The sequence below is a fragment of the Bubalus bubalis genome, chromosome 18, assembly GCF_019923935.1.
Source record: "Bubalus bubalis isolate 160015118507 breed Murrah chromosome 18, NDDB_SH_1, whole genome shotgun sequence".
NCBI classification, from domain to species: Eukaryota; Metazoa; Chordata; class Mammalia; order Artiodactyla; family Bovidae; genus Bubalus; species Bubalus bubalis.
In genome coordinates, this window is record NC_059174.1 from 61,891,207 (window position 1) to 62,022,309 (window position 131,103).

Consider the following 131,103-nt stretch of genomic DNA (forward strand, 5'->3'; position numbering starts at 1 on the left):
CAAAGGCCCTGGGTCAGACAGGCCTGGGTTCCAGTCAGCCTACTGCATACTCCCTGAGTGACCTGGGGCACAGGACCAAATGTCTCTGTGCCTCAGTGCCCTGACCTATAAAGTGGGGATAATACAGTGATAACTACCACATAGAGAGCAGGTATCAAGAGCCAGGCCCTGTGCTAAGCACCCTCATATGGGCATTAATCTATGTTAATCAGCACAGCAGCCCACAGGGTGTATATTATTACTGTCTCCCTTTAAGAGATGGGGAAACTCAGACCAAGCGGTAACTGACTCAGGGTCAGGCCCACAAGGGCTCAAACTCAGGCATTTAGGCTCCAAAGCTCACCCACTCCCTGCCGAGCTGTAGAAACAGTACCCTCCTCAGCGGCTGTTCATGAAGATACAATGACATCATGCGTGCAAAGCCCTCTACACAGAGCCTTACCCGTAGGAACTGCCCGGAGAACATTAGTCATTATTGCTATGACGACGAGCTCAGTCATTCAGAAGGTATTAATGAAGGGGGCGTGTTGTGTCAGCCTCCATTCTAAGAGCTGGACATACGTCTGTGAACAAAGATTTCTGCCCTCGTGGGCCTTCATCATCGCCATCGTCACTGCCATTGTGATGACCACCATCCCCTCCACTATCCTCACCATCACGACCATCGTCACTTCCATCATTGGTCACCATAATAGTCATCACTGTGACCTTCGAGACCGTCACCGCCATCATGATCACCTTTAGCACCCTCATTATCACCGTAATAATCACCACCACCGTCACCACCAGGATCGTTTTCAGCCTCACCAGCATCATCACCATGGCCACTTCCATCGTTGTCATCACACCACCATCACAAGAGCTATCGCCGTGATCCTCGTGACCGTCACTGCCACCGTAAATATCACCATGATGATCATTACCGTCAGGATAGCTGTCACCACCACCTTCATGCCCATCCCCACCACCACGGTCACCTTCATCATCCCCACCACCACCACCACCATCATGGCATGATCATCAGCAGGATCATCTCCATGCTCGCCATCACTATCACTTCTCTCATCTTCGCCATCATGGCCATCATCACCATCACAGTCACCTTCATCGCCTCGTGTGGTGCCTGTGGCAGTCACAAACAGATCGGTCTTGTGATTCCTCCTCCCCTGCTGCTGCTGCTGCTGCTAAGTCACTTCAGTCGTGTCCGACTCTGTGCAACCCCACAGACAGCAGCCCACCAGGCTCCCCCGTCCCTGAGATTCTCCAGGCAAGAACACTGGAGTGGGTTGCCATTTCCTTCTCCAATGCATGAAAGTGAAAAGTGAAAGTGAAGTTGATCAGTCGTTTCTGACTCATAGCGACCCCATGGGCCACAGCCTACCAGGCTCCTCCGTCCATGGGATTTTCCAGGCAAGAGTACTGGAGTGGGGTGCCATTCCTCCTCCCCTAGTCCCCCAGAAACATCATTCACACTTTGTTTTTAAGTAGATACTTTGGTTTTCCTTTGTTGTTGTTGTTGGGGAGTGGCTTAAGTCCCTGCGATAAGGTCACACATCTCCCCGCAGAGGCCTCTCTTCCCACTCAGGGGTGGTAGTGGTTGGTACAGGTGTGGTGGGGGGCCAGGCCACCTCTGCCAGTCTCTTCACAACCTCACCCAGCTGCCCCAGACCCTGGGCAGCCTCCACCAGCTGGGTCAAGCCCAGTCCCAGGGCTCGGCGCTCCTGTTGATCTCGCTCCAGGGCCTGGGTCAGCCTCTGCAGTTGGCTTCCTACATCCCTCACAGCGGCCACCAGCTCTACCAGGGCAGGCGGCTCACAAGCCATGACCCTCACAGGCGGCACTGGGGCCTCACATGGGCCCAGAGGGCCTGAGCTCGGACTGGGAGCTGGCCCGAAGGAGAGGTGGTCAGGGGGTGGTTGATCCAAGGGGTGGGCCATAGGAGCCAGATGGTCCCCAGATGACCCCACAGGGGTCACAGTGGAGTCAGGGGCTGAGTGTGGAGTCTGGGTAGGTGGAGAGGTTACTTGGGGGCTCTGGCTTGTGGCTGCTTTGAAGTTCTCAGTGGACGGTATGTCCGTGCTTGGGGCAGGAGACAGGCTGGACTCTGAGGCTGGAGATGTGGAGGGGCGAGGGGCCCCCGTGAAGGTCAACTGGGGGTGCAGGCTGGGCTTCACTGGAGAGGGAGAGGGAGGTTCTGTTCCCAAGGGAGTTAGAACAGACTTGGCAGTGACCATAGAGGCTGAGGTGAGGTCAGGAGTCATGGTGTGGTAAATAGTGGTAGTGAGGTGAGGGGTCGTGGTGGGGTGAGGAGCTGTAGTGGGGTAAGGGGTGGTGATGGGGTGAGGAGTTGTGGTAGGGTAAGAGGTCGTGGCTGGGTGAGGGGTAGCGATGGACTGAGGGGTCGTGGCAGGGTAAGGGGTGGTGATGGGGTGAGGGGTCGTGGTGGGGTGAGAGGTCGTAGTGGGGTGAGGGGCTGTGGTGGACTGAGCAGTAGTGATGGGAGGGGGGGTCGTGGTGGGGTGAGGGGTTGAGGTAGAGTGAGGGGTGGTGGTGGGATAAGGGGTCGTGGTGGTGTGAGGGGTCGAGGTGGGGTAAAGGGCAGTAGTGGGGTGAGAGGTCACTGTAGGGTGAGAGGTCGTGGTGGGATAAGGGGTAGTGGTGGGATAAGGGGTCGTGGTGGCGTAAGGGGTCGAGGTGGGGTAAAGGGTAGTAGTGGGGTGAGAGGTTGCTGTGGCGTGAGAGGTCATGGTGGAGTACGGGGCCGTGGTGGGGTGAGAGGTCGATGTGGGGTGAGAGATCATGGTGGAGTACGGGGCCGTGGTGGGGTGAGAGGTCGGTGCGGGGTGAGAGGTCATGGTGGAGTACGGGGCCGTGGTGGGATGAGAGGTCGGTGCGGGGTGAGAGGTCATGGTCGAGTACGTGGCCGTGGTGGGGTGAGAGGTCGGTGCGGGGTGAGAGGTCATGGTCGAGTACGTGGCCGTGGTGGGGTGAGAAGTCATGGTGGAGTACGGGGCCGTGGTGGGGTGAGAGGTCGCTGCGGGGTGAGAGGTCATGGAGGAGTACGGGGCCGTGGTGGGGTGAGAGGTCGGTGCAGGGTGAGAGGTCATGGTGGAGTACGGGGCCGTGGTGGGGTGAGGCCCTGTGGAGCGGTCTGGGGAACTGGAAGGTTCTGGAACTGCGCTAGGCTGTGGAGACGTGCCCCGGCCTGGGGCTCTGTCCGGCTCCGGGGTCAGCCCTGAGGTAGGGGAGAGGCGGGTCGCCGCCGCCGGCGCAGAGGGGTCTGAGGTGACCTCCTTGGGCGCGGTGGGCGGTGGGGTGGGCGAAAGCCCAGAGGTCGGCGCGGGGGCCGCGGCGGCATCAGGGGAGGGCCCGGTAAGGCCGGGGCTCGTCGAGGTGCGGTGGGCGCTCTCCGGAGAGGCCGCGGCCGGGCTGGGCGGCACCGCGGAGGTCGCGTCAGGGGTCGCCTCCGGCGTTGAGGCCGCCGTGCGGATGAGCGGCGGTGCGGAGGCGGAGGTCAGTGGAGGGTCGGCTGGCCCGGGCGCGGCGGAGGTGGGTGGGGAAGGGGCGGCGGACGTGGTCCTGGCCGTCGTGGGCCGCAGTCGGCGTTCGGGCCACCGTCTCCTCGGGAAGCCTGGCGGAGGAAAGACAGATGGACGAGGTCAGGCCGCTCCGCCCACCCCGCGGCGCGCCCCGCCCTCCAGACGGTGCGACCAATGGGGAGGCACGGGGCCTCGCGTCGTCACGGGTCGCCGGCAGACTTCACCCGGCCCTAGTGCCCCACCTCCTCGCATGCTCCGATGTCTCCAAGCGCCACCTGGCGTCCTCCCCTCTGGAGGATGCGGGGATGGGTGCGCGGGGAGAGGCGGACGCGGAGGGGTAACCCGGGATGCAGGATGGTGGAGGGGGAAGGTGTGTGCAGGTGGTGTGGGAGGATGCGGAGGGAGCCAGGGGAATGCGGGCCGGGGATTTGTGATGCAAGAGGGGGCAGAAGGGCAGAGATGGGGTGAAGAGATAAAGAGGCGGAGGGCGTGGAAGCTGCTCGGATAGGAGGGGTCGGAATCAAGTAATCATGACCAGTATCTTCTTGCCCTATTTTTAAACAATCAAAATTAATGCGAAAGATCCACAATGAACAAAAAGTCAAAATTTTAATTCAAGTCAGGATCTGGCCTACCTCACTGGAATCCCCCCTAAAATTGGCTGCCAGATCCTGGTGAGGTAGGTCGAATCCGACTTAAGTTAAAATTTTATTTACTTCATCGTGGATTGTTTTTGCATTCGTTTCTATTTTTTTAACCTATGGTATTAAGATTTTATCTTCATTACAAAATGCTTGTAATGCCCCCAAATTTTAGGCCTGAATAAGGCAGAAACCGTCCCCTCTTCCAGGCTCTGCTGCTGCTGCTGCTAAGTCGCTTCAGTCGTGTCCGACTCTGTGCGACCCCATAGACGGCAGACCACCAGGCTCCCCCATCCCTGGGATTCTCCAGGCAAGAACACTGGAGTGGGTTGCCATTTCCTTCTCCAATGCATGAAAGTGAAAAGTGAAAGTGAAGTCGCTCAGTCGTGTCCGACTCCCAGCGACCCCGTGGACTGCAGCATACCAGGCTCCTCCGTCCATGGGATTTTCCAGGCAAGAGTACTGGAGTGGGTTGCCATTGCCTTCTCCACTTCCAGGCCCTGCTTCCAGATAAATATGATTTTTAACCTCTTTTGACAGGTGAGGGAAATCAGGCCAAGAGGGCAAGTAATTTGCCCGAGGTCACACACTGACACAGTTTGAAGGTTACAAGGACAAGGTCTGAGCCCAAGTCCTTTGCATCCAGAGTCTGGGCCAGTAAGTATCACTTTCTCAGCGGTGGGAATGTTCTGTGCTGGCCAGTATGGTAGCTGTTGGTCACCTGTGGCTTCTGAGCACTTGAAATGTGGTTCAACTAAGGAACCAAATGTTTCCTTTTTCAATTTTTAACATTTTTATTTTGGCTGCGCTGGGTGTTCGTTGCTTTGTGCGGGCTTCTCTTGTTGGGGAGCACAGGCTCCAGGGCACTGGGGCTTCAGTACATGTGGCTCTCGGGATCTAGAGTGCTGACTTCCATAGTTGTTGAGCACAGGCTTACTTGCTCTGCGACGTGTGGAATCTTTCCAGACCAGGGATCAAACCCATATCCCCTGCATTGGCAGGTGAATTCTCATCCACTACGTCATCAGGGAAGTTCTCTACTTGTTTTTTTTTTGTTTGTTTGTTTGTTTGTTTTTTACTTTGAATGGATTTCTTTTTGTAAATTTTTTTAAAGAACAAAAAAGTATGGAATATTTCACAAATTTGCATGTCATCCTTGCACAAGGGCCATGCTAATCTTCTCTGTATGGTTCCAACTTTAGTGTATGTGCTGCGGAAGCAAGCACTGTAAGTTTTTTTATTAAAGTATAGTTGATTCACAATGTTGCATTAGTTTCGGGTGTACAGCAAAGTGATTCAGTCATTCATAAATATATATATATATTCTTTTTTGGATTATTTTCTTGTATAGTGTTTGTCGCTCAGTCATGTCCAACTCTGCGACCTCATGGACTATACCCTGCAAGCCTCCTCTGTCCATAGAATTCTCCAGGCAAGAATATTGGAGTGGGGAGCCATTCACTTCTCCAGGGGATCTTCCCGACCCAGGGATCAAACCTGGGTCTCCTGCATTGCAGGCAAATTCTTTACAGACTGAGCCACCAGGGAAGCCCTGATTTTCTTGTGTAGATTATTACAAAATAGTGAGTATAGTTTCATGTGCTAAACAGTAAGTCCTTCCTTTTTCAAGTTTTTGATTAACTTAAATTTAAACAGCCGCCTGTGTTGGTAGCTACCATATTGAACAGCACAGCTTGACTGAATTCCACTTTTCTGCAGGGTCCCTGAGGTGCATCATGTCCCCCTGCAGGGTCAGAGGAACTGTTAAGTAAAAGGCTTGGCCTCCAGCCAGGCCACCTGGATTTAAACCCCAGATCCTCTGCTTCCTGCTGCTGCTGCGTCGCTTCAGTCATGTCCGACTCTGTGCAACCCCATAGATGGCAGACCACCAGGCTCCCACGTCCCTGGGATTCTCCAGGCAAGAACACTGGAGTGGGTTGCCATTTCCTTCTCCAGTGCATGAAAGTGAAAAGTGAAAGTGAAGTTGCTCATTCGTGTCCAACTCTTAGTGACCCCATGGACTGTAGCCCACCAGGCTCCTCCATCCATGGGATTTTCCAGGCAAGAGTACTGGAGTAGGGTGCCATTGCCTTCTCCGCCTCTGCTTCCTAGCTGGGTTCAATTCAGTTCAGTTCAGTTCAGTTGCTCAATCGTGTCTGACTCTTTGCGACCCCATGAATCGCAGCACGCCAGGCCTCCCTGTCCATAACCAACTCCTGGAGTTTACCCAAACTCATGTCCATCGAGTCGCTGATGCCATCCAGCCATTTCATCCTCTGTCGTCCCCTTCTCCTCCTGCCCCCAATCCCTTCCAGCATCAGAGTCTTTTCCAAGGAGTCAACTCTTCACACGAGGTGGCCAAAGTACTGGAGTTTCAGCTTCAACATCAGTCCTTCCAATGAACACCCAGGAATAATCTCCTTTAGGATGGACTGGTTGGATCTCCTTGCAGTCCAAGGGACTCTCAAGAGTCTTCTCCAACACCACAGTTCAAAAGCAGCAATTCTTCGGCGCTCAGCTTTCTTCACAGCCCAACTTTCACATCCATACCTGACCACTGGAAAAACCATAGCCTTGACTAGACGGACCTTTGTTGGCAAAGTACTGTCTCTGCTTTTGAATATGCTATCTAGGTTGGTCATAACTTTCCTTCCAAGGAGTAAGCATCTTTTAATTTCATGGCTGCAATCACCATCTACAGTGATTTTGGAGCCCCCCCAAAAAAAGTCTGTCACTTTCCACTGTTTCCCCATCTATTTCCCATGAAGTGATGGGACCAGATGCCACGATCTTAGTTTTCTGAATGTTGACCTTTAGGCCAACTTTTTCATTCTCCTCTTTCACTTTCATCAAGAGGCTCTTTAGTTCTTCTTCACTTTCTGCCATAAGGGTGGTGTCATCTGCATATCTGAGGTTATTGATATTTCTCCCAGCAATCTTGATTCCAGCTTGTGCTTCTTCCAGCCCAGCGTTTCTCATGATGTACTCTGCATATAAGTTAAATAAGCAGGGTGACAATATACAGCCTTGACGTACTCCTTTTCCTATTTGGAACCAGTCTGTTGTTCCGTGTCCAGTTCTAACTGTTGCTTCCTGACCTGCATACAGGTTTCTCAAGAGGCAGGTCAGGTGGTCTGGTGTTCCCATCTCTTTCAGAATTTTCCACAGTTTATTGTGATCCACACAGTCAAAGGCTTTGGCATAGTCAATAAAGCAGAAATAGATGTTTTTCTGGAACTCTCTTGCTTTTTCAATGATCCAGCGGATGTTGGCAATTTGATCTCTGGTTCCTCTGCCTTTTCTAAAACCAGCTTGAACATCTGGAAGTTCATGGTTCACGTATTGCTGAAGCCTGGCTTGGAGAATTTTGAGCATTACTTTACTAGCGTGTGAGATGAGTGCAATTGTGTGGTACTGGGTAACCATGGGCAAATGACTTAACTGCCTCGAATCTCAGTTTCTTCCCCTTCTGTAAACCACGGATGATCCATGTATCTCCCCTATAATCATGAGGGTTCAGAGAGACTGTGCATACACAGAGGACTTACACAATGCCAAGCAGGTAATAAGCATTCTCATAATTACTTATATTGCCACAGGCATTAATATCTGTGCCTCAGTTTCTCTCATCTGTGAAACGGGCACAATTACAGCACCTACATCACTCATTAGGCCTCGTGTGGCTGCTACAAGGATTAACATATATAAATGTTAAAGACTAACAAACATAACGTGCACAGAATAGTGCCTGACACATGGTATATTGCTCCATAAATGGTGACTGTTCCTAGTTATCATTTCAAGAATCTCAGCTTGGTTTGTGTGCACAGGGGCTCAGATACCTAGAGTGGTACTGGCTTTTAATTTTTTAGACCCAAGCAACAGAGAGTTAAGCTAATCATACTGCCCTGTACATTGTCATCAATAGTTCCTGCAGTGTCTCCTCTTGTTTTACTCTTTCTCCTCTTTAACCCCCATCTACATTCCCCTCATCCTCTTCCATAGGCATCTCCAGTCTACTGTGTTTCATGTGTGCTCTGAAACAATACAGAGTGCACAGATGTTTCATGTTAATACAAAAGTCTATGTATATTTGGGGGTTTGTGCTTTTAATTTCTGCAAATAACATTCTGCTGGAAATCTCATTCTGTTTCTGAACTTCTCAGTGTTATGTTGTTAGTACCTATGCATGTTGCTGTGTATACAGCCTGCCATTGCTTTAGCTACTGCATAGAATTCTATCAGGTGTAACCCTTTCTCTTCTTCCTTACCTTTCTCCTGGACACTTAACTTGCCTCCCATTCCCTAATACATCCTCACATATATTCCTTTGTAAGCCTGTGAAAGAGTTTCTCTGGATGCGAAGAGCTGACCCATTGGAAAAGACCCTGATGCTAGGAAAGATTGAAGGCAAGAGGAGAAGGGGGTGACAGAGAATGAGACAGTTGGATGGCATCACTGACTCAATGAACATCAGTTTGAGCAAATTCTGGGAGATAGTGAAAGACAGGGAGGCCTGGCATGCTGCAGTCCCTGGGGTCACAAAGAGTCAGACACGACTTAGTGACCGAACAACAACAAACAGATCTAGGAGCAGGGTTGCTAGGTGGTAATGTATAATCATATTTAATTTCACTAAACATCACTGCTGCTGCTGCTGCTAAGTCGCTTCAGTCGTGTCCGACTCTGTGTGACCCCATAGACGGCAGCCCGCCAGGCTCCCCCATCCCTGGGATTCTCCAGGCAAGAACACTGGAGTGGGTTGCCGTTTCCTTCTCCAATGCATGAAAGTGAAAAGTGAAAGTGAAGTCGCTCAGTCGTGTCCGACTCTTAACGACCTCATGGACTGCAGCCTACCAGGCTCCTCCATCCATGGGATTTTCCAGGCAAGAGTACTGGAGTGGGGTGCCATTGCCTTCTCCGTAAACATCACTAGGTCGCTTTTATTTAATTGCTCTATCCAGTGGGGAAGCCTGTCTCCCCATGCCCACACCTACAATGGGTATTATCGACCTTTCCACGTTTTTTCCACGCTTGTCACTGTTTTCATTTGAATTTTCTGACTCATTATAAGTGTGAGCATTTCCAGACATACTCGTTGGGCATTGGGGCTTCCTAGTCCACAAATCTCCTGTTTGCACCTTTCCCCCCATTCTCTTACAGGATTTCCTCTCATGCTTTTGTTGACGTGTCAGAGTGACTAACACAGTACAGGTCAGGGTTTCTCCACCTCAGCACTGTCGACATAAGGGGCTGGCTGGTTCTTTGTGGTGGGGGCCCTTGTGCACTGGAGGGTGTGTAACAGCAGCCTGGGCTTGACCCACCAGGGACCACTAGCCTCCCCCCTCCCAGCTATGACAACCTGAAATGTCTTCACGTGTTGCCAGTTATCCCAGTTGAAGACCACTGGTCAATAACAACCCTTTGTTTCAGGATATATTTCTGCCTGGTCTTTCTGGGGCGAGACCTGGGTCACCACTGGGAAATCTGCAGTCCACCTCTCCATTCTGTTGTTGTTGTCTAGCTGCTGAGTCGTGTCCGACTCTTTTTGACCCTGTGGACTCCCCACCAGGCTCCTCTGTCCATGGGATTTCCCAGGCAAGAATACTGGAGTGGGTTGCCATTCCCTTCTCCACCACCTCTCAACCCCACCCACAAACACCTTGGACCCCGCCCCCGCCCAGCCACATGCCTCACCTGTGTCCCCACGGAGCCTGGGAGCTAGAGACGGGTGGCCTGAGCTCCTGGTGGTGCCAGGGGGGCCAGGCGTGGCTGCAGTGGGGGTCTCCTTGGCCGGGACTCCTCCTGAAGGTGTGTCCCCTGTCCGGGAAGGCTCACGACAATCCTTGTCACCTTGAGAGATAATAGAGAGAACCGAGTAATCCTGTCTCTGTGTTCTGAGGCTTTCTTCCTAGGATGCCAGGTTTTAGGAGGACTCTATCAAGAAGAACACAAATAGGAACTGCTTTTCCTGTTAAAATGTCAGCCCACCAAGGGCAGGCATGCTCTCTGGGCCTGTGTGTTCTCGAAATGTGTTCTAAGAAATGGCCACATGCTTGTTCATGGTTCATTAGTGTGTGCTCGATTTGATTTTTTTCATTAAAACATACACCGAGAAAAGGGGACCTGCAGGGCTTCCCTGGTAAGAGTCCGCCCTGCAGCACAGAGGACACGGCGGCACAGGCAGCACTGGCTGGCAGATTCTTCACCACTGAGCCTCCAGAGGAGCACCCATCTCTCTAGGCATTGTCCAGCTGCCCTCACAAGTGGGTGCAGATCCTCAGGCCCACCTTTATCCCAAATCCTTGCTGCTGAAAGACACATTAATCTTTGGCAAGCTCATGGGGAGCTGGTGGGCAAAGAAGCTGCAGGTTCGCTACGGATGACCAACCTAAAGCCCAAAGAGGGCAAGGAATTTTCCTAAGGTCACACAGCTAAGGAGCAACACTGGGCTTCAGATCCAGCAGGCCTACCTGGTTCTGAGTGGAGACCTCTTTCCCTGTGGAAGCAGATAGACATAAAGCCCGAGGCTGGTCTCACCCCCGGTCACTCCCCCTGCCTGGCTCACTCCACTCCAGCCAGGCTGTGGGCTCTTCTCTCAAGACCCCACCACAGGGCCTTTACACATGCTGACCCCTCTGCCCAGAAAGCGCCTTTAGCTCCTCTCCAGGCTCCGCATCACAGCTGACATCTTTACAATGGACCACAGCCTTCAGCCCCTGCCGCCACCCCCACCAAGCACTCCACTCCCACCCCACCAGCCTCACTGCTGTGTCTCGAACCAGCTGAGCACACTCCCACCTCATGGCCTTTGCAGGTGCATGTGACTGCACTTACGGAACACTCTCCAACCAGGTATTTGCATGGCTTTCCCCTTCTTTTTTTCCTTTTCATTTTATTTAGAGTGCCCTGCATGGCAGGTGGGATTTAAGTTGCCTAACCAGAGACTGAACCCTCACCCCCTGCATTGGCAGGGCAGAGTCTTAACCGCTGGACCAGCAGGGGAGTGCCCCTGACCTCTTGAGGCTGTCACTTAACTGGCATTTCCTTAGTAAGTCATCTCTTGACCATCCCATTTTAAATGACAATTCTTTGCTCCCCTCCTTTCCCCTCCCTTTCTCTGTCCATCATGTTCCCAGGGTTGGGACTCATGCCTGCCACTCAGCAAACACCTGAGGCATGAACTAATGACTCTGTCTTCAAACTCCATCATCCAGGAAGCCTCAAGAAATGTTGCTTCAAATAAAATGGAAAGACAATTCAACCTTCATAAGCTTCCATCTTCATCTCCTGTGCACTCTCTCTAGACCTACATGGCGATCTCACAATTGTTTGTTCATTCATTCATTCAACACAGATCCCGTGGAATACAGATTAACACTCCCCAAAAATGTCCAAGCTCTAACCCTCAGAACCTGTGAATATGTTACCTTTCATGGCAAAGACTTTGCAAACTGACTAAGGGCCCAGTCCGTGAAATGACAGGTTTATCCCATATTAACCCAAGGGAACCTGATCTAATCACATAAATCCTTATTCTTAGAGAATCTATCCCAGCCATGGGCTTCCCTGGTGGCTCAGTGGTAAAGAATCTGCCTGCCAGTGCAGGAGACGTGGGTTCAGTCTCTAGGTCGGGAAGATCCCCTGGAGAAGGGAATGGCAACCCACTCCAGTATTCTTGCCTGGAGAATTCCAGGCAGGAGGAGCTTAGTGGGCTATAGTCCATGAGGTCACAAAGAGTTGGACACGACTGAGTAACTAACACACACACAAATCCTCACTGTAGTGACAAAGATGTTAAGATAAAAAAGACCACAGAGATGCAACATTGCTGACTTTGAAGATGGAAGAGGGGGGCCGTGCACCAAAGAATATAGGAGCCTCTAGAAGCTAGAAAAGGCACAGGAACAATCTTTCCCTTCAGCCCCAGAAGGAATACAGCCCTGCCATCTTTGATTTCAACTAGTGAGAGACCTCAGTGGGGCTTCTGACCTCTAGAACTGCAAAATAATAAGCTTGTGTTGTCTTAAGCCCCAGATGCGTGGTGGTCTTATGGCAACAATAGAAACTGACCTAGCTAAACCTGAGACACTAAAACTCTAGCAGAGATGATGTGTCATCCATGGGCAATGCAATTTTCTCAACTCGTCTTCGCTGCTTAGAGAAGCCCCTTCCTTGTGGGGTCTCCTGGTGGAAATGATGCCATCTCCTCTGCGAGCTTTTCTCCACTGCTCTACTAGTAATAACCACTGTGTCCCTGGGATTCTACAGCTGTTGTTCATTTATGGTAAATAACTCTAACAAGCAGTGCATTGCGGTTTTAAGTGATTTCACACACATTTTGTTCATTGAATTGGGACCTGAGGTCACCCAGCCCCTTGTTCTAATTCCAGTGGAGTCACAGCTGGAACCCTGGCAGCCAGACTCCAGAATTCACACTTGCAATGACTTCAGTAATTCCCCAGTCCAACGAGCAAACTGTGTGCGAAATAGTTTAAAATGGATCTCAGCCACAGCTCCTGAGTTCAACTTCCCCGAGCCTCATTCCCCTCCCTCCCACCTGAAACTCAGGGGCAACACCAGGACCTATGAAAGTGTGAAAGTGTTAGTCGCTCAGTTGCGTTCGACTCTTTGTGACCCATGGACTGTCGCCCGCCAGGCTTCTCTACCCATGGGATTCAGGATTTATGTCACGCAGTTAATGGCATGTGTTCCTGGCACTGTCCTTGGCTCTTTCCAGGGAACCTGGAGCTGCGGCCTTTTTACTTGCTTTTTTCGAAGTAAGGAATTGCAGCTCAATGAAGCCGAGTCATTTTTTTCAAGGCCACCTTGCTAATAAGGACAGAATTTCTGTCGTTTCCATCTCTCCCCACCCAACCCTGCCCCTCTTCCCAGTACTAAGGTTGCGCAGTGCCCAGTTCCGTACTTATCTGTGCTCACGCACCCCCTCTCCCCGACCAGGAACAGGTGGGGTCTCAGAGGCCCGGACACTGCCGCCCTCAGAGCTGCGGACGCGCAGCATCCGACCGCCTCCGCCGCGAGGGGGCGCGACGAGAAAGGGAGGCGGCGCCCGGCTGCAGAGACCGAAAGCTCTGGAATTCTGGCCACACGGCACAGCACCTCTGGAAACTGAGCCCTAAGTCACGACTCGGGTGCCCCCCCCCCCCAAATCTCGGCGGCTCCAAGGCCTGCTACGTGCCCCCGCCCCGTCCCTCCGGCGGAAGAACGACACCCAAGCAGAAGACAGACCCGGGGTGGGGGTGGGGTGGGGAACTACAGCGCGCTTCACGCTTTTATAGCTGCGGGCATGGGCCAGCTGGCCAATTAGGAGGCGTACCGCGCCTGTGTCGTCACACTGCGCTGGGCCATAGACGTCCCCCCGCCCGGCCTTCCAGCCGAGGCTTCTGTGTCTCTCTCTCCCCCCTCTCTCTCTCCAAGGCCTGCGGGCTGCGCATGCTTGCTGAGCGCGCGGAAAAGGCGGGATCCCGAGCGAAGCGAGCAAAGCACGACACCTGGGGGAGCAGAGGGGCCGGGAGAGCCGGGCGAGGCAGCCGGCCCGTGGGAAGCGGAGGGACGGAGGGTCGGCGAGAAGGACGAGGACACAGGGGAGGGAAGAGGGGAGAAGCGGCCCCGGACCGCGGGGTCGGATGGGAAACAGCGAGGAGTCTGGGCGTGGAGTGAAAGAGAAAGGAAGGCGGGGGTGGGGGGGAGAGAGAAACTGGGAGAAACAGGAGTGATGGAGCGTGGCCTTGACAAAGTGAGAAAAACGGTGAGAGGCCGATGAGCGATAGAGACAGGAAGGGGAGTCAGGGGAGAGGAGGAAGACAGACACGGAGCTGAGAAGATAAAACTGACCGCAGAAAGCAGGATAAGGAACAGAGAAGCTGAGCGTGAGACGCTGAAAATGACAGGAAGAGGGGGAGGACACAGGACACGTGAGGAGAGACAGAGACGGGAGGGTAGGCAGTGAGAAATGGAAGGAAAGAGCCAGACGCCGGGGCGGGGATGAAAAGAAGTTGACCGAGGTGGGGGAGGGTGGAGAGAAACAGTAATGGTGGGACATGAACTTGATAAGGAAAGAAAATGAGGAAGGTGACGAGAAAGAGACATGGTCGGTGAAAAAGAAAAAAGAGTGATCGAGATGCGGAGGGTGAGAAGTTGAAAAGAGAAGGTGAGAAAGAGGAGCAGAGAAGGATCAAGAGAGACTGAGCAGGATGGAACAGAGATCTCACACACATACACACAGCAATGGGAACCATCTGAGCGGGTCAAGGCCCGAGTGTACACACACACACACACAAACACACAGAAATGGGAACCATCTGAGCGGGTCAAGGCCCGAGTGTGACCAGGCCTCAGGGAGACAGAGGCCATGGGGCAGCGGGGCTGGAGCTGTGGGGCTGGAGGCTGCCCCCACTGGCCAGAGGAAGGGGTCAGGCTGGGGACAGCGTTTCATGTGAAGGCCCCCAGCCCGCCTCGGAGCCTCAGCCCCACCCAGACGAGAGCATGGGCTGGGAGAATAGGCTTGAGGGGCTAGAGTGGGGCAGCGGTGTGGTGACGGCATGTGCCTCCGTGTGGGGACTGGGGAACTTCGGCGGAGGCTCTGGCTCCAGGGACACGGGCTTTGACATCAAGGCTGATTCCCGGAGGCCCCAGAAGATCTGCAGGACTGGGGGCCAGGCTCTGCTGAGCCTGGCTTGATTCTGAGACTCAGGGCGGGGAGGAGGAAGGGATCTCCTCTTCTAGGCTCTTGTAGGACAGTTACAGACGAGCCCATGGAGGGGAAGTTCTTAGCGTCTTTGGAGCCGAGGAAAACCTGCCTGCGGTCTCGGAGACCCGGGCCAGCTCATTCAGGAGGGTCTTTCAGGAAGCCCGGCAGGGAGATGCTCCTCCCCACCCCACGCCTGCCCCTCACCTGTGCTCGGAAGGCGCCTCGTTGCTGGGGCGGGGGCCCCTGGGCTCCCCGTGGTTTCCCGGGAAAGGGTGTGTCCGGGCACCCCTGCAGCGGTGGTCCCCTTGGCCAGGTCCTCCCCCGAGGTGGGGTCCCAGGTCCAGGGTGGATAGTCCTCCTCGTCTGCATAGCCTGGGGAGGAAAAGGGGGAGGGGAGAGCCCCGACCCGTCTCAGGAGTCCTTGCCACTGCTGCTCCGGAGGCCCCTGCCAGGATCTCCAGGTGCGAGTCGGGGCCCCGCGCCGCTCCGCCCCGTGCCCTGTCCCCCGCTCCGCACCCCACCCCCTGTACCGGTGCAGGTGAGCCCCACGTCCTCCTCGTGGTCGCAGTTGTGCTGTCCCCACGCCCGGGCAGGGCAGTCGCTCAGCGAGGATTCGCTGCCCTTGCAGCCCACGTCATCCAGCCAGATGGGCCCGGTGCCGGGGCCATAGTGGGTTTTGCCCACTCGAGGCCGGACCCTCCCGCAGCCCAGCTCCCAGCAGGTCACCATGCCGTCCCGCAGGTCCCAGCCGTCGTCGCAGACCGTCCCCCATTGTCCGGCGTGCCACACCTCCAGCCGCCCGGCACACCGGTTGGGCCCGTCCGCCAGACGAACCCGGAACGGGCCTGCTGGTGGGAGGCACGGATCAGGAGGGGTCAGCGGGGTCCAGAGGGGCCAGCCTCAGCCTTCCTGTTCTCTGCTCACCTGCTGCGCTGGTGGGGGAGGGGGCCAGGTCCGTGGATGACTCTGGAGAACCTTGTCCTGGGAGCTCAACGGATGGCTCCACGGTGGCCTCGGAGGTCACTAATCGGGGGCCCTGGGTGGCGAGCATCGTCACAGTCTTATAGGTCTGTTCCCTGGGGGCTCGACTAGTCCGAGTTACAGTGGTGTGCGAGGTCAGCCTGCGGGGGGCCTGTGTGGTCAGCCTGGTGGTAAACTCGGAGGTGGGTCTTCGGGAGGCCCCTGTGGCCAGGGTGCTGGTGGTCCGTGAGGTCAGTTCGGGGGGACTCTGGGTGCCCGAGACCCTGGAGTGCTTAGTGGTTGGCATTGCTGGGGGCTGAGTGGTCGGTCTCTTTGCGTTCTTGGTCACCCACTTCTTGGTGCTTTTGGGCATCTTCCCTGGGGCCTTGGTGGTGGTTTTCTCGGGGATGCTGGGGGTCCGCCTCACAGAGGGCTTGGTGGCCAGCTCCCCCGGGAGCCAGGCGTCAGGGTCTCTGCCCAGGCCGGGGATCCAGCTCCAACTGAAGGGGTCTGAGATGGAGTCCAGGCCGGGGGTTCCTGGAGACGGGGGTGGGGGGGCGGCAGGGAAGATGGCAGACACCGTGAGGTCCCCAGCCAGGCCCCGCCTTCTCCTGTCTCCCGCTGCAGACAGCCACCGAGTTCCCGAGCACTCAGCCTCATCACAGGTGGCATCTGAGCATCTCCTATGAGCCAGGCCCTGTGCCAGGCCCAGGGCACTCGGTGGCCACCCCGGCCCCATCCTGCCTCAGCATTTGCAGTCCTGAGCTGCCTGCCTCCTTTTGCCCCCTCACTCTGACCTGTCCTGTCTGCCCAGCCGGTGCCCTTCCCCCTGTACCCACTGACTGGTCACTGCCCCACCAGGGTGGCACCAGGCCACTCCCCAGCTCAGAACCCTGCTGTGGCTCCCAGGGCCTTAGGGAGGAGAGGGAAAGAGGGAACGCGCCCCAGCTTTGGGCTCCCAGCCTCCACGGCTCACCCGACATCTTTCTGGGCAGCACAGGGAAGGTGGCGGACACTGCGGGTGATGCTGAGGGTGAGTGGTGCAGAACGAGGATCAATCTGGCTCACAGAGGGGTCTGGCCCTTCGTCCCTGGCTGCTGGAGGCAGGGGGACCCTCCCAGCCCTGGCAGCGTCCTGCCTGGTTGGAGCGTGTTGCTTGCCTGGGGACCTGGGACCAGCCAGGTCATCTCTGCTAACAGCATGGCTCGCAAGCGCCAGCCCCATGGGGGGACCCAGCTCCTGAAAACGCTCTGCCGCTGGCTAGGAAAGCGTCACGTGCGTGGGGGTGGGGTAGCGGATTAAGTGCTGTCTGCACCCCTCCCCTTGGAGAGGAGGGTTCACAAGGGTCTCTCCTGACCCTGCCCCAGCTGCCTCCTCCCTCGCGATGTGAATCTGGGCCCTTCTGCTGCGGGAAACCCTGCTCCTGAGTCTGAGAGCTTCTCTGACCATTGTGAGTCTTTCTAGAAAACTGTGGAACCTGAGGGTGGTCTTGGGGAAGCTCCCAAGTGACGTGTCAGACAGGCTCGCATCTCTGTCCCTCAGTGAGCCCTGGGCTTCTCGGAGGCCAGAGCCCTCATGTTCTGAGCCCCCTGTATCAAGCACCGAGTCTGCTGCTGGATGAAACAATGGCGCGGGAGAGAACACAGGCCAAGGCTGACCTCGCTTTGGCAGGCCCTCCGTCACACTGGCTTCTCACCATCTCTCGGTGCCCCTGTGCCTGCTTCCTTTCATCTCAGGGAGGACAGAGCTCCCCTCCAGGAGGGAGACCCCGTGATTCTTGGTAGGAAGAAAAGGAGGAAGGACCCCAGCTGTGCCGCTTAGTTGCTGTGTGACCTTGGGCAAGTTACTCAGCCTCTCTGTGCTGCAGTATTATCACCAGGCTTCCCTGCTGATGGTGGAGAGTCTGCCTGCAGTACGGGAGACCTGGGTTCCATCCCTGGGTCGGGAAGATCCCCTGGAGGAGGGCATGGCAACCCGCTCCAGTTTCTTGCATGGAGAATCCCATGGACAGAGGAGCCTGGTGGGCTACAGTCCATGGGGTCGCAAAGACTTGACACAATCAAGCAACTAACACTAACATCTCTATCAGTAAAACTGGTGTGTGTGCGTGCATGCATGCATGTATGTGTCTGTGTGTGTGCGTGCACACACCCAGTCATTCAGCTGTCTGAATGTTTGCAGCCCCATGGACTGCAGCCTGCCAGGCTCCTCTGTCCATGCGATTTCCCTGGCAAGTATACTGGATTGGGTTGCCAATTCCTTCTCCGGGGGATCTTCCCGACCTAGGGATGGAACGGCAGGCATCTCCTGCATTGGTAGGCGGATTCTTTACCACCGCACCACCTGGGAAGCCCTTCACATGGGCATAATGTCCATCAGTTTGGACTTATCCTGAGGTGTGAATGGAGTCACATGTGTGAAAACAGCCCTCCTGGGGCAGCGGTTAGGAGGCAGGTGCTCAGTCAACGTTAGTGCCAATGTCAGTTCCCATTCCCTCCTCCAGGAAGCCCTCCGGAAGCCAGCAGATGGCAAGGCCTCCTCACCCGCGCAGGTGACTCCAACGTCCTCATTGTGGGCACAGTTGTGCTTCCCCCAGGGAGCGGCGGGGCAGTCAGCCAGGGCAGCCTCGGTCCCCATGCACCTCACATCGTCCAGCCAGATGGGGCCGGCGCCCCAGCCAAAGCGGCCGGCGGTGGGGTCAGACTGCCGCGGCCCCCCGCAGCCCAGCTCCCGGCAGACCACGGCTGCGTCCCGCAGGTCCCAGCCATCGTCACACACAGTCCCCCAGCGTCCCGCATGCCACACCTCCAGCCGGCCCGAGCACCTGCTGGGCCCCGCCACCAGGCGCAGCTGGGGGGATCCTGGAGGGGGGAGACACAGAGAATTCGAGGCAGGCCCTCCACCATCTTCCCTCTGTGCATTCACCCAGGAGGAGACCCCAGCTGGCCCAGATGCTCTGTGCTCTCTTCCCCTCTGTCCTCTGAGTGGGTGGGGCGCCCAGGGGGCTGTGGGAGGGGCAGGGCAGGAAACCTATGCTCAGCCCCACACTTGTGGTTCAGGGGAGGACAGGGGGCTCACCGGCATCCGGCCCAGGCTCCTGAAGGAAGGTCGGGGGGGCAGGCGGAGCTGAGACACCGGGCGTCCGCGGGGCCTGGCTCACTGTGGGGGGCGGGGGCCTGGATGTGGCCCCCCTGGGCCCCGAGCTGTTGCTGCCTGCCGCGGGGGCCGTGGGAGGGACATACCCGAGAGGCATACCTGGGGCGTGGGAGGGGAGAGGTGACCACCAGCCCCTGCTGTGTGGCGGGTGGCTCCCCGACCACCAGCCCAGGACCACCATGGTGGGGATTCACAGGTGAGCATGAACGGGGTGGCAGGCCACCTGGACGGAAGGAGTGGGGACACCGGGGGGAACCCTCGGAAAACACACAGCACCCCAGCTCTCACCCCTCTGGGCGAAGCCCCCCAGGCCTCCCTCCCTGGCCTCTCCCCAGGGCCACCCTCACCATCACACACGGCCCCGGCGTCCTCCCGGTGGTGACAGTCGTGCTGGCCCCAGGGCCGCGCCGGACAGAACCGCAAGGCTGTCTCGTTCCCCCGACAGCGGAGGTCGTCCAGAAGGATGGGCCCCGCGCCCTCCCCAAAGAAGGCGCCCCCGGGGGCGGCCAGCGCGCCCCCGCAGCCCAGCTCCCGGCAGGCCACGGCGGCGTCCCGCAGGTCCCAGCCGTCGTCGCACACGGTGCCCCAGCGCCCGCCGTGCCACACCTCCAGGCGGCCAGCACACCCGTGGGGGCCGTCGGCCAGACGCAGCCGGGGGGCCGGGCCTGGACGTGGAGGCAGGGGAGGAGAGCAGAGAGGAGGGAGACTGCAGTGGACAGGCAGGAACTGTGGCGGCAAGGATGGGGGAGCAGGCCTAGGCCGTGTGTGGGTCCTGCTTCACACCCAGGACGGGGCTGCAGAGAGGACCCTCCATCCTCACAAGTGAGGAAGAGGCTTTGACACAGACCATCTGGATGGACGGAGTGTGGGCACTTGGGGGGGTACCCCAGGAAAATACACAAAGCCCCCAGTTCTCATCCCCCCACTCCAGGCCCAAGTCACGCTGCAAGAGTCCAGCTCTGCTCTGTCCACCGCCCCCTGCACGTCCCTGCTTCCCCAGGGAGAGCCCAGGGCACACCCGCCGACGCCCACCCCCACCTCCCCAAGCAGGTCCCCACGCCCCAGCTGCCTTCCCCAGGCCTGCAGAGCAGGGCTTCTCAGCCTCAGCTCCCCTGACACGGGTGCTGTCCTGAGCACCATACGATGTCCAGCTGCATCTCCCGGCTCCACACCAGATGACCCCCCAAAGGCCTGTAGACCCCGTGCCTGTCACCCTAGCAGTGGTGCTGAGAGCTGGGCTAGAGGTTTGGGGGCATTTCTGTTAGGTGTTTGTGCGTGAGAGCGGGGCCAGCTCTGGGCAGTGTGGAATCCATCTCCAACCCCCAGTCGGTGTGTAAAGGGGACAGGCCAGAGAGGCCACACCCCTGGCCTGCATGACCCAGCTGCATGTGCCAAGCTCCTGCAAGGCCCACCCCGAGGAGCAGAGATGGAGGTAAGACACCAAGCTCCCGGCCCCTCGATGGGGTTCGCAACTTCTCCCCGGAGCTTAACCGCCCTGGGGAGCCTGGGCTGACCTTCCAGGCTTCAGAGGCCACAGCTCAGCCCCCACGGTATGGCCCTCAGAGGGGACAACCTCACGGCTCCAGGTCCCCCGACCTGTGTCGCCCTGAGCTCCACCCCCACCACACCCCACACTCCAGACCCCCACATCATCCCTCTGTGCGGCCGGCCGGCGGAAGTCATGCTCTGGGGGAGCCTTGGCTCCATCTGTGGGTGGGGGTGCGGCTCGGAGCTGCTTTCAGCTCCCTCTCCCAGTTCCCACCCACTCTCTGAAGCGTTTACTGGCCCCTGCCCGGGTGGGTGGGCGGATGTCTGCCTCCAGTGTGTCCTTGAACTTGCCCACCCGACACCTGTGCGCGGCCCCGCCCTTTGCCGGCTGCATCCTCGTCCTGCAGCGCGAAGACACCCAGGTCAGGAAAGAGAGGTCTGTCTGGGTCAGTACCGCGTGCATGAGGCTGAATGAGTGTGGGTGTCGGGAGGAGGGAGGGGGAGAGGGCCAGGGGGAAAGACGGGGAGAGAGGGGAGGAAGGGGGAGAGGAAGGGAGCGAAGAAGGAAGAAGAGAGGGAAGAAGGAAGACAAGAAGGAGGGAAGGGGACTGGAGAAATCTTTTTGAAAGTCGTAACATCGTTAGGTTAGTGGTATGGGGGCGTGGCCCGCGGGAGGGGCGTGGCCCGCGGGAGGGGCGTGGCCCGCGGGAGGGGCGTGGCCCGCGGGAGGGGCGTGGCCCGCGGGAGGGGCGTGGCCCGCGGGAGGGGCGTGGCCCGCTGGAGGGGCGTGGCCCGCGGGAGGGGCACGTACCTGTGCAGACCAGTCCTGCGTCCTCGCTGTGGTCGCAGTTGCTCCGGCCCCAGGGGCTTCGGGGACAGTCTCTCAGGGCCTGCTCTCCGCCTCCGCAGCCCACGTCGTCCATCCACACGGGCCCCGCTCCCGGGCCGAACCGGGCTCCCCCAGGAGCGGCCAGGGCGCCCCCGCAGCCCAGCTCCCGACAGGCCACGGCAGCGTCCCTCAGGTCCCAGCCGTCGTCGCACACGGTGCCCCAGCGCCCGCCATGCCACACCTCCAGGCGCCCGGCGCACCCGTGGGGGCCGGAGACCAGGCGCAGCCGCTCTGCGGGGCGGGCGGGAGGGGGCGCTGTGAGGGGCCTCGTGGAGGCGGCTGCTAACACTCTCGTTTTCCGTCTGGGAAAACGGAGGTCCCGCGGGGTCAGGGGTCTGAGATCAGCCTGTCAGCCAGCCAGTGGCAGAAAGTCAGGGTCTGGACAGGGCAGGGGGCCTGGGGGCCTGCCGCGAGTGGACACCCGGGTCTACTGACCAGGCGGGGAGCCTGGGCCTGGCTGAATCCCCGGGGACGTGGTGCCCCCCTACCCTGGGGTCCCCAGTTTGGTCTGGGGGGCCTAGGGCCTGACCCCTTCTGGAGTTGTTGCAGACGGAAGGTCTGCCTCGGACTTACCCTGGCGGGGGGCTCCGGCAGTCAGCACTGGGGCCCTGGTGGACTTGGCCAGCTTGGGCAGCCGGGGGCCCTTCTTCCGGGAGCCACTCTGGGGGGTCCCGGCTGGGCGGGGGGCTGGTCGAGGAGGGGGACAGTGGGGAGTGAGGTTGGCAGCTGAATCTGGGGCTTTAAGTCAGTCCTGAGAGCCCCCAAGGGTCTGAAGGGTGTGTCACGGGGGCCCCGGGGAGGGTGGAGGAGTTGGGCCTCTGTCCCTTCTCCCTCACTGCTAAAGCAGGAGCCAGAGCACGGGTGGGGGCTCACCAGGCGTCACCGGGGCCTCCTCAGAGCCGGGGCTCAGCTCCCCTGCCAGCCCTGGCCAGGGGTCCCCATCCAGGACTGAAGGTGGGTCGTCATGGTCCCTGGGGTCTGTCCCACGCTGGCCTTGGGGACAGCAGCATGTTGCTGGAGGGCACACTCCCTCCTGTGGGCCCGTCTCAGGCCCGGGCCACCCCCACCCCACCCGGCGTGGCTGAGTTTCACCCAAGCCAAGTAGGCTCCCTATCAGTTTTTACCCTTGCCTTCCTCTCTCTGAAAACAGATGCTTTTTGCTGACACAGTTGATAAGTGGCCCATGAGGAATAATAGTCATGAGGCCCCCTGAGGGGAGGGACAATCCCCAGTTCCAATCTGTGCAGACCAGCTCTGGGTCCTTTAAGTCTTCCTGCACCTCTTTAGGTGGGGGGAAGCACAGGTGCAAATAAATAACTCTGGCTCGCCATCTGCACGATTGATAAAGCTGCCAGCTTTATCAATTTAAAAGTTCTTTCCAAAGAGTTTGGAGGATGTTCTTCCAACACCCACCATCTAACACCCCAGTGCTATGGAGAGGGCAGGCTCTCAGTGAGGTAGGGGTAGGGTGTCTGGACTTCTGGATGCTCAGAGTTAGTTACTGGGCTGAGGGTCCCTGGGCGTTGAGGAGGCTGAGGACCCCTTACCTGCACAGACGACCCCCGCATCCTCCTCATGTGAGCAGATGTGGGCCTTCCAGCCTCGGTGGGGGCAGAGGCCCAGCTGCCGCTCCCCGCCCCGGCAGGCCAGTTCGCTCAGCCACACGGGCCCTGTGCCCTCCCCAAAGAAGGCGCCCCCGGGGGCGGCCAGCGCGCCCCCGCAGCCCAGCTCCCGGCAGGCCACGGCGGCGTCCCTCAGGTCCCAGCCGTCGTCGCACACGGTGCCCCAGCGCCCGCCGTGCCACACCTCCAGGCGGCCCGCACACCCATGGGGCCCATCGGCCAGACGCAGCCGCTCTGCAGGGACGGAGGAGAGGCTGTGACATCCTGGAGACCCCGGGGCTGGTGGGCAGGGCAGGGGCTGGGGGCTGTCCTACAGGGGCGTGACTGCAAGCCCCTTAGGAAGCAGGAAGCTGGGTGACTGCGTGGTCCTGCAGAAGTGGTGTGGGGGTCGTGGGCACATGGGGGTGGCCAGGGTCCAAGGGAGGGTGAGCCCGGGCCAGGCATGGGGAGGGCTTGGAGCTGAGCGCACCCATATGGGAGCAGTGTTTGGGGCCACTTACCAACAGCCTGGGTCCCCATCAGAGCCACTGGAAGGGAAGTTGGAGGGGTGAGGCAGTGAGGTCCTCGCTCCTCTGAACCAGAAACCCCGCCGCCGGGAAGGAGGACTCGGGCCCAGTGCCTGGCCGAGGCCCAGGTCCTTGGGATGGGCGGAGCCCAGAGGCCTCAGGTCTGGGCAGGGGGCCAGGCCCTTGGCTCTCCCCCTTGGGGGCCTGGCTAAAGGTGAATGATGGGTGAACCCCCCTTGCAAGGTCAGGGCTCATGGAGGGGAGAGGAAGTCCTGGGATCTCCTGAGAGGGTGGGACTCGGGGTGCCCGAGGCCAGGTCCCTGGAGGATCAGAGGCAGCCAGATGTCCTGTGCCCCCCACCCGCCCCCCCACCACCAAGCAACAGGGATGGGGCCCTGGAACTTGGAGGCTCTGCAGTGGGTCAGCTCAGGGGTCAGAGGGCCGGGCCCGGGCCCCTGAGTCCCGGAGGAGGGAAAGGGTCACTCACCGAGGAGGCAGGCCAGGACCCTCATGTTTGCAGAGTCGGGGTGGGGACAGGGTGGAAGCAGACGGGAGCAGGAGCGGGGAGGAGGGGACCGCCGACGCAGGAGGGAGGCCTGCCAGAGGCGCCCTGGACCCGGGGAGGAGCAGGCGGGGGCTGGACGCTCTGCAGGAGGAAGAGAGGCTGCCGAGGAGGCAGCAGGGGACAGGAGCGGGGCGGGGAGGGGGCTGGCCGGCGGCTGAGGCCTGGGGAGGAGGGCGGTGGCAGGCGGGAGGGAGGGTGTCCAACTGCAGACACCCACACAGGAGACAGCCGGCTGGCCAGGAGTGCTGCGCTCAGGCTCGGGGGGCGGCAGGCTTCAGGGGAGGATCCTGACAGGGGTGCTTGGGCAGAGCGCCCACCCATCTGCTGCTTCTCCTGTCCCGCCAGGGTGGTGTGCCGGAAGCAGAGGGATTGAGGATGGGCTCACATCAGCTGCCGGGGTTGGGGACCTGGTGCAGCAAGAGGGCTTGCGGGCAGACACCAGGAAGGACTTCCTGGACTGGGAAAGGAGAGAGACTCCCTTCTCCATTCCCCCCGGTGGATTTGCGGGCAGAAGTCATCAGCCCCCTGTGTGTCTCCCGAGAAAACTGGGGTCAGGGGTCGAGAGGGCCAAGGGTCAAGACTTGGGTGGGGGAGGACAACTGCGCGCACACAGAGGAACGCACTCTTTCTCTCTCTGCACTAAGCAGCTGTGAGGCGGAAAAAATTCGGTAATGGGGAGCGTGAGTCAGAGGGCTGGCAGGGAGCTGGGCTGCCTGAGCTCATCGCCTCCCCTGCCCCCAGTCCAGCACACTCCCCCCTCCCAACAATTACTGTCAACCTCGGGAAGGAGGGGCCAGACAAAAGTGGTGGGTGTGGAGGCAGACTGGAAAAGGCATCAGAGAGAGATGGCGCGCAGCGGTTACAGGCTTTATTAACAAACGGGTGTAAAAAACCAGATGGGTCTGGCCGCCCCTCTGGGCTCCCACCTTCCTGGGGAGGGGCTGACCGGGCCACCCTGTGCCCACCACTCCCTCCCTGGGGCTCTCTCCAGACAACCCTCCCCTGCAGAGGCTTCGCTCAGCCCCTCTCTGCCTCTGCAGCCTCACCCCCTCCAAGCATGGGCATCGCCCCCCACCCTACCCTCCGGGGCTGGGGGGGCCCTCATCCCTGTTTGGGGTGCCCCTGCGAAGTCCTAACCCCAGTGGGGAGCATACGTGCTCGGCCTCCTCTCCTGCCACATGTCATAACACAAGCGACACAGGCTTGGCAGACAGACAGATAAGATTTCTCCGTGCAGACAGAATCTGAGGCAGGGGTTGGACGAGTTGACCCCTCTAAGAAGTTCAAACACTACGGATGGGCATCAGGCTGTGGCGGGGTCTCTTGCCCTCTGTGGGCCTCAGCTGCTGGGCCCTGGTGGGGGAGGTGGGAAGGATGGTGTGGAAGTGCCTGCACACAGCAGGTGCTCACTAAGTACTGCTTTTCCTCCCACTAGGGTCTGCAGTCACAGTTCCTTGCTGAACTCCCGCACCAGCGTGTAGCCCATGCAGCCCCAGCTCCCCTCGGCCTGGTAGCCACAGCCCTCCAGCATCCCGGCCACGCCCCAGGCTGCCACGGCCACTGGGACCACCAGGCGTGCTCGGGGCTCCCCCATGCCGCCAGCCCAGGCTCGCGCCCGGGACTCAGCAAAGGCCAGCAGGCGCCTGCCTACACCTCGGCGGCGGTGCCAACGGGACACCGAGAGGCGGGTGACCCGGGCCCCATCCCCGGCACTGGAGCCTGGGGCCAGGGCCAGGACCCCGCACACGTCTCCCGAGCCCCTCACTGCCACCCAGGGCCCCCCGAGGCCGCCGGGCGGGGGCAGCGAGCCCCAGCGGGCCCGCAGGCCCAGCTTCATGGCAGCCACAGCCAGGAACACGGGCAGGAGGAGGGCCAGGGCGAAGGAGGCCAGGACGAAGCGAAGGCCGCTGCTGGCTGCAGCCAGGAGGAGCAGGGCCGGTGGCCGGGTCAGCGCGTGAAGGGCCACGCGGTTCTCTGTGTCCTTCACGCCAGCCTGCGGGTAGGAGGAGCAGTCAGCTTGGGGGCTCCCGCCGCCGGCAGGCAGTGGGGGCCGAGGTAGGCCCTGCCTGGGGTGGGAGCAATCGGAGGGGAGGGGACAGCACTGAGCCGGGGCCTGTGGCAGGCGTGCCGCGGTGTGAACACACTGCTGGCTGGCACACTGGGCTCTGAATGTGGGAGCGGGTGAATTAGGAACGGTGGGCACTCCGGGTTCAGCGGAGTTGCAGGCGTGAGGCACCAGGGGAGACTGGACAGAGGAGCCGCCCCACCAAGAGAGGAAGCTGGAAGGGGCCTGGGAGTCCTCGAGGGCCAGGCTTGGAGTAGTAGGAGGCTGGGGCACAGGGCTGAGGGGACGTGGGAAGATGGAAGGGCTTGTACTGCGGGGGGCACGGCTTGGATCTATGGTGGGGGAGCACTAACATCCCGCGTGCCATGTGGCGTGGCCACACACAGACACAAAACCGTTCTCGATCCCCAGGTTAGGGAGAAGGCACTAGAGAGAGGAGGGTCCAAGGCTGGAAGTATCTTAGGAGCAAAAGGTTGCTCTCCAGGGTCACCGCCGGCTCAGGAGGGTGGCTGAAGCCACTCGGGATGCCCCCTACCCCCTTCTGGGCTCCCTGGTGCCCCTCATTCTGTCCCCGCCCCTCCCAAGCTCATTGGTGTCCCCATTCTTTCCCCGCCCCCTGCTGGGCTTTCTAGGGTCCCGCCCCCCACCCCCAAGTGGTACCCTCCGTCCCACGCCCCCCGGGCTCAGTGGCGCTTCTAATGTCTCTCACCTTCAGCATTTCCAGCACTAAGGGTTTCTCATCTTCCCTCATCTCCCGCACCGACAGGTGGCTGGGGGCCATGGCAGCCCCCAGACTCCCGCGCCCCCAAAGGAGCAGGCGTGCACCTGGCGAAAACAAGCAGGTCAGTGTCAGGAGGACACCTCTTGTTCCCCAAAGTGTCCCAGAGCTGCGGGCCAGCAGCGGCAGCGTGTCCAGGTCAGGACGCGGGATGCTGGCGGCCACCAGGCGAGGGCCGAGACAGGACAGGCTTCCCGGCCAACCCAGCGACCTTCCGAAGCCTCTCGGGTGAAGCCCGCCCCCGGCGGTATTCGGCGACCCACGCCTAAAAGCCTGGTGCCTGCCACCACCGCGCTGCCTCCAGGCCCCGCGGCTGCCCTGGGGGTGAGTGAACCCCCCAGCCAGGGAAAGGACCGCGCTCCCCGCCCCCAGCGCCCAGAGCGCCTCTGCCCCCCGGCCGCCCCGGAGCAGCGCCTGTCGCAGGAACGAGGACTTTCAGACACCTCTGTGGGTCGCTCCCGCTTTTGACAAGGTGCGAGAGGCAGGGGGCAGGGTCGGGGAGGGGTCGCCGGCGGAAGTGACGTCAGATACGCGCACTGGGGGCGGGGCAGCGCCTGCTCTCGGGCTTAGTAACCGTTGCCAAGCGTCTGGCCGGATAGGTTAGAGCCGGGAGGAGCGGCGGAGAGAGCGGGAGTGCAGGACGCTGGCGGGGGAGGGGGCCTGATGGAAGGGCCTGGAACTGTAGACCGGGTGGAGGCGGGCAGCGGGGCTTACCCAGCGCACCCCCGGCCGGCTTCCCGACGGCCCCTGGTTGCTAAGCGACCTGAGCGCGGGGGTGAGGCCGCGAAGGCGGCTTGATTCCCAATGGCTCCCCGGCTTCCGCGGGCGGGGCCGCTGCAGCATCTCAGACCCACAGGTTCCCCAGCTGCCCACCAGGGCTCTCAGTGATCGTCGGGATAAGCATCCCCGCCATCCACTTATTTTTCTGCGCGAGGAGGGGCGCGGCGACTTACAGAAAACAAGTGGCAGAACCGGTGTTCCAGATTCCAGTGCCTCCCCTATACCGTGACCGTTGCGTCCCTTTCCTTTAAAAATGGATAAACAGGGACCCCACATAGGAGCAGCGGCTGGCCCCAAGACGCAAAGCCACCTGCGAACCAGGAAGCAGGAGACCCCCCAGTTTCCAAGTGGTGGCTATGGTCATGACATTGACCTCCCACCCCACCAATAAGAAAAAACACAAGAGAGGGGATTCTGGTCTTTATTAGCAAGCCCAGCCTGCAGCTTCCTCCGCCCAGCCCAGCCCAGCCCAGCCCAGGCGGAGATGGGTTCGGGCCTCTTCATGGGGCGGGAAGAGATACCGGTGGTCCGACTCAAAACGTGTGCACCAGCTGGACCGCGGGCAGAGTCTGGACAATCTGGATGGAGGGCAGGCCCTGTGGGGCCACGCCCCCGGGTGCCGCTCCTGCGGGGACCACTTGTACCATCTGGGGTCCCGGGGCCGCAGGGACGCCCGCAGGAGCAGAGGCTGGGCCAGGCGGTGGGGGCGCCAGCAGCTGCAGCGCAGCGGCGCCTCCACCAGCGCTGCCGTTCTCCAGCAGCTCTGCAGCTGGGGCGCTGCGGATAATGAGCAGCTTCTGTCCGGGCGGGCCGGAGGCTGGCGGCTCAGCCAGCCCCGACGGTAAGGTCTCTACCTCCTGCACACACAGCTGGGTCTGCTCCCCGTCGGCCCCGCTCAGCACCAGCACGCTCTGCAGCCCTTCCTCCGTCTGCAGCGTCTCAAAGAGCACATCTGGGACCACCCCCGGGCCGGCCTCGCCCTCGCCAGGCTCCCCTGGGCCGGGGTCCGCCAGCAACTCCTCGGCTGCCCCGCTCTGAACCACCAGCAGATTAGGCGCCTCGGTGGTCACGGCTCCCCCGCTGGAACTGGACAGCGGACCCGTCACAGGCTGGAGCTGGACCGTGGTCACCTCCTGGGCCGGCTGGAGCTGGACGGTGGTCAGTTCCGGGGCTGGACGAAGGGGCTGGAGCTGAACCCCACTCATTTCCTGCGGGCCTGTCTCCCCACCCGCCACGTTCTGCAGAACTATAAGGCTCTGCCCTCCCACGTTCCCCCCAGCGTTGCTTCCTCTCTGCACGCCTAACCCCCCAGGGCCTGGCAGCCAAACTACTCCAGCCCCCGGCCCAGCTTTCCCCGCAGCCCGCAGGCCCTGCCGGGCGCAGCCGCCCCCCCCAGCGGAGCCGGAGGAGGGCAGCAGGATGAGCTTGGGGGGCGCAGGCGGGGGCGGGGGCGTGGGCGGCTGGACGCTGCTGGGAATCAGCTGCAGGCCCTGAGCCGTCTGCACCAGGAGAAACGTCTGTGAGTTGGGAGCGGCGGGGCCGGGGGCCGCGGCCGGGGCTGTCCCCCCGGCCACCTCTAGGGAGAGCGTGGCCTGGAGGTGGGGGAGGATGTGCACATCCTGGGTGGCCGACGGAGCAGGGGTGGCGGCCAGCGGGGCCGGGGGCTGGGGGCCGGCTGCGGGGGCATGCGTCCTCAAGTGCCGCTGCAGGTAGGCGGCCATGACGAAGCTGCGGCCGCAGACTGGGCAGGTGAAGGGCCGCTCGGCTGAGTGCGTGCGCTGGTGCAGCAGCAAGTTGGAGGAGTGTGTGAAGGTCTTGGGGCAGAGCGGGCAGCGGAAGGGCCGCTCGCCCGTGTGCACGCGCTGGTGCTGCCGCAGGTTGGAGGTCTGCGCGAAGCTTTTGCCACACACGCCGCAGGCGTGGGGCCGCTCGCCCGTGTGCACATGCCGGTGGCGCCGCAGGCACGACGTGTTGCGGAAAGCCTTGCCGCACTCGCCACAGGCGTAGGGCCGCTCGCCCGAGTGCAGCCGCAGGTGGTACTGGTAGTGCGAGGACCACTTGAAGGTGAGGCCGCACTGGCCGCACGTGAAGGCGCGCAGGCCCGTGTGCACGCGCTGGTGGATGGCGAGCAGCGACGAGCGCTTGAAGGCCTTGCCGCACTCGCCGCACTGGTAGGGCCGCTCGCCCGTGTGGTCCCGCAGGTGGTAGCGCAGCCCCGAGGAGCCCTTGAAGGCCTTGCCGCACTCGGCACATTTGTAGGGCCGCTCCGCTGAGGCCGGCGCAGGCGCGGGGGCCGGCGGGCCGGGCACTGGCCCCAGCGGTTCCTGCGGGCAGGTGACCTCGGCGGCCTCGGCCTGGGGGGGCGGGCGCCCGGCCGCGGCCTCCTCCACATGGCTCTGCTGATGCGCCAGCAGGCTGGCCAGCTGCGGGAAGGCACCGTCACAGCTGCCGCAGCGGAACGCCTGCCCACCCGCCGCCCCGTGGCTGTGCTGGTGGCGGGAAAGGCCGGCCACCGTCCGGAAGGACTTCCCGCAGGGGAGGCAAGCAAAGCCAGGGGCAGCGGCGGTGGCAGGAGCAGGCTGGGGCAGCGGGGACCGCGGCGGCGGCGGCGGGTCGGCCTTGGGCGCCTCGGAGGGCGCGGCAGCCGGCGGGGGCGGCGCCTCGGGCCCTGGGCACGGCTGGTGCTCCAGGAGCAGCTCCTCGCTGCCGAAGCCCAGCTCGCAGCCTTCGCAGCGGTACACCAGCTCCACCGTGGTCTCGGCTGCGGCCAGGAAGAGCTCGGGCACCACGGGCGGGGGCGCGGGCGGGGGCGGGGCGGGCGGGCTGGGCGGCGGCAAGGGCCGCTGCAGGTAGGCGTCGGAGACCAGGACCTTGCCACCGGCGGCGGGCTCACGCGGCGGAGGCCCGGGGCCAGCGCCCGGGGCAGGGGCAGTGGCGGCGCCGCCGTGTGTGCGCTGGTGCAGCAGCAGGTTGGAGGAGTGCGTGAAGGTCTTGGGGCAGAGCGGGCAGCGGAAGGGCCGCTCGCCTGTGTGCACGCGCTGGTGCTGCCGCAGGTTGGTGCTCTGCGTGAAGCTCTTGCCGCACACGCCGCAGGTGTAGGGCCGCTCGCCCGTGTGCACGTGCCGGTGGCGCCGCAGGCTGGACGAGTTCTTGAAGGCCTTGGGGCAGTCCGGGCAAGGGTAGGGCCGCTCGCCCGTGTGCTGCCGCAGGTGGTACTGGTAGTGCGAGGACCACTTGAAGGCCAGGCCGCACTGGCCGCAGGTGAAGGCGCGCAGGCCCGTGTGCACGCTGCGGTGGATCTGCAACAGCGACGAGCGCTTGAAGGCCTTGGGGCAGTCGGGGCACTGGTATGGCCGCTCGCCCGTGTGGCCCCGCTGGTGGTAGAGCAGCGCCGATGAGCCCTTGAAGGCCTTGGGGCAGTCGGGGCACTTATAGGGCCGCTCGCCTGTGTGCGTGCGCTGGTGGTGCAGCAGGCGGGATGACCAGCGGAAGGACTTTCCGCACTCCCCACACTCATACTGCGCCGGCGGGGCGGGGGCCACAGGCCCGGGCTTCTCACTGGCCCCCTCGGCGGTCGAGGCCGGTGCCATGTCCACGTGGGAGCCGACCATCACACCTGGGGAGGGACGCGGGGTCAAGGCAGGCCGGGGGCTCCCCGCACCTCCACTCACACACCGGACCATCGCAGCCCCACACCCACAGGCTGGCCCTTTCAGAGGCAGGGAGCACCTCCCTTCGGACAAGGAGGCTGCTGCCCGCGATGGAGGCTGCCCGCGAGAGGCCTTGGGTGCTCAAGGGGAAACTTCGGGCATAGTGGGAGGAGCTGGTCACTCCCTGATACGGGGCATCCCCTCCAAGAGGCTGGAGGGCTCTCTGCCCCGTCCCCCTAAAGACAGGCGTGTCCTTAAAGGACGCCGGGTCTCTAGCGCCCTGGCTCCAGATCCTTCGGTCAGCTCCCTCTAAAGACCTCCTCCTCCATCCTGCCTTAGTACCTGCTCCCACTGCCGAAGCCCTTTCCCTCTAAACCAAGCCTCTCCGACACCTACTCTCCATCGCTACGCATTCTGCTCCAGCGCCCCCTTCTGACGGCTGAACCCCAAACCGACCACGGACCCTGCAGCCCGCACCCTAGCCCCCATCCAGACCCTCGCCACCCCTTACCCAGTATACGGTGCTGCTGGTGACCTGAAGCCACCTGGCCTCGTCTCCCTGCGCATCCAATCCCAAGGATCTCAAAGCTCCCTCCCCATCGCCCTGCACTGCCCACCAGGTGACACCTGGCGCGTCTTCTCTCCTCTCCTCTCTCCTGTCCCCTCTTGCTCTTAGCCGGTGGAGCTTGCCACTGACCCTGTGGCTGAGAAAATAAAAGCAACCAGAACAGAATGCTCCCACAATGCAGCAATTACACCCGTGGTTCTCAACGAGGCCATGCGATCTGCACGCCCCCCACTACGCCCCCACCCCAGGGGACATCTGGCCATGCTTGCAGACTGGGTTGGCTGTGTCGACTGGAGGGGCAGGGGCCAATGTCATCTAGTGGGCAGCGGCCAGAGACTCTGCTCCACGTCCTAAATGCACGGGACAGAACCACTCACCCCTAAACAGCAAAGAGCCATCAGTTCAAAATGCCAGGGGTGCTGAGGCTGAGAAACCCTGAACTGCCCCCCACCCCTGCCATCTGCCTCCTGCCTCTGGGCCAAAGACTCAGACTTTCCTCACCTCCTGGACCGTCCCCGTCACTGCACCCAAGGGCTAAGTCTCCCATCTTTAAAAAGAACAAAGACCCTTCACCCCACTTCCTCCTCCAGCTGTGGCCTCCTTTCTGTCTCCGTGCAAAGCCACCCCCAACATGCCATCAGTACACCCTTCCTCCCATCTCAAACCCTGCCAACCAGACCCTCCCCCACTCTCATGGCCTCCACGGTGCTAAAGCCAGTGGTCTCTGCTCAGTGGTCAGCAGACACCATGGTTCTCTCTCCTTGAACCACTGCCCTGGCTTCTGGGCTCCCCGCTCTCCTCACCTGCCAGCCCTTCTCTGTTTCGGGTGGCAGTCCTATTGTGAATACTGGAGAGTCCGGGGCTCTGCCAGCCTTCCTCTTCTGCACCCACCCTCTCCCTGGGGGCCCCCACCACTCCTGGGACTCCACAATCTACAAACGGGACCATTCCGAAACTCCTCTCCACTTGACACCTGACCTTGGACACCTACACCCCTGCTGGGCGCCTAAGAGACACCTCACACTTAGGCCCCACACCCAGCTCCAGCTCCAATTTCTGTTCCTGCTGTCTCCCCTCTGTGTCCCGGCCCGCTGCAAATCTCTCTCTCACCCCCAGTCTTCTCCATCTCGGAAAACAGCTTTGTTTTTCCTCAGGCCAAAAGTCCCCGGGCACCCTCGACTCCTCTCTCTCTCGCTCTCTCTGACCAGTCCATTAGCTGACTCCCCTATTCTGGCAGGAGCATCGCTGGAATCTGACAATTCTCCTAGTTCCCATCCTTACTCTTCTCACCCCCAGCCTGTTCCCAACACAGAGGCTGAATGGAAACTGCTGACACAGACCATCTCATTGCTCTGTGCTAAAGGCTTCCACAGCTCCCATCTGACAGCAGAAGACAGATCCCTCCCCAAAACCTACAGACTTCCCACGGCCTGTGGCCTCCTCCCCTCCCTGACTCTCTGCCTGCTGGCCTCTCCAACCCTCACAGCTCCCTGCTCAAGGGGCCGCGGCAGGCATGCCAGCTCCCACCTGGGACCCTCACACAGGCCCCGGCCTAGAAGCCCCTTTCCTCCCTCACCTCCAAGGCTTTGTGGAAACGTCATCTCCGGGAGGTATTCCCTGATCACTCTACTAAACTCTGCAGTCCCTGCCAACACGCTGCAATCTCTTTCTCTGCCTTGTTATACCCCCCGTCATGGGGCTTATCACTTTCTGTCCGACTCTTTGCGACCCCATGGACTGTAGCCTACCAGGCTCCTCCGTCCATAGGATTCTCCAGGCAAGAGTACTGGAGTGGGTTGCCGTTTCCTTCTCCAGGAGATCTTCCCAACCCAGGGATCGAACCCGGGTCTCCCGCATTGCAGGCAGACGCTTTACCATCTGAGCCACCAGGGAGACCGCTACCACTTTCTAACCTACTTCATAATCACAGTTTCCTAGCATCAGAGCTGTTGAGATCTGGGGCTGGTCGGGGGTCCAGGGGTCTGTTCCCTGCACTGCAAGTTGGTCAGCCCCTGGCCTCTGCCCACTGGATGCTAATGGCATCTTGTTCACTGTTGCTTCCCGGCGCCTAGAGTCTGGAATGCATCTGCCACAGAATGAGTGCTCGGTGAACACATCTTGAGTGAAACAAAGCGGGGCATCCTCTCTGCACAGGCCATAAAGATCCCCTTTGAGAAAACATGAGCGACCCCTTTGAAATGGAAGCACCTCCTTTTAAGAGACTACCCCAGGAAGCTGCACGTGTCTTTCAGAAGGCAGCATGCCTTAAGAAGACAGCCGTGCTCTGGAAGGGACCGGACCCTGCTGATCCGGTCAACAGCAACCCGTCAAGAGGCCAGGCCACACCCTTCCATCAGGCCCGACTTCCCCTTTAAGAGGGTTCTGCGCCCGCGTACCCACCTATCTTGCTGAGCTAAACTAGGGACTTGCTTTGAAGCCACTAGGATTCAGAAGCTTTTTCCTTCAGCGTGTGGGACACTGTCAGCGGCCTTTAAGAGGCGAATTCTTTCTGGGGGTGCGGGGTGGGGCAGAGGGGCGATGGGAGAGGGGAGAGCTAAAGAACTGCACTACCTGCCCCGACCCTTTAAAGAGCGATCCCTTGCCCTTTAAGAGGGCGGGGCCAGCCCGGCGGACAAAAGTCGGAGGTGAGGCAGCGCCCTTCCCTTTAAGGCACCCCTTCCGGTTTCACGTTCGCCGTTTCCCCAACGTCTCCGCCCTCCGGTCCCTCCCCCACCCCCGCCCCTCCGGTCTCTCACCTGCGGCCCCGACCGGGGAACGAGCGGAGGCGGCCCAGGGCCCTCCCGCAGGGGTCGACGGGAAGGCAGGGCCCCGGCGGCGGCGGGGCGGGAGCGGGGGCCGGGGAGGGGGCGGGGGCGCGCTCCCTCCCAACGGCCCCCGGCGCGAGGCACCCAACCTTTATCGGCGGCCTCTCGCGCACACAAACCCCGACGTCGCCGCCGGTGCGTCAGGACGCCACGTGCGCCGAGGCCCCGCCCCTCCACCCCATTGGCCGCCGGCGGCCGCGGCGCTCTCGGGCGCTTACGGCGCGTAGCATCCTGGGAGTGGTAGTTCTCCCGGAAGCCCGACCACCGATCGGATCCATGAAGCGGTCGCTGGGATGGGACCAAGGCCCGGCAAAGTCGGGTCGGGGCGCGGGGTCGGACGTGTCCCTTTACTAGCATCGACTCCCTCTTGTCTGTGATAGATTCCCGAGCAGGTGTCGCCCTGTCGCTCCTGGCCCACGCCCAGGCCCTCGGGGTTCCCGTTACTCCCATGAGGGAAACCGAGGCCCGCAGTGCTGGCAGTTGCGGGCGTCTGTCGCCTGCTCGCGAGTGCGGCTGTCGGGCAACCTGGGCCTGGCTTTGCAGGGGGCTCGCCCAGGGCACTAGGGACTCCTGGGGGCCTTGGGACCGCCGGGACCGTTCTGAACCCCGTGTCTGCCCTTACCATGTTCACCAGCCTCCAAGCCACACCGGCTTTTCTGCGGGCCCTCCAGCCCAGGTTCTCAGCCAGGGCACTACTGACATCTGGGCTGACCTCTCCTTGCTGTGGGGGCTCTCTTGTACCTTGCAAGCTGGTTCAGCCTGGCCCCCACCCACCAGAGGCCAATAGGGCTCCCTCTACCACACCTTAAGACGGCCCCCTCCAGACCTGGCCACAGTCCCCTGGTTGAGAACCACTGTTCCAAGGCAACTCCCCTCAGCCTGATGGACATGCCTCATGCCACCCCGTACCCCATCCCTTCTCAATTCCTACTGGAAAGTCGCTGTGTTAGGGATAGTCATTCAGGTAGCTGCAGATAGGGAAACCTAGGAAACTTTGGGAGGCCACTGTAAGTTGATGATCACTTAAGAAAGTTACTGGACCATGTTCCCTCCCCCGTATTCCTTTACCTGTAAGATTGTAGCTCACCTAATCCTTGGTGGCAGGGAGGGGCGTCCCTGGTGGCTCAGATGGTAAAGAATCCACCCGCAATGCAGGAGACCTGGGTTTGATCCCTGGGTTTGGGAAGATCCCCTGAGAAGGAAATGGCAACCCGCTCCAGTATTCTTACCTGGAGAATGCCATGGACACAGGAGGCTGGTGGGTCTTCACTCCCTGGGGTTACAAAGAGTCCCTCACAACTGAGCAACTTTTTTTTTTAATCCTTGGGGGCAGAGCTCTCTCACCTGCCCGTTTTCACCTCTTACAAGCATCCTATATTAATAACTCTACTTCTTCCTATCACTCTGTCTCTCACTGAATTCTTTCTATGATGAGACCTCAAGAATCTGAGTTTCATTAAGTCGTGAGACCAGCTGTGTGATCTTAGTTGGAGGACTGTGGGTTTGGGCCGGGTTCCAGTCCCAAGCGGAGGTGAATGGTTTCCCCTTTGCTAGGTGGGGGTCCCATTACATGCTCATCTCTGCTCCATGTCAGAGGGGTGGGGTCTGCCTTTGCCACCCAGGTGTCTCCAACAACCAACAAGGGGTCCTGTCAGGAGCAGGCAGCACTCTTGAATAAGTGAAGTTCTACAGCCTCCCAGATGGTTGGACCATAAAGAAGGCTGAGCACCTCAGAATTGATGCTTTGGAATTGTGGTGTTGGAGAAGACCCTTGAGAGTCCCTTGGACTGCTAGGAGATCCAACCAGTCCATCCTAAAGGAAATCAACCCTGAATATCCATTGAAAGGACTGATGCTGAAACTCCAATACCTCGGCTACCTGATTTGAAGAGCCTGATTCTGGAAAAGACTGAGGGCAGGAGGAGAAGGGGGCGACAGAGGATGAGATGGTTGGATGGTATCACCAACTCAATGGACATGAGTTTGAGCAAACTCCGGGAGACGGTGAAGGACAGGGAAGCCTGGCATGCTGCATGCAGTTCTCGGGTCACAAAGAGTCTGACTCGACTTAGTGACTGAACAACAAAAGACAGTTCCCCAAGGCCCTCAGGCAGGCTGGGACTTGGGTTATCTGAGTGGTCAGACCTACCCTGCCCAGCAGGGTCTTTATGAAATCCCCACCTAAACATTGCTCTCCCTTTAGCTTTTCTTTACCTCCCCTGCCAGAAAAGAGGCCCTGGAGGGACACCTGAGCAGAGCACTGAACGGTCCAGGAGGACGAGGGGAAGGCTAGGGAGAAGCGAAAGCTGCAGGCCGCGCCCCCGGGGCTCTGTATCCCCGGCTCTTCCACGCGCCAGGCCCCGCCCCCTGACCTGGGCTTGGGAAAGGAGGGAGGAGCCCCCGGGAGCAACAGGATCCCGTTCTCTGGGGGCCTGGGGCTTCCTTGGGGAAGGGAAAATAAAATCTGCAGATCTGGCAGGCTCATTTTCAAAGCAGCAGTAACAGCCCTGTGGGGCGCCTGACGGAACGCCGGCACCGTGTCTGGCTCCCCGAGGACACGCGCGGGAGGAGCCTTGCCCCCCACCAGCCATGCCTGCGCTGGAGCCCTCACGGAGCCTTGACTGTGGACCCCTCGGCACAACCCTGCGCCAGACGTCACGGGTCCTGACCCAGAGGGGCCAGCTGACACAGACATCACAGGAGGTCATCAGAGGCACCCGGTCCAGGCTCCAGAGCCTCCAGACCCTCAGTCGCGACCCACGACCCTCCCCCGGCTTCGCTCTAAGAACTGGGACATAGTCACGCGGGGCGGGGGGCGGGGGCGTGGGGTGCAGCAAAAGTTGGGCCCCAGTGAGTTTACAAAGTGTTAGTCGCTTCAGTGGTGTCAGACTCTTTGTGACCCCATGGACTGTAGCCCCCAGAATCCTCTGTCCATGGGATTCTCCAGGCAAGAGTATTGGAGTGGGTTGCCATTTCCTTCTCCAGGGGATCTTCCCGACCCAGGGGTCTAACCCCAGTCTCCTGCATTGAAACTCTTCACCATCTGAGCCTCTACAGGAGATGAGGGGTGGCAATAAACAGGACATAATAACGCATATCCTATGGCTATGTGCTGCTAAGCATCTCAGGGGAGAAAACAGCAGGAAAGATGGGCAAGGGCATGTGTCCAGGGCTAGGGGCAGGTGGTGAAGGCTCCACGGAGGACCAAGCCAACGTCTGGACATCTGCCTCTCCAGTCCTCAGGTGGGATCTTGGTTCCCAACCAGGGGCTGAACGCCAGGGATGGAACTTGCACCCCCTGCTGTGAAAGCATGGAGTCTTAACCACTGGGCCAGCAGGGAAGTCCCCCAAGGCATCCTTCTTTCTGGCCAAGGACACCCTGCCCTAGTGCTTTACAGGGGGAGGGACCCCCCCCAAGGAGATCAGGGGTCCCGTCCAGCCCCAGTGCCTCGAGCCCCCCGCCTGGCCAGTCGGGTGGACGGTTCTTCCCAGGGGGACAGGGCTGAGGGAGGCCCGCAGTCTTTGAAGGTGGCCAGGACCTGGGGAGCACAGGGATCACTCCTGCCCCAAAGGCCCTGCGTGCGGCGGGGGTGTCCCTCACTCCTGTTATCCGTTCTCAGCATGTGCAATCAGGGGTCCTCATCAGCTGACTTTGAGTTAATCTATAGGAAACGTGAGAGTTCATTTCATGTGTAACCTTGATTGGACCACAGGCTGCCCAGCAGTTAAACATGATTTCTGGATGTGTCTGTGAAGGTGTTTCTGGCAGAGTTTGCATTTGGATCAGTAGACTGAGCGGAGCTGGGGGCCCACCTGCATGTGGGTGGATGCCATCTGATCCACTGAGGGCCTGAACAGAACCCAAAGGTGGAAGGAGGTGGACTTCACTCTCTGCCTGACGGTCTGAGCTGGGACACTGCTCTCTGCCTGCACTCGCCACTCCTGGTTCTCGTGTCTTCAGACCCAGGCTGGAGCCTGCAACATCAGCTCTCTGGTTCTCAGGCCTTTGGACAATACCACGGCTTTCCTGATATGCCGATGACACCACCCTAATGGCAGAAAGTGAAGAGAAACTAAAGAGCCTCTTGATGAAGGTGAAAGAGGAGAGTGGAAAAAGCTGGCTTAAAATTCAACATTCAAAAAACTAAGATCATGGCATCCAGTCCCATCACTTCATGGCAAATAGATGGGGAAACAATGGAAACAGTGACAGACTTTATTTTCTTGGGCTCCAAAATCACTGCAGATGGTCACTGCAGCAATTAAATGAAAAGATGCTCTTTGGAAGAAAAGACCAACCTAGACAGCGTATGAAAAAGCGGAGAGACATCACTTTGCTGACAAACATCCATCTAGTCGAAGCTATGGTTTTTCCAGTAGTCCTATGAGAGTTGGACCATAAAGAAGGCTGAGTGCCAAAGAATTGGTGCTTTCAAACTGGTGTTGGAGAAGACTCTTGAGAGTCCCTTGGACTGCAAGGAGATCAAACCAGTCAATTCTAAAGGAAATCAATCTTCACTATTCATTGGAAGGACTGATGCTGAAGCTGAAGCTCCAATACTTTGGCCACCTGATGTAAAGAACTGACTCACCTGAAAAGACCCTGATGCTGGGGAAGATCGAGGGCAGGAGGAGAAGGGGACGACAGAGGACGAGATGGTTGGATGGCATCACCGACTCAATGGACATGAGTTTGCGCAAACTCTGGGAGATAATGAAGGACAGGGAGGCCTGGAGTGCTGCAGTCCCTGGGGTTGCAAGGAGCCAGACATGACTTAGCACCTGAACAACAGCAATAGGGACACTGCTCATATTGGGGCTTCCCTCACAGCTCAGTTGGTAAATCATCTGCCTGCAATGCAGGAGACCCGGGTTTGATTCCTGGGTCAGGAAGATCCCCTGGAGAAGGAAATGGCAACCCACTCCAGTATTCTTGCCTGGAGAATCCCATGGACAGAGGAGCCTGGTGGGCACAGACCATGGGATCGCAAGAGTTGGACATGACTTAGCAACTAAACCACCACCACCACTCATATTGGACTACAGCCCACTCAACTGACCTCCTTTTCATTTAATTACCACTGTAAAGACCTTATCTGTGAACATAGTCACATTCTGAGGTAGGGTGGCTGGGACTTCAACACACGAGTTCAGGAAGGCATAATTCAACCCATCCCTCTTCTCAGAAGAAGAGATATGAAACAAACGTGACGGCGTGGGCGCCTCTGGGTTATGGGTTGAGGACACCAGGAGCCTCTCATCTGTAAATGTTTACAATAAATGCTACGGGGAACAGGGACTTCCCCAGTGGTCCAGTGGCTGAGACTCCATGCTCCCAATGCTGGGGGCTGGGGTTCAACCCCTAGTCAGGGAAGTAGATCCCACATGCCGTAAGAGCTTGCATGCCACAACTAAGACCTGGCACAGATAAAGAAAGAAAGAAATATTTTAAAAAGAAAATATTATGGGGACAAAGTTCCCCTTGGACTGGGTTGAGGGAGGCAGCATATGACGGGGTGGAGGCAGGGAGGGAGAAGCCTTGTCTGGGCTCCCAACGGGGTCCTGACACCCCTTCCACACACCAGAGAGGGATGTAGGGGCAGGGTCAGCGAGGCCAGTAAAGGAGGTTTGGGGCAGGGCCCTGAGCCCCGGAAACTACCTCTGTCCCAAACCTTCCATGGCTCCCATCACTCTTGCACTCATAACACAACTCCTGCCTAGCCTACAAAGCCTCACGTGTCTGGCCCCAACCACTTCTCTGACTTCATCTCCTCACATCGCTCTCTCTCTCTCTCTCTCTCTCTCACTCCCTCCCTTCAAGCTTACTCCTGCCTCAGGGCCTTTGCACACACTGTGCCCTCTACCTGGGAAGCTCCTGGTTGCCACCCCTTGCATTAGGGTTGCCAGACAATTATCACCTTCTCAGAGAGGGTTTCTCTACCTGAAGCATCACCCCTGCCTGAAACTTCCTGTCCAGCCTCTGCATCTTCATGGCACCTCTGGAACCGTAATTTCTAGTTTACAGATGGCTCCCTCCCAGACTCCTGCAGGGACAGACTGTGCTTGTCTTGTTCACCACTGCATCCTGAGTCCCTGCACACAGCAGGTGCTGCATAAATGCTTGCTGACTGACTCCATGCACCCTCTACCACCAGTTCCAAGAGCTGGGATAGGAGAAAGGAGTCTGTGAATACTTTCTCATACCAGAAAGGGCAGGTCCTCAGATGAAGCCAACCCCCAGCTGCGGGGGACTTTCATTAAGGAAGGAGACAGGGGGGCTTCCCTGGTGGTTCAGTTAAAGGATCCACCTGACAATGCAAGAGATTCGGGTTTGATCCCTCATCCCGGAAGATTCCCACATCCCACGGGGCAACTAAGCTCATGCACCACAGCTGTTGAGCCCGTGCTCTAGAGTTGGGGAGCCACAACTATTGAAACCCTCATGCTGCAAAGCCCCAACTCTGCAACAAGACAAGCTGGCCCAACGAGAGGCCAGAGCACTGCATCTAGAGAAGGCCCACGCAGCAATGAAGACCCAGCACGGCCAAAAATAAATGCATTAAAAAAATTATTTTTAGGAAAGGAAGGACGCGGGGGACTTCCCTTGGTGGTCCAGTGGCTAAGACTGCTCCCAATGCACGGGCCTGGGTCCCAGTCAGGGAACTAGACCCCACATGTCGCAGCTGGAAGATCCCGCATGTGCAACTAAATAAATAAATTTATTTAGTGCACCCAAATAAATAAATATTTTTAAAGACTTTTTTTGCCTTTTTTTTTTTTTTTTTTTAAAGGGACGGAGACAAGAGGAAAAGGAAAGAGGCTCAAAAGTGCAAGCCACACACACCCTGGAGCGTCCCTCCCTCAGGACATCCCAAGGCCGGCCTCGGACGTTGGCGCCCCCTGGTGGGCCATCCAGGCGACACCCTGCCGGCGGGCCGCCCTCCCACGGGGACCGAGTGGTCAGCAGTTGTTGCCTGTGACCCTTGATGGCTTGGATGTGAGTCCGCTCCTGGAGCTGGGCTGGCAAAGATCATGCCAGCCATGCAGGGGCAGCCCTTTGCCTGTCCTGGGGCCTGAGCTCTGACCTCTAACCCTGCAGAGACCTGGGGGGTCCACTCCCCCCAGCACCCTGCTGCCCAGGCATTCTGGACTTTCCCCTCTGGGCCTGAGAGCAACAGGTCAGGAAACCTTCCAGGCCTACCTAGCTAGGACACCACATGCCTGTCCAGGACACGTGTGCGCACACACACACACACACACACACACACACACACAGTCGGCCCAGATCAAGACGGAGACACATTCAAAGTCTGAGCGATGCTCTGGAGATGGTGACAGGTGGTGACAGAGACAGCAAGACAAGCCAGAAGCACAGAGTGGGGGGCGTCATCAGAGACACTGCAAAGGAGAGAGGTGCAGACCCGGGGCGGCAGGAGAGCTGGGCGCAGAGGAGGAGAGAGCATCGGTGACACAGAGCCAGCCCTGGGGTCAGGGAGACTCACAGACGGACAGTGAGAGGGCCGGGGCGGGTGCAGGAGGCCCGAGATGCTGCCAGGCGGACCCGACGCCCAGGCCCCCCTGCTGCGTCCAGGCTGCCCTGTCCCTGACCGTGGCGTGGCACACAGGTGGCACTGGGGGTGGGAGGGACAGCACTCAACACACTGGAGCTGTGGCTGGTGTGAGTGATACGGGGCATCTGGCCCAACCTCTGCTGCTGGCCGCACTGGCTGCAGCTCTCAACACACTGCCAGGGGGACTGGACCTCCAGCAATGTTGCTGGCTGCCTGCTGCTGGCACGGGTCGCCTGCCCCATGCAGGCCGCCACACTCAGTGCCCGCTGCTACCGTGCTGCGGCTGGCCTGGTGCCCCCTCTGAGCCTGTTCCCCGGCTGGGCTTCGGCCACTGCCCACTGGGCTGCCACCCGGGGCATGGCTGGATGATGAACGGGCCCGGGAAGCAAAGGCCTGGATTCGGGCATTGTTTAGTCGCTAAGTCGTGTCCAACTCTTTGTGACCGTGTGTACTGTAGCCCCCCAGGCTCCTCTGTCCAGTCCATGGGGTTTCCAAATTCAAGTTCAAACCCCATCTTTGCCACTGAGTCACTGTGGGAGTTTGGGGGATTTCTCCCTGGGCCACCTTCTCATCCCCATCTTACCAGAATGTGACAGTTGGACCCTAAAGAAGGCTGAGTGCCAAAGAGTTGTTGCTTTCCAGCTGTGGTGCTGGGGAAGACTCTTGAGAGTCCCTTGGACTGCAGGGAGATCCAACCAGTCCACCCTAAAGGAAATCAACCCTGAATATTCCTTGGAAGGACTGATGCTGAAGCTGAAGCTCCAATACTTTATGCTATATCCCATCTCGTAGCTCTCATTTCAAAAGGACGGCTTGCTAAGCATTCCCAAGAGGCTCCATTCTCTCACTACCAGGACCTGGGTTCAATCCCTGGTCTAGGAACTAAGATCCCTCAAGCATCTCTGCCAAAAAAAAAAGGGGGGGGACTCCTATAATATATATTCTCTTCTTGAGCCGTTTTATAGTTGTTTATAATTTGTTACTGATAATATTACCTGGGAATCGTTCAGGGGGGAATTTATAATGGATGGACTTAGAAATAACATATTTTAGTATTTAACGACTGAGAGCTTTTTTTTTTTTAAGATTAATTTATTTATGTTTGGCTGTGCCGGTATTGGCTGCTTCCTCCGGTGGCGGTGAGCAGGGGCTGCTCTCCAGTTGCGGTGCGCTGGCTTCTCACTGCAGAGGCTTCTCTTAGGGCAGGGCCCGGCACTCGGTGTGCGGCCTCCGTAGTTGCTGCACGTGGGCTCAGTCCTTGCGTTTGCCGGGCTCCAGAGCGCAGGCTCAGTAGTTGCGGTGCGCTGGCCCAGTTGCTCGGCAGCCTGTGGGATCTTCCCGGACCAGGGATCAAACCTGCATCCCCTGCGTTGGCAGGCAGCCTCCTCACCGCTGAGTCATAAGGGAAGCCCTATGAGAGCTTTCAGAAAGTTCTTCGTTTCCCTCCTGAGAGCTTTTTCCCGACATGCGTTAAATCCCAGCTCAGTTGCCGTGACTTTGGGTGCACGTATGCCCTGACCGCAGTTTCTCCTTCAGGAAACAGGGACACTCATGCCTTCCTGTGCGTGCCCGGGGGCAGGGGGCCTCGCCAAGGGGCAGCGTGTCAGGCACTGGGGACCCTGGGGTCTCCTCACCGTGTTGTGTCCGTCTGTCTCCCTGCCTGGATGCCGGCTAACCCCGCCTCCGCCCCGGGCAGCCCCGGGCTCGGCCTCAGAGGCTGCAACCACTGACCCAGTTGCCGTGGCCTCCAGGGGGAGCCCGGGAGGAGCCATCACTGGGGCCAAGCCTCGCCCTCTGTGGCCTAAAGCTGCCAACGTCCTAACCCGCGGCACCTGCAACCACGTGACTTACGTGGCGAGCAGGACTTGGCGGACGTGGCGGAGTTAAGGATGCGAAGAGGATGCGAAGAGTGGGCGAAGAGTGGGAGGTTATCCGGGGTAACCTGGTGAGTCCCTATGACGGGGGACAGGAGGGGCGGGGTCAGAAGGAGACGTCGGAGGAGGACTCACTTAGGAGACGTAGGCAGGAGCCACAAGCCAAGGACTCTGGGCGACCTCAAGACGCCGGGAAAGGCAGGAGCAGACCCTCCAGAAGCAACGCCCTGACCTCAGCTCAGGGGACCCAGCGTGATCCTGACCTAGAACTGCAGGGGAAGCCATGTGCATGGTGTGAAGCCATCAGCTTTGCGGCCACGTGTTGGGGCCTCCACTGGGCTCATGAACCTCCCAACACAAACTCCCACAGGTCTTCTCAAACGCGGAGAGGCCCCTCCCACACCAGCCAAGGCCCCAGGAGCCAGCCCTTCCTCCCTATCTCGTCCAGGGCCAGCCCCCCAGCCCCTCAGTGAAATGCCTGGGGGAAAACCAGGCCTGGGTCTCTGCTTCCCTCCCGGCCCGTCTGGCTGGCATCCCCTCGCCCACCTGAGCAGCCAGGCCCAGCCTGCAGGCAGTCCCCACCCCTCTCCCCTGCTCACTCAGAAGCTGAGGTGGGAAAGGCCGGGTTTGGGAGTCAGCCCCCCCAGATGCCAGCCCCCCACAGCTGTTAGGCCCTGGGCAGAGCAGGCCTCCCTGAGCACCTGGAGAGGTGGGGGGAAGGCTTGGGGAGGCGGCATGGCGGGGGCTGGGCAGACGTGGGGTGTCCGCCCCGCAGCTGGAGGCGCTCAGCACCCTCCCAGGGGCACTGCCCGCTCCCTCTGGGCGCTGGGCACCCAAGCCTCCCTGAGCCCCCTCCCCTGGGCTGCAATTACGGGTCCTCCAGGCTAATCGCTGGGGTTGACTTGCTCCTGGCCCCGCTTCCCTAATGAGGCTTTTGTCCCCTTAATTGGCCATCTCCAGGCGCTTTTCTCTGACCCCCCCACCTACGCTGTCTGTCCCAGATCCCAGGCCCAACTATGTGCTAATTGGGCCTTTGAGGGGGGCACACAGAACGACCCCTCCCCTCCCTGCCCCCTGGCCGGCCTATATCAGACCCCCACCTATGGGCTCCTCACACCTCAGGGCCCGGGTGAGGGCACAGGACGGTTCCGATTCCCTGGGCCCTGCTCTGCCAACTGAGGTCCCCCCTCCCTGTATGGTCCCCCACCCCCCGTCTCTCTTCCTGTGCCCCTCCCTGGCCCTGGGCCCCCAGCCCCAGCTGCTCCTCGCCCCTCGCAGATTTGCGGGGGTGGCTGCTCTCTGATCAGCATTGTGGAGAGCCACTCCGTCACCCCAGCCATGCACCCCGGGGCTCCCACAGGCCCTGGAGTCTCCGAGGCAGGCCCCCGGGAGCTGTGCGCCTTCGTGAGTGGGGCGGCTGCCCACGTGCTGCGCGCCCTGCACCCGCGGCGGGCCAGGCCCCTCAAAAGGAGGCCCAACCACAGGCGGTTCCTACACAACCAGATCTGCAGGTGAGGGGGGCAGGGTGGGAGGGGGCTGGGAGGGGCCGGGGTGGGACCCAGGCCCAGACAGCACAGAGCGGAGGGGACCCCGGGGCCAGATGCACCCAACATGCACCTATGGAGTGCCGACTGTGTGCCCGGCCCCAGAGACCCATCCGTAGGAAGCAAAGTTCTCTGCCTCGGGAGTTCCCTGGCGGTCCAGTGGTTAACCCTCTGTGCTTCCACTCAGGAGGCGTGGGTTCAATCCCTGGTCCGGGAACCAAGACCCTGCATGCCGCGGGCATAGCCAAAAAAACTCTCTGCTTCATGGAGTTTGTGTTCCAGTGGGGAGGCAGCTGATAAGGGACTGTAAAAATAAAGAAGTGGGACCTTCCCCGACGGTCCAGGGGTTTTACCTTCGCCTTCCAGTGCAAGGGGTGCAGGTTCGGCCCCTGGGCAGGGAGTTAAGAGCCCACATAGCGTGAAAGTGAAAATGTTAGTCGCCCAGTCACGTCCCACTCTGTGTAGCCCTGCAGACTGTAGCCGCCAGGCTCCTCTGTCCATGGGATTCTCCAGGCAAGAATACTAGAGTGGGTAGCCTTTCCCTTCTCCAGGGGGTCTTCCCGACCCAGGGATCAAACCCGGGTCTCCTGCATTGCAGGCGGATTCTTTACTGTCTGAGCCACCAGGGAGGCCCAAGATCCCACATACCTTGTGGCCAGAAAAAAATAAATAAATAAAAAAATAAAACAGAAGCAATATTTAACAAACTCAATAAAGACTTAAAAAAAAATAAAGAAGTGAATGACACCATACGAGGCTACAACGTGCCAGGATGGCTAGTGAAAGGATCCAGACATGGAAGGCCCCCTTCTGTGCGAGTCCATTCCTGTGAAATATCCAGAATGGGCCCAGCCACAGAGCACGAAGCAGGTTGGTAGGTGCCAGGGGCTGGGGGCTGGGCTGGGGAGACATGCCTAACAGGTGCCAGGTCTCCTTCTGGGATGTGATGGAAAGTTCTGGAACTAATTAGAGGGGGTGTTTGCACAACATCAGTAGTGTACTGAAGGCCACTGAATTGCATGCTTTAAAATGGTTCCTTTTAAGTGCTGTGAATTTTACCTCAGTTTTTACAAACAATAGGGCTTGTTTGAAGGTGGTGAGTGCTGCCGAGGGCGTGCTGGGGGCGGGCTGGCATTTTAGGAAAGGTGTCCAGGAGGGCCTCCCTGGGGAGGGGAGAGAGTAGCCCTGCGGAGATGAGGGGGGCAGCCCTGGAAAGGGGCGCACTGCAAAAGCCCAGAGGTGCCAGGGAGCAGGCCTGGGAAGGCTGGAGCAGAGTGAGGGGATGGACTCAGGTTCAAGACAGAGAAGGGACTGATCGGGGGGACCTCGTGGGCCCCGGAGGGACTTGGGCTCTGGGTGGGGATGTGGTGGGGTCTGAAAGGACCCCCAGGTTGTCGATTGGGGATGCAGGCAGCTAGGGATGGTGGCGGCTCAGACAATGGAGGCGGGGTCCGACTCCGGGGCGGTTTGAAGGCAGCGCCTTTCTAACCCACATACCATGCACACTCGGCCTCTCTCCTGCTCAAGTACCCCCTCCCGTGGCTCCCGTGGCCCTCAGCACAGAGGCTCTGCCCTGCCAGCCCCTGTTTCCTGCCAGCCGCAGCTCCCCACCTAGCTCTGCACCAGTCAGCCTCTTGCGGGAGCCACACCTTACCCTGTCTCCAGGCATGTGGATGGAGACCTCTGCTCCTCTGGGTCTCTGCCCAGCCTGTCCACGCCCACACACCCACCCGGGCCTGTGCTCGCCCCTCACCCTGTGACAGTGACCATTTTTTGAGGCCGCTGTGTGCCAGGTACACTGTCCTAAGGCCCTGACATATGCTAGGTCGCTTACCACTCCCACAAACCTGCACTGTGGGCTCTCTGTTTTCCCTGTATTACTGACGGGGAGCTCAGAGAGGTGCAATGACTTGTCCAAGGCTACACAGCTAGAGAGGTGAGACAGTTGTAAGGCAGTCTGAGTCCATGCTGTGGACCACTCTGTAGTCCTGCCTGGGTACAGCATCTCAGGGACTGGGTGGTGAGGGCGATGGTGGTGATGGTGATGAGGATGAAGATGATGATGGTGATAATGATGAAGGTGACGGTAAGGACGATGGTAGTGATGGTGATGGTGGTGATGGTGATGGTGGTGAGGGTGGTGATGGTGACGGTGAGGATGGTGATGGTGATGAGGATGAAGATGATGGTGGTGATAATGATGAAGGTGACGGTAAGGATGATGGTAGTGACTGTGGTCATGGTGATGATGGTGGTGGTGAGGGTGATGGTGGTGGTGGTCATGGTGATGGTGGTGATGGTGTTGATGGTGATGGTGGTGATGGTGGCGATGGTGATGAGGATGAAGATGATGATGGTGATAATGATGAAGGTGACGGTAAGGATGATGGTAGTGACGGTGATGGTGGTGAGGGTGGTGATGGTGATGAGGATGAAGATGATGGTGGTGATAATGATGAAGGTGACGGTAAGGATGATGGCAGTGACTGTGGTGATGGTGATGATGGTGGTGGTGAGGGTGATGGTGGTGATGGTGGTGATGGTGATGATGGTGATGAGGATGAAGATGATGGTGGTGATGATGAAGGTGACGGTAAGGACGATGGTAGTGACGGTGATGGTGGTGGTGATGGTGAGGGTGATGATGGCGATGGTGGCGATGGTGATGGTGCTGAGGCTGAGGTGATGGCAAGGATGAGAGTGGTGGCTATGGGAGCTAAAACCTATCGGACACTTCCCACGTGCCTGGCACTGTTCTAAGTGCTTTAGTTTTGGCCCCCGATGCCATTACAGTGAGCATAAGCTCAGGAATCGCTGACAGCAGCCCCAGGAGGCGGGTGCTCTCACAGTCCTCCCTTTTCAGATGAGGAAACTGAGGCACAGAGCAGTGAAGTGACTTGCCCAAGCCCCTGATTTTCTGGAGGTGGGTGGCTCTGGGGACTCGCCCCAGGAGATCCTGGACCACACGTGAATGAGTGGGAGCCTCCTGCCCTAACCGCTTCTCCCCTGCCGCAAGCGGCCTTCCTCCTGGGAGCCCAGGATGGAAGACCCACCTGCCCCCAAACACGGTCTGGCCCCACGTTCCAGAGCCGGCCTCCTCACCAACTGCTCAAGGACCCCTCCCCACCTTCAGCCTGCCCCCCAGCCTGGACACCATGGCGATGCCGCCGCTTGGCACCCCGCCACCACCCCCCAGCTCCCTGCCTGTCCTCCCTGCCCCCCAGAGCCAGCTTCGGCAGCACAGACCTCCCCCCCTCCCCACAGCTGCTCTGCCCCAGGCTCCGCGGAGGCCCAGGCCGCCCACAGTGAGCACATCCCCCTGGGCATGCAGGCACGGCCCAACAAGATCCAGGGCAGGGGCGAGCTCCTATCGCATCTCCCCACCCACGCCCTCCTCTCTCCGGGTCCCCTCAGGCCCCGCTCCCCCGGGATCCCCCTCCACCCACGCTAGAAATTGTTTAACTCCGTGTGAAAAATTTTCAAACTTGCAGAAAAGTCAAAAGACAGTTGTCTGATGCAGCAGTTCCTTTATTGAAACTTTAATTCTTTATTTGGCAGCTCTGGGTCTCAGTTGCGCCCTGAGGCATGGCGTGCGGGGAATCTAGCTCCCCAACCAGGGATCGAACCTGGGGCCCCGGCTTTGGAAGCACAGTATGTCTTAGCCACTGGACCACCGGGGAAGTCCCATCAGATATATTTTCTAAAATTAATTAACTTTTATTTATCTTCGCGGCTGTGTGGGTTTCTCTCTAGATGTGGCGAGCAGGGGCTCCTCTCTAGGTGCGTGCCTGGGTTTCTCATTGCCGCGGCTTCTCTCCTTGGGGAGTAGGAGCTTCGCGCACAGGCTCAGATTGTGGTGCTCCGGCTTACTTTCTCCAGGGCATGTGGGGTCTTCCCTGATCAGTGACCCAGCATGCTGTCTTAGTCACTGGACCACCAGGGAAGTTCCGACGGATACATTTTTAAATAAACCTTTCCCTGCAGGTTTAACGTAGTACAAAAAAAATGCACACATCATCCGTGCAGAGCTTAATGAATTTTTCCCAAAGGGGACCTGCTGATAAAATCAACATTCAGATCTAGTAACAGGGCATTTCTTGCCTCCAGAGATCCTAGTGGGATCTCCTTCCCATGAGTCGCCATCCTGACGTTTCTCCCTGTTGATCGAGTTAGCCTGGTTTTGAACTTTATTTCTATGGTGTCACGCACTGACTGGGAGAAGGCAATGGCACCCCACTCCAGTACTCTTGCCTGGAAAATCCCATGGACGGAGGAGCCTGGTAGGCTGCAGTCCATGGAGTCGAAAAGAGTCGGACACGACCGAGCGACTTCACTTTCACTTTTCATTTTCATGCACTGGAGAAGGGAACGGCAACCCACTCCAGTGTTCTTGCCTGGAGAATCCCAGGGACAGGGGAGCCTGGTGGGCTGCCGTCTATGGGGTTGCACAGAGTCGGACACGACTGAAGTGACTTAGCGGCGGCAGCAGCATGCACTAAGTCTCACTGCTTTTGTTCAACACAATGTTTTTGTATTCATCTGCTGGAACATCCACGATCAAACATGACAGACTGGGCGGGGCACTGAGGACAACCTCAAGATTCTGGAGCCTCAGGCCCCAGACCAAGGTGCTGGCGGGGAGAGGCCTCCTCCTTGGCTTCTCCTGTGGTCATTCCTCTGTGTGTCATCTCCTCCTCCTGGGTTAGGAACCACCCTGATGATGTAATTTTGACTTAATCACCTCTCTAAAGACTCCATCTCCAAATGCAGTCACGTTTTGAGGCCCTGGGGCTTCCCTGGTGGCTCAGTGGTAAAGAATCTGCCTGCGATGCAGGCAACCTGGGTTCAATCCCTGGGTTGGGAAGATTCCCCTGGAGAGAGAAATGGCAACCCACTCCAGTATTCTTGCCTGGAGAATTCCATGGACAGAGAAGCCTGGTAGGCTACAGTCCATGGGGTTACAAACAGTCAGACATGACTGAGTGACTTTTTACTTTCTGAGGTGCTGGGGGTTAAAACTTCAACATATCAATTTTAGGGGGACACAGTGCAGTGCGAGATCCACCTGCATTGCTCCTGAGGGGGTAGGAATACTGGGGGAGACCTGTGCAGTGGCTACTGCAGTCATCCAGGGCGGCCAGGGACTCCAGCCAGGGGTTGGTGGCGATCCTGAGAGGGTTGGTGGAGATGCAGATTCATAGCCCTTTAGGAAGCAGAATCCACACGGCTTTGATGTTAGAGTGGCGCTGCCAGTCCACAGAGTGCCTTTGTGCAAAAAAAAAAAAAAAAAATTGTGAAGGCACCTCTTAAGACATTTTTTACTTCTCCATGTTGGAATATAGTCAGAATAAATCTAAATGCCAAACATACCAGGATTTCCTGGTGGCTCAGTGGTAAAGAATCCTCCTGCTAATGCAGAAGTCATGGGTTCGATCCCTGGTCTAGAAAGATCACACAGGCCTCGGGGCAACTAAGCCCACGCACCACAACTGTTGAGCCTGTGTCCAGAGCCAGGGAGCCAGGACGACTGAGCCTCACGCTGCAACTACTGAAGCCCGTGCACCCTAGAGCCTGTGCTCTGCAACCAGAGAAGCCACCGCAATGAGAAGCCCGCACACCCTGACTAGAGAGGAGCCCCCGTGCGCCTCAAGGAAGGAAAGCCCTCACAGCAACGAAGACCCAGCACGGACAAAAATAAATAAATAAATATTTTTAAGTGTGCACAGTGTTGGACGGGACCTGCCTCCTTGTGCAACGCACAAGCCCCACAACTGTTCATAGCTTCCCAATGGATGGGGTGGAAAGTGAAACAAAGGGTTAGTTGATCAGTTCTGTCTGACTCTGCGACCCCATGGACAGTAGCCCGTCAAGCTCCTCTATCCATGGGATTTCCCAGGCAAGAATACTGGAGTGGGTTGCCATTTCCTTCTCCAGGGAAATCTTCCCCACCCAGGGATCGAACCTGTGTCTCCTACATTGCAGGCAGATTCTTGCATGCTAAGCCTGTTTTCAACCACTGAGCCATACCCCCAGGCCTTGCAGGCAGATTCTTTACCATCTGAGCCACCAGGAAAGCCCATGGATGGGGTTAGAGACACTGAACTGTGGGACTCAAGAAAACGGACCCAGGGCAGAGACAGTAGCATAAAGACAAGTGGGGAGGGAGAGCAGAGACACATCACTCCTGGGATGGCAGACGGGAGGGGATTTCTTCATGGTCACCCCTGTAACGCCCGGCTCTTTCCGCAGGCAGTTTGCCAAGATCGAAGCTGCCACCCAGCACCTGGCCATGTCCATTCTGTCCCAGGAGGTGCCTCCCCAGAGACCGCCGCCCCAGAGGCCGCCCCCACCACCTCCCTCCCCCTTCCTGGGCGTGGCCTGTGCCGTGGCGCCCACCGAGGCACTGCATGCTGGCCCCAGCCTGAGTCTCGCTGCCCTGGACGCCTCCACCCTCGACCTCTTTGAGGACATTGCGCTCCCCCCAGCGTGTCCTTCAGCGCCATCTGACCTGTCCCTCTGTGTGCTGGGCCAGCCGGCCCTGAGGCAGGACACACGGCTCTACGATCCCCTGCTCCCTCCACCGCGTTCCCTGGGGGGAGGGGAGGAGCTCTTGGCTTCTGAGGGTCGCTGGGGGGGCAGGTGGGAGGTGTCTTGTGCCTGCCCTTCTCAGGGTACCCCTGCAGGCTGGGGGACCTACTTCCCATGACACCCAATCACAACCCAGCCCAGGCTCCCAGAGGGACCAGAGCCCCTGCCATGACAGCTCAGCTGCCTGCCAGGCAGTCCCCTGTCCCATCCATGCCCCTCCTGGCAACCTCTGGCCACGGGAATCAAGCCCAGACTCCCGCCTCGGCCTCAAGGGTCTTCTCCCAGGTCCAGGGCCCCCAGTTCAGCCTCTGGGATGGAGGAGGGGGTGCTCTCTCCCTTCCTCACCTTCTCCCTTCTTTCTGCTCAGCCCCACCTCCTTGGTGACTGTCCCCCCACCCCCGGCACCCTCTCACCCTGGTTCAGCTCTGTCTAATGTCTGGTCTTGTTTATTCCCAAAGATCTGCGGGCTGCTTACTGCATACCAGGCCCAGATCTGGGTGTGAGGACTCAACAGTGAATAAAACAGACATCTCTGCCCTCACAGAGTTGACATGGCAGGGTGGGGGGGGGGGTAAAGTTGGGAGCGCTGAAAATAAATGACTATATCCATACTTTTTTTTTTTAAGGCAAGATAAATTTCCAATTTCAGATTGGTATTAGTGCTGGGAAGAAAATATTGATAGGATGGCAACCCGATTGGGTGACTCCTTAATACAGGGTGGTCAGGGAAGGCCTTCAATGACAAGGAACTGGTACTGTGAAAAAGTCTGGGGTTTCGAGCAGAGGGACCAGCCGGTGCAAAGGCCCTGAGGTGGGACGTTGGGGACCAGCCTGGCTGGAGCAGAGTGAGCTGGAGGACAGTGTAAGACAGACAGGTGGGCGGTTGAGGGGCTGAAAAGGCACACAGCAAATTGGGAGTTCAATTCAGTTCAGTCGTTCAGTCAGTCCGACTCTTTGCGACCCCATGAACTGCAGCATGCCAGGCCTCCCTGTCCATCACCAACTCCCGGAGTTCACCCAGACTCACGTTCATTGTGTCAGTGATGCCATCCAACCATCTCATCCTCTGTCGTCCCCTTCTCCTCCTGCCCTCAATCTTTCCCAGCATCAGGGTTTTTTCAAATGAGTCAGCTCTCCGCATCAGGTGGCCAAAGTATTGGAGTTTCAGTTTCAACATCAGTCCCTCCAATGAACACCCAAGAGTGATCTCCTTTAGGATGGACTTGTTGGATCTCCTTGCAGTCCAAGGGACTCTCAAGAGTCTTCTCCAACACCATAGTTCAAAAGCATCAATTCTTTGGCGGTCAGCTTTCTTTATAGTCCAACTCTCACATCCATACATGACTACTGGAAAAACCATAGCCTTGACTATACAGACCTTTGTTGGCAAAGTAATGTCTCTGCTTTTGAATATGCTGTCTAGGTTGGTCATAACTTTCCTTCCAAGGAGCAAGCGTCTTTTAATTTCATGGCTGCAATCACCATCCACAGTGATTTTGGAGTCCAAAAAAATAAAGTCGGCCACTGTTTCCACTGTTTCCCTGTCTATTTGACATGAAGTGATGGGACCAGATGCCATGATCTTCGTTTTCTGAATGTTGAGCTTTAAGCCAACTTTTTCACTCTCCACTTTCACTGTCATCAAGAGGCTTTTTAGTTCCTCTTCACTTTCTGCCATAAGGGTGGTGTTATCTGCATATCTGAGATTCTTGATATTTCTCCCGGCAATCTTTATTCCAGCTATGCTTCATCCAGCCCAGCATTTCTCATGATGTACTCTGCATATAAGTTAAATAAGCAGGGTGACAATATACAGCCTTGACGTCCTCCTTTTCCTATTTGGAACCAGTCTGTTGTTCCATGTCCAGTTCTAACTGTTGCTTCCTGACCTGCATACAGGTTTCTCAAGAGGCAGGTCAGGTGGTCTGGTATTCCCATCTCTTTCAGAATTCTCCAGAGTTTATTGTGATCCACACAGTCAAAGGCTTTGGCATAGTCAATAAAGCAGAAATAGATGTTTTTCTGGAACTCTCTTGCTTTTTCGTTTGGCTTTTATTCCAAAAGTGATGGGAAATTCTCTCTCAACCCCTTTCTCGCAACGCCACTTCCAAGCACCGTCTAAACATTAGGACAACACCCGAAGAGGCACGTGCTGTGGGAGGGAAAACTGAGGCTCCAAGAGAACAGACGAAAGAGCGCGGAGAGGGAGGGACTTCTTGGCTTGTCGCGCCTTTATAGCCCTTTCCTGGAAAGTGCGTGGGTCTAAATTTCTGTCTCTGGCTATAAGGGCCAGGTTCGGACCCAAGGTCTGCCCCTGCGCCGCGCACCCCCCGCCCTTCGCCGCTGTCGTTCGAACTTGACAGTCGGTCTGATCACGACCCACCAACCTCTCGGGCTGCAGTCCCGAGTTCTCTGTACCCGGCGCACCGCTCCGCCTTTGGACACGCCACGCGTGCCTTTTGCGACTCCCCATTGGCCTGACGCTCTGCCTTTCTCCAGGGCGAGCCAATCACGCTCTCAAGACGGACAGCCTGGACCACGGCCCCCCTCCCCGAGGAGGGGTGGGAAGAAGCGGCGTTCTCGGATTGGCTGCCAGCGGAGCGGAGCAGAACTAGACGAGTGCCTATTGGGCCGATCGGCTCGGGAGGCGGGACGTGGAGGGCGCGGGGTGGGGCTCCGTGTCCAGAAGGTGAGAAACGTTGACCCGGCCTGCGGACCCTACCGGAGGAGCCGAGCTGCGCGAGTCCGGCGGCAGCGGGTGAGTGACTGCAGGCCTCACCTGCGGAGGGCAGGCTCGGCTTCCTCTGGCGCCTTCCGGGTAAGGCCCCGCTGGCGCTGCGGGGGGACCGACCTCCCCGCCTGCCGCTGGGGAGACCGAGGCTCCGCGGGGCCATCCGGGGCCGAGGGGACGCGGCCGGGGCAGGACTCCTGCCCACGCCGACACTAGTGGCTGGCCAGGGCCGATTCCACCCCCCGGGCCGAGTGCCCGCATCACCCCTGCGCGGAGGGTGTTTCCCCAAGAAGGAAACCGGCTAGACGGAGCGTGAAACTTGAGGGTCACACAGCCAGCGAGGCTGGGTGCGGACGCACGCCGCCCCCGGCCACCCGGGGGATCTCAACAGACCGATTCGCTCCGCAGGTGGCCGCCCATCGCGGGCCGCTCCTCTGCCCGGCCTCGGGCTTCCTCTGCCCCGAGCTGCGTTCTGGATCCTCACCACTCCCCTAAAGCACCCCCAAACTCTGTCTCCAGCCCAGACCCCGCCCCCACGTGTTTCATCTACTCTGCCTCAATCAGGTGGGCTCTCCAGGGAATTAGCCCACCCTCTGACGACTGGAAACCAGGCCCGCCTGCCCCCTCCTCTCCGTCCCGGCTGCCTGGACTGGACCCTGCCCTCCCGGCCTCCACCTCCAGTCCAGCCCCACAGGCTGCCAGCGAGGCCTCCCTGTTTTCTATTTTCAAAACTTTCTTGTGGAAGTTTATTACACGTGTAGGGAAAAGTACAAACCACAGATACACAGCTCACGTAACTTCACAAAGAGTATGGGAACAGCATACAAACGCAGAAATCAAACACCCCCGACCCGAAGTCCCAGCTCCTCCTTCATCACTGCTGCCCAAGGACCACCATTATCATGACTTTAATGCCACCGATGGGTCTGGCTGGGTTCTTGCCTTATGTACACGTTTTACTGTATTGTATTCACTATATTGTATTTACCTGACTGGAGAACCTGTTTACACACTGTCAAAAATTCAAGAGCAACAGAGTCATACACACAGTGGTCAAACATCCTTCACACTCCGCCCCTCAGAGACCTGTCCCTGCAGAAAAAGCCTGTTCTTACGTGCTTGCCAGAGAGCAAATACGGATTGCAGCAGTATGCAGGCTTTTTTTTTTCCTTCTTGCATTTTGGCACAAATGGGAGCACTGTTGACACACTATGTTTGTCCCGTCTGTACCCCGTCACCCCCCTCCTTAACATCTCTCAGACATTTCTCCACATTGTTACTTAAAGATCTTCCTTGTGATTACCAGTGCCCTAACCGTGGATGTTTAGACTTATTTCTGTTCTTTTGCTCAGGGAGGGGTCTCATAGTGAATAACTTTGTCCCATAATGAATAACTTGTGTCATTTCACAGGCATGTCTGCAGGCATGCACTTAGGCTAAACACTTAGCATGAGTTCCCTGGGTCACAGGGTTTGTGAATCTGTAATTTTGAGAACTGTGGGCCCATGGTTCTCCCTAGGGGGTGCTTGCTGCAGTTTACACTCCTACCAGCCCTGCAGGTGCACCCGTCACAGGCTTTTGGACATTCCAGCACCCCACCCACTCCTGACCCTGTCCCTCCAGTTTCTTGGAGAGTTACCAGTTACCAGCCAGAACCGGAGTGAGGAGAGCGCTCCAGGTGGAGGCAGCTGCCTTGGCAAAGGCCCTGAAGGGGGATGTGGCAGTCCAGCGCCTTGTGGGAGGAGGGTACCTCTTACTCTTGAAGACAGAGAAAAGCCATGAAGCCTGGGGGAGAGCTAAGATGGGGTAACAAGGTCACCTGTGTGTTTTCAAAAAGATTGCTTTCTCTCTCTTTCTTCACTTTCTTTGGGAGAACTCTGCCAAGACAGAGTAGCTTCCCCAGAAATCCTCACCCTGGCCATAGCTGTAATTACACAATGAAGTAATGCAGTGTGGTTTCATTTTTGAGGGAGTTTCCCTTCCATTTGTATTTCGAGACAAAATTCCCATAGCATAAAATTCACCATTTTAGCCATCCACTAAGTTTTAAACTTTAGATATGCCACATGTAGGAAACATTTTCAGTGGTAGATGTGCTCAGTTTAAAGAATAACCAAAAACACCTGTGGGACTCCTGACACTGAAACTTGCCCTGAGCAAGGGTCAGCTGGCTTGCCCTCCACTGGATGCACTGGGTCCGCAGGGCCTTTGTTTCCTAAATAAATTAACAAATAAGTGAGTGACATGCAGAGATGGGGGGAGCTGCAGACACAAGCCAGGACTCCCCATTTGTGCAGCAGTTCTAGGAACCAGAGACACAAGTCTCTGGGAACATGGGCTGGGACCATGAGACTCGGGGTGTCCAGGGCCCTGATGGGGAAAGGGGGCAGTCACCCCTCTAGTCCCTGCAGCACCTCCGCCCTCATGGACCCCTCCCCTGGACCTCAGGGTCCTCCCCTTTAAAAGGGCCGCTGCCCAGGTGACTCTACCAGTGCCCCCCTTAATTTTTACATTGCTTGCTTTCTTTTTAATGGTGGGAGGGGCTTCCCCTGGAAGCCCAGGGGGTTAAGACTGTGCTTCCAATGCTGGGGGCACGGGTGCCATTCTTGGTTGGGGAACACTTGCCACACAGTCAAAAATTAAACAAAATAAAAATAATTTAAAAAATAAAATTGTGGCAAAATATACATAACCTAAAACTTACCATCCTGACCATTTTAAAGTATACAGTTAAGAGGCATTTTGTATATTCCTAATATTGTGCACCAGCACTACTGATTCCAAACACTTCCATCTCCCCAGACGGAAACTCCGTGCCCCTCTTCAGTCTCTCCTCCGCCCCACCCCACCCCACCCGGCCCCAGCCCGCTCCGTCTCGGTGGACGGTCCATGTAAAGGGACTCCTGCGCGGTGCTCTGTGACTCCGCAGCATTCACGGCGAGGTGCGTCCGCGCTCCTTTCCTTTTCGTGGCCGAATACTACACCTCGTGGGTACCCCAGCCTTTCTTTCTAAGACCCCTAGGCGGCGGGGTTCAGCTAGTGAGTCTCAGGCGTGGGCAAACTGCATTCAGGGAGGCAATCAGACCTGAGGGATCGCAGGCCGTGGGGGGCGGGGGTGGGGGGTGCAGCTTTGCCTCAGGACCCCATCCCGACCCCTCAGGGGCTGACCGTACCCTCCGGGGGACTTCAGAGCCTCAGTCTCCGTCCAGGCTGCGGGAGGGTCACAGTGGGAGTCTAGGGGGTGAGTGCATGGACCCCGGACATGCAAAGAAGCCCCCTCCGAGCCTAATCGCACTCCCTGGGCCCTCGGTCCACTCCAGGACATGGCAGCTGGGAGGCCCGCGTTGGGCCGCGTCCTCCCCGGATCTTCCATGCTCTTCCTGTGCGACATGCAGGAGAAGTTCCGCCACGTCGTGTACTTCCGCCAGATCGTCTCTGTGGCTGCGCGCATGCTCAAGGTACAGCCCTGCTCCCTCGGACCCAGGTCCAGACCCCATGCCTCTTCCCTCAGACCAGGAGTCCAGGCCGCAGCCCCTTTTGGGCTCAGACCTGCGCTCCTCCGCCCCCATGCCAGGTGGCCCGGCTGCTGAGTGTGCCGACAGTGCTGACTGAGCAGTACCCACAGGGCCTGGGCCCCACGGTGCCCGAGCTGGGCGCCCAGGGCCTCCAGCCACACTCCAAGACCTGCTTCAGCATGGTGCCGGTGGTGCAGCAGGAGCTGGACGCACGGCCCCAGCTGCGCTCTGTGCTCCTCTGTGGCTTGGAGACACAAGCCTGCATCTTGGTGAGACCCCCACTGACCCTTGGGACCTCCTTTCCACCTGGGACCTCCCCAACCTGAAAACCCAGAACCCTGGACACTGCTTCCTGACCCGTGGCTCCCCTCCTGACCTGGGACCTTCACCTCCACTCAGGACCCCTGGGCTTTCGTCCTGCCAAGGATACCGCTATAATCCCCACCCCTCCTGCCCTGGTCCGCCCTCAGCCCCACCCTGGCCCCCGTCATTCCTGGCTGGGGTGGTCCTGACATCTCTCCGCCCCCAGCAAACGGCCCTGGACCTCCTGGATCGTGGGCTGCAGGTCCACGTGGTGGTGGATGCCTGTACCTCCCGGAGGTGAGCTCTTCTCAGGGGTGAGGTGCGTGTGGGTTGGGTTTGGGGCACCCAGGGAGAACCCGGGGGTGGATCCTTGCTGAGTTCACCGGCTGTCTGGGCGTGGGGTAGGGACCGAGACACCCTCTCCCCCACCCCCTCAGCCAGGTGGACCGGCTGGTGGCGTTGTCGCGGTTGCGCCAGAGCGGCGCCTTCCTCTCTACCAGCGAGGGGCTCATTTTGCAGCTCGTGGGCGACGCCGCCCACCCTCAGTTCAAAGAGGTACTGGACCCCCCCACACCCGACCTCCCCCTTCTCCCACACAAACAGCAAATGCCTTTCCAGCGCCCACGGTACAGCGGCAGAATACATCCGGGAACATAGCAGGCTGCCGCCCCCAGGGGAGACTGCGGGTCAACACCGTACATCCCGGAGGGGAGAAGCCAGCTGACCCTGAGGGCTGTAGAGAGAGAGAAAGCAGGCGAGGGCCGGGTGTGCCAGGACGGGTTGCTGAGGGCAGTCCAGAGGCCTCCCGGAAGAAGGGGACTTTAGAGCGAGGTGGAGATGGAAGGGAGCCACGGGGACCCTGTCCACAGCTCCGCCCGGCCCTTCCCCAGCACCCCTCCTCCTCCTCCTCCTCCTCCAGTCTGTGATACTCAGGTCCAGCCTCCACAGCCACCACCCAAGTGGCCTTCCCAGTACCCAGGTCTGACTGGGTAGCCACGGCTTCACACCTTGGCCCTTAGGGTAACGGAATATGCCAATATCCCAGTCCTCTGAGATCTGCCCCTTCTCCTCCTCTTAGATCAGGTCTGTTGAGCATTTACTGAGCACCTACTGTGTGCCAGCCAGTGTGGCAGGTCCAGGAGCAATCGCAGAAAAAGACAATCTGTATTCAGTTTCACATGGCGGCCAGGAGCTGGGGAGGGAATCTGTGGGGTGTGTGAGAGATGAGATGGGGGCCGGCAGCACGGAGGCCCCTCCTGGGGGTGGCCTTAAAGCGGAGACCTGAAGTGTGGGCGGTGAGCAACCGGTCATCCGAAAAGCAGTCTTGGCAGAGTGGACAGCTAGGGCAGAAGCCTGGATGTGGGACTAAGCTTGACTTATTCAAGGAACCACAGAAGGGCACGGTGAACTCTGGGTGGAGGAGGGGCGGGGGGCTGGGAGGAGCCAGAGTGGAGTCTTCCCAAAGGTTCTGGTGCGGTTGCACCCGGGATCTGGACACTGTCAGATCTGTGTGTGGCGCTGGGCGGCTAATGGACATGGGGTAGGAAGGAGGGAAACGAGGGTGGAGGCGGCAGAGTTACAGGCCTGGCTCACTTTCATTTTGTAATTTCTGTAGGTTAGCATGAGAGGACTTGCTGGTGGGTGCAGTGCATGAAAAGGCAGCCCAGAGAGGGTGAGCACAGCCGCTCAGGCTGTGCACTGATGGGGGAGGGGGTGGAAGGTCAAATGACCACCAGCATCTAAGAGTCAGTTGCATAAGTGCCTCCAGACTTGAGGCGCAAGGCGTGGGCTGGACCTGAGAGTTGAGAGGGGAGATTACTTAAGAAGTAGGTGTACCCAGGAAGCCCCAGGACAGTCAGTCACCCTCAGTGGTCGAAGCCGGTAAGGTGGGCCCAGGTGACAGATAATCAGGCACTAACCCTGGTAAGCTGTGGTGAAAGGGAGACCACCAGCAAAAGTCTTGAGGGGAGGGGGCGGTTAGTTTGGCCAGTTACTGCCCGGGGGTTGGGGGAGGGAGGAGTGCGGCGAGGGAGATGAAAATGGATCTGTTGTGGAGACGGAAACCCCTGACTCCTGACTCCCCCTACAGATCCAGAAGCTCATCAAGGAGCCCAGCCCCGACAGCGGGCTGCTGGGCCTTTTCCAAGACCAGAACCCCCTCTTCCGCTGACCTCGCCACCCTGCGCTGTGCGGAGACACCCTCTTCTCCTGTCCTCGGGACTCTGGCAGGCGTGCTTTCTCCCCCCGTCGCCGGGTCCCGAGAGTGGTGCAGTCCACCGGGAGATCCGCCCCCTCGGGAGGGCGGTGGGTGCCGCCTCCCCATTGGGCCGCAGCTCCCGGAAATGCAAATGAAGCTCCCGGAGCTGGGCGAGGGTTGGTCGAGCCGGGCTGGAGGCGGGGCTCGGCCCCGGGCCACTCCAAGGGGCGGCGAGGGGGAGGGCGTCACAGTCTGTGTGGGACCCGCTCACGGAGAATAAACACTGATGTGACTGTGGGCCGAACCATTCTTGGGCTGGGGGGTGTCCCGGGGGCGACCGGGGCCCGCGGGCGGCGGGGGAAGAGGGGTCCCCGGCAGGTGGGGAGGGGGTGGTGCCTCCGCTCAACTCCTAGCCGGCGGCTCGAGGCAAAGGCGAGGGCGGCCACTCACATCTGCACCGCAGCCGGCGCGCATCTGCCCGCAAAGGGACTGCCGGCCCGGGTCCCCGACACGCTGCCGGCCGCCCCCCAGGCAGCGCGCGCGCACACGCCCAGCCGGGTTGGCTCGCAGACACGCGCTCGCTCTGCCTCCTCCGGCCGGCCCCCCACGTCGCCGCCACCCCCCCGACTCCCCCAGGGTCCCGCATCCGGAAAGTGAGGTGAGCGCGGCCGCACCCCGGTGCGGAGGGGGAAACTGAGGCAGGAGGGACTTGGGGACGCGGAGGAAGAGACAGGCATGCGGTTGAATGGATGGACGGATGGATGGGAAGGACTGATAGCTTCATCTGAGTGGTCCCTGTTGCCCTAAGACAGGAGCCCGGGGATCCGCATGGGGGCTCCCAGAATTCTACAGCCCCCTTGGAAATCTGGGAGTCGGGACTCAACGAGACCCCCAGTCAGGGCCGCTCAGCCCTTTTAGAGTCTCAGGCTCCCCCACCCCCATCCCGCAACCTTTGGGGGCCCAAGAAGGCAATCTGAGTCCCCCAGGGACCCAAGCGTCAGAGCTCTCAGCCAGACCGCCCCCACTGGGGAATCAGAGCACCCCCGCTCCCCGTTCCTGGATCCCAGACCTCGCTCAGAAGGCCCGGTCACCGGACCCCGCGTCAGAGCGCCCAGGGGCCTCTCTCTACAGGGACCTAGGAGTCCCTGCTTCCCCCTCCTCCAGGAACCCCTGGGACCGGGCGCCAGCGCCCCCGGCCCCCGCCTTCCGAATCCAGGTGTCCCCCCTCCTCACCCCCCAGCCTGAAGCCTCGCGTCTCGGAGGCCGCGCTCGCGTCGCCATGGCAACAGGAGTCTATTTTGCGCTGGGAACACACAGCTCCCGTCGCAGCGCCCCCCCACCCCGCCCCTCTAACCTGAGCCTGAGTGAGAGTGAGGGGCCCGGGAAGGGAGATGGGTGGTCCGGGGTCGGAGGGGGCACAGAGACACTCACAGGGTCAGAGATCTGTAGACAGCAAACCTGGGAAAGACACACACAGAGATGGAGACACGCAGTCAGAGGTAGCGAGAGACGGGGATGTGCAGAGAAGAGACTGACGGGGCAGAGGGGAGGAAGAAATGCTGGCACGCGGAGGAGACGTAGGGCAGAAACGGCAGGATGCAGAGATGCGCTGAGACACGTGGAGAGAGACGGGCTAAGAGAGCCCGTGACCCCGGGCACCTCCCTGCAGAGATGAGACTGGCCGGCGGGCCGAGGGAGGGGCAGTGGGCGCGAGATCCGGGAGGAGGTCAGGACAGGGAGACGCAGAGACTCCCAGAGACAGAGAGCGGACGGGAAGGCCTAGGCACCCGGCGGGCAGCGGGGGGTGCGTGGGGACCTGCCGCGTCTCTTCCTCAAACCCCACCCCCGGGCGACGAGCTGGAGGCGGGGCCGGGTGCCTCCACCCCGCCGCCCCCTCCGGGAGCTGGGATCCCCGCCCCCTACCCGGACCCCTGCTGCCGGGTCTGCCTCCTCTTGAACCCGGATCGCCCCTCCTACTGCCTTCTCGCCACATCCCTACCCCAAACCCACCCTCAACTCCAGACATTCCTAGGAGGCCCGCGCGCCTTTTGCCTTCGGACCCCCGCACCCTCAGCGCCCACCTGCCCACCCCTCTCCAACGCCCTGCAGCCCGAGATCAGGCTTCTGACTTTCTCTGGGTCTCCTCCCCCTGCGGGTCTCTGTCCTCCTTCTCAGGCTGTCTTTCCTTCTCTCTCGCTCTCCTTTGATCCCCAGTTATCTGGGTCTTTTTTCCCCGTCACTATTCGCCCTCCCAGGTCTCTGCCCTCTTCTCTTTGAATATTCTTTGAATATCTTCAGTTTCTTTGAAAGGAGGAGAATATCCCTTCTCTTCATCTCTGTTCTTCTCTCCTGGGTCTCTGACCCTCTCCCTGTGTTTCTCTCTCTGGGTCTCTCTCTCTCTCTCTCTCTCTCTCTCTCTCTGGGTCTCTGTGTCTCTTTCTGGGTCTCCGTCTCTCTCTCTGGATGTCTCTCTCTCTCTCTGGGTCTCCGTCTCTCTCTCTCTGGGTCTCTGTGCCTCTCCCCGAGGCTCTTCCCTGAGTTTCTATGTTTCTCTCTCTCTGGGTCTCCGTCTCTCTCTCTGGATCTCTCTCTCTCTCTCTGGATCTCTCTCTCTCTCTCTCTCTCTGGGTCTCCGTCTCTCTGGTTCTCCGTCCCTCTCTCTGGGTCTCCATCTCCCTCTCCCTGGGTCTCTGTCGCTCTCCCTGAGGCTCCGTTTCTATCCCTGAGTCTCTATGTCTCCTTCTCCCTGGGTCATTACCCCTCCCTCTCTCTAACCCTCTGCCCTCACCCTGAGACTCTCTCCCCGGCCTCCGGCATCCTGTTCTCACTCTGCTCCCAAGCATCTCACGAGGCAGTCCTTGCCCCGCCCCGCCCATTCCAGCTGACAGGGTCAGAAGAGGGGTGGGGGGTGAGGTGTGTGGCGCAGTGCTGGCAGGGCAGCAGGGGGAAGAAGGGGTTCTCCAGGAGCACAGGGACCCCATCTCACACTGGCTCCCTGAGCTCTGTGCCCACATCTGTTATCTCTCTGGTCCTGGACTAGGATTCTGGGTTCTGGCCCTGAGCTGCTGGCTGTGCCCGGGGCGGGGAGGGAGAAGACGGCTTGGGGGAGGAGGATCGTGCCTTCCTGCGTGTGTGTCGGGGAGGGGGTGCTGTCTGGGCGTGTCTGAAGGAGGGTCACATGCCTGCTTCCAGACGCTCCGCCGCGGGGTTTGCACTAGCGTGTGTACCCACGAGGCTGCCCGTCTGGCTGGGATACAAGCATCCACAGTCTACAGGCGGTGGGCAGCGTGTCCAGGTGCAGCTGGCTGGGGCGGGTCTCTGGCCGCGTTCTGGAGCTGTGTGTGGTCCCAGGGTGTCATGGTGTCTGAGACTGTGTCTGTTGGGTGCTGTGGGTGGGAATGCCCAGAGACGCAGGGCTGTGTGTCCACAGGGAGCTGTACTGCACGTGTGTTGGGAGGAGGCTCGGGTGTGCTACCAGGACGATCCTGGGTGTCCTTGCGTGCTGTGTCTGGGCCACCACGTGGGTGTCCTGTGTTCCGTGTCACCACACACACAAGCTCTGTTGTGCGTCCGTGCAGAGTTCTGTGAGGCCGAGGAAGGCTGGTCCTCTGTATCCGTGCATCTGGCCCAGTGTCGGCAGGGGTAGGTGCTGCAGGGCAAGAGGTGGGACACAGGGGAGGGAGGCTCTGGGCCCCCGCTGACAGAGGGGTCGTGTGTGTGTGTGTGTGTGTGTGTGTTGCTGGACCTGAGCAGGTGTATGCCCCCGCTCCTCCTGCCCCACTCCCCAGAGCTGTCAATGACCAGGAGTTGGAATTTCCCTGGGAATGTGCCTGTGTGTGAAGTTGGAGGGGACCACGGCACTCTGTCAGCAGAGGGAGAAATTCTGTGATGGAGCCCTGCCAGAGGCTTGGCACAGCATAGGGACCGAGCCTGCACACTACTAGCCCATGTGGGGCAGATGAGACCAAGGCACCCCTTGGCCCTATGCAGCATCCCAGCATCTGTGATTTAGCAGGCAGATGGCACCCTTGTGTGTGTTTGGAAGGAGTGCCCCTTCCCACAGATGGATGACGCCCCCCCAGTGTGCCTTGGGAAGGAGAGCCAGTCTCTCTGCCAGACCCTCTTGTGCAGTGCACAACCTGCCCAACCATACGTGGCCGCCCTTGTATGAATGAAGGAGTCCACATCGCCACATGCATGTGTCGCTCTCAGAAGGGGTATCTCTGTGAGCATGAAGGCCTGCGTTTCTCTGTGTGGGACAGAGGCATCCATGTTCTATGGGCGGTGGTGCCCTGAGTTCAAAATCTAGCTGTGACACCATTTGATGTATGTTGGTTGTTTTTCTGTTTCTTAACTGTAGTAAAATATATGTAACACAAAATTTAACCATTTTAAGTGTACAAGTCAATAGTATTTAATGATGGTGTGTGACTACCATCACTGTCTAGTTCCAGAACATTTTCATTACCCCCAAAGAAGGCCCTGCCCCCATTGAGCAGTCAGCTCCTCTTCCCACCTGCGCTCAGCCCCAGGCAACCACTTATCAGCTTCTGTCCACATGGATGTGACTATTGTGGACATTTCATATCAATGTAATCATCGATATGTGACTTTTTGTGTCTGGCTTTTCTCTCTTAATGTCTTTGAGGTTCTTCAGGATGTAGAATCTATCGGTGCTCTGTCCCTTTTCGTGGCTGAGTATTATTCCACTGAATGGCTAGACTGCATTTTGTTTACCCATTCATCAACTGATGGGCACTTGGGTGGTCTTCCCTCTGGGGCTGTTGTAAACATTTATGTATTCAACTCTTTGGGGCAGATACCTAGGAGTAGAACTCCTGGGTCATGTGGTAACTCTAATTTTTTTTTTTTTGGCCACATCCTGCTGCATGCAGGATCTTAGTTCCCAACCAGAGACAGAACCTGTGCCTCCTGCATTGGGAGCACAGTCTCAACCATTGGCCCACCAGTGAAGTCCCTATATGTTGAACTCTTGAGGAACTGCCAAAGTGCTTTCCGGAGTGTGGGCCAAGGCACTTCTTAGAGGACTGTGACACACCAAGTGGGGGCGTCCAGAAGGCAGCGGGGAGCGCGGGACCGCGGCCAGAGCAGAGCTAAAAGGGAAGGTTGAGGCCCCATGGAAACGCGGGTGGCGCCTCAGTCTCCCACAGCCCTCTCCGCATCCCAGCCCCCAGCAGCCTTTGATAATGCTGTGGTCCCAAGATACACGTGCACTCAAAGGGGAGGAATAAAGGGTAAAAATAACAGCGAACAGACATCTATTAAACTAGTCCCACCCACCCACCCTCACTCCCACCTCCTCCCGCTGCTTTTATTTCTTCATGGCCTCCTTCATAATTTCTTAGTGTTTCTTCATAATAGTTTTCAGCGTGCGTCCCATTGATACGTGTCTGTGTACTGGCTTTGTCTGCGTGCCAGAATGCGAGCCCCATAAAGACAGAGGCGGAACCCTGCGGTTCACCCACTGCACCCCCAGCCTCAGTAAACGCTGCTGCAGGAGCCCGCCTGCTGGGCTGCCGCAGACACAGCGAGGCCGACCTGTCCGTCTGGCCCCTCTCACCCTGTCCCCTCCAGGGAGTGTAGCGCCTGCACTAGGCCAGGTGCTGCTCGGAGCCCTCCGAGTGCGTGCTCAGTTGCGTCTGACTCTGCGACCCCATGGACTGCAGCCCACCAGGCTCCTCTATCCATGGAATTCTCCAGGCAAGAATACTGGAGTGGGTTCGTCCTTCCAACCACCCAGTGATAGCCACCCTTACCCCCAGTTTATAGATGGGGAAACAGGCACGTGAGGACTTAGGTGTGTCCAGTGCCAGGCACCTGGCACATGGTGGGGCTGGGAGATGACCCACTGCCACTCTGACTTGCCAGCTGTGCAAGGAGACACTTCAGAGCTGAAATTGTAAGAGAGAGAGAGTGTGTGCGTGTGTGTGTGTGTATGTGAGGGGTAAGGGTGGGGAGTGGGGCAGAGAGAGAAGGGAGACAGAGGCTCAAGACCCCTCGACTATCAGACCTAAATAAAGGAAAAAAATAAGCTTTGGGGGAACTGAGGACCACAGGGGTGTAGGCCAGCAGTTCTAACTGAGGGCAAATGTGCCCCTAGGGGGACACTGGGCAATGCCTGGAGGCATCCTATGTTGTCACAATGCGGTGGGGGGGGTGTGAACGCTCCTGCACCCAGCAGCTGCTGCTAAACACGCCAGGGTGCAGGGACGGGCCCTCAACAAAGTGCACTCCGCCCCCGTCAGTAATGTAGGGCTCCCTCCCTGCCCTGCCTCCTGGTCTACGAACTCAGATTCTCAACTCGGATCTCTCTTTCCTCCCATCCACTCTCCTCTCTCTCCTCCCCGTCTCCCCACCCCCGTCCCCCGCGCCCCCTTCATTGCCGCCCTTGGTCCTGCTGACCCTGCCCACCTCCGCCCTGGCTCCCTGGCTCCCCTCGGCCTCTCCCTCTGCCCTCTCCCTCACCTGCCTCCTTGGTTTCTTCTCCCTCCATCCCATCTCTCCTCTGGTTTTTATCCGTCCCTCTCATTTCTTCACACCCCTGTCCACTTTCCCTTTCCTTCCCATTCATCACTCTATGACCCTTTCTCTGCCCGTGATCGTTGCTGTTCCCCCTCTGCGGCATCGGCACATTCTTCTGTGGCTCCCGCATCACCGACCACTGCCCCCTGGGCCTGGCCAACCCCGGGCCCATGCATGTCCCCCCCTTTTCCGCCTCCTGGCTCCTGCCCGCCCCCTCCCCGTGCTTCTGTCTTCCCTTGGGCTGCCTTCCTCATCCTTTCCTGCCACCATCTCCACATCTCTGCACCTCTGGCGCCTTCCGTGCACCGTTCCAGCCTCGGTTCGCCCCCCAGCCTGGCTGCCCTGGCCGAGCTCCTGCGCGCCCCATGCCGGCCCTCCTGCTCCTCGGGACCCTCCTGTTACTGGCCTCGACTACCGGCCAGGCTGGGGCGCGTCCGTCCAACGCCACGAGCGCCGAGCCCCCGGGTCCGCTGCCCGCCCTGTTGGCGCACCTGCGGCGCCTGACCGGGGCGCTGACGGGCGGCGGGGGAGCAGCGGGCCCGGGGGCCAACGGCACCAGAGCCAGCACCCCGAGCTCGGCGGGCGCGGCCGCACGTGCGCCCCCTCCGGCCGAGCTGTGCCACGGCTACTACGACGTCATGGGCCAGTACGACGCCACCTTCAACTGCAGCACCGGCTCCTACCGCTTCTGCTGCGGCACCTGCCACTACCGCTTCTGCTGCGAACACCGCCACATGCGCCTGGCGCAGGCCTCCTGCTCCAACTACGACACGCCGCGCTGGGCCACCACGCCGCCGCCGCTGGCCGGGGGCGCCGGGGGCGCCGGGGGTGCGGGCGGGGGTCCTGGGCCCGGCCAGGCCGGCTGGCTGGAAGGGGGCCGGGCGGGGGGCGCTGGGGGGCGTGGGGGCGAGGGCCCAGGGGGCAGCACGGCCTACGTGGTGTGCGGGGTCATCAGCTTCGCCCTGGCCGTGGGCGTCGGCGCCAAAGTGGCCTTCAGCAAGGCGTCCCGTGCGCCCAGGGCGCACCGGGAGATCAACGTGCCCAGGTGTGTGTACTCTGGGGCCGGGGGGCGGAGAGGGGGTGCTGGGGGCTGGACTTGGGCGACGGGGGCGGGGCCAGCATGGAGTGAGGTGGGTGGGCCCGCATGGCCAGAGGCTGAGGCAGCCTCCCCAAGCTCGAAGCTCGGAAGCCGATGCCTTGAGGAGATGGGCGGGGCCTGAGAATACAGGTGACTTAAGTGACAGGCTAGGGAGTGACGAGGTTGGTTCAGGCCTTCATTCAGCAAATATTTCTTGAGCGCTTTCTGTGAGCCAGGAGCTGGGGCACAGCGCTGAACAAGACAAAATTCCTGCACTGACGAGTAAACCTAGCCTCTAATCCCAGGTCAGCCGCCTGCGGGCTGTGTGACCCGAGGAAAGTTGCTTAACCTCTCTGTGCCTGTTTCCTGTGTCTGTACAGTGGGGCTAATCATTGTTCCCCACCCATTCGGACAGCAACGAAGATTAACTGGGTTGATTCATGTCCAGTCCTGGCACATGGTAAACCCTCAATAAATGCTGGCTACCGTTATCATTAAGATAGCAAGCAAGCAGTGTTAGTTGCTCAGTCGTGTCCAACTCTTTGGGACCCCGTGGACCATAGCCCACCAGGCTCCTCTGTCCATGGGATTCTCCAGGCAAGAATACTGGAGTGGGTTGCCCTTTCCTTCTCCAGGGGATCTTCCCAACCCAGGTATCAAGCCTGGTCTCCTGCATTGCAGGCAGATTCTTTACCATCCAAGCCACCAGGGAAGCCATGCACATGGGCAGTATACTTTCAGATACTAATAACTGCTGTGAAGTAAAGCAGTATGACGAGCTGTGAGTGGGAGGGGAGGTGCTGTTTTACATGAAGGGGCCAGGAAAGACCTCTCTGAGCAGAGACCTGGAGGATAAGAGAGAACCAAACAGGTATCTATGGAAAGGGCACTCCAGGCAGAGGAAGCCGTAAGCGCAAAGGCCCTGGGGTGGCTTGTTGGAAGGACTGTGAAGAGGCCCACGACACTGGAGCGCAGTGGGTGAGGAGGAGGTGGACAGAAGCAGGCAGAGGTGGGTTCATCCTAAGTGTGGCAGGGGGGCCACTGGAGTGTCCTGAGCTCCGTGTGCGGCCACCTGAGCCCTGGGCTGTGCATGTGAACTTAGCCTGCAAGGGACAAGGGCAGAAATGGGCAGGCCAGGTGGGTCTATGGCTCTGAGAGGCAGGCTGCTAGCCGCAGAGGTGGCGACAAATGGTTGGGATATATTTTGGAGAGCGAATCCAGGGGATTACTAAGGGCCATGGAGGAAAGACAAAGAAGAGTCAAGGGTGAATCTAAGGTTTTATCGCCATGGGGACGGCAGCAAAAGAAACAGGAGTAAGGTCCCAGGTTCGGGGTGGCGCAGGGCCACAGAGAGGACGCTGTGGAAGGGACCACACAAGAGGTAGGGTCCAGATGAATTGGGGAAGTGAGTCGAAGGGACCTTGAGGCAGGCGGAGCTCAGACTGACGCTAACAAGGGGCGTGGCCAAAGGCGAGAAGCCGAGCTGAACTAAGACACCCGCAAAGGTGAGAAGGGGAGGGGAAAGAGGCCTGCGCCCTCCCTCTCTCCATCCCTACCCGCAGCCCCCAGGCCACTGACCATCCCTCTGCCCCTTCCAGGGCTCTGGTGGACATTCTGAGACATCAAGCGGGGCCCGGGGCCCGCCCGGACCGGGCACGAAGCAGCTCCCTAACCACAGGGGTCGGAGGCCCGGACAGCATGCCGCCGAGGACGCCCAAGAACCTCTACAACCCCGTGAAGCCGTCCAATCTCGGTGAGCAGAGGCGGGGCTGCGGCTGTCCTCGGCCCCGCCCCATCATGTGGCCCCGCCCCAACGGTGGCCCCGCCTCCCACCGCCCTGGACTGCCTTCCCCGCACAGTGCGGGCTGAGCCCTGTTCCGGACACTGCTCCAGACGGTGCAGTGAGCCCGCCCCACTCCCTGCCCTTCCGTGGGCACCCTAGGTGGGCACCGCGGGCGCGTCGACGGTTTCTCAAGCCACTGCGCTTGAGAAACTCATGTCAGATCACCCAGCAGCCGGTGACACACAAGGACGCAGGTAGCCACTGAGTTGGAATGTCTGGAGCTAGACGCCTGGTTAGAATCCTAGTTCTACCACTGTGACCTGGGGCGACCGGCTTCAGTTCTCTGGGCCTCAGTTTCCTCATCCATAAAATGAGCATCAGAGGAGGGCTTGCCTCACATCACGGCTCTTCTTACGGGCCGTGGCCAGAGCGTCAGCGGAGAGGTCCAGGCGGCTGGGAGAGGGTCAGAGGGCCTGGTCTGGGGAGGCAGAGGAGGCGCCCTCAGAAGATCTTGGGGCAGTGGCCAGGGGACGGAGGGGAGTTTCTTGGGCAGCTCAGCTTGTGAGGCCCCCAGAGCTGAGGCTGGGGAGAGGGTGGGCAGGCACCTCAGGAAGGGCCTCGAGTGCCGGGCCAAGCTGAGTAGCTCTGTGTCCTGAGGGCAATGGAGAGCCAGGGAGGAGTTTAGAGCGGGAGAGGAGCAGAGTCCCGAGTGGGCAGGTCTATGTCTCTGGGACCCGTGTGCAGGGAAAGAAATGAGAGGAGGAAGGCTCCGGAGGAGGCTGGGAGGCGGGTCCAGGCAGTAAAGTACGCGGATTGATCTGAGGTCAGGAACGCAGGAGAGAAGAGGACTTTGAGTACTAGTGATGAAGAGTCATTTGACCTGGATCTGGAGGGATGAGCAGGAAGGAGGTCTTCAGGCAAAGAAGGGGAGGAAGGGGTTCAACGCGCAGAAAACAGCGGAACAGCACGTGCCCTGTGGCAGAACTGAGCTGGACCACTGGGCATCAGAGGGAAGCAGGGCTTGAGGGGAGGGGTGAGAGATGAGATTGAGGGCAGGTCGGAAGGCCTCAGAGGCCGCCCCCAGCTTAGACTGTGTCCCATCGGTGATGGTGAGATAGGTGGAGGGTTTCGCGCAGCAGAGGGGTGTGTGTGTGTGTGTGGGTGTGTGTGTGTGAGGAGCACAGTGGCTGGGCTGGTCTTGGAGCTGGGCAGAAGGCTGGTTTGACGATCCAGAAGGGAGAAGGAAGTCAGGGCAAAGATTGCAGAGCTGGGGACCAGGAAGACGCGAGCAGGGAGCCCTCCACACGGACCTGGACGGGGTGCCAGCTGGGCGCCGGCAACGGCAGTGACGCCCTCCCCTCTTGGTCCCCACAGATAACCTGCACAACTACCTGCACCTCAGCGTCAACAGCCCCAAACACCACGCTGCCACTCTGGGTACGCACCCGGGGCGGGCAGGGCTCCCTCCCTCCCCACCTGGCACTAGTCGGAGCCAGGTACCCCGATAGGGCAGGGCTGAGGCCGTGGGAGCCTGTCCTCACGGACCAGCCGGGTAGCCCTGGAGCGGTCCGCGGGAAGCGGCCTGGAGCTCGGCCCTCCTGCCTGGGGTGGGGCACACAGGACGTGCCGGCTGCGCCTCCTGCTCCTTCCCCAGCAAGGAGCCCCCGAGGGGACGTGGGGGGAGTGAGCAGAGGGAGCTTGGACTGCTGCAGCTTTGAGGGGCTGGAACCCCAGGCTGCTAAAGCTCTAAGGGGGCGGGGGCGGAAGCGCGGGGTTCGAGGGAGCAGGGCCGAACTGACCCCGGCCGTGCCCTCTGCCCCAGACTGGCCTGGACTGACCCCGGCCGTGCCCTCTGCCCCAGACTGGCGGGCCATCCCGCCGCCCAGCCCCTCCTTGCGCTACTCCACGCTGTCCTGCTCGCGGTCCTTCCACAACCTCTCGCATCTGCCCCCGTCCTACGAGGCCGCCGTGAAATCGGAGCTCAACCGCTACTCCTCTCTCAAGAGGCTTGGTGAGTCCCAGGAAAGGGGCTGCCTGGGCGGCGGGGCGGGGGCAGGGCTTGGGTTCAGGACCCTGGACAGTGGCCCGAGCGCCTGCTCAAGTCCTCGATTCCCTCCCCCCCTCCCCCGCTTAGGGTTCTTTTTTTTTCCTCCAAGGGCTTCCAGAAAGACTCAAGGTCATTCTGCATCGCAGTTAACTAGTTAGGGTGCTTTTCATAAGTGCAAATCCATGGTCCTCTCCACAAGATCTATTGCATTCATCAGGACTTGTGTTTGCGATTAATAGAAACATAATTTAAAGGAAAAAAAAAAGGTAACTATGCTGAAACACAACTTAGGGAAAAAAGGTAACTACGTTGGCTTGATAAGGCAAATTCTGTGTGCCACAAGCTTCAGGTGTGGCTGAACCCAGGTGCTCAAGAGCTGGCGCCAAGATTCTACATCTCTCGGCTCTGCTGAACAGTGGGCTGGCTTCGTTTTCAGACAGAATCTCCCTCTGTGATGGCAAAGACTGCCCTGACAATCTTCAGGGCAGTTCTTACCAGAAGAGTCTCTCCCAGTGATTGCAGCAAAAATCCCAAGCCCAAACTCCACTGGCCAAGAAAGGTCATGAGCTTGTCCCAGAACCAGTCACCATGACTCTTGATTGGACATTCCTGGTCGTGGAGGAGGCGTCACACATTTTAAACTGAGATTCACAGTCAGAAAGGGTTTTTATATTGTGTCTCATGAAACCCACATACACCGGCAACTTTTTAATTACAGCGAAGTTTTGAAACTTGCTCTTGTGGACATTTTCAAACACATTCAAGAGCAGAGAAATGATAAAATGAACCCCTAGGTTCCTATCACCCAGCTTTAACATTTTCTGACTTGCTCCTTCCCCCACCCCATCTTTTGGTGGATTATTTCAAAACAAATCCCAGATATTATGTCACTTCAACCATTGGTATTTCAATAACACACACAGCTGAAACAAAAATTGTACTCACCCTTATTCTCTTGATGGGCTTCCCTGGTGGCTCAGATGGTAAAGCATCTGCCTGCAGTGCGGGAGACCTGGGTTCAACCTCTGGGTTGGGAAGATCCCCTGGAGAAGGAAATGGCAACCCACTCCAGTACTCTTGCCTGGAAAATTCCATGGACTGAGGAGCCTGGTGGGCTATAGTCCATGAGGACACGACTGAGCGACTTCACTTTCTTTCACTTTTTTCTTATTGTGGGAAACTTTCTAATAATTTTTTATCCTATTTCATTTTGCAAAATACTGTCTCTACCCACAACATTGACTTTACAATCCATGAATGGGTCGAATCGAAAAATACTTTCTACAGGATGAAAGAGAAGGAAGTTTCCTCAAAAAGCAAGAGCTGGGTTCTACGCCCAAAAGAAAGGATATTCCCAAGCGATTTAAAAAACAGTCCCCCTCCTCGTCTATGGCCCCAGCACCGCAAGCTGGGCCTGGGAACATGTATTCTTCTAGCTTGACTGTTCCCACGGGTTAAAACCGTGCCCCTGCCCAGGCTAATGCCCAGGAAGTTCCGGTGATGTCTGGAGCTCCCTGGGGGCTGGAGGCCCAGTGCGAGGAGAAGCAGAGGGATGGCCCAGGGAGGCGGGCAGCTTCTGGGCCGGCAGGGGGCCCAGCTCTATGGTTTCCCCACTTCTCCCGCAGCCGAGAAGGACCTGGACGAGGCCTACCTGAAGCGCCGGCACCTGGCGGAGGTGCCCCGTGGGACGCTGCCCCTGCACGCGCTGCGGCGACCCGGCACGGGGGGCGGCTACCGCATGGATGGCTGGGGCGGCCCCGAGGAGCTGGGCCTGGCCCCCGCGCCCCACCCTCGGCGCGTCATGTCCCAGGAGCACCTGCTGGGCGACGGGGGCCGGTCGCGCTACGAGTTCACGCTGCCGCGCGCGCGCCTCGTGTCCCAAGAGCATCTCCTCCTGTCGTCGCCCGAGGCCCTGCGCCAGAGCCGCGAGCACCTCCTGTCGCCGCCGCGCAGCCCCGCGCTGCCCCCCGAGCCCTCCGCACGAGCCAGCCTGGCCGCCTCCCACTCCAACCTGCTGCTGGGGCCCGGGGGACCCCCCACGCCGCTGCACGGCCTGCCGCCGCCACCCGGCCTGCACGCGCACCACCACCACGCCCTGCACGGCTCACCGCAGCCCGCCTGGATGTCAGACGCCGGCGGGGGTGGGGGCACGCTGGCCCGCAGGCCGCCCTTCCAGCGCCAGGGCACGCTGGAGCAGCTGCAGTTCATCCCCGGCCATCACCTGCCCCAACACCTCCGCACGGCCAGCAAGAACGAGGTGACTGTCTGAGCGTCCAAGGCTGGGCCGGGGGCTGGGGCGCTGCGGCCTGGGGCCCCCATCCCAGCCTGCACCCCCTGCCACACCCGGCTGGGGGGCCTGGAATCCAGACCTGCGGGGGCCAGGAGGGCTACCTCCAAGGACACGGTTTTGGACGAAATCCTCAAGAGAGAAAAAGTTTCCTTCTGCAATGTCATGGCAGATAAGATCCTCCTCCTGTCACAGTCTGAGGCAGGGCCTCCTTCCCATGACGTCATCACAGAGGAAGAGGCCTGTATGTGAGGTCATCAGTAGTAAAAAAACATCTGTGTTCATCACAGGGACAAACCCTGCTTCCCATGAGGTCATCGCAGAGGAACAGGCCCACTACAGTCATCGCTGGAGGCCGTGTCTGTGCTCCACGGTGTCATCACGAAGACCTCCCTCTGGTGACGTCGTAAGAGGACCAATGCCTTGTCCCGTGACATCGTCCCGAGAGACAAGGAGCCCTCCTGTGACGTCACTGCACAGATAAGTCTCACCCTCTGATGTTGTCTCTGGCACCAAAAGGCCTCTGTGGACCTCATCGTCACCAGGAAAATATTTTCTTCCAAAGAAGATGCCTCTGTCTATGAAGCCGTGCCTGCAGACAAAGCCATCTTCCGGGACGCGCCACAGGGAAAAGCACCTCACGTCCTTACCAGACACAAGGCCTCCTTTCTAGGACATCGCCACAGGGGTTCTGCTTCCTTCCTGTGACGCCATCACCAGAGGAGCTGGCTCGCCCTGTGATGTCATCCCCGCAGACGGGCAGCCCGTTAGGGGCCTCTCCAGGGTGAGGCCCCTCTGCACCACAGCACCAGACTCTGCCTGCGCGGAGATTACGTCCCCGTGAGACACGTCCACTGCGATTGCCCAGCATCCACAAGGCGGGCCGCCCAGAGCCCACGACTAAGCTGGGGGCCACCAAGGAAGGGACCGGTCCTGAGATGCCACCCCAGGTGTCATTGCTGGGGCGGCTGCCCTGTGGGGAAGCTTTGGCCAGAGGTGACAGCCCACCCCTGGGGCCCTGGAGCTGTGACGACACCACCGGAGACACTGCCTGCTCTGGGAGGCCATTCCTTGTGATGGTGTCACCAGAGTTTCTGCCTTGTCCCACCATGACTTAGCTTGGATGCTCTCTCCCCTGACCCTAGGGACAAGCCCTATGCGATTTCCACCAGATCCTCCCCTCAAGTGAGGCTGGGCCATGGGTCCTCCCCCCATGCAGGGATGTCACCTCCTGGTGACTCCTGGAGGACAGCATGCACTCCCAGACTGGCTTCTGCTCCCAAGGAGGCCGCTCCACTGCTCCTAGAGTCCTGGGGACTCTTAGGCGGCCCCACATCTCTCTGCCACAACTACAGACATCATCAACTCTGCAGAGTCCTGGCCGCCTGTTGGGGCGGGGGGTGGGGTGTGCCTGCTACTGACATCATCGGCACCACAAGACTTCCACCACTCACGGCCGCATTGCACCTGGGCTCCCGTGGCAACCATGCCTGGTGATGACATCATTTCCCAGGGTTCCCTATGATCTACGGCATGTTCACCTCCCAGGATCCACCACAGCTAGGGCCTCGTTCTCATCCAAGATTCGTCATAACTGCAGTGTCACCTTCGAAGGTAGCCTAGAGCCAGTGGTGTCAGCATCACCCAGGATTCTCCACCAACATGGTGTCGTCATCCCCCAGGATTCACCACAGCTGATGATGTCATCATCCCCCAGAACCCGCCATGACCAGTGATGTCATCACCTTCCAGAATCCAGTATGGCCGATGGCGACATCTTCTACCAGGATCCACTAGGACTGATGATGCCCCAGTTTCCCACAGACCCCCACAATTGTGCTGTCATCTCCCAGGACCCACTCCAACCGCGATGTCTTCATGCCCCAGGATCCACCTTAACCATGCTCTCATCACCTCCCAGGAACCAATTCAGCCATGATGCCACCAGGCCCCAGCATCCCTGAGCGTCGATGATGTCCCGGGACCCATGACATCCAACATCATCATCTTCCAGGATCCACTTCAACCTTGGTACCATCATCAACTGGGATACACCAAAACTGACATCCTCATCTCCCAGGATCCCAGACACCCAATTATGTCATTTATCAGGATCCATGTCAACCATGTATCATCACCTTCCAAGATCCATCCCCTTGGGAGCCAAGCACTATATAGCCAAGTACAGCTATATTTCAATTCTCTTGTGGGGTCACCTACAGTCGTTCCCTTTAGAGGAACCAGCACAATATGTATTCTTTCCCCCCCTCCCTCAAAAAGAGCGTGGGGTGGGGCTCCCTCTGATGACATCATCCTACTCCAGCCCTTCTTGGTGATGTCACTGCCTTGCTCCTGACTCAGGCTGATGCCTGCCTCAACCCGATCACAGACTTGGCCTTGGCCAGTCCCCCCTCACCCCTGGGTGAGGGCACCAGTCCCTCTGGATAACTGCCCTTCACCCAACCATCTGATCGGTGACAGGGTCAACACAGAGACCTCTTAACATCCCCAGAGGGGGGCCTTCCAGTCCTTGGGTGATGTCACTGCCCCAGTCCCATCCCTGGCACCGGAGCCGCACCCAGCGCCACACGCCATTGGCTTGGGCCAAACTCTCCCTGGAGACACCCAGGGCCGGGCCAACAGCTGCCGACCTCCCCAGGGCCTTCAGTGGTGTCTGCCGCTGCCTCATCCCGGGAGGGCACATCTGGAGTGCGGCGGCCACCGCCCCTACCACCCACAGGGCAGGGTGTGCTCTGCATCTCCCAGGGATGGCAGAGGAGCACCACTCTCTCCCCTTGCCCCTTCACCCTCTGGGGAGTCCCCAACACCCAACGCACAATTTGCCCCAAATTCTCTTTGTACATAGCCATGTTGGGGGGCGGCCATTCCCCCACTCTTAAAGGGCTACACGCCCCCTCTCCCAGCCCCGAGGGCCAGGTCGGGGGGCCTCTTCTCCCTCCTCTGGGCCGCCCCCCTTCCTCTCCTCTCTCCCCACAAATAATGGCACCTCAGCTCATCCCTTCTCATCGGGAGCCTGGGGCAGAAACTTGGCCCTCAATTCCCACCATGGTCCCCTGGAGGAGGAAACGGCAACCCCCTCCAGTGCTCTTGCCTGGGAAACCCCATGGACAGAGGAGCCTGGAGGGCGATACTCCATGGGGTCTCAGAGAGTCGGACACGCCTGAGCAACTGAGCACACAGCATGGCTCCCACCACACTGAGGACACTGAGGGGCTAGCCCCAGTCTACCAGGGCCCCAGGGCCAGTGTTTCAGCCCCCTGTTTGCAGCTGCTCCGCTGGGCTCCCCCAATCCCTCCAAGGGCCTCGACACGCCCAGGGTCCCTAGGGCAGACTGTGACTTCCCCCAAAAGGAGCCGGCTTGAGCACCTGCCCCCCCAGAGCCCCTCCCCTCCACTCACCACCCCCAAGGAGCACTCAGCCTTCTCCAGCCCCCACATCTGCAGGGTTGGGGCCTCTCATTTTTTATATGCCCCCTCCCCTTCCACTCGCTCTTTCCTGGCCTGGATTCCAGGCATCTCGCCCCCCGCCACCCACCACACATCCCTCACTCGACACAGGCTGCCCGACCCTGGGGCCTTGACCTCTTATCTCAAATAAGCCATAGTGGGGAGAGGTCTTGAGGTGGATGAGGAAGTGGGCATGTCCTGCCAGACCCCCCTGATGCTTCCAGAGCTGAGACCTTGCCATCTGAGTCTCCTCGCTGCCCTGCTGCCTTGTACATCATACAGGCTTGTGTGCGTACGTGCACGCACACACACACACCCATTCCAGTGAGGGGGCAGTGGAGGACAGTATAGAGAGAAGATGATCCATTCTGGACCAGAAGACCTTCTGCAGCTCTGCCTGCTTCCTTACCCCTCCCCACCCTGCTCCGCCACCCAACACCGGACTCGCCCCAGCTCCTTAGTGAGGACAGCCAGCCAAGCTGCACTTGGTTTTTTTTTTTTTAAATAAACAGATGTTTTCCTGATCCCCGGCCTCAGGTTTACTGTGGGGAAAAGATGGGCTTCCATCTCCGCATTTGCAGGTCACTGGGGAGTCCTCTTTGTGGCCGAGGCAGGGTGAGCATCTAAGTGTCTTTGCAGATGGGTGGTCAGGGGTCTGGCAAGGGGCTGCACTGCTAGGTGCTTTTAAATCCTTGATTTCTTCCTATGTGTCTTGACTCAGCATTTAAGCATTTGTTTGCAGATTCTATTTGTTTGCACCTCCTTACATCAAATTTTTTGACTGAATATCATTAAAGTGTGTGTGGGGCGGGGGCGGGGGCGCTGTGTTAGTTTCCCTAGGCTGTGGTAACAGTAGTACCACACTCGGGGCAGCTTAAACAGAAGTGCATTCTCTCCCGGAGCTGCTGGACGCCGCAGGTCTCAGAGGGCGGTGTCGGCAGGGCCTGCTCTTCCGGAGGCTGGGTGGGAGGATCTGCCCGTGCCCTCCCCCTACAGCTTCTGGGGGCTTGCAGGCAGTGCTGACACTCAACATATCGTCTTCCCTCTGTACACCCGACTCCTTGGCAAAATATCCCGTTTCATAAGGACACCAGTCATGACAGATTAGGGCTCACCCCAATGATTTTCCCTGCAAAGACCCTATTTCCAAACAAGGTCATATTCACAGGTCCTGGAGGTTAGGACCTAAAACACTTTTTTTTGGTGGGAGGAGGGGACAAAATTCAACCCATAACAGGACGTGTGACAGAATACAGTCTAAGTGTCAGTTTTTATGATAACCAGGAAGCATTTTCCACACCTCTCTCTTCCCGCCCAGTGCATTAACATATATGCATAGTGAAGACAGAACTGTCCCCTCCTTCTGTCTCAGGAGGTGCCCCGAAGGCAAGGTTTTATGAACTTTAGGACAGCCTACCCCAGGAGCATCCAAATGCTTGTTTATCAACTGCCAGCTCTCATTACATCAAAGCATGAGTTTGCTCGTCTCTCTGGGTCGTGTGTGCAGGGCGTTCCAGTACCAGTTTTATCACTAAGAAAACCCCTTCCTCTCTAGTGCATTTAAGTGTTTGCGTCTCAAATATTAGATTTTATTCTGTATCAGTCAGGGTACTCCAGAGAAACAGAACCAGTGTGTGTGTGTGTGTGTATTTCTGTCAAGGAACCGGCCTGTGTGAATGTGCATACTCAGTCACTTTAGCTGTGTTCAACTCTTTGCGACCCGAACGACTATAGGCCATCAGGCTCCTTTGTCCATGGGATTCTCCAGGCAAGAATACTGGAGTGAGTTGCCATGCCCTCTTCCAATGGGATCTTCCCTGACCCAGTGATTGAAACTGTGTGTCCTGCATCTCCTGTGGGGGCTGGCAAATTCAGTCTATAAGGCACTTCAGAAACTCAGGCAGGTTTTCTAGGCTGCAGTCTTGAGGCAGGCTTCATTCTTTTCCAGGAAACCTCAGTTTTTTGCTCTAAGGCCTTCGACTGATTGCATGTGGCCCATCGTATGATCTACGATAACCTCCTTTACTCAAAGTCAGCTAACTGTAGATGTCTACAGAATACCTTCACAGCAATACCAGGGCTGTGTTTGAACCAACAACCAGGCACTGTCACCTGGCCAAGGTGACACATGAAACCTAACCATCCTGGCAGGGAAGGGCTAGCTGGGAGACAGAGTGTGATCTGCAGTTGAGAAAGACTCCTCCCCTTCCGTGACATGTTCACCACCAGCTAGGTTTCACCTGCTTGGGTCCATTTGTTTGACTCTAGATTAATGGGAGGGGAAGGGAGTAATGCCTTCAAACACTGATGTTGGGTCACTGGTAAAATGCCCCCATCTGGTCCATGTAAGGGTTGTTCGTCTATCTATTCTTTGTGTTGGAGGCTCTGTCTTCAGGTAGTTGGAGGGTGGGGTGGAAGGAGAGGCAGGTTGGTGATGCACTGCATCTAAGTATGGGATCACTGAGCACTCAGAGGGTCTCCTCCTGGGCACAGACTAGGAAAGTACTTCCCTGCCTCCCAGACGTTATTAGACATGCCAGATATAAACAAACCCTGCTGCTTTAGCACCTGGGGCTGCTGTTACTGTGGGACACTGCAACCTATTCTGCTGATGCACCTTGCCCATGGAGAAGGGGACTGGATGGCTGGGGGCTATTTGCTGTACTCTCTTGCATTTGTATCTTACCTGCCTCCTGAGAAATCTGTATGCAGGTCAAGAAGCAACAGTTAGAACTCAACATTGAACAACTGACTGGTTCCAAATTGGGAAAGGAGTATGTCAAGGTTGTATATCGTCACCGTGCTTATTTAACTTATATGCAAAGAGCATTATGCGAAATGCCAGGCTGGATGAAGCACAAGCCAGAATCAAGGTTGTCAGGAGAAACATCAATATCCTCAGATACGCAGATGACACCACCCTTACGGCTGAAAGTGAAGAGGAACTGAAGAGCCTCTTGATGGAAGCAAAAGAGGAGAGTGAAAAAGCTGGCTTAAAACTGAACATTCAGAAAATTAAGATCATGGCATCCGGTCCCATCACTTCACAGCAAATAGATGGGGAAACAATGGAAACAGTGACAGATTTTCTCTTCTTGGGCTCCAAAATCACTGCAGATGGTGACTGTGGCCATGAAATTAAAAGATGCTTACTCCTTGGAAGAAAAGCTATGACCAACCTAGACAGCATATTAAAAAGCAGAGACATTACTTTGCCAACAAAGGTCCGTCTAGTCAAGGCCATGGTTTTTCCAGTAGTCATGTATGGATGCGAGAGTTGGACTGTGAAGAAAGCTGAGCACCGAAGAATTGACGCTTTTGAACTGTGGTGTTGGAGAAGACTCTTGAGTGTCCTTTGGACTGCAAAGAGATCCAACCAGTCCATCCTAAAGGAAAGAAATCAGTTCTGGGTGTTCATTGGAAGGACTGATGCTGAAGCTGAAACTCCAATACTTTGGCCACCTGATATGAAGAACCGACTCACTGAAAAAGACCCTGATGCTGGTAAAGATTGAAGGCAGGAGGAGAAGGAGGTGGCAGAGGATGAGATGGTTGGATGGCATCATCGACTCCATGGACATGAGTTTGAGCAAGCTCCGGGAGTTGGTGATGGACAGGGAGGCCTGGTGTGCTGCAGTCCATGGGGTTGCAAAGAGTCAGACATGACTGAGCGACTGAACTGACTGACTGACTTGCACTTCTGACTTTTTTGTAGTTGTGTAACACACCTTTGGGCTTTCCTGGTGGCTCAAATGGTAAAGAATCCACCTGCAATGCAGGAGACCAGGGTTCAATCCTTGGGAAGATCCCCTGGAGAAGGAAGGGAATGGCTACCCATTCTAGTATCCTTGCCTGGAGAATATCATAGACAGAGGAGCCTGGCAGGCTACAGTCCATGGGGTCACAAAGAGTTGCTCACAACTGAGCAACTAACACTTTCATTTTTACTTTTTTCAACCTAGTTTTTAAAAATAAAGTTTAAATTTATTTTTTAAATTATTTAAATTTTTTTTAATATTTTCAAATTTAAAAAATGTTTAAATCTGAATGTCAACAGTGCCGACTTTGGCTGCCATTGCCCTCACTAAGGAGCTAGATGCCCAGGAGTGAGGGTGATATGGGAGACAGGAGTCTCATTCCCTTCCCATGCAGTTGTAATGCCAGGGCTTAAATGTTACCTATTTTTCATTCAATGTAGACTCTATGTGCCTGTCAACTATTTCATTTCTGTTAAGTCAACAAAGTAATCTGATCCTCATGTCCCATGCTTTGGTTGGGCAAGTCAAAGACAAGATCTGGCACAAGAGTTTTGCCTTTGTAACCTTACACTTGCTCAATTTGCAACTTCACTGTGTTGATTAAACAAAGTTCAGCCTCTGAGCAGGTATTCTTAACCTGCGTTTGACAGGGTAGGCTTGCGAACTTCTGATATCTATACCAGATGCTGTGTGCACGTGCCTTTTTTTGTGTGTGTGTCTTTTTAACTTTATAAAGTTTCAAATGTACATGAATTACAAGAACAAGCCCAAGAGTTCCTGTACAGCTTTTGTCAACTCACCAATTGTTAGCATTTCATTACACTGCTTTCCAGTTTTCTTCCCATATGAATATTTTTTAAGACAGTTGAGGGTGAGCAGCCCCTAAGGAACATTTCTGAAAAACACAGACATTCTCTTACAGAGTTACAGTAATCAAAAATCAAGGACTTAACATTGATGAAGTCCATGTTCAAGTTTCACCAACTGTCTCAATATTGTCCTTTGGAGCAATTCTCTTTTCAGCCCCTGCTACCCTGGGATTAGGTGTTGTAAGTAGTTATTGTGTCTCTCGAGACTTGAACAGCTTCTCAGTATCTTTCATGAGTTTTGGAATCCAAGGAGCAGCATAATTTTTATTTCGGTCCCTACCAGTAGACATCTGGGGTTTTCCCATTTTCCACTATGATAAACAATACTTTGAGGAATATGTTTTTGCACGCCACATGGAGCATTTCCGTAGTTTTCCCTGGGATGAGCTCCTAGGAGGGTGAAGTTCTGGGTTGGAGGGAGGTGTGTTTTTAAGACTTGCTACATGATGCCAAGATGCAGTTCCTAGAGCCTTGCCAAGCCCATGTATGTGAGAATGCTCATTTGCTCCCACAGTCGCCAGCATCAGGCATTGTTCTATTTAATCTTGCAGCGCAACAGAGAAGTCAGTTTTACAGCCATTTAAGGAAGCCTCTGGCAGCTGAAGTACGTCGAAGGCGAAGTCAGCCCTGCAGTCTGGTGTTTTGGAGCAAGATGAGAGCCAGGCAATGCGGTTCACTGCCGCTGCCACTAGAGGGAGCACCTGATCCACTGCAGGCACTGTTGTCCAGTCACTAAGTAGGGTCTGACTCTGGGGCTCCATGGTCTGCAGCACTCCAGGCTTCCCTGTCCTTCACTATCTCCCTGAGTTTGTTCAGACTCATGTCCACTGAGCTGGTGATGCCATCCAACCATCTCATCCTCTGTCATCACCCCCTTCTCCTCCTGCCCAGCATCAGGGTCTTTTCCAGTGGTCAGCTCTTCACATCCGGTGGCCAAAGGAATCAGAGCTTCAGCTTCAGCATCAGTCTTTCCAATGACTATTCAGGGTTGATTTCCTTTAGGATTGACTGGTTTGATCTCTTTGCTGTCCAAAAGACTTTCAAGAGTCTTCTCCAGCACCACAATTCCAAAGCAGCAATTATGTGGCACTCAGCCTGGAGAATCCCAGGGACGGGGGAGCCTGCTAGGCTGCCGTCTATGGGGTCGCAGAGAGTCAGACACGACTGAAGCAACTTAGCAGCAGCAGCAGCCTTCTTTATGGTCTAACTCTCAAATACGTACATGACTACTAGAAAAACCATAGCTTTGAGTATGGGGACCTTTAACAGCAAAGTGATGTCTCTGCTTTTTAATATACTAAGTTTGTCATAGCTTTTCTTCCAAGGAGCAAGCATCTTTTAATTTCATGGCTGCAGTCACCATCCTGTGATTTTGGAGCCCATGAAAATAAAGTCTGTCACTGTTTCCACTGTTTCCCAACCTATTTGCCACGAAGTGATGGGACCAGATGCCATGATCTTAGTTTTTTGAATGTTGAGGTTTTAAAGCCAGCTTTTTCACTCTCCTCTTTCACCCTTATCAAGAGGCTCTTTAGTTCCTCTTTGCTTTCTGCCATTAGAGTGGTATCATCTGTATCTCTGAGGTTGTTGATACTTCTCCAGGCTGATGCTTGTGATTCCCCCAGCCTGGCATTTCACATGATGTATTCTATATATAAGTTCAATAAGCAAGGTGACAATATACAGCCTTGACGTACTCTTTTCCCAATGTTTTCCCAATTTTGAACCAGTCCGTTGTTCTGTGTTCAGTTCTAATTGTTGCTTCTTGACCTGCATACAGGTTTCTCAGGAGACAGGTAAGGTGGTCTGGTATTCCCATCTCTTTCAGAATTTACCAGTATTGTAAATTGGTAAATATGACTGTGTTCATATTTACCAATTAACTAGCTCTGACCACCGAAGAGAGTTCTAAGTTCTGCTCAGGGACACAGAGGAAAGTGGTTCTTGTTAATCACCTACCACAGCCCCTACAGATGACATGTTTTAAAATATTAAGGCCACTAAGGGGCAAAGAACTTGTCAGCAACCACAGACCATGGACTCAGTAATAAATATGGAGGCATTTACCCATGAAAAGATGCTCAGTCTCACTGAGAAGAAAGGGAACACAGGAGAAAGACAAGGCACCTCTGTCTTTCCATGACTGACACACGTTTCAGAGACTGCTGATGCTTGGTCTCATTTCTGCATCAGGACATTGACATTGGCAGCCTCCTCTGCCTGGAACGGTCTTTCTCCTCTGGATATTCACAAAACTTGCTCCCTCACTTCCTTTAAATGTTTATGGAAATGTTTCCTTCTCAATAAAGGTCTACACTGACTCCCCTAATCTAAAAATTCTCCCCCTTCCTCTCCCCCTAGTGTTCCTGAACCATCTTGCCTTAGCTGCTCTAATTTTTACAGTAATTATCTTTTTGTACCACCAACTTTTCTTACCAACTAGCCTGGGACTTTCCCAGTGTTAGCACTAAAGTTCGGCATTGTGGGCAACCTGGACAGTTGGCCACCCTGGGTTTAGTGCTTACTGTTTATCATCTGTCTCCCCACACAATGGATGCCCCAGGAAGGTGGTGCCTTGCTTCCTGTCTTGGTCACTGATGTATCCCAAGCACACAGAACAGAGCCTGGCAGACAGCTAGCTATAAATAAATACTTGAATGAAGGGACCAGATCCTAGTGGTGGGGATCCAAATAAGGAGAGCCCTGCCAAGGGCTACTTGGCAGAACTTCAGACACTTGTGCTCTTTGAGCCTGCAATTCCACTTCTAGGAACTTCCCCTTCAGGAAAGCTCACAGTTTTGCCCGAGGATGCTCACTGCAGCTCCTAACCACACACTAGACCAGCGTAAACACCCATTAGCTGGAGAATGCTAGAAACTCCTAGGTTCTTATGGAGAATCACAGTGCACGCTGCTGAGGAAGGATGTGTGGGAATGTAAATGTGCAAGTAGTGTGGGGAGGAAGACACCAGATATTCACAGCAGGTACGCGAGGGGTCGCGAATGGGAACGTGAGAGGGGAAGGAGGGTTAGAGCTGTGCTTCCTCCTTTCACTGCAGTCACTGTGAATTTCCCTACAAACATGCATTTCTTCCATGACTTAATACATATGAACAGAAGAAATGAAGGTTCATTTCTAAAGCTACAGATTTGGGTTTCACTGAGCAAAAGTTAAGTTTCTGGGCCTTCAGCACTTAGCAAAGGAAGGACACCCCTCTCCCAGCCCATCTCCTGCCCATCCATCTCCCAAACTAACTCAAAAGGCCCCATCACTAGGCCACCTCCGGAGTCCTTCTCAGATCTACCCACTTTTCTCCCACCATGGCTATGGCCACCACCCTAGCCCAAGCCACAACCAACTTCCTGTTGAAGTTTTGCTTCCACTCTGGGCCCTCCAGTCAAGTCTCTAACCAGCAGCCTTGAGCTAGAATCACAACAAATCCATTCACGTCTCCAGGTCAGAATTCCTCAATGTCTCCCTAGGGCCCTACCTACCATGCCCACCTCTCCCAGCCCAGCACATTTCTCCAGTCAGACCTTTCTTTCCCCACTCCTCTGCCCTTCTCTCAGTTCCTCCCATCTCAGGGTTTTAAAAAAATTCTTTTTAGAAAATAACAGCTTTATTGAGATATAACTCAGACACCACACACAAAACTTTACCAATTTAAAGCGTCACCATCTATGCCATCACCACATCAAGTTTAGAGTATTTTCATTGCCCCCAAATCTACCCATTAGACATCACTTTCCCATCCCCCAGCCCTAGACAATCACTCATCTACTTTCTGTTTGCATGGATTCAACTGTTCTGAACATTACATATAAATGGAATCATACAAATGCATTCCTTTGTAACGGGCTTTTTCCCTTAGCAGTGTTTTGGAGGTTTGTCCATTCTGTCGTAGGTAACAGTACTTCATTCCTTTCTATGGCTGTATTGATCTGACATTGTAAGTATACACCACATTTAGTTTACCCATTCCCCAGGTGTTGAATATGTCGGTTATTTCCATCTTTTGGGTGTTACAAACAATATGATATGCATATCTGCACAGCTATGAATATGTGTGTATGACTTTCTGTGTAGACATGTTTCTATTTCTCTGGGGTACGTACCTAGCTGTGGAATTGCTGGGTCATAGGGTAACTCTAGGTTTAACCTTTTGATGAACTGCCATACTGTTTGCCAAAGCAGCTACACCGTTTTTCATTCCCACCAGCTGTGCAAGGGTTCCAATTTTTCCACATCTTTCCCAACACCTATTATCTCACTTTTTGATTACAGCCACCCTGGTGGTGTGAGATGATATCTTATTGTGGTTTTGATTCTCCTTTCCCTGATAGCTGATGACACTGAGCATCTTGTCATGTGCTTACTGGCCATTTATATATCTTTGATCAGCAGCACTGTCTCTTCTCAGGGTTATTCCAACAGCCTCTTCTCTGGCCTCCCTGCCTCTGCCCACATCCCCATGAGCATCCCCCTTCATCCTCTTCTCCACCCAGCAGTCATAGTGCGACCACAGCAGTCCTCTGCTCAAAATCTGGCAGTGGCTCCCTATTCCCTCAGAGACAAGACCACAGTCCTAATCACGGCCTTCAAGGTCCTGCATGATAACCCCCTCCCCAACTCCATCCACACATACACTTCTCTGACCTCATCTCCCCATACTCTCCCCTTGCCCACTCCGTTCTAACCACACTGGCCTCCTTGCAGTTCCTCAAGTGTGCTAGACCTCTGCTCCAGCTGTTTCAACTGCCCAAATACAGCTTCCTGACAAGTACATAGCTCATTTCCCCCCTTCCTTCAAACTTGGGTTCACATGACACCTGAGTGGCGAGGTTTCCCTGGCCACCTGGCTTAAAATTCATTCCAGCTGGCATCCCACAATCTGGCACCCCCACCCGAACCCCTCCCCCCTTGCTCCACTTTTCTCTTTTTCCACAGCACTCGCTCCCTTCTAAACTACCATGTATTTTACTTATTACCTTTTGCTTCTGTGTCTATTTTCCCTTACCACAGGAAACCCCAAAGAAGGCAAAGATCATGAAAAGTTCTTAGCAGAGATGGGGCCTGTTGGAATTTCAGGTGTCGGTAAAGGGCAGCCTCCCTGAGGACCGGCCCCAGCCACTACCTGTTGCTGTCAACAAAGGCTGACTGGGACACAGCAGCCCCCTTCATCTGCACATCCACTGACTGCTCTGGCTAGGGCAGCAGAACAGAGTCGGTTGGGGCAGAGATGGGTGGCCTACAGAATCAAAAACCTTTACTGAGAAGATTCACTGAGCCCAATTTTAAGGCTGCGGGCGATTCCTTCCTTCTCCCTCAGGGCCTGTCCACGATTCCTTCCTTCTTCCTCAGGACCTGTCCACGTCAGGGATCCCCAGCACGTCTCCCACTCGCCCTGCCACCAACGTGCTCGCCAGCCTGTCTGCTCCCTCCCACCCACAGCCCATCAAAGCCTCCAATGGCTCCCCAGGGCCTGAATGCTTCAACACATCGCCCACTCAGCCTCACCGGCTTCCCGGTGGCGCCCCAAACACCATGCGTGATCCCCTCGCCTCGCCTTTGTTCGGGTTGTTCCTTTTTCTGAAGAGCTTTTGCCATATGGAGCCCAGGCAATTCTTCCTCCGACAGGTCAGTGAGAAGCCCCAGCCCTCTCTCCTTGCACCCCAGGCCCTGACTGATCCGATCTGTCTTTATCACTCGCTGACGTGATAGGATATACTTACTTGTTTACTGTCTGACTTCCCCACGAGGTTGTCAGCACCCTGAGCACAGGGATTTTGTCCCTTTCACTCTCAGCTGTATCCCCAAAGCATCCTGCCTGCCACAGCGCTGTTGCTGTTTAGTCACTAAGTCTTGTCCAACTCTGCAACCTCAAGGACCGTAGCCCGCCAGGCTCCTCTGCCCATGGGATTCTCCAGACAAGAATACTGGAGTGAATAGCCATGTCCTTCTCCAGGTGATCTTCCTAACCCAGGGCTCGAAGGAGAGTCTTTTGCATTTACAGGCAGGCTCCTTACCACTGAGTCACCAAGGAAGGTGCTCAAAAACCCAAAGCATACTGAATAACTGCCAGTGTCCAGAGAGGAACCTCATAACATCCACCTGACCGGGTTGTTTCGAGGTTTCAATGAGATCAGACATGCAAATAAACTACAACAGTGCCCCGGCCAGCAAGCATGAATTAGTAACCATCACTCTCATGAGCACCATCAGTCCTTGTCTGTCGGGTGGACTCCGGAGCTACAGATCAGTCTGACCCCCAGCTCCGCCTCGTCCCAAGGCCTGGGCCTGGGCAAGTCACTAGAACCCCTCTTCCGTCAGAGTCCTTGCGTGTTAACTGGGCCGGACTTAAGGTGAGGCGTGGGGGGCGCCCAAGTGCCGTCAACCCGCCACACACTAGTTCTGGCTAGGGTGGTGGGCATCTCTGCATGTTTCTGCCGCAGTTCCAGAAGCTAGGGCCCCACCTGGGGTCTTGTCGGGACCCTCTCTAGAGGGTCTGAGAGACCTTGGTGGAGGCGCTGGGTCACACAGTAGCCGAGGAGGCGGGTCAACTCCCGGGGGTCTTGCTGTCAGGGCGCCGATACGTGGCCGCCCGGGGCATGCAGGGCCGGGTCCCCACACAGGGAAAGGAGTCCTGCCGAGGCCTGGCTGGCGGAAAAACGGGGTCAGTCACAGGTAAGGCCTGGCCCTCAGCAAGGCCTTAAGGCTCTTCCTTCTTTATTAGACCCCGTCCTCAAGGAGACTGAGGCCCGGCCGGGGCCAGAGGTCACACACCGGAGGGCAAGGTTTCTAAGCCTTCAGCGTCGGGCTGACTGGCCTTGGAACCTCCGCTACACAGCACGCAGGTCACACGTCATTCCCACCACAAAATGGCGCCTCGAAGAAAAACGTACCGCGACGGCCAGCGCCCACCCCCACCACAGGCTGAGGAAGGGGCGCGAATGTCCGCGAGCTTATTTGCATACACAAAACCAACGAACTTAATTGGCTGTGAGAGCCTGGGCCCGCGCTAGGCAGGTCCCCCATTGGTCATTTCCTTTTCTCCGCCCCTCTGGTACCGCCTTCTATGTCAAGGATTGGCCCGCGCGTGTCTCGTGACGCCACTCCACGACTGCGCGTCCCTATTGGTCGGAGTGCCTTCTATCATCCTTTTAAACGCCGCGAGTCCCACCTCCTTTCGCCCTGCCCAGGCTCCACGGCCGACCGTTAGTCGCGTGCGCGATTTCTGGGCCTCAGGGCGCGCGCGTACGCAGGCGTCTCATTCAAACGGCCCAATCAGCGTTCGCGTCGCCCTTTACGTCCTCTTCCTTTCTGCTTCCCCCTTCTTCACCGCTCCATTCTCCCGGATCCCCTCCCGGACCCCTCCGCGCCCCGAGTGGCCGGCCCGCCGCGCGACCCCTCTCCAACTTCTGCCTGCAGTTTGCAGAAGGGAGCGAGCCCGTCGAACGCCGAAGACCGTGCGCGCTGACGTCACGGGTCGAGGCGCCGCGAGAGGGGCCCGTGAGGGGGCGTGGCCTGTAGGCGGATATAAAAGGGTGGCCGTGCGCGCGCGGCCGGCTTACTGCGGCCGGTCACTGGGAGGGGTGGAGCTGCTGTACGGTTTGCGGCGGACGTCGGAGGCTGCGAGAAGCAGAGCGGGGCCGCCGGGGCCTCGTTAGGGCCGCAGCGACAGCAGTTGGGCCCCCCGCCCCGGCAGGCGGCCGGAGAGCGCGAGAAGGGGGTCGGGGGGACCCGCCCCCGGCCGGCTGCAGTCATGGTGAGTGCGGCGCCCAGGCCCGGGAAGGGTGGGCGAGGTACCCCCCCGTAGAGGAAGAGGCGTGGTCTCAGGACCCTCTCGCGGGCGGTTTGAGGGGTTGGAGAGCTCACCTGGATGTCCGAAGCCCGAGTTGGGCCCAGGGGCCTTCCTGTAGGCGGGGCGGAGGGGAAGGCCCGGCCGAGTCCCGGGGAGGGCTCCGGCCTTTTGGGCAGGCCTGTGGGTCTTCCGGGAACAACACTCTGCGGCCGTCTCCAGGACCGATCTGGGGTTTCCAGGGTGGTCTTAACAAGATTAGATGGGGGAAAGGGACCTAGGTAGGCCTGGGGCTTACCCAGAATCATTGGGGAGCCTGTACGGAGCTATGAACAGGCTTCGGGGGCTTCTGGGGGAGGTGGAGTCGTCCGCAGGAGCTCGGAGATGTGCCCCATTGCTAGTGGGTTATCCTGGGACTGTCGCCTGAAGCTTCCTGGGTTGGGGGTTTCGGGAGCTCGGGGTGATTGATTGACAGCCCGGGACTCCACCGACTCCTAGATCCTGCAGGAGGCTCCACGCCCTGGCTCTGCCCGTGGCTCACCCGCTTGTCTCCATACCTAGAACTCCAACGTGGAGAACCTGCCCCCCCACATCATCCGCCTGGTGTACAAGGAGGTGACGACGCTGACCGCTGACCCACCTGACGGCATCAAGGTCTTTCCCAACGAGGAGGACCTTACCGACCTGCAGGTCACCATTGAGGGCCCTGGTGAGTCTGGGAACGACAGGGAGGAGTGCGCTTCCTAGATCCTAGTCACCCTAGAGCCAGGATAGGAGGCTCCCACTCTTAAGTGGATTGCCAGACCCTGGGGATGCAAGGGTGGGCAGGACAGGCACACCTGTTACATGTGTTCCTGGTGTGCAGGGCTGGACAGTGGGAGTGACAAATAATTGTGTACTCTCTCCCCATTAAATATTGGTGAGAAAAAACTCTGGGGGCCAAGAGAGCATGTCCTTAGCTTGGCTTTGGGTGTTCCCTCCATCCTGAAGTTGGGTAGGAGTTCCATGGGATTGGGAGGAGGATGCCAGGTAGGGAGAAGTGTCAGCAAAGGCCCGGAGGGCGGGTTGGACCATCTCAGATTCCTTCCTGTCGGCAGTGTCTGGGGCTCTGGGGACCAAGCAGAGAATAAGCCAGATACAGGATTGGGGGAGATAATAACCAAACCACTAGAGGCAATTGTTTGATCTTGTAGGTTGGTTTAGCATGTCACTTCACGTGCACTACATTTAGGTTATTGAATTTTTATGATTTAAGTGAAGAGCATGTAATGAAAAGACTTAGTCTGGAATCGGGTTTGTGGGTAGAGGGTCAGGGAAGGCTTTCTGAGATGGTGAGGTGGTGATTCACCCCATCCTGATGCGGGCTTGGCGGGAGGTGAGGATCCCAAAAGGCCTTTGGCAGTCTTGGCGTGTATTAGATATTTTATAAGAACAGAAAATAAAGGGCTGGTGAAGCTTACAGGAAACAGATCTTTTAGGGTCTGTAGGTCTCTTCAAAGAGTTTGGAAAGGAAGCCCTTGGTGGGTTTAAAGCAGGACTTCACTGTGACTTCGGTGGGGGTTTGGGTGGGGTTGCAGGCTGGAGGCTGGCATCCATCAGGTGAACGAAGTGGTTCTGCTGGACTTGGAGGGGGGCTCAGATTTATGGGGGGAACTGGATGGGTTGGACGTGGGGTCTGGAGCACCAAGAACAGCCCTGGGAATGGCTCCCATGGGTTTTTTACCTGATCAGGAGGGTGAATGAGAGGGCTGTTTGCTGCAGCAGGGAGACCTTGGAGTGGACAGAACTGTCCTGAGTCTTGCCTGAGAGACTTCCAAACAGATATTTTTCTGGGGGACTGAGGGGGCGTATATGTCTGTGCCACTTGGAAACGGTGTGCTGTGGCTTCAGTGGGGACTGAGGAGCCTCCGTGGGTGGGGACCACCAGTTGGGTTAGCTCTGAGCTGGGGGGCAGCGGGGCGGGGGGTGGGTGGTCTGCAGGCCCCTAGGAACCTAGCCCTGTTCTCTCAAGAGTTCCCAGTCTGAGGAAGGAAACAGGAGGGGTACTTGCCTCACCGACAGACTGGGGAGGCTGGGTTTTGGGGGTGCCTGGAAGACCTGAGCCTCCTGATGCGTCCCCTCCTTGCATTCCAGAGGGGACCCCGTACGCAGGAGGCCTCTTCCGCATGAAACTCCTGCTGGGGAAGGACTTTCCGGCCTCCCCGCCCAAGGGCTACTTCCTGACGAAGATCTTCCACCCGAATGTGGGCGCCAATGGCGAGATCTGCGTCAATGTGCTCAAGAGGGACTGGACCGCTGAGCTGGGCATCCGGCACGTGCTTCTGGTGAGTTCTGCTACACCCTGACTGCCTCTTGGCCGGCCCAGTCACATCCAAGCCACAGAGCCTTGTTCCTCTTTCAAACAATCAATGCTGAAGTGGTGGGGGCCTCCACATGAGAGTCCAGGTTTCCAGGTTTTGTAGAAGGGTAGGCAGCCCAGGGAGCTCTGCCACAGGGTGGGCGAGGGCTTTGTGTGGGGGTAGTTTCCTGGCAGGTGCGGGCTGGGCGTCTGGTTGGAGAGCCTTTCCGACACCGAACAGCCAGTGCAACCATCGGCGCTGTAATCCCGCTGTCTCTCACTCAGGAGTGGCTCTGTGCCCCCCCGGGGCATCTTGAATTGTCCTGCTGGGGTGTGCCACCCTTAGTGGGTGGACGCTGGGGAGCTGCTGCCCCTCCCGCCACAGGCTGCCCCTTGGAGAGCCATGCCCGCCCGCCCCCCAGGTGGGGCCCCAGGGTCCCTGTGGGCCCCTTAGAGCATGGAGGTCACCTGGTGCCTCTCCCCACCTGCCTCACAAGGTAAAAGTTTTTTAAAAAGCTGAATTTCTAATGAGCCCCTGGGGCAAACAGTAGGGAGGACAGGGAGTTGGGGTTTCCTGCAGGGCACGGGGAGGGTTGAACACCAGGGTAAACTGACCCCAGACCTGTTCCTCCTCTCCCTGGAGTGTTGGTAGCGGCTGCCAGAGAGACTGTGGGTGAGCTCACTGAGTACCGGCATGCCCACCGGGTGGTGAGTGTGGTCTGCCAGGCCAGAGCACCGAAGGCGAGACAGTGTGGGATCTGAGAGGCTGGGGAGCGGGCCCCTGACCCCGGCCCTCTCCCCACAGACCATCAAGTGCCTGCTGATCCACCCCAACCCCGAGTCGGCCCTCAACGAGGAGGCGGGCCGCCTGCTACTGGAGAACTACGAGGAGTACGCAGCCCGCGCGCGCCTGCTCACTGAGATCCACGGCGGCGCCGGCGGGCCCAGTGGCGGGAGGCCCGAGCCCGGCCGGGCCACTGCCAGCGGGGCGGCGGCCTCCACTGCTGACCCCACAGCCCCCGGGGGCCCAGCAGGGGCTGAGGGGCCCATGGCCAAGAAGCATGCGGGCGAGCGCGACAAGAAGCTGGCAGCCAAGAAAAAGACGGACAAGAAGCGGGCACTGCGGCGCCTGTAGTGGGCTCTCTCCCCTCCCTTCTTACCTGACCCAACTCTGTCTCTAAGTTATTTAAATTATGGCTGGGGTGGGGGAGGGCACGAGGGCACTGGGACCTGGATTTGTTTTTCTAAATAAAGTTGGAAAAGCAGCTCTGCACCTCCACTGCCTGGGTTGTGAGCAGCGGCACCCTGGCCCGTCTTGGGTGCAGTGGTCGGTGGGGCCTGGTCCCGATCACTCCTGACCTTGTCTTGAAACGGGCACAGCGGACTGGTGGCGTCTGGCCAGGCGGCGGGTGCAGGCCCCACGTGTCTGCCCTGCCCTGGGTTCTTGGTCCGGCTCTGGCTGCAGAGCGTACTCCCGGGGGCCTCTAACTCTCCTGCCAGGCCTCATGACACCGGTCTCTTGCTGGGCGGGTTGCTGCTCAGGTCTCAAGTGAAGCTGACTAGGCCCGCTCCTTTCTCCAGGCTTCCCATTCCTGGGTTGTGGGCCTGGGGCTGTCCTCAGCTGGAAGCAGCCAGGGCCCTCACCCCACGCCCCCCTTTTGTGGCTGACCTGGCCCTTTGGTAGGGCCTAGTTGATTAGATGCAGCTGTTTGATAAGCCCTGGGGAAGATCTTGACTGCAGGAGCTTGTCTGGGTGGGAAGGGGGTGGGTCTGGGGCATGGCCCTCCTCCCCGCCCAGTTTCCTCATCTGCAGGAGGGCAGAGTGGCAGTCACTGCACCTGTGGGCGGCTGTGGAGGGCCAGGGCGAGGCCGCAAATCCTGGAGAAGCGTGAAGGGACAGCAGGGAGCCGACTTGAATACACAAAACGCTGAGTAAAGCTACATACAAGTACAAAATACTTGGTTCCACTTCCGTGAAATTCTAGACGGCAGCCAAAAGCAGATCCCTGGCTGGCTGGGATCAGGGAGGATCAAGGACACGGAACCTTGGTGATGAGCACGTTCCAGATCGGTTATGGTGGGGCTCACATGGCTGCATAATTATGTGAACATGTGTATATTTAAAACCGGTGTATTGTACTCCAAAGTACATCTCGGAATTTTATGTAATTTAAAACAAGGAATTCTGTTCAGTGGGAAAGATGATAGTTAACAAGACATACAACGGAAAGGACAAATCTAAATTTGTGAAGAGCCCCTACAGGTCAGTAAAAATGTGAAAGCAAAAGCTCTTGCACAAATACGTCACAAAAGGGGGAATCCCAGTGACGACCAGGCAAACAGATGAAGGTTCACACCATCACAAGTGATGGGAACCCCGAGCTGACCCCGCTAGACCTGGCAGTGCCAAGTGCAGAGCCATGGATGCTCTCCCAGTCCACGGTGCACCCTTGGCAGGAGCGGGAAATAAGTCACGTGGAGACGCGGTGGGAAGGCCGGAAGCACGAGTATGTCATTACTCAGCACTCTTGCACACACAGCACGAGCTGCAAAGCCACGTTTGTCCCAAGTTGCAAGCAATATAAACATGCCTGTATACAGTTGAGGAGCAACAAGAGCAGTGGGCCATCACTCGCAGCAGCGTGGAAAAGCTTGCCATCAGCCAAACAAGCAAGTTTCAGGAGACCCACAGTCCGAACGCCATCGCATGCAGTTCCAGAACCATCAAAACCAAGCTCTGCTGCTAAACACACATACCACGGTGGTCACGCTGTGTTTGAGAGCAAGAAAATTGTTTCCCTAAGGCTTAGGATACTGGTTACCCCTAACCAGCAAGGAGCCCAGGAGCAAAACATATAAATGTGTCAATGTGTGCTTTTCTGTGCATCTGCTGTATTTCAGGATTTTAAGAACATGAAGGGAGGGAGGTGGGAGGGGGGGTTCTGGATGGGGAACACGTGTGCCCATGGCTGATTCATGTCGATGTATGGCAAAAACCACTACAATATTGTAATTAGCCTCCAATTTAATTTTTAAAAAAGACAAAACACACAAAAAGACATGAAGGAGCGCATTATGAGAGATGGACCAATCTCCAAAACATATTACGTAAGAAAGAGCAACGTGCCAACACTGTATAAAATATGCTACCGTTTCTCTTTTTAAATTTAACCAGAAGGTGACATTAGCACCTGCAAACACTGTCCCAAGAAAGCAGAGCCTGGAACACCATGTGCGGCACCCATTCTAAATGCAATGTCTTGACTTACATTTTTAAAGACAACTAAGTTTCACTAGAACGGCTCCCTCAAACTCCCATCTCCCCAGCACCCAACTCCCTAATCAGGGACAACCAGTGTCAGTGGGTTCTCTTGTATTTTTCTGAGGAAATTCTATGGGAATGCAAGCAAATTTAAGCATGTTGTTTAGTCACTAATTCATGTCCAACTCTGTGAGGCCATGGACTGTAGCCCACCAGACTCTTCTGTCCATGGGATTTTCCAGGCAAGAATACCGGAGTGGGTTGCCATTTCCTTCTCCAGGGGCTCTTCCTGACCCAGGAATCGAAGCCGCATTTCCTGCATTTGTAGGTGGGTTCTTTACTACTGGGCCACCAGGAAAGCCCCCCAAATTTAAGCATATGTTCTTTTTATTATTTATAATTTTGGCCATACCACACGGCTTGTGGGATCTTAGTTCCTCGGCCAGAGATTGAACCCGTGCCCTCAGCAGTGAAAGCGCAGAGTCCTAATCGCTGGACCAGCAGGGGAAGTCCCCTAACACCTGTGCTCGTACATCCACTGTCTCGTTTGTGTATACCTGCCAGTGACCTGCACACAGCATGTCACACCTCGGCTTTTTGACTTAGCATGTCTGGCTGGCTGTCCTATAGCACCCAGCCCTTCCATGCCCTCAGTCGCGCCCCAATGTATGGCAAAGAAACCAACAACACTGGAAGAAATTACCTCGGTGCATGGAGCCCGGGGCACACAAGAAGTCTGCAGAGTCACCCTTTTCTGTGACATTCCTGTGCCAGAGGGTACATCCGTGTACAACTCTGTACAGATACTGCCAACTCGTTCCCCGTGGGTTTGTACCACTTGACACCGCTAGCAACCTGTGTCCACCCCCTACCCTACCCCTGCTCACAGCCTCACCAGCACTGATTTTTATCCAACTTGAGTTTTTCTCAGCCTGAGAGGTGAACACTTAGTCATCTTTAATAGACTTAACAACAGTTTTGGATTTACACAGAAATTGTGAAGACAGGACAGGGTGTCTCCTGGCTGCGTCTCCTCCGTAAATGCGAAGTTGCTGAAATCAATGTGCTGGTTTGGCTGTGAGAGCCTGGCCAAGGGGCACGAGGACTTCCTGGCTCTCCAGTGGTGAGGACCCCGTGCTTCCTCTACAGGGGGCATGGGTTCGATACCTGGTCAGGGAACTAAGATCCCACATGCCACGTGGCATGGTTGGGTCCCCAACTGGGCTCCTGGGCTCCTTGCATGTCTCCAAACCACATGCACACGTTATTTTCATAACAGAAGACTTTAAAGAATAGGTTTTATTCCAGCAGATGACTACAAGAGTAACAAAAGTAAATTTTTTAAATTCCTGGACAGGGTAGAGACAGCCTGGAGGAAATGCAGCAGAGGGCACAAGGATATTCACATAACTCACGAAGACTGGGAGCAGCAGGCATGACCACGTGGATTCGTCCTCAGAGTGCTCTGAAAAACCCAAGCATCGTTTTGTGTGCAAGTAGCTGTTGACACAGAGATGTTTGTGTTCGTTCTGAGTCCATCTGCTCAAGATAAATTGCACCCATTCATACATGCAAGGGAGATCTGCGGACTTGTCCCAGCAGGCCGTGTTACAAGCTCTTTGCACATTTAACCTCAACAACCCTAGAAAGTAAGGTCTACCGAAGTAGACGTGTCATAGGCACAGAGAGGTCAAGCAACCAGCCCAAGGCTGCACAGCCTAGGAGTGGTGGAGCCCTGAGGTAACCATGCAGACGGAAATTCAATCAAGGCCAGCCCCTCCCTCAACAGCAGGTTTCCACTGCTGAGTGACCCTGTGTGGGGCAGCTGCCAAGGGCATGCCCTACACTCAACTCTGCAAATGTTCCCTAGGTTACCACTGGACACGACGCAGCACACAGAACCAAGATCTCTGCTTCTCAGAGCCCCAAGGAATCAGACACGAAAGGAACTCATTTCACGTAGAGGGAAACCAAGGCCGAGAGACTAGTGCCACAGCATAGAACTGGCACCCAGGCAGCTTGGCCACTGGCGCAGAGAGGGGTGTTGTGGGGGGTAGGGGGGCATCTCTGGGCACTTGTCTTCCGCTCTCCCCACCCTGGCCCCACGGTCCCCACTAAGCCAGCAGTCAGTCTGGCCCTCCCTCATGAGTTGCTTTTCTCTTGCTGCTTTCCAGATTTTCCCTTTGTCACGGCATCCAGCATTTTTGCCAGATGTGTATCTGCCCAGCTGGACTGCATGTGTGCTGAGCGCCCAGAGCAGCAGGGATCTGGGGCAGACAAGGAGACCCCCGCATCTGACCACCAGCTGCCACGCAGCACAGCAGATGCCCATGGCTGCGTGCCTCTGGCCTGCTGGGGTGCTGGGCTACTCACTCACTGGGGTGGGTGTTCCCAGGACCAAGGTTCAATGTGGGCAAGCACCTCCCAGAGAACAGCAAGGGGCTCAGTGAGAGGCGGCCAGGGGGTGGCAGGGGGGGCCACGGCCAAGGGCTGCCTCTCCGAGTGGGACTGGAACCGTGGGAGAGCTCTGAGCAGGTGTTAAGTCACCCAAGTTCCACCGGAACTACAGACACTGCCCAACCAGGGTTGAGAACAGACCTGGGGAGGAAGGTTTGGCAGGAAGGGTTCATGATCACATCTGCTGAGGAAAGCTGGAGTTCCTGATCCCAGAGCAGAGCTGGGAGGAGGGGCAGGGTCCTCACGAAGGCAGGATGGCTGGCACACAGTAGGTACACTGGGAACATACCAGGAGCCATGATGTGGGTTATCTTTACTTATCTGAGCCTCACTTTCTACATCTATAAGGTGGGGATATCTGCTTCATGGGGTGTCTGGAAAACAGCCACTCCACAAGTATCTGCATACACTTTTGTGTACACACACATATACACGCCACAGGTCGATCTCGTTACCAGCAGCTAATTACCGCACTCACCATGTGTAGGCTGTCCCCCAGGCATTCATTAACCTCCTTAATTCTAAGAGGCAGAGAGAGGGGCACTCACTTGCCCAAAGCCAAACAGCTAGAAACTAAGCTGGAAGGAGCCAGGGAGGCACCCAGCGGCGGTGCCTACATCCTGGTTGTAACAGACACCAGGAAGTCAGCAGCAAACCCAACTTCAGACCCAGCGAAGAGAGACCCTAGAGACAGCTGTGCTCCTGGACAAGGGCTGAAGGCAGGCTCTGCCGCAGAGTGGAGTGGGGAGAGCCGAGGGGGCTAGGCGTGGAGGGGATAGACATCTGCAACGGGGCAGCAGATGAGGTCAGGGTTGTAGGGCCGGAGAGCTCACTCCCAATGCAGCAGGAGGCAGACGGCTGGCCAGGCAGGTTCCTAGCCAAGAGGCTATGCAAGGATGTGGCCGCTGCAGACTGCCTTCCCCTCTGCCACTGGGGACAAGGCCCCACAGGGTCCTGGACTCAGGAGCTGCCTGGTGCCCCCAAAGGCAAGCTCCCTTCCCAGATGGGCACTTGGCCCAGAACCAAAGGCCAAGGCACGAGTGGGCCCTGCCCACCACTAAGTCCCAAGATCCTTAGTTCAAACCTGCAGGGTCCCCTGGGAGACTGTGAGCTGCCAGGACCCTCAGCTGAGGGCAGGGTCAGTCTGCACCTCTCCTCCCCACTGCAGCTCCCACCGGGGCTTCCAGATCACCCCAGACGAACAATGGTGCACAGCCAGGGCCCCAGACAGCACACACGTCACCTTCACAGGCCACAGAACTACCCGAACGGAGGTGCACTGCACCTCCATCCAGATGCCCACCCCTCAGGAGACTATTTGGAGACCAGAAACTTCCACGTTATGTTTATCCTCAAGTTTCAGCATACACTGGCAGTATGTGGTGTTGTGATGATTCTAGGTTTTACTTCATGTGCAATTCCTGTCTCCCTAGTGTCTGAATGTACACCAACCACCAGACAGGCAGAAACGCTGGGCCACGGACTCAAGCCCCCTGCCTGGAGCTGGCCCTTCAGACCCAAGATGCTGGGGAACCTGTGTGGTGCCGGTGGTCCCTGGGGAACAGACGGGAGCAGGGACAGACTCGAGTCTGCACAGAAGACTCAAGTGGAGGCGGTGGCTGACAGCTTTATTGCTCTGGGGAGGGGAGGCCAGAGGCTCAGGAGCTCTTGGTGGGGCGGCTCGGCTTCCTCTTCACCATCACAGGCTTCTGGCTGCGCAGGATGGCGCTGGCTCTGCGGATGGCGGCCTGTAGGCAAGGCGGGCTCAGGTCACCTCCCCTGGGAGCTTGTGCCCCCCACCTTGTGTTCTCAGAGCACAGGTCCTGCTCCACAGTCCGGAGAGGACCGCCCCTCACGGCACGCCTAGTTGCCCCGGGCCCCCGCCCGCCTCGGGGGTCCAGCCCCGCTCACCATGCGCAAATCCGGGCGGTACTTGTTCTTCCGGATCATGTGCCGGATGCTGCTGAGGGTGGCCCGGGCGTTCTTGTTGATGGTGGTCCGCACGTAGGAAGTGGCCGGCTTGCGTTGGCCTGGGGGGGACGGGAAGAAGGGGGGGCGCCAAGGGTCAGTGGGAGGGTCTGGAATGTCGGTGCCCACGCCTGTTTTGAGGGCAGAATCTCACCCAGAGACACCGAGTGCCTGGGCCGTGTGAGTGCAGGAGGCTGCCTCATCTCCCACCTCCACTTAGGGCACATTCATAGGGACAACCACAGGCCAGGCCCTGCACCGATACAGGTGTCTCCTCCCTACCCCAGCCTGGAGACAACACTGCTCAGCTCACTGGACAAAGGTGGGCTCCCATGTGTAAGGTCGCATGTACACAGCAGTCGTCTCAACCCAATTGAGGAGGGCACTTGGCACCGCACGGGCCAGGTAGTGAGTGCTCCCCAGAAAGCAGCTCTGCTCCTCTCACGTCCACACCCTCCCAGGCCCAAGCTACCACAGTCTCAGCAACAAAGTCCAAAAGGCGGAGCTCTGAGGCCTGGCCCTTAACAATGAGGCGTGATCTGGAGCCACAGGAGGGACTGGAGGAGGAAGGGCAGCGGGGTGTGTGTGTGTGTGTGTCTGGGTGTGCCGAGGACCCTGTACCACACTGGAGGTTTGATGTTAGCCTTCGCTGACCCCAGAAGGGAGCCCACATTACCCCCTCAGGTCAACCCAGTTTCTGACAGCCCATAAAGAGCTACCAACAATCCAAAAAGCAAAGCAAAGCAAGGTTTTTGGGACCCAGCACCCCAGAACAGGGCTCTCAAGAGTGTGGGAATCTGGGAAGCCTAACAGCTTAACCAACTGGCTGCCCCGGGACTGCACCCTTGGGAAGAGAGGCTAACCCTTGTCCCTGTGAGACCACAAGGCAGCAACTGTGGTCGGTGCTGTCAATGAACAGGACACAGAGGTCAGAACCCACAGAGAAATCAATCAGGAACCTGGAAAAACTCGTTCCTATCTCATAAAACCCAGTGCCCATTTAAAAACAAGTGTGGAAGGTGTGATACACTAACTCAGCTGTTATCCAGAAACCCCTCTTCTCCTTGACCCCTCTAAAAGTCTAAAGACCAAGTCTGTGGGGGAAACCAGTTTATGGGGGGGTGGGGTGGGATGCTGAGACCTCCTTCTGAGCTCCCCCAGCCACAACTCGAGTCTAACTACTGCTTCAGAAGCTTCACTTCCCACATGTGGGAACTAAAAGTCGGTCCCTCATCTGTTTGCCTCCGTTTCCTCACTTGTGGAGAGACTAACGCCCACCTCCACCTGGGGTGCTTCAGGATTTATTCTTAAAACATCATCAAACAGCGGCAATTTTGTAGTCCTGACTCCGGTCCTATAAATTTCGCCGCTTTTCAGATGATGAGCTCGTGTAACTGGTAGGCTCGCTTGGAAAGGAACCAGCCTCCCAAGCAAACACCTCGAGCCCAGGAATCCTGATTCAACAGCACAAGCACCGACACTGAAAAGCCACAGCCCCCTGCCCCGGATGGGGGTCAGTTGCCTGGGCCCAGCCAGGGTAAAGGCTCACCGGATCTCCGCTTCATCACCACCACGACCCCTTTGCCGTCCGCCGCCGGCTCCACACCCACGGTCTTGCGGTGAATGAGCCCATTGTAGCGGAAGGAGTTGCGCGCTTTCAGGTTATTCGGCTCCTGGGAACGGGAACGAATCGCGGTCGTGAGGGGCGATAGTGCAGGCCCCTCCCTCCGATCGAGGCGTCGGGGCCCCACTTACGGTGCTGTACGTCTGCTTGTTCCTCTTGATTAAGAAGCTGGAGCAGTTCCGCACGACCATCCATTGCAGATGCGCGGACATGGCGGCGACTGCGGCGAAAGGGGACGCGGGAAACGTCAGGGGAGCAGCAGGCAGAAACCTGACCACAGAGAAGGGGTGTTCTGGGTCCTCGCGGGGAATGGGGGGGAGGGCACCACGTGGGCCGAGGGCGCCTAGAAGTCTGCCAGGTGGGGCTGAGCGGCCTAAGGCGGCGGGGCTGAACTCAGGCGGCCGAGACTCACTACAGGGGACGAGGCGATGAGAACACACAGAGACCTAAGGCGGCAGCGCCGGAGAGCAGCCAAGAACGCGAGGGGCGCGGTGAGAGCGACCAGGCCGGCGCACAAACACGGGCAGCGGGCGCGAGAGGTAGGCACGCGGGAAGAGGAAGAGGTCTCCACTCACCTCCTCTCGGTGCGGCGGCCGGAGACGGAAAGAGGCACGCTGGGGGCGGGGCGACGCCTTTAATATCGACACGCATTTCCGCTTCCTGTCTGGACACGCGCGTGCGGTCGGCTACCCCGGCCTCCGAGGCAGCTCGTCAACGTTCGGCTATTTCCGCCAGCCAGTCGCCAACCGTTCGGGGCCCTTCGGAAGCCTTCCGCTAGGGAGGGCCCTTTATGTGTCCTAGGAACTCCACGGCCGGATTTCCGAACGGGTATCACTCCAGAGGCCCCCAAGTCCCCTTCCTCAGAGGCTTCTTTCCAACATGGCCACCCAATGCTTGGCACAGTATGGGTGCTCACTACACATCTGTCTGATAAATGAACCTGTGAGTGCGTGAACTATTTAACCCCAGTTCCAGGGACTTCAAGGGCCTCCAGCTTCTTCGTAGACCGTCGGCTATTCCCGACGAAGGCAGCAGGCCTCTCGAACATCTTCGGAACTCTCCGGAAACGCCCTTCGGAAGGAGGGCCGCCTTCCGTCCTCTTGCCACATGCCCACTTCGGATCGCTTCGGAAACACTCGGTCTCCATTCGGCCACCTTCGGAAAGCTTCGGCTATCCCCGGGAGCCCCTTCTCTCAATTCGCCCTCCCCCGGCCCCTCTTCAACGCCTGAACCCTGTGAGTCTAGAGAGAAGTTGGACCGAACTTTCTCGCAGTCCGCCACCCTGGGGGGACGTGGATTTCCTCTAAGGGCGAGTTGTGTTGGAGGAGAGGAGATTTGCCTGCGAAACCTCTGGTTCTCTTAGAGCTTCCATTCCCGTTCCCCCTCTTCCCTGTGCCTTGCGGCCTGGCGCCCCATTCCCACCAGCACCGTTCACGGCCGTTACGCTTTATGCAACTTTTCTTTTCTCTTGTCAGGGTCCTCCTTAAGGGGAAAGAACCTCGCCTGATACATCTCTGTCACAGCCTGGCGAGACTCCCAAGTGAACAGAAGGAACGGCAGGGCCTTATGTCACCTCCATCAGGACAACTCGTGATTATGTCCAGGAACTCCTCGAGGGCAGAGGCTTTGTCCATCTCCTTGCCCTTGGATTTCGCCCCTAATGAGTCCCGACAGTCCCGAGGCCCCAGGAGAAATCTGAGCAAACAGGGACGTTGGGGTTTGCCTTGCTCCTTCCAGTGGCGTGCTCTAAATCTGATGGTGGCGACAGAGTTCCTGTGAGTACGATCCACAGTTCTGTCTTTGGGCTCATTCTCTCTGGACCACACAGGCGACCTCGGCAGGCAGGCAATAAGTGCCCACTTCCATCCCTTAAGGCGCCCTGACTTGCTGATCCTCTGCTTCCTCCTGGGGGCCCAGGGCTTTGTCTGATACTTGTTTTTTGACCCCACGTGTCTCCACCGCGGGGCCCGCTGCCCAGGAGGCGCGGGAGGCAGGCAGAGAAACAACGCCACGGCTCCCCCCGCGCCTTACGGTGCCGCCATCAGAAAGTCCTGAATTTGGACCACGTGCGGCTTCAGACTCCTTGGGGGCACAGGGGGCCCGGGCCACACTAACCTGTGCGCCCAGCCGGCCCCAGCATCGGCTCCTGAGGGCCAGGGCGCCCCCAGGCCGGGCCCTTCCACACCCGGCCCGGCCCAGGTGACCAGGAGAGCGCCGGGCATACCTGGCGCAGAATCCTGACCCCGCCCCGGGCCGCACCCGGAACGCGGAACGCGCTCTCCGCGGGTCAGAGCCAGCCATGGCGGCGGCGCCGGCCGTGTGCACCTCGCCCGGGACCCCGCCGAGCGGTGCACCGTCCCCGGCGGCGGGCGCGCCGGGGCTGGCGTCCGGCCTGGGCCGCTGTCGGATGGCGCTGCTGCTGGCCGTGGCGCTGGACGTGGCGGGCATGGCGGCGTTGCTGACCGGCGTGTTCGCGCAGCTGCAGGTGCGCGGCCGCGACTTTGGCGACCTGCTTATCTACACGGGCGCGCTGCTCGTCTTCCTGAGCCTGCTCGGCTGGATCCTCTGGTACACCGGCAACATCGAGATCTCGCGCCAGGAGCTCGAGCGCGACTACGGCCTGAGGCCCTCGGCGCTCGCCCGCCTCGCGCGGAAGCTCTCCCGCCGCTGGTCGGCGCCGGCTTCCTCCGCCGCCGGCCGGCGCGCCGCGCCCGGCTCCCGGGGAGCGCGCCGCGCCGCCCGCACGCCCCCGCCGCCCGCCGCCGGTTCCCGCCGCGTGCGCCTGCAGCTCGCCTCGCTGGAGGCCGGGCCCGGGGCGGCGGGAGCGGGCACCGAGTGAGCCCGAGGTGAGGGGTGGGGAGGCGGGACGGGGCGGGTCGGGGACGAGGGGAGAGACGTCAAAAGGACAGGGAGGTGGAGAGACGGGGACAGGGACACGCGGGGAAGAGAGACAGGTAGAGGTCAAGATCGGGAGGGAGAGAAGCGAAGAACACAGAGATCAGAGGACGAAGACCCAGAGACAGTACGCGTGAGTGTAGGCCGGGAGAGACAAATGAGAGCCCGTTCTCAGACTTGGGAATTTCCAGGTCGCTCAAATGGTAAAGAGTCTACCTGCAGTGCAGGAGGCGTGGGTTCGATCCCTGGATCAGGAAGATCCCCTGGAGAAGGGCGTGGCCGCCCACTCCAGAATTCCTGCTTGGAGAATTCATGGACGGAGGAGCCTGGTGGGCTATATACAGTCCATGGGGTTGCAAAGAGTCGCACATGACTTGAACGACTAACACACACACACCTCAGCCATGAGGGCCGGAGAGTCACTATCGGCTCCTTGGATATTTGGGGATATTGGTCCCAGTGTCTCCAGTCTCCAGGCACACCCAGTCTCATTTCCCATCCAGTCCTCCCAGTGGAACAGTCTCTGAGGTCACTAGTATTACCGTAACATCCCAGGGAGGACACTGAGGTCCCCAAAAGGTGCCACCTCTTGCCCAAGGGGGGCTAGTTGTTGTACTGTCCAGAGTGCAGAGACCTGCTGTGGCTCCCTGCTGCCCTCTGGTTGAATCCAAGCCGCTCACTGTGTGTGTCCCCCACTCTCCAGCCTTCTCGGCAGTGATGATGACACCCCTGCCCCCCACCCCCGTCCATCATGGTCGGGATGTCTCGCACCAGTTGGCCTCTGTCCACGCCTTCACCTTCATCAGGGGCGCACTTGTAGTCTTCACTCTGCACAGAGAGTTTACCAGATGTCTTTTACGATCCTACTCCGATTTCAGTGCCTTTTTCTGGGTCTTCTCATGGTCTGAGTTACCCTCTTTTATTGTTTATATTGCCATGTGTTGTGTGTGTGTGTGTGTGTACTGATACTGTCTCTCACACCCAAGAGGGAGACCTTAGAGGGTAAGATCTGGGTCTCTGGTGTCTTTGTTCTTAGCATTCTCCAGCTAAGAGTGAACTCAGGAAGTCAGAGGCTGATGATTGGGTGGGTGGGTGGGTGGATGGATGGATAGATGAGTGGTGGATGGATGGATGGATGAATTGGTTGATGGATGGGTGGGTGGATGGATGGATACGGTGGGGGTTTTGGTATTTTGTTTTTGGCTGCATTGTGTGGCTTGTCGGATTTAAACTTCCTGACCAGGGACTGAACCCAGGTCCACGGCAGTGAAAGTGCTGAGTCCTAACCTCTGGACCTCCAGGGAATTCCCAATACAGTGGGACTGATTGATGACAGTTAGGTGGATGGATAATTGAATGGATTTGGGTTAGATGGGTAGGCAGACAGATGAGAGGACAGATGAAAGGGTTGGTTGGTAGGTGAATAGGTAAGTGGAACAATGGATGGATGACCAAACCAGTTTCCCAAATGAGGGGTTCCATAAACGAATTAAATCCATGTCCTAAGACATTCTCTATTGGTGATGAATTAACTTTCCTCCTCTGCAACCAGAAGGATGCTAGTTATATACCTTTTGTGTGTGTGTGAGAGAGAATTTCGAGAATAGTCACCCAGATCATATGCTACGTTCTGTGGTTCAGATGAGGAAACAGTTGAAGACGAACAAATGTATGCATAGACAAAGCATGAGCTAATACACAATTTGAAATACCATGTAGAAATAACAAGCACTGGTTAACATTACCCCCTGGAAACACTTTACCTTGCCCAGAAGTCTAACCCAGCTGTGGCGGACCTCTGCTGCCAGAACCACTTGCCAGAAACTGGCCAAGCTGATCAGACTCTAGGCCCCTCTGAGAAGGAGAACAGGCCTGTCCAAAGACAGGACTCTTATCACGGGCAGGGCGAGGTGGCTCCAGCACCCAAAAGACAGAGAACTGGAAGTTGAACAGAGGGACTGTGGGTGGGACTCGAGGCGCTCTTCTCTGCCTCTGGGACCAAAACCCGTTGAGATGCACAGCACCAGCCCGTGTCATTTCTCCCCCGTGTAATCTTCTCTGTCTCCGCCTCTCTGTCTCTCTGTGTCCCTGTGTCTGTCACAGTCCATCTCCCATGTCCCTCTGTATCATTGTGCCTCTGTGGTCCCCTCGACTTCTCTCTCTCCCTCTCTCGGCCTCTGCCTGCCTCTTGTCCTCCACCCTGTACCCCTGGGGTCCACTGCGTTAAAGGCGCAGTTGCTGCTGCACAGCAGGCTGTGAAGAACGGAGGAGCCTGAATGAGCAAGTGTGAGAGTCCGTTGTGAGGGGCCAAAGCAGGAGGAAGGGGCCCCTGGCCGTGTGTGGTGGACCTGGGATGCAGGGGTCCCAAGCCGCCACTAACCCCACCCTCCCTTCTGCAGATGAACGCGTGGCCCCAGCTGTGAGCACCCGATGGAGACGTGCTGCCACGCCCAGGAGCCCCTGGCCACCAGGATACGCCTGCCTGTCTCCCATCTCTCCTGCCCCAGATAAACGGCTCTGCCTCCCAGCACTGCATGTCTGTCTGGGGAGGGACACTGCTGGAGTAGGGGAAGGGGCCCTAGGAGCCTAGCTATCCAGGTGGCCCCCTTGTGGAGGGGGGACAGGAGCCAGGGGCGGGGAGTGGGGTGGGGGGGTGGGGGGGGGAGTCGGACAGGGAGGCCAGAATCTCAAGCCCAGTCCCAACCCCCCATCCAGACCTCCTGCAGCCCATTGTCCTCAGTTAGTTTGGGGTCCCCGGAGAGGTAGACGAGGGACAAAGGCTGCAAGATATTTATTGGGGAAAACACAAAACTCGTGTGGAGGGTAGGCTGGTGTGGGCTCTGTCTCCTGAGAAAGGAAGAGGGGAGGAAGGGGGCCGGGCAGGATGAATCTTCAACCGTAAGGAGCTTCCGGGAAGGTTTCCGTCCCGAGGCCGAGGGCTGCAGTCGTCCGGCGTTGGTGGGAATCAGGGCGATCGGCTGCTGGCCCAAGGGCCGCAGGACCCCACAGGCTGGCGGGTGGGCAGCAGAGACTGTCAGACAGTGGCAGAAGGACAGATGAGGGGCTCGGATGCCCGTGAATCCCCCCCCAGCCCAGCTGGAGTCTCAGCTGAGGCCACCCCCACTCATCCCCACCCCCTCAGTCTAGACCCCCGATGATCACAGCCCGGGACCTACACTCAACTCAGGGTTCCCGTTAGCTCAAGTACCTCTCAGCTCAGATCCTCCGCACTTACTCCGGGCCTCTCTCATTCCAAACGCCTGTCCCCTCGCATCCCCTGTGATCACAGCCCAGGCCCCCCCGTCAGCCCAAGACCCCCCCAAAACACACACACACACACATTCCCAGCACTGCGCCCCCCTGCTTCATGCTTCTCATAAAAGAGACCGAGCATCTCTGTGCTACGTCTGTATTGAGGGGCCCCTCCAGGGGGCGCCCCTAATCATCTTCGTCCCCCCCTTCCGTTTCTTCGCCGCCTTCCGTCCCCTCCCCCTCGGTGCCCCCCGAGACATCCAGGGCCCCCTCCGTTGGCGCGGCGGGGGGGATGCTGCCGACAGAGGGCGTCTTCTTTTCGCTCGGAGTCCGGTCCTTGGACAACAAAGAGACCGTCCTGGACAGGTCGCACTTGCCCTTCAGGAACCAGGGCAGCCGCAGCATGTCGTGTCGCCTGGCCCACCTGGCGGGGAGGGGACACCGTCAGCCGCGCCGTCCCCCTGCCCCCACGCCCGGGTCAGGGGCGCCCGCCCGAGCCCCGAGCCCCACTCGCCAGAACAGGCAGATGCTGGTGATGAGGAAGAGGAGGCCTCCGCACGTCCAGCCCAGCGCCCACATGTGCTTCCGCCGCATGTTCTCTGCACAGAGCGGGGGCGGTGAGACCCAGGGCTCCCCGCCGCCAGCCCCCACCCCAGGGCCCCGGCTCCCCGCGCACCATCCGGACGCTGGTGGTAGCAGACCCCGTCGCGGTAGCAGCATCGGAGACGCAGGCAGAGATTGGGGTTCTCGATTGCCGCCTGGCCCCCGCAACTCTCCCGGTCCCACACGTCTCCTTCACAACCTGGGGACCCATCACGAGGGGCAGCGTCCTCACGGAGCCCACAGCCTGGCCCGAGGCCGCCTGCCCAGAGCCCACTCCAGCCCGGGTCCCCAGCCCCTGTTCTATTAGAGCCGGAGTCCAGGCCCCAGCCCCTCCTCCCTCAGACCCCCAGCCCCTCCTCCCTCAGACCCCCAGCCCCTCCTCCCTCAGACCCCCAGCCCCTCCTCCCTCAGACCCCCAGCCCCTCCTCCCTCAGACCCGGGGGTCTAGTCTGGGCTCCCTGTCCCTGGGGGGACCCCGGGTGTCCTCCACTGCTCACTCCATGGATAGAAGAATCCCTGGATTCCATTCCCGTCTGTGAAAGAAAGAGCCCTGTGGGGAGACTGGAGGCTGAGGAGGCCCCCGGCTCCGCCCTCCGACCCTCTCGCCAGCGCCCTCACCTGCTGAGCCCTGCATGAGCAGGAGGAGACCCAAAGCTGGGATCCCAGAGCCGACCATGTTGCCTCCCCAGCCTTCTGGGGCCTCTGTGGGGAGAGACCTTGAAGGCCATCACCCCAGCAACCGGCTTGGCCCCACCCACCTCCCTGCCTGACCCCTAAAGTTCTAAGTTCTGTTGCTAGGGAGCCCCCTCAGCAGTGGGGAAGCAAAAAAGGGGGGGGTCACACTGGCCTGGTCATGCCTGGTTGCTAGGGAGTTGCTTCCTTAGCAACCAGGTGGAAGGGGCCTTGGGGTGGGATGGGGCCCTGGTGTTAGAAGAGCCCTCTCAACAACCGGGTGCAAATCAAGGGGGAGTCTAAGTCATCTCTCCTTTGCCAACCAGGGGACCCCAAGAGTGGGCACCCCGAGACCTCTTGCCAAGGCCTCCCTCTGCTTAGTAAACTGATGCCTGAGGGGAAGGTCCAGGGGGCCCAAAGACTCCTCAGACCTGGTTGCCAGGGGGAGGGCCTCCCTAGCAACCAGGGGTGGGGGGCCTGAGGCCCAGAGGACCTCACTGAGCCCCATTGTTAGGAAGGATCCCGAGCAACCAGACCTAGGAGGGTGATGAGGAAAATGGGGGTCAGGCCACATAGCCCCTGCTCAGGCACCTCCTGGTCCCAAGGGCACCCAGGCCCCCGATGGGGAATGTGTAACCAACCAGAGGGCTGGGCCCCCCAGGATCCAAGAGCTCTGAAGCCTGGTTGGTGGGGCGGGGAGGGGGGGGGTCATAGGAAAGGAGCCCCGTCTAGCGCGTCTCAGTTTCTGCACCCGCAAACGGGGAAACACACCCAACTGGGGTCCCCAGGCTTCTGGTCCGGTTCCCCAGTGGTGGGGTAGGAGGCCAACCTGGGGACTGGGTTGGGAACTGATCCTGAGTTCTCCCCTGAAGCTGCGCTCAGCTTCCAGCCAGTGAGGATGGGGCTCATTGCCCCTGGAGTGTTCTGTCCTCGTGTCCAGACCCGGAGTCTGAATGGGGAGGCATGGGGTCTGGACCCCTGTGTTCCTGAGGGAAGAGGGGCTGGGGGTCTGGATCCCTAGGTCTAAGGGAGGAGGAGCTGGGGTCCTGGACCCCCGGATCTGAGGAGGAGGCGTGGGGTCTGGACTCCCGGGTCTGAGGAGGAGGCATGGGGTCTGGACCCCCGGGTCTGAGAGGGGAGGGGATGGGGGCCTGGACCCCTGGGTCTGAGGAGGAGGAGCTGGGGTCCTGGGCCCCTGGGTCTGAGGAGGAGGGGCCAGGGGTCCTGACTCAGGTCTGACAGAGGTGGCCCAGGGGGTCCTGACTCAGTCTGAGGGTGCAGGGGGCAGGGCCGAGGTCTGAGGGCAGCTGACCAGGAGTCCAGAGCCCCCTCCCCAGAAGCCCTGTGAGGCTGCCTCCTGGCCTCCCCACCTCCTGTAAACATCCTGGTGGGTGCTGAGTGGGCCCGGGGTTGCCTTCGTCAGAGATGACACAGGTCAGAGGGGCTCGGCAGGGGGCCGGGGGTGGGGGTCAGAGGGGTTGCGGGGCTGAGGCCCGGCAGCTGCTGACCATTTCCTGTGTCAACATCATCTGGACCCACTTCCCAATTCCCGGGATTCCTCAGGGATCAAGGAGGGGGTGGGGGGCGGGGCCGCGGGCCCTGGACCGCGGCTTGGGGCTGGGGGGGCCCACCGTCATGGCCCTCACCGCTAATGACAGGTTTGGGCCGCCTCTGCGGCCCGCCTGCCCCGTCACCCCCCAGAGGCCAGACAGGACCCCCCAGGGACAGACAGACGGACACACACAGCCTCGGATCTGCTGACCTCACGCCGGCCAGCTCCACCTCAGCCGGGGGCCAGCCCATGAGCAAGGACCCCCTGCGGCCCGTCATCTCCCAGTGGCATCTCCCCCACCCCCCGCGTCTGTGACCACCCCTCAGCGCCCGGATCCCCTCTGGGCCTCTCCCCGTCTTTGCCTCTAAGTCCCTGAGCTTGTCTCTCTGTGTCTCTGTGGGTCCCGACGTTTTGTTTGTTTGCATCTCTCTCTCTCTGGTGCCTCAGTGTGGTCCCATCTCCATTTGTCACTGTCATCTCCTGTCATTGTGATCTCCACCGTGTCTTTCCCTGAGGTCTCTGCCTCTCTGCAGAAGTGGCCCAAGTGTCCCCACCTTCGGGGAAGACCCGGGAGTCCTGAGAACTCCCACCAGCCCCCTGCAGCCCTCCCCCTACCCTGGGTGGGGAGATGACTCCCACGCCCTCAAGGTGGGGGCTGAGGAGGGGGCTGGTGCTGGGCGCGGGCCGCTGACCCGTACCCAGACTCTGGACTGCACTCCCCAGATTGTAGCATGCCCACAAGTTCTCTCCGTCTTTCTTTCGAGAAACGAAGGTTTCCCGCCTGAAGGACACCTGGGTCTGCGGGAGGAGGGGGCTGGGAGCTGGGCTCCTGGACGTGAAGGAGGAGGTGGAGGCTGGGGGTCTGGACCCCCGAGAGAGAGGGAGGAGGCTGGGGAGGCATTCTTGTGATCCTCGGCTGAAGCAGCGGGTGGGGGCTGGCACCTCCCCTGCCCTGCCCCCTGTCAGTGGAGGGGCTGCCCTCCGTCCGACAGGCTGGCCCCAGGCCCAGGCCCCCACACCCCCTCGGGCCAGGCCATCCCCCAGGCTGGTGGCCTGAGTCACCTTGGCTGGCCCCACCAGTCTGGGGGGGGCTACGTCAGTTCTCCCCTCACTGACGCAGCCTCGGGCCCCCCACGCTGACTCAGCCGGAAACAGACCCCCTGAGGGGCGGAGACCCAGTGGTCAGAGGCCTGGGTCCCAGCGCTCGCGGGGGCTGGGGAGGGCCCCTGGGGGGCCCTGGCAGGGGTGGCCAGGCAGACTGAGAGAGGCAGAGCGAGCTCTCACCTGAGGCGATGAGGTCATGTCCCACCGTGGGGGGCTGTGACCTCACCTCCCCGGGGGCCTCAGCAGTCGCCCCCCAAGTGGTGGGGTATGGGAGGGGGGCCTCCAGCCTCCATCCATCCCAAGGGTCTCCCTGGCAGCCGCTTAGCACAGTCTGGGGACAGCGTGGCGGGGGGTGCTCTACAGGGAGACTTTCGAAAGTCCTGGTCACCTTTTGATCTCTCACATTCCTCCGTCCTCCTTTGCTACCTTAATCCTAGGGGCTGCTCCTGGGGGCTTGGGCTCCTGTCTGGGTCCCTCACTCATCCTGCCATGAACCCCGGGAGCCACCTCTGCTCCATACCCCTGGTGCTCCCCGGTATATGTGAGTCTGTGTTGGCACCGCTGTCCCCTGGAATCTGTGTCCCCCTCCGGCTCCAGCCCCTGTCTGCTTCTCCACCTCTCTGCACGTATGTATTCTCCCCGTCCCTGCCCACCCCCAGCACTCTCCCTGTCTCCCCATCTCCATCTCCCTAGGGGCCACATCTTTGTATCTGTCTCCCTGGATATGTTAATAAAACATCAATGGTGAGAATGGCAATGGTTCACATCGACTGAGAGTTGACTGTGTGACTTTACAGGAGTGAACTCACTGTCTCCCTGTGCAGGCGTTTGGGGAGGGTGCCTGGGGTGTCCCCATTTCACAGACAGAGCAGCTGAGGCACAGCGAGGTGAAGCCACGTGTCCGAGGTCCCACACCTGCTGGGTGTCTCTCGCCTCTGGTCCCTGTCTCTGCCTCTGGTCCTCTCTCTCCACGTTCCAATGTGTCTCTGGGAGAATGGCCCCCCTCTGTCAGTCCCCATGGCTGACCCCTTGCCGGCAGATGCCTCTCTCGGGACCTCGGCCCCTGGGGGTGGCTGCATCTCTGTCACCCTGCCTGTGGCTCTGTTTGCTGCTGCCCTGCCTCGCCTTTCTCGGACACACCTGTCTCTGTCTCTTTTCCTTTTGTGGGGGAGGGTCTCTCCAAATCTCTCCTGCTATCTTTGTGTTGCTTCCTGGACCTCACCTCTCTCCGCTGGTTTTCTCTGGCTGTCTCTGTCTCTCTGAGGAGATCTCTGTGTATCTCTCTCTGCATCTCAGACACTCCATCGCTGTCTTGCGGCCCATCTCTCTGTGTGTCTGGACCTCCTTGCCTGGGTCTGGGTCTCTGCAGCCCCCTCCCTCTCTGTTCCTAAAAGCGTCTCTGCGCTCGCACCTCCAGCCCCCATCTTCAGCTCCCCGTCTCCCCATCTCTCTGCCAGCCACGGTCCACCCAGGCCCCCCCGCCCTGCAGCCAGGCCCCGTTCTCAACAGAGTGTGTCTGCCCCGGCGGCCGGCCGAGGAGGTGGAGGGAGGGGACGCCAATGACCTCACCAGCCCCTCTCCGACCACCCCCCCCTTTCCCTTTTCAACTTTTCCAACTTTTCCTTCCGTGCCCTCCTCCGAGAGCGGCGGCGGCGTGAGCCCTGCGAGGCAGCCGGCTCCGTCTGAATGGAAAAGGCAGGCAGGGAGGGTGAGTCAGGATGTGTCAGGCCGCCCTCCCCTGCCGCCTGCCCCCCGCCCGCCCGCCTCGGCCCCCTATATAACCCCCCAGGCGTGCACACTCCCTCACTGCCGCGGCCCTCTCTGCTCACACGCACATGCCTCCCCTCCCCAGGCCGAGGCCCAGCTGACCCCCAGGGCTCCCACGGCAGCGGACAGGGAAGGGTTAAAGGCCCCCAGCCCCCTGCCCCCTGCCCTGGGGAATCCCTGCCCTGTGGGGACATGAACAGTAAGTTGGTTCAAGTTCCTGGAGCGGGGAGTTGGGGGGCGGGGGTGGACGGGGAGGGACAGCGGAGGGAGGGACCGTCGCTGGAAGGGTGGGGAGCAGACAGAGCGCCGGAGGAGCGCGAGGCAGCGATGGGGAGGCGGGGACGCAGCGAGCAGGGCCTTCGGGGCGCGCAGGGGCCCTGGGCAAGGAACGGGCAGCGGGAGGGGTGCGAGGCCGGGTCAGGGACGCGGAGACCTCGACGGGACAGCGCCAGGAGAAGAGACAGAGATGGGAGGCCCACGGACAGACAGACAAACGCTAGGGGCTGAGCCCGAAGGGCCCGGGACCCCCGGGGCGTCAGGGGGCCCCGGACACCCGGGGACCCCAACCGACAGGCTCCAGGAGAGAAACTGAGGCAGAGGGCCCCAGGAGGTCAGAGCGGACCCCCCACTCCCCACCGCACCCAGCCAAGGGGAGGAGAGAGGGAGACGCAGGGGCGCAGACAGAAACAGCAGAGACAGACGAACGCGGACAGACCGACGGACCGCGGGCAGGGAGGGCCCGGGGGGCGGACCGGGGGCGTGCCGCTGGAGCGGAGCGGCCCGAGGGGCGCTGATTGGTCGGCAGGCGGGGTGGGCGGGGCGGGGGGGGATGGGAGGTGGCGGCCCGGGGCCCCAGCGCACCTAGCCCAGGCGCCCTCTCCGCCCGCCGCGTGCGTGCTCGGCGCGCCCGCCTCCCCGCCACCCGCCGCCCAGGTGCGCCGCGGGGCATCCCCGACTCTGCGGCCCGCTCAGGTCGGCCCCCGCGGGGGCTCCTCCGGCGGCTCCGTCTCCCCCGGGTCTCTTTCCCCTGCTCTCGGTCCGGCTCGGGCTCCCGAGCCCCGTGAGGGGGGCAGGTCCTGGCCTGTGCGTCTCCCCCGACCGTGCCCCGCCCCGGGGCCCGGATCCCGGCGTCCGGGGGCGGACGGGAGACGCCCGGCCCGTCTACCCGCCCCGGGGCCGCGTCTGCTCCGACGGGCGGGGCAGCCCGAGCCGGGGAGGGAGAGGGAAACCCGCCCAGGCCCTGCGCCGAGCCCTGGGTGCTCCGCCCGGGGACCCAGGACCCGCACCCCAGCCCCTCCTCCCTCAGACCCCCGGTCGGGGCTGAGCCACTGCCCTCTCCCCCGACCGCTCCACCTTCCCAGGTGTTTGCTGCCTGGTCCTGGCCGCCCTGAGCCTGTGGCCCGATAGAGCTGCTGCCCCGGGGCCGCCGCCCGCCCCGCCGCGGGCCTCCCCGGACCCTCGCGCTGAGCTGGACAGCGCCGTCCTCCTGACCCGCTCCCTCCTGGCGGACACTCGGCAGCTGGCCGCACAGCTGGTAGGACAGCCTGCAGGGGACGGGCAGGGGCCAGGACCGAGACCCGGAGGGCTTCAGGGCTACCAGGGTGGCCGAGACAGGGGGGGAAAGGGGGTCAGGGGCGTGTGGTGGGGGAGGAAGGACCCCCTGGAGCTGGTCTGGGTCCCTCTCACGGCCTCTTTTCCCCCCAAGAGAGACAAATTCCCAGCTGACGGAGACCACAGCCTGGATTCGCTCCCCACCTTGGCCATGAGTGCGGGGGCGCTGGGAGCGCTGCAGGTAAGGGCGGGGGTGGGCCAGTGAAGCGGGTGCAGGGGGTTGGGGGCTGGTGTGGGCGCTTGCCAGGCGCTCCTTGACGCCCCCCGACCCCCGCCGGGCCCCCAGCTCCCGGGAGTGTTGACACGGCTGCGGGCAGACCTGTTCTCCTACCTGAGGCACGTGCAGTGGCTGCGACGTTCAGGAGGCCCTTCCCTGCGGACCCTGGAGCCCGAGCTGGGCACCCTGCAGGCCCGGCTGGACCGGCTGCTGCGCCGGCTGCAGCTCCTGGTACGATGACCTGGCCCTGAGCCCCCGGACTCCAGGCCCATTCTGAGACCCTCTCTCTGTGTCCCTGAGGCCCCAGACTCCAGGCCCACTCTGAGACCCTCTCCCCATGTCCCTGAGGCCCCAGACTCCAGGCCCACTCTGAGACCCTCTCCCCATGTCCCTGAGGTCCCGGACTCCAGGCCCACTCTGAGACACGCCCCCACCCCACCCCCACCGCCATGTCCCTGAGGCCCTGGACTCCAGGGCACTCTAAGACCCTCTCTCTGTGTCCCCGAGGCCCCGGACTCCAGGCCCACTCTGAGACCCTCCCCCTGTCCCTGAGCCCCTGGACTCCGAAGTCCTGCCTGGAAACTCTAAACTCTCACCTGGAGACTCAGACCCCATGATCTTGTGACTCCGAGTCTCCCACCCTGAAGTCCTAAGATTTGAGAGTCCAAACCCTCATCCCAAGACCTGGAGACCTTGGCCCCAAGACAGGAAGATTCCAGACCCCAAGCCCAGGGAATTCTGAACCTCCAGACCCTGAGACACCCCCGCCCCCCCCACACACACCCTGGCCCTGAGATCCTGACACCTTAAGACCCCAGACCCTATAAGGATGAGCTCTGATTCAAAACCAGCCTGGAGTCCCTCGCTCTGCAAGCCCCAGACCCCAGGGACCTAGATCCTGAGATCTCCAACAAGAAGACTGCAGACCTTGAGCCCTGAGTCCCCAAGAGCTCAGGCCTAGGTTGTGACCCCTTAAGACCCCAAGACCCTGCCTTTCTAAACCCCAGACCCAAGACCCTGAGGTGGTAAGACTTCAGTCCTCAGTTCCTGGACATAAGCCCAAAGGCCCTGGAACTCAGACTCCGATTCTCAGCTCTGAGACCCCAGACTGGAGGCCCCAGCCCTCATCCATGAGTGTCTGAGCTTGATCCCAGAGACCTCACATCTAAGACCTCAGCCCCAGGATCCCAGCCCTGACCTTACAGACCCACCCCAGCCCCCTGAACTTGACTCTGGAACCCCATCCTCAAATTTCTGAACTCAGCATCCTGCAGGACTCTCTCCCTTGACACCCCAGCTTCCAGCCCCGAGATGCTGTGGAAATAGGCCCCCTGGCCCTCCTCCAACCCTGGTTCAGCACAGGCCTCAAACCCCTCCCCCTTACTTGGACACCCTATTGCACCCCTGGCCTGACGCTAACCCTCTGTTCTCTCCTGGCAGATGTCCCGCCTGGCCCTGCCCCAGGCACCCCCAGACCCTCCGGCACCCCCCCTGGCACCCCCGGCCTCAGCCTGGGGGGGCATCCGGGCAGCCCACGCCATCCTGGGGGGGCTGCAGCTGACGCTCGACTGGGCCGTGCGGGGCCTGCTGCTGCTGAAGACTCGGCTGTGACCCTCCGCCCAGAGCCACCAGCGCCATTCAAAGCCAGATCTTATTTATTTATTTATTTTGGGATGGAGTTGTGGCGGTCAGAGTATTTCCACCCCCCCCCCCACTCCATTCTCTCCTAGTTAGAGACGATCCCTCCAGGATCCGTCCCGGAGACCTGGGCAGAGGGGCATCTGTGCCTTATTTATACTTATTTATTTAACAGGGGTGGTGGGAGGCAAGTGGACTCCAGGGTCCATGAGGAGGAGGGAACTTGGCTCCCAGATTCGTGGGTCTCTAATAAGTCTGGCCACAGGGTCTCCCTGACCCCCACCCCTCTGGGCCTGGGCAGGAGCATATTATTATTTATTAAACTATTAACTTTTTATGTTGGGGTGGGCAGGGAGGGGGAAAGGAGGCCTGGGTTTTTGTACAAAAATGTGAGAAACCTTTGTGAGATGGAGAAGAGGGAATTAAATTCGTCATACACATCCACTTAGAGGTGATTTCTCTGGGGGCTGGGGGCTCGATGCTGGGGTCCCTGGGGGGGGACTATCTACTCTCTGGGTCACCCCCAGAGACCATGAGTTCTTGGTGCTGCTTCTGAGCCTCACCTGGTGGCCAGCACTTCATAGGCACTCAATAATTAGAAAGATTCAGAAGTTTACTAGTACAGGGCAAAGTTGCAAGTTCAAGGCTGTCCTTTATGGCAGTGTTTACAACAGCAAATTGAAAACAGACTAGATGCCCAACAGTAGGGGATGGTTATATAAATTATAGTGCCTACCTATGTGACAGAACATGGCAGCCGTGAAGAGAGATGTTAACAGAGCCTGCCTTTGGCATAGGAGGAGCAGGCTACAAACCACTGTGATCCCCATTGTGTGTGTTTACACATGTAGGTATGTAGATAGAGATAGATATATGGATTATTTTAAAACCCTAGAAGGAAATACACCAAAATGTTGGCAATGGCCAGCTCAGGTAGAAGGTGGGGGTGGGGTTGCTAGTGACTTTTATTATTTGTGCTTCTCTGTATTTTCCAGAACTTTTATTACAATGACCACGTATTTTGCATGACACATTAAAAAAAAAAACAACACTATATTTAGAATGACAGAGTAGCAGCACCCACCCTCCCCAAAAGACCTCAGAAAGGGACAACAATGACTATTCACTGCAGGCCTTCTCTGGGCCAGGCCCGAAGTGTGGGGTTTTATTTACAAGATTCCCTGCACTCCCCGGTACCCACCCCCCTCATTTTACAGAGGAGGGAACAGGCTCCTGGGGAATCCTGTCGTTTAAGGCCACACAGCTAGGGAGAGTCAGTTTGACTCTGCCCAGTCTGGCTTATTCCAAACCTGATGTCCGAACGTACAGCACTGGGCCGTTACAAGTTCGTTGTAACAATGTACGGCAACCACTACCACAGACACAAGTTAGATACAGGGAAACTGAAGCCCCTGGCAGCATGGACCCTCCCCCGGGTCTGGCAAAGGGTCATTGGCAAGTGGGGACTGTAACTGAAGCCTCCCCCTCTTTAAGAGTCAGAAACCCTTGGATTTAATTATCCGTTTACAGCCTCCCAGAGGGACCCTCCCAGGGCCCTGGGTTGTCTAGTTTGGGTCTGCAGAGGGTATTCTGATTCACCCACCCCAGCCCTTGGGACTCCGGGGCAAGGTACCAGGAGCAGGAGAAAGGAGCCCACTGTCCCTGGGGGGTTCCCAGGAAGCGCCTCACCTGTGGTCCATGAGATCATAAAGCCCCGAGGAAGGCTCCTCCCCGACGCCGGCGCGGACCACCCCTGGAGGGCCATGCCCGAGCCCTGGGGAAGCTTCACCCGCTGGAGCAGCTGAAGTCCGAGGGGCTGGGCCCGGTGGGCTGGGACGGGGGCCGGGGCAGCCAGGCGTCGGGGTGCCGGGTCCCTGCCTCCGCGCCCCCGGGTGATCCGTCCTTTCTGCAGCGGCCATGAACCGGTTCCGGAACATGAGGCGTCCGGAGCCGCTCCGGGGCCCCCCGCAGTGGGTCCCCACTCTGGGCGAGCTGCAGAAGACCCTCCAGCAGGGGGAACACTTGCCCCTCCGCCCGCTGCCCATGTTCGAGAGTAACTTCGTCCAGGTCCCCGGCTCTCTGCGCCCCGCGGGCGGAAGAGGGACAGGAGGGGCGGGAGACCCCCGACCCGGGCTGGGGGATTCGGCGGGCAAGAAGCAGCTGGGAGGCTTGACGGGGGTGGGAGGCTCGCTGTGGGGGAGCCAGAGGAGCGTAAGAGACCCGAGTGGTCCCAGCCCCTCTCCCTGGACCCCCCAGGTAACCAATCGAGGGGCCCCGGTGTACGTGCACCACAGGACCAACCGAGTGACCATGGGCGTGGCCGCCTCCCTGCCAGGCTTGGTACTGCCGGACATGCTGCTGATGGCGCAGCCCCCCGAGGACAGGGAGTGCTCCAACCTCGTCCTCACCAGGTGCCTCCATCCGCGCCCTCGTGCCCCGCCCCGGGGGCGCGCTCTATCTCCGCCGGCCCCCCGCGCCCCCGGCGCGCGCTCCACCGCCGCCGTCTCCCCCTCCCAGGATGATCCCGCTGGACCTGGCCCACCTCTACGTCCACGACCTGTCCGCCTGGCGCCTGAAGCTGCGCCTGGTCACAGGCCGCTACTACTACCTGGAGCTGGACGCCCCCGACAGCGAGGTCGGCTTCCTGTTCGACCGCTGGATGCGCCTGATCAGCCAGCTCCAGCAGCCCGCCACTTCCTGGGCCCCCAGGACCCTGCACACGCCCCCCACGGGCCTCTCCCACCTAGGGCCTCCTGCCTCCACCTGGCGCCTCCAGGTGCGGCCCTGACCCCCACAAACCCCTGGGGGCAGCCATGGTTCTAGATTCCAGAGGGAGTCAGGAGCAAAAGCCATGAAAGTATAGGAGCCCTGGGAAGGGGGCTGGGAGTCTGGACCCCCGGGTCTGAGGGAGGAGGGGCTGGGGGCCTGGACCCCGGGTCTGAGGCGGGAGGAGCTGGGGGGTCTGGACTGAGGAGGTAGTGAAGATGTGGACACCAGGAAGAGACCCCTTCCTGACTGCCTCCCCTCCCCTTCCACAGGTCCCATCCCACCACAGACATTCAGGTGAGCTGGCTGGAGTGTCCACTGGGCCCACCCCCCAGTCTCAGCTCCTCCGCCAGGCGTGGATGGAGCCCCAGCAGTCCCTCTCTTCCCCTCTGTCCCCTGGCTGAGTGCCCCCATGAGTCTCCTCAGGGCCTCCGCCCATCATCCCTGGGTCCTTGACCTGACCGGTCCGTCTCTTTCCAGTCATGACTGCCAAGCCCACCTTTCCTTACAAGATTCTGACAGCTCAGAGACAGAAGGCCAAGGTGAGTGGGCCGCTGGGCCTGGGGAGGCAGGGGATTGGGGAGAGCAGGGTGGGTCGTGAGGGGTTGAGGGGCTGCACCTGCTGACCACCCCTGCACACACACACCGCCAGACCCTCAAGCGCAAATTCAAGTCTCAGGCCGTGGGCGACTCTCTGCCTCTCGTGTGGTCCCAGCTGGAGCACGTGGACGCCAGGAAGAAATCCACGGAAAAGAAGTAGGCTCAGGGCCTCGTCGCCCAGCAGGGCAAGGGGGCTGGGGGGTGGGTCTCGGTGCGGAAGCTGCCAGACTCACGCCAAATTTCCCCTGCAGGCCCCAACCCGACCTCCCCTCTGGCAGACCGAAGACTGAAATCCAAGTTTCTGGTGAGCACACACCCCCCTCCATGAATGGACCCCCAAAATTCTGACCCTTCTGCGGAGGGCTCAGACTGTTCTCTCCCTGCATCCCCTCCCCCTAACCCCCAGAGAAGCCCAGCATCACCATTCGGACCATTTTCAGCATCATTTCCAACACACCGGACCACATGGAGTCTACTCCCAAGGCAGTTGTATACCCAGGGCTGGGGCAACGCTTGAGACAGAGCAGGAGGGGCGGGGGGCCTGGACCCTGGGGTCTGAGGGAGGAGGGGCTGGGGGCCTGGACCCCCGGGTCTGAGGACGAGGGGCGGGGGGCCGGGGGCCTGCACCCCCGAGTCTGAGGGAGGAGGGGCGGGGGCCTGGACCCCGGGGTCTGAGGGAGGAGGGGCTGGGGGCCTGGACCCCCGGGTCTGAGGACGAGGGGGGGTCCTGCACCCCCGAGTCTGAGGGAGGAGGGGCGGGGGCCTGGACCCCTGGGTCTGAGGAGGAGGGGCGGGGGGCCTGCACCCCTGAGTCTGAGGGAGGAGGGGCTGGGGGCCTAGGCCCCCAGGTCTGAGGAGGAGGGCCGGGGGGCCTGCACCCCTGAGTCTGAGGGAGGAGGGGCGGGGGCCTGGACCCCGGGGTCTGAGGGCAGAGGGGCCGCAGCCGGCATCTGGGCGTCTCCAGCGGCCTGACCACCACTCCCCTCGCATCCCCCACCCACAGGGTTGCTCTGACTCTGAGGGCGGCGCGTGCCTGGCAGGCTTACTGGAGACCCCTTTACACTGTATCTCGGAGGACAGCCCTGAAATGCCCCTGCTGGGCACCTGTGACGACCTGGATATGTGCGTGTGGCAGCAGCACGTGGACAACCTGATGGACCCTGAGACCAGCACCATGTCCAGCTGCTCCATCCACCCGGCTGCCTACGCTCCCGACTTCCCCAGTTTCAACAAGAAGGCCAGGCCTCTGCCACCCAACTGGAAGCCCCTAGCTGTGCCCACTGCCCCTCATAAGGCTCCATTCATCCTTGACCAGTCCAAGAGGGTCTCAGCCATGCCTGCTCCACTGCAGATGTCCACTGCACCCGGCCCCTCCCAGAAGGCCACAGCTTATCCTCCTGCTCCCCAAAAGGCCCCATTTCAGAAGCCCCCTCATGTACCAACCGTTCCCCAAAAGGCCCCAGCCATGCCTGGCCCATCTCAGAAATCCCGTCATGTACCAGCCATCCTCCAGAAGCCCCCAGTCATGGCTGTGCCATCTCAGAGGGCCCCAGGAACACTTGGTATTTCCCCAAAGGCTGTTTCCCACCCTGCTCCCAACAGGAAATCTGTGTTCCTACCTGCCCCGTCCCAGAAGGGTCTGACCTCACCCACCCAACACCACATGACACTGGGCCCTGACAGTGTCAGCGTGGTGCCTTCCAGAAGCCACAGAGGGGGTGTGCTTGAGAAGAGGAAGCCTGAAGAGAAGCCAGAGCCGGTGAAGTTGATGGGCACCAAGGAGAAGAATGTGGTAGAGACGAGAACTCAGAAAACGACCATGGAGGTGCCTTTCACAACCACCGAGAAGAAGTCAGAGGAAGTCCTGATCCGCAGGGCCCAGGAGATTGCCGTGGATGGCTTGAAGGGCAAGGGAAAGCTGGAGGACAGGGTCCACATGATGAAGGAGGAGATTGATCTGGACATGCCAGGCTTCAAATCCAAGGAGGTGGGGCAGCAGAAGAAGTGGGTCAAGACCAAGAAACTGGCCATCCAACAAGCCCCCCAGGAGCAGACCAGGCCCTTCTCTGTGGAAGGGCTCACCCTGGCCAAGCTGATGATTATCGCTGGCTCCAAGGACCCCACCTTGAAGTCGGCTCTGGTCAACCTGCCCTCCTGGCTCTCAACTTCACAGGGGTGTGACTTGTCCATGATGGGCAGAGTACCCCTCGGCCCCACCCATTTGTCCATGCCAGAGGAGACGTTGGTGGGGGTCAGGGAGCAGCCGCAGTTGGGGGTCAGGGTGGAGGAGATGCCCCAGGATTCAAAGGGACCTTCCAACGTGTCCTCTCACCCCAGGCGTGCAGCCAGCAGCCCCAAGATGAATGTTGCCTCTCAGACTCCCATCCCTCTGCCCTCCACGAGGTGGGAGGACATACCCGAGTCACCCACCTCGCTGACCCCCATCTCAAAGATGGAGGCCAGGGTCTCCCAGCAGCCCAGGAGAGTGTCTCAAGAGCCTGAGAGGGGGCCAGACCAGGGCCCTGTGGCCACAGTGGGGTCAAACCTGGAGATCCTCCTGCCCACCCTCTTGGAAATCGAGAGTATGAAGGACGAGGCCTCCAAGGTGGAGAAGATAAAGAAGGAGCTGGGTGCCTTCGCTCCTTCACCCAGGTATTTGGCGGTGGCCATGATCCTCTCTACCTGGTGTCCACGAGGAGGCAGGGGGCTCACTGCCTCTTTCCTCACTTCCCTCTGGGCTCTCAGCGTAGAGTGAGCATCGACCAGGTGCCAGGCATCATTCTATGCACTAGGGACATGGCACTGAGCAATTCGGGGAGGGGGTTGCTCCTGGCATCTTTGGGGTGGAGCCCAGGGATACCCCTCAACATTCCACAGTGTAAGGGATGGTGCCCCACAAGATCACAGTAGTGCTGAGGTTGGCAACTCTGACAACAGAATTCACATCAATTGTATCGTATGTTAGAAGGCAGGAGGGGCTCTGGGCACATCGCAGGGTAGGGAGAGTTAGGCATGGGGGTAGGCAAGGGTACCGGGTTGAGTTGGTCCAGGAGGGCCTCAGTGAGCTGGTGTCATCTGTGTGAAGATCTCAAGGAGGGAGGTGAGGAAGCTGTGCGGACATCTGGGGAAATCGTTCCCTTCAGAAAGAACAGCCCTGAGGCAGGAGAGTATGTGATGTGCCGTGCAGACGCGGAGCTCCGGGACATCCTGCTGTGGGAATCACGGTCATGTGGGGCCTTGCAGGCCACCTGAAGTGGTGTGGGTTTGCTGCTGAGTGGCCCTGGAGGGTTTTGAGCAGGACGGCTGGAACTTACGTATATTAGAAAGGATGCTCTCCGGCTGAAGGGTGGAGAGGTGGAGAGGGACGGGGGGACGCTGGGAGAGGAGTGGGACAGGCCGTTGCCATGGTGACCGAGGCACAAGGTGATGGTGGCTTGGACCAGAGGGGTGGGGACGGGAGTACGGAGGAGTGGGGCTCTGCAGATGCTCTGATGGTTGAGCCCACGGGCCAGCTCATGGGCTGTGCGTGTTTGCTACGGCACCAAGGGTGACCTCGAGGTTTGAGATCTGGGACACCAGGAAGGTGCGGCAGCGGAGGCTGTGGGTGGAGCAGGTGTCAGGGAGAAGACTGGGAATTCCGTCCTGTACATCTCGCCTCTGAGATGTCAGGTGAGGATGTGGGGTAAGCTGCTGGACACAAGTCTAGAATGATGTGGGGACTCACCCGCACGTGGACAGCTTCCTCAAGCTATGAGCCTGGGAGGTCACCAGCGAGCAAGGGCAGGCGGAGACCGGGTCCACAGTGTTTAGGGAAAGGGGAAACACGGGTCAGAGAGGGTGAGCACGGAAAAGCCTCCTGAACCCACCAAGTGAAGAAAACGACCAGGAACATCATGGGAGTAGCTGTGTCGAATGCTGCAAGCAGGTGAAGGAAGACAGGAGGAGACAGAACCTCTGGATTTAACAGCAAGGAGGGGAAGAGGGAGGACCTGAATGGGGTAGGCTCAGGCGAGCTCGGGGCAGGATCACCGAGCTGCAACCCTTGAAAACGTGGCTGAGTGAAATAAGCCAGACACAAGGCCACGTCGTGTACGATGTGGTTTGCATGAAACGTCCAGATGAGGCAAATCCCAAGAGACAGGAAACAGATTGGTGGCTGCCTGCCGGGAGCTGCAAGGGGTGGGAGGGGTGGGGAGCAACTGCCTCAAGGATGTGAGGTTTCCTTCTGGGGTGATGAAAACGTCCTGGGAACTATGTGGTTGCACAACATTATGAGTGCAATTTAATGCCACTGAGTTGCACACTTTCAAATCATTACAGTGGTAATTTTTGCAGGGTGTGTATTTCCCCAGTCGTTACACACACACACACACACACACACACACGTAAAGAGGGGAATGGGAGAGGAGGCGTTCACCAGCTCTTTTCAAGGAATTCGCTGGAAGGGAAGGAGGAACCTGAAGAGGAAGCTGGTTTAGGATGTGGGACATGAGAGGACTTCTTGAGAGAAAGATGTTAGTGCATTTGGATGCTGGGGTGAAGGACCCAGAGTCAGGCTTGATATAGAGGAGGCAGGAGGGAGGGAAACCTAGGAGGGACCTTGGAGGAAACATGGGTTCCAGGTCAGGCTTGCCGGGCCCTGGAGCAGGAACGCCCCCCATCGACACTCACTACTCTCTCCCCGCGGGTCCCCCAAGCCCTCTCTAGCCTTCTTTCTCTCTCTCTCTCCAGCAGGCCGCACTCGCAGCAGTCTCAATAGTGGGATGCGACGGACTCGACTTCAGTCACCAGTGTCCAGAGGAGCCTAGCGGGGCTAGGTAGCCCCTGAGCCCTGTAGGTCCGCCTGACGCCTGACACCTGGCCCTGGCGTCCAGGAGCCCGGCCCTTACCCTGGCTCTTTCCTCTTCCTCACAGGCCCCCAGGTGCTGTGCACCTCTACTGTAAGAAGCAGGGTGCTGAAAAGGCTGGGCGGGGGCGGGGTGCTTCTTGTCGGGTAGAGATCAGAGCTATCTATACGTTTATATAGGGGACGGGGCGGGGGGCGGGAGCCGAGGCCCGGGAGAGCCCGCATGGTGCCCCAGCTTGGCGGAGATTAAAAGCCGGAGTCTGAGACGGCCTGAGTGAGTAGCGACTGCTGCCTGTGTGCGCGCGTCGGCCCCCAGAAGGGGCGGCGGGCGGCGGAGGGGGGTCGTTCGCACCAACCCCAGCTCGGCGTCCCGCAACGTTTCCTGCAGCGCAGCGGCTCCCATTGGCTGGGGCTCCGGGGGGCCCAGCCAATCGGGCCCGAGGGGTAGTGCTTCCTGGGCTGGGACCCTCGAGATTCTGCAGCAAGGGCCACCCCCGACGGAGCCACAGGCACAGCTGACCCAGCGACCCGCCGATGGTCTGCTGAGCGCCGGACAGGTGGGGACGGGGGCTGGGCTTCGGGGCGAGCGTTAGGAGCCGGGGGGAGCGAGGGTCGTGGGTCGGCCCCACGGAGCCCACCCCTCCCCGCAGCGCCGTCTTCGCCGATGCTGGGTGCTGAGTGCCCAAAGCCCTGCAAGGGGAAATGGCCAACGCCGCCTTTCGACCCTCGCTTCCCCAACCAGAACCAGACCCGCAACTGCTACCAGAACTTCCTGGGTAAGACCTCGTGGGCCAGGTCAGGGGCGGTGGGTGAGAGAAGGTGCGAGGCAGGGAGGGGCGCGCCCCGCACTGGGACGCGGAGACCGTTGAGGTGGAGAGAAAGCCAGCGACGGCCGGAGGGGCGGGGCCTCTCTGAAGAGGCGAGGCCTTATTTAAAAGGGGCGGGATCGTTCCGTGAGGGGCGGGGCGAGGGAGGAGCGGGTCCTCCAGGTCGGGCTGGGACTGACTTGGAAGGGGCGGGGCCTACCAGGTAGGGGCGGGGCCTCATTTAAAGAGGGCGGGATCGTTCCGTGGAAGGGCGGATCGAAGGAGGAGCAGAGCCTTGCCTGGAAGAGGAAGGTCCGAGTCGTGGAAGGGGCGGGATTATGGGGGGTGGGCGGGGCCTTGGAGGGCGGAGCGGGGCCCTCCAGGTTGGGCTGGGATTGAATCTCAGAAGGGGCGGGGCCTATCCTGGAGGCGTGTGACAGGGTCCTGGAAGGGAGGGAAGAGAGGATAGGCGGGGTCTTGTGGGGAGGAGGCGGAGCTGGCCCTCTCGGAGGGCGTGGCTACGAGGGGCGGGGAGAGTGCTGGCCTGGCGGGAGGGCGGGGCCTCCTGTGGGGGCGGGACTACCCACCTGCTCGTCCCGCCCCGCCCCCGTCGGCAGACTACCATCGCTGCATCAAGACCATGAACCGCCGCGGAAAGAGCACACAGCCCTGCGAGTACTACTTCCGCGTGTACCACTCGCTGTGCCCCATCAGCTGGGTGAGCGGACAGAGGGCCGCACGGACGGGCCGGGCGAGGGTGGATGGGTCGGCTGAGTTAGGACGGCGCCCACTCCCCTCTTCCCCACCCGCAGGTGCAGCGCTGGAAAGAGCAGATCAAGGACGGGACTTTCGCTGGGAAAATCTAACGGTCTGAACGTGGCTTCTCCTCCGAAGAATCAGCCCCAGTGACATTACCCGCCCCATCCTCTCGTCTCCCGGAAAATGGGCCCCACCGCCCCAAATCTCACCCCGCTCCGCCCCGTCTTTAAGCCTCAAATAAAGTTGTGTCACTGTTGGTATTTCTCTTTAATGTCTTGTCGGTAAGGCGAGGGAGCATCGGGAGGCCCTTCCTGTACCCTGCCGCCGACACTACTGGTTCCAGTCGTGGGAGGGGTGAGGGAGCCCCTCCTGTCCCCTCCCCAGCTCCCCCGCCACCCCCCAACCTTGCTCCAGCAGGGTGTGCCTTGGCTCTCTGAGTCCCAGCACTCGTCCGCTAGGATGGCTCCAGGGTCTTCCTGCCTCTCAGCCCCCCACTTGTTACTCAAGTCCCTCAGGGTCCTCTTCCCTTTCTGGGCCACCAGTCCCACCCCTCCATCCCATCTCAGGTACAGAAGAGCAATGTTTATACCATCCAGCACTGACCCCGGCTCTCCCTCCCTGCTCCAGACCATTCCTGGCTCTCCACCTTTCCCTTGCCCCCATCCCCTTTGACTCTCCTCCCCTCCCGTCCTGGAACCCATCACTTGAGCTTCTCCCAACAGGGCGTGCCGCCTGGTCCCCTTGGTCTTTTCAGCACCTGTCCATGGCCAGGAGCAGCCTTCTCTGCTTAAACACATGTCACTTCAGTTTCTCCTGCCAACCCCTCCCTGTAAGGTCCTCCAAGACACTCGGAGCTCCAGGCTGAATTATTCTTTGCCCCAACCCCACCCCATCTCTGAGCCTGCCCTCAGCCAAGCTCAGGCACAACAATGGTGAGGTTCATCCTGATTCCAGATGCCTCTCAAAATGTCACCTCTCCAGCCACGTCCACCACCACCACCATTGCCCTGAGCCAGGCTGAGTGACCCTGGACAGAACCTGGAGCCTGGGGCTTCTAGCCCGGTCCTGCCCTAGATGGACATGGGAGTGGGGGTGGGGGTGGATTTGACTGTTTCCTCTTGAAGCTGTCAGCCTCTTGGGGCAGCCCGGACCCTCAGACTCTGCCTGCAGTGATCTCATAGGGCCCCCATTCAACCCCAGGGTTCAAAGGTAGCTATTACTAATCATGTGATGACTTCCTGGGCACCCCTCCCCAAAAGCCTCCTGACCTGCATCACCTCAGTTTCTCCAGCTGTGCAGAGAGATGGTGCAAACCCCATTATCAGGAGAGGTGGGACGACGGGAGGGGCTGGGCGAGCTGGGGGGAGAACAGCTGCCTCCACCCCCCCCTACACTGCCCTCATCGCCCCCCTCCCCAGGGCACACCCCAACGTGCCATATCCCACGATTGGCCTCAGGCTCCCGCTCTCAGACCACAACTTGCAAGGCACCCGGGCAAATGAGGGCACAGGGTGTGGACTCAGACAGACAGACAGGCTGGAAGCTATGGCGGGGGGCCGGGGAGGGGGTGCGGTGTGAGGTGTTCTCACGACCTCTGCTGACCTGCAGACCTCTGGCCTGCACAGAGGTGGCGCTGCCGCGGGGAAGAAAGCAAGCTGTGGTGCCACGCGGGCAAGGCAGCTCTGAGTCACAGCACAGACCGGAGGCCGTCTGAACACTCGCTGAGGTCACCCAGGTAGTGCCGAGCACAGGGTCTGACACCTGTGTGGCCGCAGCCGCAGCCAGCCTCCCGACCTCCCCAGGCGCCAGTTCCGCCGCAGCCCCTTCCCATTGCCCTTTCTTCCCCTCTGGGGCCAGGATCCCGGCCCCATCCCTCCACCACCTCTGGGACGTTCTGACTCGCCCAGCCTCCTTGCTGGCCACCTCTGTCCCCTGGATGCCTGAGCCCAGGGCAGGGCCAGACCCACCTCACCTCCAGCCAGCGGACCAACGCTCTCAGGCCCCAAACCCTGGCTGTGAACACCTCCTCCACCACTCCTGGGCCAGCTTTGCCCGGCTGCATCCTGAAACCCCCAGGTCAGCCTCCCAGGACAAAGGAAATGGAGGCTTCTGGCATCTCCCGTCCCCCACCCCTCCCCCCACCTGCATCCCTGCTCCCCTCCCCGCTCCCCTCCTCTCCATCCTCACCCTCTTCCAGCCTGCTCTCATCAACACCACCCTCTTCCCGTCCCTCTGCAGCTCCTGCCTCCCCTGACAGGTTCAGGATCACAGAATTACAAAATCGTTTGCTCCATGAGCCATCTGGGCGCTGTGCTCTGTCCACCCACTGCACCATACTATGGAAACCACTGCTGAACTGAGCCCTGGGCGTCCCGTGGGCACAGAGCTGACTTCCCCTCTGGTACCTGCCTCTTTCCCAAAGACCTCAGAGCCTGATGAGCTCTGAACATGGGTTCAAGTCCCAGCCCTGAAGCCTGCCAGCCCCATGGCCTAAGGCCTCTGGGCTGGGGCCTTCTCACCCGGATCACAGTGATAACACCTACACTTTGCAGGGCTGTGGGTAGGATGATGCCGTGTGACGAGCCAGAACAGTGTCCAGCCCAGCTGCTCTCAGGGGTTGTGATATCTCCGTCTATTGGACAACCTGCGGCATGTTGGTCCAGTTCTGATGCCCAATATCACACCGGGTGGTGGGGTGACTGACTATCAGTTGCCCTCCCTATCGGCAAGCCCAGGATGACCAAACCCATCAACAGGGCCCTGGAGCTCCTGGTGTGTGCTCAGTCACCTCAGTCATGTCCGACTCTTTGAGACCCCATGGACTATGGCCCGCCAGGCTCCTCTGCCCATGGTTGCCATGCCCTCCTCCAGGGGATCTTCCCAACCCAGGCAGGGATCGAACCCATTTCGCCTGCATTGGCAGGTGGGTGGGTTCTTTACCACTAGTGCCACCTGGGAGCTCCTGGAGGCCAAGGGTAAAAGGGTCAGAGAGCGCCCTCAAGGGGAGAAACGGGAGCCAGGCTTGAGTGTCCTGCCTGGCTCCGCTGTCTCAGGGACAGGGTGTGGCACTTCCTGAGACTCTGGGCTGGAATTACTTCCCGTTTCTTTCAGCTCTCTCCTTCTCCTCCAGCCAGCCTCCCTGTTTCCTTGCTCTGGCCCCCTGGTCTATGATGGGGTTCTCAGCCTGAGCCTTGACCCTCCGGCCCTCCCCTGGGGCTTGCCCAGCCCCAGATCCACCCGGACATTCCAGGGCCTGCCGGCTCACAAGGACGCCTCTCAGCTCCCTGTCGAGGCTGGGGCTCCGTCTGCCTGGCGGCACACGGTGGGCTCGGCACAGTACCAGCTCTGCGGCCTCAGGCGGATGCGCCTGCCCTCCGGGACCATCTGCAGAGGTGCGGGGCCATCTTGGCAGCACTGCTGTGGAGGCAGACTCCGGGATGCCTGGGGCCGTGATGGCATCGGTTGTACTACCTACCTACCTCCTTCCCCATCATCTTGTCACTCTAGCCCACAGGTCTTGCCGGGGGCTGGCTTTGGCCCCGAGGGGTACATTTGGCAAGGACCACAGATATTTTTGTCACCACGGAGGGGGTGCTACTGGCATCTCTGGGTGGAGGCTGGTGAGGCCAGCCCTCGTCCTGAGACACAGGACTGGCAGCTTAGGGCGGCA

The 131,103-nt window shown here is 58.9% G+C and overlaps 13 protein-coding genes and 1 non-coding gene across 27 annotated transcripts; 8 read left to right on the forward strand and 6 right to left on the reverse strand.

Annotated features, from left to right (window-relative positions):
* Window positions 1-1,477: 1,477 nt before the first annotated feature.
* Window positions 1,478-24,785, reverse strand: SSC5D (scavenger receptor cysteine rich family member with 5 domains). Of its 2 annotated transcripts, none has more exons than XM_044930915.2 (14): window positions 24,000-24,785; window positions 23,507-23,533; window positions 22,932-23,240; window positions 22,258-22,377; window positions 21,958-22,071; window positions 21,307-21,615; window positions 19,355-19,672; window positions 18,930-19,106; window positions 18,395-18,712; window positions 15,816-16,388; window positions 15,422-15,736; window positions 15,096-15,263; window positions 9,878-10,033; window positions 1,478-3,631 (listed from the first exon to the last, which is right to left on the reverse strand). In XM_044930915.2, the coding sequence occupies exons 1-14, from the start codon at window positions 24,022-24,024 to the stop codon at window positions 1,548-1,550; spliced, it is 5,013 nt and encodes a 1,670-aa protein (XP_044786850.2). In that variant the 5' UTR covers window positions 24,025-24,785; the 3' UTR covers window positions 1,478-1,547. The 2 variants fall into 2 exon arrangements, with proteins under 2 accessions (XP_044786850.2, XP_025125430.3); XM_025269645.3 differs by having other exon boundaries at window positions 15,422-15,739.
* Window positions 5,300-5,406, reverse strand: LOC112580512. The gene has a single exon (XR_003104907.1). It is a non-coding gene; the product is annotated as a U6 spliceosomal RNA (small nuclear RNA).
* A 143-nt stretch (window positions 24,786-24,928) lies between the features above and the next one.
* NAT14 (N-acetyltransferase 14 (putative)) lies at window positions 24,929-34,804 on the reverse strand. 2 transcript variants are annotated; one of them, XM_025269648.3, is made up of 3 exons: window positions 34,675-34,804; window positions 26,852-26,967; window positions 24,929-26,070 (listed from the first exon to the last, which is right to left on the reverse strand). In XM_025269648.3, the coding sequence occupies exons 2-3, from the start codon at window positions 26,921-26,923 to the stop codon at window positions 25,522-25,524; spliced, it is 621 nt and encodes a 206-aa protein (XP_025125433.1). In that variant the 5' UTR covers window positions 26,924-26,967; window positions 34,675-34,804; the 3' UTR covers window positions 24,929-25,521. The 2 variants fall into 2 exon arrangements, with proteins under 2 accessions (XP_025125433.1, XP_006064088.1); XM_006064026.4 differs by lacking the exon at window positions 34,675-34,804 and adding an exon at window positions 27,364-27,968.
* Window positions 28,108-34,806, reverse strand: ZNF628 (zinc finger protein 628). 3 transcript variants are annotated; one of them, XM_044930916.2, is made up of 2 exons: window positions 34,675-34,806; window positions 28,108-31,316 (listed from the first exon to the last, which is right to left on the reverse strand). In XM_044930916.2, the coding sequence occupies exon 2, from the start codon at window positions 31,309-31,311 to the stop codon at window positions 28,234-28,236; it is 3,078 nt and encodes a 1,025-aa protein (XP_044786851.2). In that variant the 5' UTR covers window positions 31,312-31,316; window positions 34,675-34,806; the 3' UTR covers window positions 28,108-28,233. The 3 variants fall into 3 exon arrangements, with proteins under 3 accessions (XP_044786851.2, XP_044786852.2, XP_025125431.3); XM_044930917.2 differs by lacking the exon at window positions 34,675-34,806 and adding an exon at window positions 34,319-34,612; XM_025269646.3 differs by lacking the exon at window positions 34,675-34,806 and adding an exon at window positions 31,862-33,716.
* Window positions 34,807-45,485: 10,679 nt separating this feature from the next.
* Window positions 45,486-53,043, forward strand: C18H19orf85 (chromosome 18 C19orf85 homolog). Its single transcript, XM_044930918.2, has 2 exons — window positions 45,486-45,699; window positions 51,982-53,043. The coding sequence occupies exons 1-2, from the start codon at window positions 45,527-45,529 to the stop codon at window positions 52,436-52,438; spliced, it is 630 nt and encodes a 209-aa protein (XP_044786853.2). The 5' UTR covers window positions 45,486-45,526; the 3' UTR covers window positions 52,439-53,043.
* A 1,892-nt stretch (window positions 53,044-54,935) lies between these two features.
* On the forward strand, window positions 54,936-61,363 carry ISOC2 (isochorismatase domain containing 2). Of its 5 annotated transcripts, none has more exons than XM_025269652.2 (6): window positions 54,937-55,078; window positions 58,372-58,509; window positions 58,626-58,835; window positions 59,096-59,166; window positions 59,307-59,424; window positions 60,959-61,135. In XM_025269652.2, the coding sequence occupies exons 2-6, from the start codon at window positions 58,375-58,377 to the stop codon at window positions 61,037-61,039; spliced, it is 615 nt and encodes a 204-aa protein (XP_025125437.1). In that variant the 5' UTR covers window positions 54,937-55,078; window positions 58,372-58,374; the 3' UTR covers window positions 61,040-61,135. The 5 variants fall into 5 exon arrangements, with proteins under 5 accessions (XP_044786856.2, XP_025125437.1, XP_044786857.2 ...); XM_044930922.2 differs by lacking the exon at window positions 59,307-59,424 and adding an exon at window positions 57,854-57,993 and having other exon boundaries at window positions 54,941-55,078; window positions 60,959-61,363; XM_044930924.2 differs by lacking the exon at window positions 59,307-59,424 and adding an exon at window positions 57,854-57,993 and having other exon boundaries at window positions 55,031-55,138; window positions 60,959-61,363.
* A 22-nt stretch (window positions 61,364-61,385) lies between these two features.
* SHISA7 (shisa family member 7) lies at window positions 61,386-78,795 on the forward strand. 2 transcript variants are annotated; one of them, XM_025269649.3, is made up of 6 exons: window positions 61,386-61,724; window positions 67,924-68,654; window positions 70,286-70,440; window positions 71,845-71,907; window positions 72,332-72,481; window positions 74,143-78,795. In XM_025269649.3, exons 2-6 carry the CDS (start codon window positions 67,975-67,977, stop codon window positions 74,784-74,786), a joined length of 1,692 nt encoding a protein of 563 aa, XP_025125434.3. In that variant the 5' UTR covers window positions 61,386-61,724; window positions 67,924-67,974; the 3' UTR covers window positions 74,787-78,795. The 2 variants fall into 2 exon arrangements, with proteins under 2 accessions (XP_025125434.3, XP_044786855.1); XM_044930920.2 differs by having other exon boundaries at window positions 61,388-61,724; window positions 72,293-72,481.
* An 11,435-nt stretch (window positions 78,796-90,230) lies between these two features.
* Window positions 90,231-94,299, forward strand: UBE2S (ubiquitin conjugating enzyme E2 S). The gene is made up of 4 exons (XM_006064025.4): window positions 90,231-90,663; window positions 91,258-91,405; window positions 92,830-93,020; window positions 93,840-94,299. Exons 1-4 carry the CDS (start codon window positions 90,661-90,663, stop codon window positions 94,167-94,169), a joined length of 672 nt encoding a protein of 223 aa, XP_006064087.1. The 5' UTR covers window positions 90,231-90,660; the 3' UTR covers window positions 94,170-94,299.
* Window positions 94,300-100,364: 6,065 nt separating this feature from the next.
* Window positions 100,365-103,067, reverse strand: RPL28 (ribosomal protein L28). 2 transcript variants are annotated; one of them, XM_006064021.3, is made up of 5 exons: window positions 102,921-103,067; window positions 102,477-102,565; window positions 102,271-102,394; window positions 100,665-100,783; window positions 100,365-100,501 (listed from the first exon to the last, which is right to left on the reverse strand). In XM_006064021.3, the coding sequence occupies exons 1-5, from the start codon at window positions 102,994-102,996 to the stop codon at window positions 100,412-100,414; spliced, it is 498 nt and encodes a 165-aa protein (XP_006064083.1). In that variant the 5' UTR covers window positions 102,997-103,067; the 3' UTR covers window positions 100,365-100,411. The 2 variants fall into 2 exon arrangements, with proteins under 2 accessions (XP_006064083.1, XP_006064084.1); XM_006064022.3 differs by having other exon boundaries at window positions 102,477-102,615; window positions 102,921-103,062.
* A 10-nt stretch (window positions 103,068-103,077) lies between these two features.
* On the forward strand, window positions 103,078-107,767 carry TMEM238 (transmembrane protein 238). 3 transcript variants are annotated; one of them, XR_006545894.1, is made up of 3 exons: window positions 103,078-103,580; window positions 103,821-104,120; window positions 107,640-107,767. XR_006545894.1 is itself a non-coding variant. In XM_025269656.2 (3 exons), the coding sequence occupies exon 2, from the start codon at window positions 104,645-104,647 to the stop codon at window positions 105,182-105,184; it is 540 nt and encodes a 179-aa protein (XP_025125441.1). In that variant the 5' UTR covers window positions 103,102-103,580; window positions 103,821-104,644; the 3' UTR covers window positions 105,185-105,191; window positions 107,640-107,767. The 3 variants fall into 3 exon arrangements, 2 of the variants coding, with proteins under 2 accessions (XP_025125441.1, XP_044786861.1); XM_025269656.2 differs by having other exon boundaries at window positions 103,102-103,580; window positions 103,821-105,191; XM_044930926.1 differs by having other exon boundaries at window positions 103,574-103,698; window positions 103,821-105,191.
* An 873-nt stretch (window positions 107,768-108,640) lies between these two features.
* TMEM190 (transmembrane protein 190) lies at window positions 108,641-109,839 on the reverse strand. The gene is made up of 5 exons (XM_025269658.2): window positions 109,714-109,839; window positions 109,593-109,628; window positions 109,169-109,294; window positions 109,007-109,091; window positions 108,641-108,916 (listed from the first exon to the last, which is right to left on the reverse strand). Exons 1-5 carry the CDS (start codon window positions 109,769-109,771, stop codon window positions 108,679-108,681), a joined length of 543 nt encoding a protein of 180 aa, XP_025125443.1. The 5' UTR covers window positions 109,772-109,839; the 3' UTR covers window positions 108,641-108,678.
* A 4,401-nt stretch (window positions 109,840-114,240) lies between these two features.
* On the forward strand, window positions 114,241-118,100 carry IL11 (interleukin 11). Its single transcript, XM_025269657.2, has 5 exons — window positions 114,241-114,389; window positions 115,552-115,724; window positions 115,896-115,982; window positions 116,088-116,249; window positions 117,459-118,100. The coding sequence occupies exons 1-5, from the start codon at window positions 114,383-114,385 to the stop codon at window positions 117,627-117,629; spliced, it is 600 nt and encodes a 199-aa protein (XP_025125442.1). The 5' UTR covers window positions 114,241-114,382; the 3' UTR covers window positions 117,630-118,100.
* A 1,283-nt stretch (window positions 118,101-119,383) lies between these two features.
* On the forward strand, window positions 119,384-123,777 carry FAM71E2 (family with sequence similarity 71 member E2). Its single transcript, XM_044931101.1, has 9 exons — window positions 119,384-119,723; window positions 119,913-120,067; window positions 120,174-120,432; window positions 120,695-120,719; window positions 120,903-120,964; window positions 121,075-121,178; window positions 121,274-121,326; window positions 121,429-121,511; window positions 122,026-123,777. The coding sequence occupies exons 1-9, from the start codon at window positions 119,574-119,576 to the stop codon at window positions 123,775-123,777; spliced, it is 2,643 nt and encodes an 880-aa protein (XP_044787036.1). The 5' UTR covers window positions 119,384-119,573.
* Window positions 123,778-126,111: 2,334 nt separating this feature from the next.
* On the forward strand, window positions 126,112-127,693 carry LOC102391576 (cytochrome c oxidase subunit 6B2). 2 transcript variants are annotated; one of them, XM_044930928.1, is made up of 4 exons: window positions 126,112-126,425; window positions 126,519-126,644; window positions 127,292-127,392; window positions 127,487-127,693. In XM_044930928.1, exons 2-4 carry the CDS (start codon window positions 126,533-126,535, stop codon window positions 127,538-127,540), a joined length of 267 nt encoding a protein of 88 aa, XP_044786863.1. In that variant the 5' UTR covers window positions 126,112-126,425; window positions 126,519-126,532; the 3' UTR covers window positions 127,541-127,693. The 2 variants fall into 2 exon arrangements, with proteins under 2 accessions (XP_044786863.1, XP_025125446.1); XM_025269661.1 differs by lacking the exon at window positions 126,112-126,425 and having other exon boundaries at window positions 126,432-126,644.
* Window positions 127,694-131,103: the final 3,410 nt, after the last annotated feature.

What these genes read in the sequence shown, in the direction of transcription:
- SSC5D (XM_025269645.3), bottom strand. Translation starts at nt 24,024, where the DNA reads ATGAGGGTCCTGGCCTGCCTCCTCG. An exon ending in GGAGGCCCCGGTGACGCCTG is followed by an intron (nt 22,072 to 22,257) that starts GTGAGCCCCCAC and finishes CTCCTCGACCAG; the next exon opens with CCCCCCGCCCAGCCGGGACC. An exon ending in CGTTGGAGTCACCTGCGCGG is followed by an intron (nt 16,389 to 18,394) that starts GTGAGGAGGCCT and finishes CCCCGTCTCCAG; the next exon opens with GAACCCCCGGCCTGGACTCC.
- NAT14 (XM_025269648.3), bottom strand. Translation starts at nt 26,923, where the DNA reads ATGGCCCCCAGCCACCTGTCGGTGCGGGAGATGAGGGAAGATGAGAAA. An exon ending in TAGTGCTGGAAATGCTGAAG is followed by an intron (nt 26,071 to 26,851) that starts GTGAGAGACATT and finishes TCCTACCCGCAG; the next exon opens with GCTGGCGTGAAGGACACAGA.
- ZNF628 (XM_044930916.2), bottom strand. Translation starts at nt 31,311, where the DNA reads ATGGTCGGCTCCCACGTGGACATGGCACCGGCCTCGACCGCCGAGGGG.
- C18H19orf85 (XM_044930918.2), top strand. Translation starts at nt 45,527, where the DNA reads ATGCACCCCGGGGCTCCCACAGGCCCTGGAGTCTCCGAGGCAGGCCCC. An exon ending in CTACACAACCAGATCTGCAG is followed by an intron (nt 45,700 to 51,981) that starts GTGAGGGGGGCA and finishes CTCTTTCCGCAG; the next exon opens with GCAGTTTGCCAAGATCGAAG.
- ISOC2 (XM_044930921.2), top strand. Translation starts at nt 58,375, where the DNA reads ATGGCAGCTGGGAGGCCCGCGTTGGGCCGCGTCCTCCCCGGATCTTCC. An exon ending in AGACACAAGCCTGCATCTTG is followed by an intron (nt 58,836 to 59,095) that starts GTGAGACCCCCA and finishes CTCCGCCCCCAG; the next exon opens with CAAACGGCCCTGGACCTCCT. An exon ending in GATGCCTGTACCTCCCGGAG is followed by an intron (nt 59,167 to 60,958) that starts GTGAGCTCTTCT and finishes CTCCCCCTACAG; the next exon opens with ATCCAGAAGCTCATCAAGGA.
- SHISA7 (XM_044930920.2), top strand. Translation starts at nt 67,975, where the DNA reads ATGCCGGCCCTCCTGCTCCTCGGGACCCTCCTGTTACTGGCCTCGACT. An exon ending in CGTGAAGCCGTCCAATCTCG is followed by an intron (nt 70,441 to 71,844) that starts GTGAGCAGAGGC and finishes TGGTCCCCACAG; the next exon opens with ATAACCTGCACAACTACCTG. An exon ending in ACACCACGCTGCCACTCTGG is followed by an intron (nt 71,908 to 72,292) that starts GTACGCACCCGG and finishes CCTCTGCCCCAG; the next exon opens with ACTGGCCTGGACTGACCCCG.
- UBE2S (XM_006064025.4), top strand. An exon ending in GGTCACCATTGAGGGCCCTG is followed by an intron (nt 91,406 to 92,829) that starts GTGAGTCTGGGA and finishes CTTGCATTCCAG; the next exon opens with AGGGGACCCCGTACGCAGGA. An exon ending in GCATCCGGCACGTGCTTCTG is followed by an intron (nt 93,021 to 93,839) that starts GTGAGTTCTGCT and finishes CTCTCCCCACAG; the next exon opens with ACCATCAAGTGCCTGCTGAT.
- RPL28 (XM_006064021.3), bottom strand. Translation starts at nt 102,996, where the DNA reads ATGCGTGTCGATATTAAAGGCGTCGCCCCGCCCCCAGCGTGCCTCTTT. An exon ending in ACAAGCAGACGTACAGCACC is followed by an intron (nt 102,395 to 102,476) that starts GTAAGTGGGGCC and finishes TCCCGTTCCCAG; the next exon opens with GAGCCGAATAACCTGAAAGC. An exon ending in ACCGCCCGGATTTGCGCATG is followed by an intron (nt 100,502 to 100,664) that starts GTGAGCGGGGCT and finishes CCTTGCCTACAG; the next exon opens with GCCGCCATCCGCAGAGCCAG.
- TMEM238 (XM_025269656.2), top strand. Translation starts at nt 104,645, where the DNA reads ATGGCGGCGGCGCCGGCCGTGTGCACCTCGCCCGGGACCCCGCCGAGC.
- TMEM190 (XM_025269658.2), bottom strand. Translation starts at nt 109,771, where the DNA reads ATGGTCGGCTCTGGGATCCCAGCTTTGGGTCTCCTCCTGCTCATGCAG. An exon ending in GGGATTCTTCTATCCATGGA is followed by an intron (nt 109,295 to 109,592) that starts GTGAGCAGTGGA and finishes ATGGGTCCCCAG; the next exon opens with GTTGTGAAGGAGACGTGTGG. An exon ending in ACCAGCATCTGCCTGTTCTG is followed by an intron (nt 108,917 to 109,006) that starts GCGAGTGGGGCT and finishes CCTCCCCGCCAG; the next exon opens with GTGGGCCAGGCGACACGACA.
- IL11 (XM_025269657.2), top strand. An exon ending in GGGCGCTGGGAGCGCTGCAG is followed by an intron (nt 115,983 to 116,087) that starts GTAAGGGCGGGG and finishes CCGGGCCCCCAG; the next exon opens with CTCCCGGGAGTGTTGACACG. An exon ending in TGCGCCGGCTGCAGCTCCTG is followed by an intron (nt 116,250 to 117,458) that starts GTACGATGACCT and finishes CTCTCCTGGCAG; the next exon opens with ATGTCCCGCCTGGCCCTGCC.
- FAM71E2 (XM_044931101.1), top strand. Translation starts at nt 119,574, where the DNA reads ATGAACCGGTTCCGGAACATGAGGCGTCCGGAGCCGCTCCGGGGCCCC. An exon ending in GACTGAAATCCAAGTTTCTG is followed by an intron (nt 121,327 to 121,428) that starts GTGAGCACACAC and finishes CCTAACCCCCAG; the next exon opens with AGAAGCCCAGCATCACCATT. An exon ending in AGTCTACTCCCAAGGCAGTT is followed by an intron (nt 121,512 to 122,025) that starts GTATACCCAGGG and finishes CCCCACCCACAG; the next exon opens with GGTTGCTCTGACTCTGAGGG.
- LOC102391576 (XM_044930928.1), top strand. Translation starts at nt 126,533, where the DNA reads ATGCTGGGTGCTGAGTGCCCAAAGCCCTGCAAGGGGAAATGGCCAACG. An exon ending in CTGCTACCAGAACTTCCTGG is followed by an intron (nt 126,645 to 127,291) that starts GTAAGACCTCGT and finishes CCCCGTCGGCAG; the next exon opens with ACTACCATCGCTGCATCAAG. An exon ending in CGCTGTGCCCCATCAGCTGG is followed by an intron (nt 127,393 to 127,486) that starts GTGAGCGGACAG and finishes CCCCACCCGCAG; the next exon opens with GTGCAGCGCTGGAAAGAGCA.